At 32.2% G+C, this 144,179-nt stretch overlaps 5 protein-coding genes and 1 pseudogene across 5 annotated transcripts; 2 read left to right on the plus strand and 4 right to left on the minus strand.

Annotated features, from left to right (window-relative positions):
* Positions 1-16,072: 16,072 nt before the first annotated feature.
* LOC146997704 (ARL14 effector protein-like) lies at positions 16,073-79,986 on the minus strand. Its single transcript, XM_085815528.1, has 3 exons — positions 79,768-79,986; positions 50,737-50,825; positions 16,073-16,591 (listed from the first exon to the last, which is right to left on the minus strand). Exons 1-3 carry the CDS (start codon positions 79,843-79,845, stop codon positions 16,360-16,362), a joined length of 399 nt encoding a protein of 132 aa, XP_085671654.1. The 5' UTR covers positions 79,846-79,986; the 3' UTR covers positions 16,073-16,359.
* A 22,516-nt stretch (positions 79,987-102,502) lies between these two features.
* LOC146997705 (THAP domain-containing protein 2-like) lies at positions 102,503-107,744 on the plus strand. Its single transcript, XM_085815529.1, has 2 exons — positions 102,503-103,499; positions 105,667-107,744. Exons 1-2 carry the CDS (start codon positions 103,344-103,346, stop codon positions 105,904-105,906), a joined length of 396 nt encoding a protein of 131 aa, XP_085671655.1. The 5' UTR covers positions 102,503-103,343; the 3' UTR covers positions 105,907-107,744.
* A 5,693-nt stretch (positions 107,745-113,437) lies between these two features.
* Positions 113,438-124,847, minus strand: LOC146997706 (THAP domain-containing protein 1-like). Its single transcript, XM_085815530.1, has 3 exons — positions 124,635-124,847; positions 124,250-124,342; positions 113,438-114,330 (listed from the first exon to the last, which is right to left on the minus strand). Exons 1-3 carry the CDS (start codon positions 124,785-124,787, stop codon positions 114,295-114,297), a joined length of 282 nt encoding a protein of 93 aa, XP_085671656.1. The 5' UTR covers positions 124,788-124,847; the 3' UTR covers positions 113,438-114,294.
* LOC146997707 (uncharacterized) lies at positions 115,584-122,982 on the minus strand (annotated as a pseudogene).
* Positions 124,848-129,542: 4,695 nt separating the features above from the next.
* LOC146997708 (THAP domain-containing protein 2-like) lies at positions 129,543-134,039 on the minus strand. Its single transcript, XM_085815531.1, has 2 exons — positions 133,787-134,039; positions 129,543-131,620 (listed from the first exon to the last, which is right to left on the minus strand). Exons 1-2 carry the CDS (start codon positions 133,940-133,942, stop codon positions 131,381-131,383), a joined length of 396 nt encoding a protein of 131 aa, XP_085671657.1. The 5' UTR covers positions 133,943-134,039; the 3' UTR covers positions 129,543-131,380.
* Positions 134,040-135,257: 1,218 nt separating this feature from the next.
* On the plus strand, positions 135,258-136,847 carry Uba4 (Ubiquitin-like activating enzyme 4). Its single transcript, XM_085815533.1, has one exon. The coding sequence runs from the start codon at positions 135,410-135,412 to the stop codon at positions 136,820-136,822; it is 1,413 nt and encodes a 470-aa protein (XP_085671659.1). The 5' UTR covers positions 135,258-135,409; the 3' UTR covers positions 136,823-136,847.
* The last annotated feature ends 7,332 nt before the right edge of the window (positions 136,848-144,179 follow it).

Raw genomic sequence — 144,179 nt, forward strand, 5'->3', positions numbered from 1 at the left:
TTAGCAATCCTAATGATAACAATGAGAGTTTGAAAACCTTTAGATTTACAAGAGTTTTGTTTGGAGTAAAATCTAGTCCCTTTCTCTTAGCTGCTACTATTAAGCATCACCTTAAAAAATATTCAGAAATATATCCTGAAACAGTAGAACTCTTAAACAACTACCTGTTTGTTGATGACATTATTGGTGGTCACCAAAATTTAGAATAAGCCCTGAAAACAAGTTTAGAAATTGTGAACATTTTTAATGAAGCTAGCATGGCACTACATAAGTGGCATACTAATTCCAAAGAACTCAAAGATATTTGGCATCGCAAAGAATTTTCGATGCAAGAATCTCCTGAAGTTGTCCCGATCAAAGTGTTAGGAATTAACTAGGATACGGATAATGTTAATTTTTATTTTGACACTCAGCACTTGACAAATTTCATTTCCTCGTCAATCAACTCAAAACGTTTTCTGTTGCAAACCGCAGGCCGTATTTTTGATCCTGTCGGATTTTATGGCCCTTTCACTATAAGAATAAAGTTTCTGATTCAGGAAATCTGGTCTGCCAATATTGATTGGGACGATGAACTGCCACCTGATCTTAGTTATAAATGGAAAGCCTAGTACGAAGAAATTGAAGAACTGAACCACCTCAGAATTCCCCGCTACTATTTAGAAGGAATATTAGATGCAGATGTGAAACAAATAGAACTCCATAGCTTTTCTGATGCTAGTTTGAAAGCTTATGGATGCGTGGTATATCTGAGAATAGTTTTGAACAATGGAACTTTTCAAACAGTTTTTGTTGCTTCCAAGAGTAGAGTTGCACCTCTGAAATCCCTTACACTTCCTAGATTGGAGCTTTTGGGTGCGCTTTTATCCGCTAGATTGAGTGATAAAATAGCAAAATCTTTAAAATACGAAGTAATCCCCTTCCACTGGACTGATTCTCAAATAACGTATTTTTGGATTCAGGGATCTCCCGAAAGATTTAAATCTTTCATCAAAAACAGAGTTTATGAAATTCAGAAACTAACTGAAAGCAATAATTGGCATTATTGCCGTGGGAAAGATAATCCCTCCGACCTCATATCACGAGGAACTACTGTTGCTAATTTAAGAAATTGTTCACTTTGGTGGTTTGGACCAGAATGGTTGCAAAACAAACGTATGGACTGGCCAGTTCAACCGAAGTTTGACGTGGGAAACGATAAGCAACTAGAACTCCGTAGTAAGATATCTGTTTATGACGTTGTTGTGAAAAGAGATGATCAACTATTGGATATAACAAAATTCAGTAATGTGCTGAAATATCTCAGAATTATGGCATGGGTTAGACGTTTCGTTGCTAAGACAAGAAAACTGCCTGCTAATAGTGGAACATTAAGTGCTTTTGAAATTCAGGACACTGAAATTTTTTGTGTTCGTAAAGCCCAGATGGATTTCTTCACACCTGAAATTAAGGCTCTTCAATCTAACAAGTCAATTTCTCCAAGCTCTGATATATTCAGCTTGGCACCGTTTCTTGATGAAAATAAAATTCTCCGAATTAAGGGAAGATTAGAAGAAACCGAATATACAGTTGACGAGAAGCATCCAGTTCTTCTTCCTAAAGATTCCAAATTTACTGAATTAATTGTAAAAAAGGGGAACATAATAACGTTCTGCATGCGGGAGTTGCAGCAACTTTAGCCAAACTAAGACAGAAATTTTGGATTCCTAAAGGCCGTCAGTTGGTAAAGAAAGTCTTAGGGAACTGTTTAATTTGTCGGAAATACGCAGTAAAACCAGCGAAACAAATGACAGCTCAGTTACCTAAAGATCGAATTATTGAAACTCCACCTTTCTATGTTACAGGCGTGGATTTCACAGGTCCAGTTTACATCAGGTCTGGAAACGACATTCAGAAATCATACATCGTATTGTTTACGTGCGCTGTTACACGAGCGTTACATCTAGAACTCATTTCCAACATGTCTGCAAACAAATTCATTTTGGCTCTCAGACGTTTCATTTCGAGAAGAGGAAACTGTCGCACCTTTTATTCAGATAACGCGAAAACTTTCAAATATGCTGCCAAAGATTTACATTATTTTTACAGCATAATTAAAGGCACAAACTTTCAAAATTTTCTAGCAAATGAAGGCTTGACTTGGAAATTTATCGTCGAGCTTGCTCCATGGTGGGGAGCTTTTTATGAACGCCTTATGAAAACCATAAAGGAACCGTTGAAAAAGATATTAGGCAGAGCTCAACTGAATTTTGAAGAATTTATGACTATGTTGACAGAGGTCGAAAATATTGTGAATAGACGTCCTTTGACCTACGTTTACAACGATTTACATGAACCTGAACCGCTTGCAGCGGCTGATTTTCTATTGATCGGACATAAGGATGAATATCCATACAACTTTGCTGAGATCCTGAATAACTCTCCAACAAGAAAGAGTGTAATAAAACGAAAAGAATATCAGACAACACTTATAAAACAGTTCTGGAAAAAATGGAAAAATCAGTATCTTCTTGAGTTGAGAAATGCTCACTTCTTCGGTACACCAGAAGCCAAGAAAAATCTTAAAATTAGTGATATAGTTTTACTTGAAGGAACAACTAAATCTAAGTTCCTCTGGGATTTAGGTCGAGTAATTCAAGTCTTCAAAGGACGTGATGGTCTTGTACGATCATGTGTGGTAAAAACTAAAAAAGGGGACCTTAAGAGACCTGTACAATTGATTTACCCCCTTGAACTATCAGACTGAAAATGAACTAAATTTGTAACCTTTCAATTTTATTTCTTATATTTAATATTCACTAACATTAATTTTAGATAATTAGTTTAGTTATTACTAATAATTTACTGTTTGTAATTTGAATTCATATTTACGTATTGAGTAACATTTGAGTTGATGCAGTTAACTATATTTGTTTATTTTATAGAATTTCCTTTTGCAGTTTATATTTACATCAGTTGAATGTATTTGATATGTAAGTTGCTTTCTTATATTTTATTATTTGTATGCTGAAATAGTGATAATTTTTGCAGAAATTATCAGGTGGGGAGTGTGGAAAAATCCCCCAAATGATTTATGTATCGCCGTTAGAGGGCGCTTCGCTTCTGAAAAAAGAATGTTAGTTTTTAGTTTGCGACGTAGTTAGTTAGCAGTGAACTTTCGATGCAATTAAAGTTGTTTTGTAAATAAAATCATTATTTTTGTAGATTGTTGAAGTATTTCACTTCATTTAGAATTATAACCACCTTTCGCAATAAAAGGAAATGCATCATAGTAATCTCTCAACAAACACTCGTTGTGGTAGAGAAATAAAACTTCCTGTTAGGTTTCGAACTTAAAACTAAATCACAAGTCTTATTTCTTGTCACTGCAAATATTATTATTCATGATCTTACTTCCCCATTAGTGCTAAGGTCATATCGTATTTATCTCCTTCACAATAATGTATACTGATTTTATAATTTCTAATTTATGTATCTTCTGTAATATACCAGAGTCGTAGTGGTGTAGATATTGAGCAATATACTACTGTTCATGAATATTGTAGTGGCCCAGTTATTGCATGAGAAATAATTATTTTTTATTTCATATATTTGTTCATATATTTAATTATTTTATAAAATTAACTTTAATGTTTTGTTAATATTCATATTTATATTTAAATTTCTTTATGTTGAATGGCAACTAGTTCTAGTTCTGATTCATGATTGCTAGGTTTTGGTTTCAAAACGTTGCTCGTAGCGTCGCATTTCGATAGCTGGAAAATAAAATGCAATAACTTAGCTATTTGTTTATAATTCATGCTGTTACTAGTCATAAATTAATTTTAAACATTAGTAGCCAAGGCTACATCGTGGTGACCCTGATTAATTTTCGAAATGTCAACAAATGACTCTTCTGAAACTGCTATGAAAGATACGATGCAGTCACCGGAGCTTCATAAGGTGAGTGTAAAAATACCTCCTTTTTGGATTGATAAACCGGAAATATGGTTTTTTCAAGTTGAAGCTCAGTTCAAAGTTAGTAATATCGTTTCAGAAGAAACGAAATTTAATTATTAAGTTTCACAGCTTGAACCTAAGTTCGTCGAAAATATTTGGGACATTGTAACGAACGATAGTGCCACAAAATATTCGGATGCTAAAATTAGGTTATTACATTTATTCAAAGAAAGTGAAACTGTACGGATTAAACATTTGATTACTTGGAGACATGAAACCAAGCCAACTTTTGCAGAAGTTGAGATCAGTTGCTACTACAGATGTGTCTGAAAATCTAATCAAAACTTTATGGCTGGAGAAGCTACCTGAGTCCATAAAAAATATATTCTTAGTTAGTGATGAAGATGTAACCAAGTTAGCGTCTATGGCAGATAAAATTAGTGATATGAATCGGAAACCTGAAGTATTTAGTACTAATGCTCCTTCCGTTCCCGCAAATGATTTGTTGCAAAGAATTACCTTTCTTGAACAAAAAATTGATCAAATAACCATTCGCTCAAGACGCAGGGACTCGGATTTACGTAATTCACGTTCACGATCTCGAAGCCGATCTCGTAAACGATATGACCCTACTGGCAAATTTTGTTTTTATCACTTTCGTTTTGGAGCAAAATGCATTCCAGAGAAATGCAAGCCTCCGTGTGCTTGGGTAAAAAACGATTTCAAAAACCAGGAAAACTCGAATCTGCAGTAGGTTCAGCGGCAAACGCTGCTGCAGAAAATATGAAGGATTGTCGCAAATTTCGTTCGTGACCGAAGATCAAATTTGCACTTTCTTATTGATAGCGGAGCTGACGTAAGCATAATTCCTGCTACTTCACAGAATAAATGTAAAACTGAATATAAACTGTATGCAGCTAATGGCACGGATATTTCCTCTTATGAACCACATAAAAACGCTAACTCTTGATTTGGGATTACGTCGTGATTTTCAGTTTCCATTCATAATTGCTGATGTCACAAAAGGTATTTTAGGAGCTGACTTTCTTCACAAATATAAATTGCTTATCGATATAAATAAGAAAAAATTAATTGATGGCGTAACACAGCTTTGTGTCCAGTGTGATGTCGCTGCTATTTCCAGTGATTACTCAGTAACCACATTAAATAAATCCATAAAAATTTTCGATTTACTGTCGAAATATCCCGAAATTTCTAAACCTAACCTTTTTCCTACACAAATTAAACATGGTGTTACAGATTTTATTACAACTGATGGTTAACCCATTTATTCAAAGGCATGACAGCTCGATCCAAAACGCTTAGCTATAGCTAAAGAGGAATTTAAATTTATGCTTGGCAATGGAATAATTCGTCCATCAAACTCCCAGTGGTCAAGCCCCTTGCACCTTGTTACGAAAAAGGATGGTTCATATCGTCCTTGCGGAGACTACCGACGATTGAATGCGCAGACGATACCTGATCGATACCCAATTCCTCGCATTGAAGATTTTCATCATATTTTAAGAGGTACAAATATTTTTTTCTGAAATTGATTTATTCAAAGCTTATTTTCAAATTCCCATTGCAGAAGAAGACAAATGTAAAACGGCTATCATCACTCCTTTCGGTTTATACGAATTTAATGTAATGAGTTTCGGTTTAAAAAATGCTCCTGCAACGTTCCAAAGATTTATTCACGAAGTCTTTAGAGGATTCGAATTCGTTTTTCCCTATTTAGACGATATACTCATTGCATCCAGTACCCAGGAAGAACACGAAAATCACCTTAAATTAGTTTTCGAAAGATTACATACATTTGGGTTAAGAATTAATGTTTCAAAATCTGTCTTTGCTGTTCCCCAAATCGAGTTTCTAGGCTACCTAATTACACCTAAGGGTTCTCGTCCTTTGCCAGAAAGAGTTCAAGCTATTAGTAACTACAAACGACCAGAAACAATTCATGAACTTAGAACCTTTCTTGGAATAATTAACTTTTATCGTCGTTATATAAAGGATGCAGCGAAGAATCAAGCATTGTTACATGCGTATCTCAAGGGAGCTAAAAAGAGGGACAAACGTAAAATCGAATGGACTGAAGAAGCTGAAAAACAGTTTGAAACGTGCAAGAATGACCTGGTGAACACGGCACTGTTGTCTTTTCCCAATTCTGAATTACCTCTGGCGTTATTTACAGATGCTTCAGATACGGCGATTGGCTCAGTGTTGCAACAATATGAAAACTCCTCGTGGAAGCCAATAGCATTTTTTTCTAAAAAATTAAGTGATACTCAGCAAAAATATAGCACCTATGATAGAGAACTATTAAGCATATATCTTTCAGTTAGACACTTTATCAGGTTCAATGTTCCGTCTTACCTTCTTCGGGAACATGCAAGGACCTGACTCGGAACAGAGAGCTTACTAAAGCTATGTTCAATAATTGTGGAAAGTAGACAGGATACACAAGAAGGGTATACAAAACCCTTTATTTTTTCTCTATTTACAATAATTTCCGTACTTCGGAATACAAAGATCCACTACTTGTGGTCTAAACGTAAGAATATAAAAATAAAACTAAACTCTAATTTAACTTTAAAATAATAAACGTGGAAGATTGGCCTTATATTAACAGGAAGCCGTATGTAGTACAGAGAACTGTGAACACTACAATACGTTTAAAAATTATCAAGAGGATTAAAACCTCTGGCCTGGAAGGCAACCAGCAACTGAGTAAAACTTCTAAGGTAAGCGGCCTGCTTCGACTCACTGCTTCCTCTCTTTCGCTTGGCAAAAAGCCACAACTTAAATACTTGGCGTTCGCCAGACAAACTTTGCATAAATACATTAACGCTTATAATTCTGGCCGGAAGTAGAAAATAAGAAGTGATAGTAATGATTTAAAATAAAATAAACGTTAGTAAAACTTAAGATCCTTACAACTTTAAGCATTATCTAGAAGGAAGAGTATTTACAATTTATACAGATCACAAGCCCTTAATATTCGCCTTTCGTCAAAAACTTGACAAAGCAACACCTAGACAGGCTCGCCAACTTCAATACATCTCCCAGTTTTCGACTGATATCAAATATGTAAAAGGTGAGAATAATATTGTGGCGGATACATTATCTAGAGTTAATGAAATTTCATCGATAGATTATGATAAAATAGCTGATGAACAAACTCAAGATGAAGAACTGAAGAGTTTGCAAACCACTCCTTCCTTGAATTTCAAGCAATGTTCTCTACCTTCGGGGAAATATTTGTGGTGTGATACATCAACTAAACATGTTCGGCCGTATATTCCTCAGGCTTTCAGACAACACGTCTTTCAACGAATTCATGGTTTATCACATCCAGGAATAAAATCGACTATGAAATTAATGACATCAAAATTCATTTGGCCTAACATAAAAAAAGATGTACAGTTGTGGACAAGAACCTGCATTCCTTGCCAAAAAGCTAAAATCAGTCGGCACACCAAAACAAAATTAGGTGAGTTTGAAGTACCACCAGGAAGATTTTCTGTCATCCATATCGATCTCATAGGATCACTTCCACCATCTAAAGGGAATATTTATTGTCTTAATTGCATAGATAGATTTTCGAATTGGATGGAAGCAATTCCTTTAGAAAATATTTCCGCTGAGAACGTCGCAAGAGCCTTTTATAGCAACTGGATTGCGCGTTTCGGAACGCCAAGTAAACTCATTAGTGATCGTGGATCCCAATTTAAAAGTGATACATTACGAGCTTTGTCCAAAATCTGTGGTATCAATTTACAACACACTACTGCCTACCACCCCTCGTGTAATGGCAAAGTTGAGCGCCTTCATCGATCATTAAAAACAGCATTAAAAGCCCACAACAACATATCTTGGACGGACACGTTACCAACAGTACTTTTGGGTTTGCGTACTGCTATTCAAGAAGATACCAATCATTCTATTGCGCAAGTAGTTTATGGCCAGAGTCTCAGACTTCCTGGAGAGTTTTTCAGCGAACCAAGTATCCAGACAGCATCGGAGACTTTTGCTAATAAACTCCAGAAACAGATGGAAGTTGTTGGACCGAGACTAATTCGTAAAAATTCATCTGAACAGATATTTGTCCATAAAGACTTAAAAACTTGTTCTCATGTGTTTCAGCGAATAGATCGGGTAAAAAAACCTTTGGAACCTCCTTATGAAGGACCATTTCCTGTTATTGATCGCAAGGACAAATATTTTACTATTAGCATAAAAGGAAAACATGTTAATGTATCCCTGGATCGCTTGAAACCAGCATATAGTTTAGCTGAGGAAAATTCTCAGTTGATACAACCTGACTACACTAATTTGCAGAGACCAGACTCAAATTCGGATGTGAATCAAAAACATTCTCGCACAGGCAGAACTATACGTTTACCTGTTAGATTCAAGGACTGACTAAATTATTTTGATAGTGGTTAACACTGCAATACTAGTTACTACCTATTTCTCCATCTTCGTAACGTAACTTAGTTACTGGTGGGGGAGTAGTGTAGTGGCCCAGTTATTGCATGAGAAATAATTATTTTTTATATCATATATTTGTTCATATATTTAATTATTTTATAAAATTAACTTTAATATTTTGTTAATATTCATATTTATATTTAAATTTCTTTATGCTGAATGGCAACTAGTTCTAGTTCTGATTCATGATTGCTAGGTTTTGGTTTCAAAACGTTGCTCGTAGCGTCGCATTTCGATAGCTGGAAAATAAAATGCAATAACTTAGCTATTTGTTTATAATTCATGCTGTTACTAGTCATAAATTAATTTTAAACATTAGTAGCCAAGGCTACAATATATTCAGATATACTTTTCATATTGTTTTTACTGTTCTCGAAATTTGTGCTTCACACTCTATATGCATGTATTAGCTGTAAGGGTTGTATTATTGTGTTTTGGAATACACTGTGTTTTGCTTAGGCATAACATCTGCATTACCTCCTGAGAAGCTATCTTACAAATACAATTATTGTTTCAGTTAGAATATTTCAGTGCTATATAGTGTAGTGCACATATATCTATGTATTATGAGATATGTCTTTTTCACTAATTTGTTAATGTTAGATTGCAGTGTATTGAAATTAAGAATTTGAGCTGTATGTAAATAAGTAGTATTCTAATCAGGTTGGTTTTAGGCATATATGAGTTTTAGAGCAAATATAATTTCTACCCAGCTGCAGTTTAATTCAGTACTAATACCTGTTTTTCAGAAAACTAATAATTTTCAAAGAATAGTAGTTGCTAAGGTGTATATTCAGGACAGTGTTGCATTGAGTCAGTCAGGAGTGAGCAAAATAAGAAAATTGCATTTGGTGTTTTAAATACCTGCTATGAAATGTGAAAATTTTAGTAATAATGATCAGATTTTCACTGTTGTTAACTATTTTCATGTCACTGAAAGCATAACACATTGAATTGTTCAGTTAAGCACATATATGGAGTATGTATGTATATATTAACTTTGCGATATAATAATGAAATGTATAATGAATGTATAGAATATTGAATGTGGTATCTACAATTATGTGGATTTCCAGCATGGAACAAAAAGATTAGTGATATATCTTGAAGTTCCGGCTACCTTAATTATTATTTGTATTTTAATTTGCTATAACATTACAATTCAGAACCAGATGCAAGCTTAGAAATTGATTCTTTTATACGTGAAGTGCATTTTGATCATGAGATGTAGTGATCATGTTATTCGATTATTGACCTTACCAATGCAATTTAAGTATCGTAACTTAGTTACTGGTGAGGGAGTAATGTTAGAACACTTTGCATTTCACTATCTTGTCAGTAGATGGCTGCACCAGTCCAATACATTGGATTTGAACTTAGCATTTCAGTGGCCTGGTTGATAGCTCAGAAATTGGTAAAAATTCAATTTAAATTATGAAAGAAAAGTGTAATAATTATTTGTCATTGCTAATAACTGTAATAATGTGTATTCATTTTTTTTAATTGTGTGAATTTTCAGAACTTTTTTTTTTTTTTGCTGTGTTATTGTTTTTAAATTTTCATATGTAACTGTAACATTGACTAAAGAGTTTTGTTGACCATGTGGTTGTTCGTTCACCGGAGGGCTGTGTGATCACCGAGGCAAGCGGCAGCACGATCGCTGCGGTCCGTAAAAAAGTGAAAATTTTTCCTTTCCTCTTGGTGATTATCAATTAAATTTCTTTGAAAAATGTTTATTTTTCCCCTACAAAACCTATATCATTCCAATGAATTTCGGCTCCGATGTTGACGAGAATAAAACAGCGGACAATGTAAGGATATACTCCAAAAGCCTGGAATTTTAAGATAAGTACTTTTCTTTCATCTAAACTAAATCAAATTTCTATAAATAAGTGCCTTTAAATCAATAAATCTTAATTTTTCATCAGTTTAAAGCATTAAAAAATACTTGAAATTGCCATTGCTTGTGGCTTCCTTTGTGTATCAACTCGAAACAGACGCCAGCGTTATCAGTTCACGTCTGTCAACACTTACAAAGCCCTTAAGGAATCTCGAGAGAGGGAAAATTTGGGGATGAGAGGGATAATTTGGGCATCGCGCTATTTCCCTCTCGGATCTTCTGGATTCTCTTTTCTTTCTAGATCGCTTGAATATAGTTTCGCCTTTAAATAATATTATACCTCACCGATTTTTTTCTCATACTGTTCTTTGCTATCTGTTAAATGTCCATATGTAAGGGATGGTTTATTCTTCACCGCCTTAAATGGATTTTTAGAACTATGAGCTTATATAAATAACAGTGTGCCTCATTGTGTTATACTAACATTATTTAACTAGTAATAAACTATGATAGTAAAATAATTAATCTTGTAATAAATTATGATAGTTAAATTAATAAATACTGTTTAATTTGTGTTTTTAATACATATACTCAGTAATTTACACACACACACACATATATATATATATATTATTTATTTATTTATTTGGGTGTATGCGGTTGTGGTCTTGTATTGTATATGGTTCTATGTTGTTAGTCTGCTGCTGCTTTTTGAAAAATGTATGAAAATGTTGAGAATGAAAGTAGCAAAAGTTACTTTGGTTAAATTAATATATACTTTTGTTTGATGACCTTTGTTGATATCTCAGGATGCAAGCGTACATATTACTTTATATTCCATGCTAAATACCTTGATACGAAGCATTTTAACACCGTCAATATTTGTTTTTTCCCCAGTAACACATCTATTCACCATTACCAAACACACTCACTACACAAACACACCTGTGAGACACTATTTATTGTAAATGAAGACAGTTTCTTCTCCTTTTAACTACACTCATGGACACAAATCGTATTTAGGATATTTTCTACTTCTTTTCCTTTTCTTTCTATAGGCCCCTTTTTTTTTTCTTTCTCCCTCTATTGTTTTTGGGCCATTTATTTTAAATTTTATTTTGTCCCATCTTTTCTTCCTGGCCTTTTGAACTCGTACAAGATGTACGAAGTTCCCTTTTACTCTCCTCAAATACGAAATTGCCCCTCTTTCTATATACCTTTCCTTCGCACCTATGCTTGATTTTTCGCCCATCGGTGCAGAAAGACTTAGCGGGTGCAAAACAAGACATCTGTCTACTTTGTCTATCTGTTCGTTCACCATGTGTTTGAGTTGGATGTGCTGAAGGTGGAAGTCTGTAGTATTTTTCTGAATAAGTTTTAGTGCTGTTCATGATTATGAATAAAAGTTTCCAATCAGTTTAATTTGCAATGAGTCGAACTAATAAAAACATAAAATTTTGGTAAAAGCAAACTTTGAAAGAAGATGAACTAGGCACTTTAGATAATTACTCAAGTTTCTAAAAGACCGTGCTAGAGCCCTTTATAATAGCAGAAATCAAATTAAGGATTTTATAAAATTTTTTAATTCTAAAGTGACTGCCTTAATGTCGAGTAAAAACAGCAATAATATTATGCAAGGAAGATCATTCTCTTCATAAATGTGGTATATTTATAACTAAAGTGTCCAAAAAAGATGTAATTAGCTAAGAAACACAAATTTTGTGTTAACTGTTTATCTTCACTGCGTCATTTAACCTCTTCGTCGTCCGTCACGTCTAGCGCGTTCAAGTGAAACTTCCGCAGGGCGGCCTTAACGCGCCTCTAGCGTTCTTCTACATTTTAAAACTTTTAAATATTTAAAATGCTTTCTAAATGTTTACTTGTTTGAGTTTTTATTTTTGTTTGTTCTAGAGGGTAGCACTAATCAGGCATTCAATTTCTAATTGAATTTGCCCCGGGTTTTATGAATATTCGCGCCATTTTACATAAGATACAAGACAGTCGGAGATGGCTTCAACGTCTACTCAGCATTAAAAGAGAAAAAAATGAGGTTGTGAATTGGAAAGATAAGGATTATACGTTTGATGAGTACAGTCCATAATAACTCGATAATTGATGTAGGAACACGGAAAAGAACTGTAAAAAAAAAAAAAAAAAAATTGTAAAAGATTACAACAAAATGGGAGGAGTGGACCACCTAGATCAGATATTATCAAATTATCCTGCTGTTAGAAATAAGTAGAGACATTATTATTTTTCCATTATGCTTTATTTCCTTATAATTTTACTTAATATTCATTGACATTCATCCACTACGAAAGTCATGTATGGAAAGTTATGATGTACAGAGGAAAAAAAAACGTGGCCGCTGAGAGGGGATTTTCGCGGACAGGAGAGGACGGCGAAAGGGTTAATGGAAAATTGTCGTAGTTTATATATATGTATGAAGTTGCCTCATCATACTGTTCTTCATTTTGATTGAAATCTCAAAATTAGTGAAAATGAGAACTCAAAACAAACTTCCTCATATTTCCCCAGTGCTGAAGTGTCCTTACCAAGGAATGAAGTTATTACAAATATCACAACGTTCACAATTTAATTAACAATTTAGTCATTAAAATTAGTTATCCTAAACAATTTACAATCAATTTAATTATCCTAAAGGTGAACCAAAGCGTGTTTTGCTTTGCACTGTTGTCATTAAAATTAGAGATTCCACTGATAAAGCCATTCCTTGTAGAGTGTTATTAGATTACAGTAGTGAAGCCAGCTTCATAAGTGAAGAGTGTGCCAAAAAACTAAGGTAGACTTAACCATAGAGCTGTAATGTACTAGTGAGAGAAACGGCAACCCTGAAGGGGAACAGGAATGCAAACCATGTGACATTTGGAACATTTCCCAGATCGTATTTCCCGCGAATCTTCCTTACCATTACAGTTCTATGGAGAATTTGTGAGAAGCAAGTGTTTTGCGTGTAAGCGCATTGTTTCGGACTTCAAAAATGATACTTTCGTGCTCCGCATATAAATGTAATTCCAGATATGTGAAAGGTGAAGGAGTAACATTTCACAACTGAGCTTTTTCTAATGTTTTAAAACCTAATTTTATAAAATGTAGAGGTTTTTTTATCCACTCTACTTGCCATTTTCTAATAAAAAATAGATTTTCTAATTTTATATAATAGTATATGCATACTTGAAATAACATTTAAATAAAAGTATCTTAATATATATGTATGTTTCTAATAGCTGTGTTCTGAAAAAAATGTTAAAATTTTAGTAATACAATATAATTTTAATTAGTATTCTGCTTTGGCGACATTTTTTATACGCCAACAGACTGCTTTGAATGCGTTTGTTTATATATTCTTTGTATGCGTTTGCTCATGCGGACATGTGCGAAGTAGTAATGTATGTATTTAATACTTGGTAATGTTGATGTAACACTGTGTAAGAGCTGCATAAAATAATGTTTTTTGGGGGACATGAATGACTTTATTTTATCCCCTTTTCTTGCATCCAAATATAACAAATTTGTTTACCTTCAATCACGTATTTTCTTTCTTATATCATGTTTCTGGCATTTATTCAAATATTAAGAATTTGTTAAGTATTAAGAAAATAGCAATTATATAGCAGTTAAATTTCAAAACTTTAATAGTTTTAAGTTTCTTTTAAAAAATAATGAACATTATTTAAATTTTACCTTCTAAAATTATTTAAAATAAGTGCGACTACATTGTGCAACGTGCATAATATATATATATATATATATATATATATTTGCTAGTAAAAGGAAGTCTTAATTTACCACCTTTTTGTTTCATAATTTAATTATTTACCACTCTCTCTCTTCCTTTTAACTTATATCTGCTATATTGACATTTTATTTAATATCTTTCTCACTTTGATTTGCCTACTCTGTAGTTCTCTGTAATACACCGTATTAACATTAAATTTCCTTTTCGTATTAACATTAAATTTCCTTTCGTATTAATATTAAATTTCCTTTTTGTACTATTTTCTGTTTTCACTCATTCTTCTTACGTTATCTATTTTTTATTTTTTTATTCTGTCCTAAGTACTAAAAAGCCTTCTTTTTTATTTATTTATTTTTTAGTTTGTTATTAGTTTATTATTTAGTTAGTTTATTATTAATTTGTTCTCTCCAGTTTTTTTTTTATTTTATTTAAAATTTTGTAGATGCCGATGGACATATTGCAAAATATTATTCTACAGCATGAAAATTATTTAAATTTTAAAAATTAAAATTTAAAATAAAGTGTCCAATTTTAGGGAAATTATTAATTTTAGCTGGTGTTTATCGATCTAACCTCTTCTGCAAATTCAACGGCAGCTTCTGTAAAATGACATCTTTCCAAGTTCGCATTTCGAACTGAGAGAAAAGAGAGGAAAAAATCGCCAGCCATGGCGATAGTACTCCAAAGTCTGGATTCAGTTCCATTTCATGCCCAAACTCCTGCAGCTCATTCCTGTGCCGCTTTTTCAACCGGTTTTGAATGGCAATGCTCCGTCTAGTATATAACAGGTCTATGGACTTAACACGGAAATTGAAGTTGTGATAAGGTTATATAAAAGAAGAAGAGACTGAAGATTAATATGGACAAGGATGTCACGTGAGAATAAGCTGAAAATTATTATTTTTTAACTTACAAATACGTTTTCAATAGTTATTAAAATAGTCTTTATTAAAATAATTAAATCGTTGGCAATGTTAAAAACGCAAGCTCGAGAGCCACGAATTGCTCTCGCACGTAAAATGTATAGATTTGATTTTTAAAAATAGTAAGTTTCTCTCTTGTCGAATTGTATGTAGCCGCCTTTTTTTTTTTTTTTTTTTTTTTTTTTTTTGCGTTCAATAAAATTTTTATGCTGTGTTTTGTTTTCAACCTGATGTCACAACCCAGGGTTTGCATAGCAGTTTCGGCCACTACACCACAAAGTTTTGTACCTGGTTCATTCAACACTGAACGAGCGGACAAGTGGAACTGAACTTTACCCTACATTTTGAGTCAAACTCTAAATTTCCTACTTACACATTCATGATTACAGAATCGCAAAATGCATTGGCTGCGTTAAAAACACAATGTATGGAATATCATCTACTAATGCCTAAATTCTCTGCAGAGTAAAACACAAGAGTTCTTGTTTGATGACCAAACCAAAACCGCTTTCTTGGATTCTTGCTGCCATCCACTATATTAATATGCCTTCTTATCATTTAAAATCTGCCAATAAATCATACCTGTAGCACGTATTACTTACCTTGTAGTTTAAATTTTTGCTATTGTACTGATTTAGAAGAAAAAATGTCTAATATATATTTTAGAAAACAACATTTGTACCTTAAAGTTATCTGCCTCTTTTAAAACTAAACTGCAGCTAAATTTCAGCGAGGTATGCATCAAACGAAAGGCGATGCATGTAGTTAATAAAATGAAAAAATAAATAAGTAAAAAGTCACTACTATTTAAATAAAAGATGTATTAAATACTTCACTTGCTAAAAAATAATACAACAAACTTCTCTTACAACCTCCCCCCTCTAATTTCAAATTTTTACTCTACGCAATTTTCAAATTTCACTCTCTCATGTTGAAGGTTATACGAGACGCAATGTGTTTATGGAAATAACACATGCATTTATTTCAGGAATCTTTTAAACATGAAATAAAGAACAAATTTTAAATTTAGCCTCTAAATAAATGTTTGGGTGCAGAACTTTGTGTCCAAAATTTGGTAGCTCTCAAGCCTTTCCACAATGACATAAACACATATACTTCTACAGTCTTCAGGTTTTAATAAAAGAGAATACATTACAATCCACATACTAAATAATATCAAACCCAGGAAGAAACAACATTAAACGTGGCCACCAGGCTGCCTATTAATGTACTGGAAGTGTGCCAACTCTTATATTTAAAATTTTGTTACAAAGCATATTTGGCTCATATAAATAGCCTTAATGTTTATGAAATATAATTTTTAATAATGGTTTAAAATATTTGAATTTATAAACTCAATAATGAAAAATATGATTTACAATTATTCTTCCCTTTCAATTTTACCATTTCTTAAATTGGTTTACAAAAGTTTCACTACTTCCTTCTACATCATAGCTTTCATACATCCACCTGCGATTCCGACGACATTCATGACCACACTTTCTAGAACTGCATTTTGGACACTCAATGAAGCAACCTTCACAATCTGTTTCTAAGCAATCACATAAGTCCATTTGACTTTCCTTGTGTATCCCACGTGAGTCATACTTGCAGCCTTTTTGATTCCTTGGCCTATGAAAAGAAAACTTATGTTGAAATTCAACTGTACACATATATTTTAAATTAATAATACATTGCAAAATAATATACAAACTCCATTATAATGAACTTTAAGAGACTTTAAATTTATTTCATTATATTCAATCCGATTGAAAAAATAGATTATCTCATAAAAATTGTATGATGAATCACAAAAAAAAATCTGATCACCACATGATTTCCTTGTACGGAATATTAAATTATACGCATTTTTTCTTGCATTTCGTTTAAACTAATTGGATTGAATTAAATCTACTTCGCCGACAGTGCATAAACCACAATAGAATAAATGCATTCTTAAAAATTCACTCTATTTTTTTGCCATAGTGACACTCTGGCACTAGGTTCACTTAGCAGTATTATATTTCGTTCATATTATAACACAGAACGCACAAAATTTATATCATTTAAAGAATTATCTAATCGTTGCCACATGTTCTATTCAAATACTATAATAAAGCTAGAATGATGTATAAAAAAAAATAAATCAAAAAAAAAAAAAAAAAAAAGTTTTTCAGAGATGATTGAGTATTTTTCATTCAATTAATTCATTGACTTCGCGACAAGGAAAAAATACATGTATTAAAAATTACAAAGTAAATCTTAAACACTTATTTCGTCGAAAAAATTCCAGAAAGGATTAAGCATGATTTTATTCGCAATAATAAATGAAGGCGTTATCTTTGTTGTTGCGAACCTACGTTTCTCTAGATTGAGAAAAAATCCACTACTCTGCTGTTTCAAATGTAAACAAGCAATGGCTGCCATCAAAAAATTATTAGGCTTAGCGGCACTTAAAGAACTGTAAAATTATTGATAATCCTAAAAATATTGTATACAGATTTACTAAAGGCATAAAAACCTTAACCGGAAGATAAGAACAACATAATTTCAATCATTTTTAAATCAAAAAATGTACAATTTACAAACATATAAGAGTAAAGAAACTGAGATCACTGAGCTGGGCAACAGAGTGGATATATATATAAATATATTTATATGCGTTTGGCGTAGCCAATTGCAACCAAAATACGAGGTGCACATCTACATGTTATAGTAGTCCTATATACAAAATTTCAACGTTCTGAGGCTACTCGTTTTTGAGTTATGCGAGATAAGACGCCACGAAAACTTCTCTTCAGAATTCATTTTAAAGCAGTTTTATAATTTTTTTTGGAGGAAAAGAGTCTTTTATTCTGTCCTTACGTACAGATATCACACAAAAACATCGTTAAATTGCATTCAAAAGCGGTCAATATTTTCGTTGAAATATGCTGCTTGAAACTTTTCGCGATTACAATAATTCCTTTTTACTTCGTACAAGGAAGTAAAAACTAATTAACATAACATAGTCACATCTGCCAAAACTAGTGAATATTAACCCCTCGAGCGGTTCAGCTTTTTTCAGGAAACGGCATAAAATATAATCGTGTGTACTCACCAGGTCTGTCAAAACAATGGCAAGTATTTTGACTTAAACTACTTCAAGAGTTTTTCCCCTTACCATGTGGATATAATTAAGCTAATTCTCGCCTCCGTTGAATTTAGGAAGTGAAATTAGCTCTTCTCCCTATTGTATCTTCGTCACAGGACTGGTTTCTAAAATGGTATTTTATCTCCTATTTGGCTACTTTATAATTTGCATACTAACACATATGCTGTATATTATTCGTACCTTAATCAAGATATGTGGCGAATACAGAAAGTTGATCAATATACATCAGTAATACAAACTATGTAAAATGCTTTAAATTTCCAGTTTTTTTAAGGAATTGCTTCGATAATGATGAAAAATTAATTTTGCCTTTTTTATCGTTATTTTCTGAGAAAAAAATTTTTAATATAGAAAGGGAATTTGTGAGAATTTTTTTTTCTCTCTTCCAATTTTTTGAATACAAATTATTCACAATTTATTTTAATATGTTTATATTTAATTTTCAAATATTTTAAGTTTATTCCAGTTAAAAGTATTAGATTTAAATAATTCTTTAGATTGCATCATAAATTTATTAGTAGTTAGTTATGCCACTGTTTTGAATCGTGAGAAATAAAAGTATTGTAATCGCGAAAAATTTCGATTTTTATATTTCAAAGGAAATTTTCATTTTGATTAATTCCATCATGACGTTTACACGCATGTATGTAAAATGTTGAAATTTTATATTTGGGACTTATGACTAGTTTTGTCCGTACGTATGTATGCATGTATATCGCATAACTCAAAAACAGTTAACTGTAGAATGTTGAAAGTTTCTGTATGGGATTAATATAACATCTAATTGTGCACCTCTCTTTTTTATTGCAATCGGCAGTGCCAAAGGGGCATTTTGAAATGGAAGATCATAACTCATTTTCAAACGAAGTAGGTTTAAATGAAGTTTAGGAAAAATTACGTTTAATTTATTTGTCGTACACAGTGGCATAGCGAGCATAACTGGCGCCCGGGGCAAAATACCTTTTTGACGGCTCTTTGAATATAGCAAAGCCACGACGGTTACCTTCTTAAGATGGCAGGCCTTCGTGGAGGAATTTTCTGAAGGCTTAGATTAGGTTATTATGGCAAAGCACAGTAGGATGCCTTCATGTTGAACTTTCTTAGAGAAATTGGCTCCCCATACACGTTACACATGGAGAAAATTATGAAAACGTCCATGCAGCCGGCCCGTTAGCCTTGATTCGAATCCAAATCGGAACTACCAGTGTTCAGCGATTTAATTCTTCTACCGTGGGAGGGCCTAATTGCTGAAGGGAAGTGGCTTGTATTCATGTTACACACGGTGAAAACAAACAATGCAACCAGCTGATTCGTCTGGCATCGAACCCAAACCAGTTCGAACTTCCAGTATTCAGTAGTCTTAACCACTCGGCCACTGGTGGCATGTGGGTAGGAGCCACAGATAATTAGATAATAATGTAGTGAGTAGCAAAAATCCCTAATAGTGGCCCTGGTTACTAGTAGGATTGTAAGTATATTGGTAATCATCCAATCTACAACAAGGAAATTTCGGAGCTTAATTGTAAAGTCAAATGCGACACTCCAATAAACGTGGTATATGTAGAGATGGAAAAATTTATTATTTAAAATATTTGTATTTATTAAACATTTTATAAAATTTATTCTTAATTTAGCGTTTAAGAATTCTAAGAGAGTTATCTGAGTATTTTTTCCTCCTCTGGTAATCCAATAAAATTGAGTAAATTTATGTTCTGTAATATCTTTGCGTGTTATATACATAGTTTTTTTTTCTCGTTCAAAGTTAGACAAGTTTACGCAAACAATACAGGTCGAAAAGAGAGCTGGTCTGCGCCCGGTGAGCCTGTCGGCAGCGTCGCAAAGCGTAATTTGACTAACGAAAAGATCATGCTTTGGATCTGGTGAGATTGCCGTGGTGAGATCCATAAAAATGAATCTCTCCATTAGTCGCACTATGCATCACATAAACGTCAGCTGTGCGCCGCATGAGCTGACTCAAGCAGATAAGGTCAGACGTGTTCGAGCCTGTACTATTCTTCTCGAATATCAATGCAAAGTTAAAGTTCTGAACCAGATATTCACTTGTGTTGAAAAATAAATTTATTTCAACAACATAGGCCAAAAATTTAGTTGATCTGCGCCCGTGAGTCCGTCGGCAGCATCGTAAAGCGTAATTTGACTAACAAAAAGATCATTCTTTTGTATTTGGTGGGATTGCCGTGGTATTAATCACAAATAGTATATGGAAAAAGGTAAAACCCTTGACAGTAAAGGATACAACGAGATGCTAGTGCATGTTGACGCTGCTATCAAGGAAAAGAGTCGAATTGAGTTCCGGCGCAGAAAGGTAACGTTCCATCAAGATAATACCATACATGTCTGCATTCACCGGCTGGCCTCTGTACGGATTCGAAAGGGATCTTTCACCATATAACTCCGACATCGCACGTTCGGACTTGTACCTTTTTTTTACACTTGCAGCTACATCTTGCTGGTCCTATCTTCACTTCTGCACAAGACGTCCGAAATGAGGTTGACCTGTGTTTGGACTCGGGCCACCAAGTTTCCGAGCCGAAGGTTTTGAAAAACTACCAAAACATTGGCAGAAAAGCATAGATTTTTGGTAGTGATTACTACCTGCACTAAAGGTACTGACTGCTTTTTTTTTTTTTTTTTTTCATAACTTTATGAAGAACGTTCGTGCTTAAAATTTTCGTTACAACCATTAAATTCTGTAATTTATGAATTCCTTCCCACTTCTCATGTATTTATCAACTGTACTTTATGAACCTGATATTCCTACAATTATCAGCTGTACTTTATAAATCTGATATGTAGAAACGCAATTTGATTTTATGCATTTCAGTATCAAGTGAATTTTTTAAACTAATTGTTCATTATAACACTTTATGTTGTTTTCATTCAAAGCTGAACTCAGATAATGTGCCGAGGTTGAACTACCAGTAATAGGCGACTTTAGCGCTCGCCCGCTAGAATTTAGAGAGGAACTGAGTGCTAGAATTGGGTTAGGCTCTTTGAATATAGCAAAGCCACGAGGTGGCAGATAGCAGATGCCTTCGTGGAGGAAGTTTCTGAAGGCTTAGTTTAGTTTATAGCAAAGCTCCCCATACACATTACACACGGGAAAGATAATGAAAACGCCCATGTAGCCAGCCCGTTCGCCTTGATTCGAACCCAGGTCGGAACTACCAGTGTTCAGCGATTTAACCGCTCGGGCGCGGGTGAGCCTAATTGCTGAAGGAAACTGGCTCGTATTCATATTGCACAACAGGAAAACAAACCATGCAACCAGCTGGTTCGCCTGGGATCGAACCGAAACCAAGTCTAACTTCCAGTAATCAATATTCTTAACCACTCAGCCACTGGCGGCGCGTGGCAGAAGTAAGAGCCACAGATATTGTATTGAGCAGCAAAATCTCTAATACTGGCCCTGGTTACTAAAAGGATTATATATTGGTAATCATCCAATCTACAGCAATGAAATTTCAGAGCATAATTGTGAAGTTAAATACGACACTCCGATAAACGTGATAAAGATGGAAAAATTTTTAAAAAAGGAAATTTACTATGCAAATACATGTATTCATTAGCAAACATTTTATAAAATTTATTCTTAATTTAGCGTTTATGAATTTTCAGAGAATTATCTCATCGGATTATTTTTTTCTCCTCTGGTAATCCAATATAATTGAGTAAATTTATGTGCTGTTAATATCTCTTTGTTATGTACATAGTTTTCTTTTTTTTTTTTTTTCCTCGTTCAAAGTTAGATAAAACTGAACGTACGTTACACTGAAATTACTTTGTTTAGAAAGTAAGCGCTTGGATAGAAACAGATGTGGGATTTCATTTTTAGAAGACATGAGATCACTTTCTGTAAAGTAATGTTATAAAATTTTGAATTTGAAATAATCGTACTTCGTTTTTAGTAGCGCAGAATGATAAAGATTTAATGAGAATATAGCAAAGCATCTTTTTAGAAACGCTGTTATAATTTTGCTATTTTATTTTTTTTATGGTAGGTCAAGGAAAAAGGCAGGCTGCTAAATACGGTAACAGCACATTGCTCTGTTTCATATATAGCGAATCCGCTTTGAAATGAGGCACGAAGCAGTAAAGTAGCTGAACACCAGTAGCTCAGTTCGACTGGCTGCGCTTTCGTGGTTTTACCCTGTGTAACGTGTATAGGAGTCAATTCCCCTTAGAAAGTCTTCCACGAAGGCATCCTTTCCCTTAGGCAGATAGATCGTACCGGTGTTTATGTTATCAACAGTACTGGTTATTTTCAAAAACGATCACCCTAGAAAGGTGATTGCCAAAAAGTATTCACTTCACTTATTTATACGTTATGCATGAATATACTCTTTTTAGTCAATCTAACATATATAAATTACTAATGCTCAAAACAAATTCAATTTTCAATATTCTGTTTCCTATTTGTTCCTGTTCAATGAAACAAATTCATACACAGCAAATCCAAATGCATCGCTACAGGAAGATGATAAACCAGCTCAGTACGTAATTACAGTTGCATCCGGAAAAGAGTACATATACATATAAATATATAATATATATATATATATATACGATATACAACGATATACAATATATATATATAAATATTATCGTTTTTTAGGATGTATCTATAATATGTATCATTTTACTTTACTAAAATATAATATTCAATTTTGTAATTTAGGAATTTCTTCCCCCTTATCATGTATTATCAACTTGTACATTACCCCTTCAATTATCAGCTGTATTTTATAAACCTGAAACATAGAAACGCAATTTGATTTTATGCATTTCAGTATGAAGTGAAATCTTGAAACTGATTGTTCATTATAAAACTTTATGTAGTTTTTATTCAAAGCGGATCTCAGATAATGTGCCGCAAATTATTTCCACACTAAGTTTTTTGTGCAAATAATACGTCCTGCTAGTGTTTTTGTAATAAAATGCATGTTATTAATTGATTTCGAATTTTCGTTGCATCTTGATATTGCTGCCAAAGATATTCAATCAAGAATAGTATCTTTTACTACGTTTATGTGTATGGATACATAGACCATTTCTCCGTGTACTAGAAAAATTTCATAATGATTTATCCACTTTTGAAGTAAAAAAATAATAGTTAGGAGTGTTATACGATTTTATAATACAAGTAAAAAATATATATAAAGCTCTGGAAAGTGCTAACACATATTTATGGAATATTATGGATGGTAATTTATGAAATATTATGGATGGATGAGTAAATGGAATATTATGTGCATGCTATATATGTATACACATATCATCAAGTATAAAATCATTTATATATAAATTTTATGTCGCGATGAAATTACCGAAATGCTTAAAAATCTAGTATTTTTAAAAATTGTTTTCTTCCGCAGAATAACGGCAAATTATGAAACATTACGCAATATTGAAAAGCGTGATGAACAAATTTTGCGAAAAGAAATAGCGACTGCTGCACGTATCTCACAGATATCTTTCATTCAACACAAAAGTGGAAAAGTTCTATTCCTGTTCAAAACATACCCTGCAGTCTGAGTCACAGCTGGAAGAAATGACAGCAGGTCTTTTGTTCAACTGAGGGGAAGTGTTTTGTGGCTTACTCACTTTCCCGCCAAACGAGTACAGTGGAAGGGAAGCTTCGTTGCCATAGTAACCAGGCTTTAGGTAGTCTTACAGATTTGAGTCTTTATCGCTCAACATTCGTAGCGCCATCTGTTATTAAAAATCGACATGAGAAAGGGGTATTAAAAGCTCTTAAAGAATTATCTAATCGTTGCCACATGTTCTATTCAAATACTATAATAAAGCTAGAACAATGTATAAAAAAAATTAAACAAAAAAAAAAGTTTTTCAGAGATGATTGAGTATTTTTCATTCAATTAATTCATTGACTTTGCGACAAGGGAAAAATACATGTATTAAAAATTACAAAGTAAATCTTAAACACTTATTTCGTCGAAAAAATTCCAGAAAGGATTAAGCATGATTTTATTCGCAATAATAAATGAAGGCGTTATCTTTGTTGTTGCGAACCTATGTTTCTCTAGATTGAGAAAAAATCCACTACTCTGCTGTTTCAAATGTAAACAAGCAATGGCTGCCATCAAAAAATTATTAGGCTTAGCGGCACTTAAAGAACTGTAAAATTATTGATAATCCTAAAAATATTGTATACAGATTTACTAAAGGCATAAAAACCTTAACCGGAAGATAAGAACAACATAATTTCAATCATTTTTAAATCAAAAAATGTACAATTTACAAACATATAAGAGTAAAGAAACTGAGATCACTGAGCCGGGCAACAGAGTGGATATATATATAAATATATTTATATGCGTTTGGCATAGCCAACTGCAACCAAAATAGGAGGTGCACATCTACATGTTATAGTAGTCCTTTATACAAAATTTCAACGTTCTGAGGCTACTCGTTTTTGAGTTATGCGAGATAAGACGCCACAAAAACTTCTCTTCAGAATTCATTTTAAAGCAGTTTTATAATTTTTTTTGGAGGAAAAGAGTCTTTTATTCTGTCCTTACGTACAGATATCACGCAAAAACATCGTTAAATTGCATTCAAAAGCGGTCAATATTTTCGTTGAAATATGCTGCTTGAAACTTTTCGTGATTACAATAATTCCTTTTTACTTCGTACAAGGAAGTAAAAACTAATTAACATAACATAGTCACATCTGCCAAAACTAGTGAATATTAACCCCTCGAGCAAATCAGCTTTTTTCAGGAAACGGAATAAAAAATAATTGTGTGTACTCACCAGGTCTGTCAAAACAATGGCAAGTATTTTGACTTGAACTACTTCAAGAGTTGCCCCCTTTACCATGTGGATATAATTAAGCTAATTCTCGCCTCCGTTGAATTTAGGAAGTGAAATTAGCTCTTCTCCCTATTGTATCTTGGTCACAGGACTGGTTTCTAAAATGGTATTTTATCTCCTATTTGGCTACTTTATAATTTGCATACTAACACATATGCTGTATATTATTCATACCTTAATCAAGATATGTGGCGAATACAGAAAGTTAATCAATATACATCAGTAATACAAACTACGTAAAATGCTTTAAATTCCAGTTTTTTTAAGGAATTGCTTCGATAATGATGAAAAATTAATTTTGCATTTTTTATCGTTATTTTCTGAGAAAAAAATTTTTAATATAGAAAGGGAATTTGTGAGAATTTTTTTTTTCTCTCTTCCAATTTTTTGAATACAAATTATTCACAATTTATTTTAATATTATGTTTATATTTAATTTTCAAATGTTTTAAGTTTATTCCAGTTAAAAGTATTAGATTTAAGTAATTCTTTAGATTGCATCATAAATTTATTAGTAGTTAGTTATGCCACTGTTTTGAATCGTGAGAAATAAAAAAAGTATTGTAATCGCGAAAAATTTCGATTTTTATATTTCAAAGGAAATTTTCATTTTGATTAATTCCATCATGACGTTTACACGCATGTATGTCGCATAACTTCACCATAAAATGCTGAAATTTTATATTTGGGACTTATGACTAGTTTTGTCCGTACGTATGTATGCATGTATATCACATAACTCAAAAACAGTTAACTGTAGAATGTTGAAAGTTTCTGTATGGGATTAATATAACATCAATTTGTGCACCTCCCTTTTTTATTGCAATCGGCAGTGCCAAAGGGGCATTTTGAAATGGAAGATCATAACTCATTTTCAAACGAAGTAGGTTTAAATGAAGTTTAGGAAAAATTACGTTTAATTTATTTGTCGTACACAGTGGCATAGTGAGCATAACTGGCGCCCGGGGCACAATACCTTTTTGACGGCCCCCCACAAAAAAACTTTTAGTATATAATGTATAGAATATATTGGTAATATGAAAATAATGTAAATAATAATAAAATGCTGAATCTGCCATAAAATACTCAAAAATATATTAAGAATAGTCACTACCTAACTACACAAGCCTTGGATTCGGAAATGCATCTGTGCCGGCGAAAAAAATCAGACATACGATGATCTAGAATTTGTTAAAAGGGTGTTATTTATTTTACATATTTATATAAGTGTTTTTAAAAAGTACAATTTTTAAACAATTAAAAGTTTAATATACATTGTAGATAAATAGATATGTGGCAACTTGCCTACTACAACTCAACTCTGCCAGTCTGGTAACCCATAGCAACCAAAAATAAGATAATAAACATTATCTTATTTATTATCTTCTATTCAATTGTTATAACTATTTAACAATCTGTCTCAAAAATACTATCATATTGGTGACCCGTATTTATTACGAATAGCAACCTTCAATGTTGCACGAATAAGGCGCTGATATGTCAAAATTCTGAGCACCAGTAAGTTATCCAGTGTGATGAGATGCAAGCAACACATTTCACCTGTGATTTCAAGCATTCTGCCGCATTTCGGTGAATCAACATATTTCTGTCATAATTTCAGCGGATATATGTATCGTCTGCTGCATTTTTCAAGTACGAGGCGTATTCGGAAACTAAGTACCGTTTTGAGAAAAAAAAAAAAAAAAAATAGTAAAACCATTTTTTCGAATCCAATTTTATTTTTACATGAAAATATATGTCTTAAGCTATTTTTCAACATAGTTTCCGCCAATGATCAAACACTTGTCATAGTGGGTGACCAGTTTTTGTATACCATCGTCAAAGAAACTTTCCGCCAGTTTTGATAACCACGACTCCACAGCATTTTTCGTGTCATCGTCAGATCCAAAGCGCTTGCAACCAAGCTCGCGCTTCATGTGCAGGAACAATTAACGATTGAGTGACACCAGCAGTATCGGGGAGAGCATTGTCATGGAGCAACACAATTCCTTTTACTGAGCATTCCTCTTTGTTTGTTTTGAATGGCACACCTTAGTTTTGTTAAAGTGTCACAATATCGTGCCGCATTAATGGTTTCACCTCTGGGAAGAAATTCAGTAAGCAAAACGCCTTTCCTATCTCAGAAGACAGTGCACATGATTTTTTGTGATGACATTGTCACTTTGAAATTTTGTTTTTTCGGAGAATGAGTGTGTCTCCACTCCATCGATTGTTGTTTCGATTCTGGTGTGAAATAACACACCCAAGTTTCATCACCTGTCACAATTTGGTTTAAAAAGTTTTCTCCCTCATCCCTGTACCGCGTGAGAAATGTCAGGGCACTACCAAGTTGCTTTGTTTTGTGAACATCAGTGAGCATTTTTGGAACCCATCGGGAACACAGTTTGCGATAATTCAAGCGGTCAGACACAATTTCGAACAAAACAGTACGTGAAATTTGTGGAAATGCCTCTGAAAGAATTGTCATTGTGAAGTGTCTGTTCTCATCAATTGCTTCATCAACTTTCCTTACCAAATCATCGGTGACAACAGAAGGCCGACCACTCCGAGCGTCGGCGTGGACATTTGTTCGACCTGCATTAAACATTCTTACCCACTTTCTCACCATTCCATCACTTATCGCGTATTCACCGTAAACTTCTGTCACTTGACGATAAATTTCAGCTGGTTTAACATTCCTCACGTTCAAAAATTTAATCACGGGATGAATCTCACAGTCAGCGGGAAAACTAATTGTCTTAAACATTTTGAATGTGCACAGCAAATTGAAAACACAACATAGAGCAACCAAAATGGCGACAATTGAAAGTCAGTGAACAAGAAAGACTAGTGCGCACTACCACAGCGCTGCGATGGCGCTAGAATGAAACGGTACTTAGTTTCCGAATACGCTATGTACCAAGAAACTGTGTCACTATATACATATTGATTATTTTTCCATACATATTATTACTGTGCATATTTGATTGATCTAAAGTGGTTGACAACGATGCTACTTCACAATTGGCGCGAGTGGCAGTTAAGCCACCACCTTTTTGTCGCTGAGACCCATCGTTATGGTTCATTCAATTGGATGCGCAGTTTAAATTGAGTCACATTACTGCCCACAAAACTCAATTTTATACAGCGATCGCCGCGTTAGAGTCACAGGTATTACAATCAGCTCGTGAAATAATTTTGAATTCACCGGCAATGGACAAATACAAATCTTTAAAAAAAAATTAATTTCTGTTTATGAAGAATCCGAGACATTTAAAATCAAGCAGCTGTTGCACGATTTAGAGTCGGGTGATATAAGGTCTTCTCAATTGCTATCTAAAATGTCAGACTTAGCCACCGGTAACCTAACGGATAACATTCTTAAAACATTATGGATGAACGGATAACATTCTTAAAACATTATGGATGAACAGACTCCCATCTTACACACAAACCATTTTAGCGGCCAGTAGCGAACCACTTAAAAAAATCTTCCCGAAATCACTGATAAAATTCACGAGCTGGCCATTTCTGCGCAAATACACGCAGTGCAGGCTCCTGGTCCAGGTATTTTGGCATTACAGGCTCAAATTGATGATTTGACCAAACAGGTTGCTCAGTTAGTAGCCATTCAAGCTGAACCTTTTCAGCGCCTTTTCCAAGCTGAACCTTTTGCACGCCTTTTCGTCATCGAAAAGAATTCAGGCTTAAGGTTTCTTGTAGACACCGGGGCAGAATGTTTCTGTCCTTCCACCACATTTTCACGAACAAAAGCGCCTTACCAAGTTAAAACTTTATGTAGCAAATGGAACTCCTATTCAAACTTTTGGTGAACGCCTGATATCTGTTGATTTAGGATTGCGCCGCAACTTCCAATGACCATTCATTATTGCTACTGTCCTATTATTGGCGCTGACTTTTTACAAAAATTTTCTTTGCTTGTCGATCTTAAGAATCGCTGTTTGATAGATTCCACAACCAACTTAACTTGTCCGGGAGTAATTCACAATAGTCAAGATTTGAGAATTAAACTGATTTCGAGTAACTCCCCATGGCATCAACTTCTCAGAGAATTCCCTACAATCATGCGCCCAGTTATTGGTATTTCCGAACCCAAGCACGATGTACTACATTATATTGAAATTAACGGACCTCCAATTGCCGCTAAACCAAGACGCTTACCTCCGGACAAGCTTAAAGCCGCCAAAGAGGAATTTCAATACATGATGGAACAGGGAATTTGCCGTCCTTCAAAAAGTTCATGGGCCAGTCCTCTCCATCTAGTTCGGAAACTGAATGGTTAGTGGCGATTATCACTGGTTAAATGCAGCTACAATTCCTGATCGTTACCCAGTCCTGAACATTCAAGACTGTATGCAAGTTTTAAAGGGAAAAGCTATTTTTACAACCCTTGATCTTGAGCGGGCGTATCACCAAGTGCCCGTTAACCCAGCTGAAACTGGGGATATTATGCCTTTTGGACTATTTGAGTTTCCGGTTATGGCTTTCGGCTTATGCAGTGCTGCTCAAATGTTTCAACGCTTCATGAATCAGGTGTTAATCGGTCTCGACTTTCGTGTACCTTATTTTGATGACGTCTCCTCTTCAGAGCAAGAACACCTATCACATTTGAGAACAGATTTCAATGTTTTCAAAGGTACAGTGTCAATCTTAATCCTTCCAAATGCGTTTTTGGCCAACCAAGAGTATCCTTTCTTGGTCATGAAATTTTTGCTGATGGCGTTTGACATGACCGAAACATCTACAGTGAAGGACAAGAAGATTTCTTGCTATGCTCAATTTTTATCGACGTTTCTGACGTCGTGCAACAACCATAAAAGTACCTTAAAATTATTTTTTGGTTGGAAGCAAGAAAAACGATAAGCGTGTTATAACCTGGACCACAGAATCTCGCGAAGCATTCTAAAAATGCAAAAAATGATTAAATTTCGGCAACAAATTTGCAGTATTCTTCCGCATCTAAACCATTATCACTTTACGTTTATACGGTATTTCTCCCGCTTTCCTAGCGTGCCTTCGTGGCGTAATGGTTATGCACGCTGGGCCAATACTCCAGAGGTCCGCAGTTCGATTCCCGGCGAAGGCGGTTGCTAATTTTTCCATCTCTCTTGTTTCCAAATATCCTAATGTCGCTACAGTAGTGCCCGAACTAAAAGGGGCTGTTGGATGAGGAATCCCCACACCCAGTATTTGGCGATTGGGTCCCCTAAAAACCCCAGTTACCCTTTAAAAGGGGGAGTATACAAGGTATTTCTCCCGCTTTCCCAGCCTGTCTTCGTGGTGTAGTGGTTCTGCACGTTGGGCCGGCACTCCAGAGCTGCGTGGTTCGATTCCCGGAGAAGGCGTTGCATATTTTTCATCTCTTCTGCTTCCAAAAAATAACCTGTCTCTACACGTTGACATATCAACAACAGATATAGGAGCAGTTTTACAACAGAAAGATCCAAGAATTATAGAGACTCATATTTTTCTAAGAAACTCTCACCAGCACAAACCAGATACAGCACTTACGATCGCGAATTATTAGGAATTTATGAAGCTCTCAAACATTTTCGACATATTCTAAAGGGACGCATTTTCATGATCTTCACAGATCACAACCTATGCTTTTCAACTGGATGAAACTTCTCCTCATCAGATGAGACACCTAGATTTCATAGGGCAATTTTCAACAGCTATCCGTTATATTGACAGTTCGCAGGATATTGCAGACACCTTGTCTCGTATTGAAGAACTAGCTGTTCCTTCGCCAATAAAGTTTGCTTGCGGATGAACAACACTGGGATTCAGAACTACAAACCTTCTTGAAAAGCAAATCTTCCACCAATCTCAACTTGCAGCCTATGCAACTGTCACCTCGAAAATCACTTTATTGTGATGTTCAGGATTCAAGATGTCGACCTTATGTTCCCTCTGGATTTCGGCATGCCATTTTTAGTCAGTTACATCGTCTGTCATATCCTGGCATCAAGGCTTCGAGGAAACTGCTACAGCAACATTTCGTATGGCCTAACATGCAAAAGGACATAGCCAACTGGATACGTTCGTGCTTGGAGTGCCAAAGATCTAAAGTTGTCAGACACACCACCAGCCAACTTAAAAATTTTAATTTGCCCTCATCTTGCTTCAATAACGTGCACCTCGACTTGGTCGGGCACTTATATTTATTAATAATAATATAATACATGAATACAATTAATTACTATGTATACATTTTTCTTACCTTGGATAAAGCAAATTTATTGTTTACTTCATCAAAGTCGACACTTTCAAATTTTTCTCTTTCCACACTTAAAAATACTAGATGACTTGGATCTTGTCTCATTGTTGATTGTAAATACGTGAAAATTTATTTTAATTTGCTGAACAAACGTTCATAGTTAGCATTTGATAATGAAATAGTAAGTAGTATTTGAAGTGCGACTCTTAGGTTTAGAAAAACATTTTCTTTACAGATTTGTAGGGGAGTTTTAGGTTCCATTTCTTTTCTACTGCGGAGTAACGTCATGCAGTCACATTCGCTGCTCAAAACAATTAGGGGATATTACAGGTTCGGTATGAAATAACGATATAATCGACAACCTTTTTGAACAAAAGTAAATAGAAGAGGTTATAAAGGAAAATTATAACGTTTACAAACATGGGAATATGCAAATTTTGTCTGTAACGTCGAAACTTAAGATAGATAAGATGGTAAGGAGCGATCTGCGGTATTCCTTTTGTAATAGGAGATTAAAAACAATTGACATGCATTGAATGCTTCGTAGCAGTGAATATACGATGTCTCAGCAAGATGACTTAGTTGAATCGGTAGCCAGGAAGGCCATCAGTCATTTACAGGAGAGTCAAACGCAATCCATGGTAGCGGAAGCGTTAGGATTTTCCCAAAATGTCATTTCCAGATTATGGAATCGGATTTTGGAAACTGGATATGTTTGAGAAATTTGGGACAAGGTCGTGTTATCGTTTTAAAATAAAAAGCGGGAGATATACGTGCATTTCGTTTAAAAAAATAAAAATATATCTCTGCTTTGAAGAAATAAAGTGGTCATAAAGAACGTTTTGATTGATGTACTGCAAACATTTTATTACAATTTTATCAGACAAATCAAGAAAATAAATAAAAAATTATATTACAATAGTTATTAATTTTAAATATATTTTCCAAAAATCGATCAAAATAAAAACTGAAATTTTTCGAAAACTCTTATTTGGAGACCATTTGGCGCCCCTCTATGAGTGGCGCCCAGGGCATCATGCACCCCCTTGCCCCCCCTCGCATCGCCACCGGACGTACAAGGAAGTCATGTGGAAGTCCGCAGCAGATTTTTTAAGATGTTTCAAAATAAATAAATATATGGTTTGAATATCAAAAGATCTCAAATATATGAGCTTTATTTGTTTGTAAATATTTTACAAGAAAGATAAGAAGTAATCTTAATAGCATACCTTGAAGAGAAACACATTAAATACACTTTTTTAAAGCAAAATTTGAATAACAAGTATTTAAATTTTCTTTAAATCCCTTTTGTAAAATATTATATATGAAACCAGATATTGTTTTCAGAAAGACAATTTGTGGAGTGATTAGGTTTTTTTGATGCTAAGGATGTGAAAAAATGAGCAATGCCCTCGCCTGGACCTCTCGAATGCGAGCTGAGGGTGCTACCATTACACCACGAAGGATGCAGTGAGAAGTTAGAAAATACCTTATATACTCCGCCTTTTAAAGGCCGATTGGAGATTAGGAGACCCAATTGCTAAATGCTGCTGGTGAAGAATCATCATTCACCCCCCTCTTTTACTTCGGACGCCATTGTAGAACATTAGGTTATTTGTCTAGGAGACACATTAAAAAGAGCATGGCCCTAGCTGGGACTCAAACCTTGGACCTCTCGAATATACGCCGAATGCGCTACATTGCACCATGAAGGCATGCAGAAAGCAGGAAGAAAATACCTGATAATTTTAAGGAGGAAAGTATTGTTTTAAAATGAATATTACACAATAATTTCCGCCTTAAATTGTCTTTCTGAAAAATATTTTTTGTAATATTCATTCTAAAATTCATCTAAAGCAATATTTCTATACAAAATTTGATATTCTTAAAGTTATGTTACCTAAATGTATTTATAAGCAGTTAAAACACAACATAACAACTGCACAAGATGTATTTCTATAGTTTATTTCCATCTATTCTATGATCAGCCAAAATAGAGTTATAATTATTCTCTTGAATATTTGAACGGGTAAAATAGGTTAATATGGCATATGCGAACAAGTAAAATTATCTCATTACTGTTAGGGATGTTGAATGCGAAATTTCCTTTAAAAAGGCGGCAAAACATATGACAGTTTTAGGTTTAGTATATAACATATGACAGTTTTAGGCAAAGGAAGAAAGTGTTATCTTACTACCCAAGGGAAATTGGCTGATATTGACGTTACACAGAACGAAAACCACCGAAGCGTCCATGCAGTCAACCTGTTTGCCAGAACCTGAGACCGGGTCGAACTATCAGTGTTCAGTGATATTACCGCTCGACCACTGGATAGCCGAAATTCACTATTTAGGAAAATGTGACTTGGCGTGCTATATCAGAATTTTTAAATCTATATGACACGCAAATTATTTAGCTGATGCAATGTAATAGCAAATTCTTTAAAGACTCGATTCTTGTAGTTTTTCTACGAAACTGGGTCTTCTGATGGCCGACTGGATAAGACCACAAAATCTGATCCTTCGATATGAATCCGAATCATGGCATACAGCCTGGCTACATAGGAACTTTTTAGAATTTCTCTGTGTGAAATACAATTATGAGCCAAGTTTCCTTTCAGAATCTTCCACGAAAGCATTCAACTTCTTAGTCAGATGATTCAAGAATGTTTTATCGTTTTCAATTAAAACAAACAAGTTTCTTAGGAAGTACGACGTAGAAGTATACATTAATCATTTATTTTTTCCAAAATATTCTTATTAAAAATATATTTAATAATAATTATATTGTTTATATATCCTAGTAAACTATGAATATTTTTTTAGTTTCTTGTTATCTCTGTTTCTGTGTATTATAAAAATTCAAGCATTCAGAATTTTACACAAAAATAAATTCTTTCTGTAGTAAAAAATATAACATTTACAGTTAAAATTATTTAAGATAAATACACTTTTTTTTTTTTTTCCCCCAGCAACAGTATGCTTTGGCTTATTTGACTAATGTAAAGCATACTAGGGCTATCTGCCTAAAAGGAGGGATGCCTTCGTTGGAGAACTTTTTAAGAATTCAGGATTAGTATTCCATTATTTCAATGCCAAGATGCCTCCTGAAATCTTTGTCATAAATATTAAAATTTTAAAGCCCTAAATCATAGTAAATACAGTTTCTGAAACTTATCATATTCACACAACTGTTTTGTAGTCGAAGAACACTTTCTATTTTGAAATTTCTTGCTGTAGGACTAATGTAAAAGTTTAATTTCGTAACTTAGTGTATGTAGATAATATGATTTATATAGCATCTAGATATAATACGAATTTTTTTTTGATTGAAAGGCGACAATCAGTTTTGAATCAACGAGTTAAAAAATAATCGAACATAATATCCATTTAGAAATACATTCCATATAAGCACTTATATTATATACAGTCAAAAGTCTTTAATCCAGACTCGTCGGGACTTCGGCGACTCTGGATTATCGTTTTTTCCAGATTATTGATCATCAATTTAAATCTGGTAAGATGGCATGCAGAAATTATAAAACTGAAAATATGAAACCGTAATTTATGAAATAAAGAGCAATTACGATCTAAAGGATATCAAAATTTACAAAAAAAAAAAAAAAAAAAAGCTGAATATTTATTTACTTTATTAAACATTTCTTTTAATGCGCGCATGCGTAAAGCATACATTACGCATAGTTGAAATTAGAAAATTGCAACCAGAAAACTATTTGAGGTGTATTCGTGATATTCATAATGACGAGCAATTTGATTTAAATCATATCAAAGATGGAGTACATCGAGATTAAATACTACATTTAGTAAGGAATCATAAGCCAAATAAAATAAAAATATCTGCCCTGAAGATAAGGATACTGCTGACAGATCAACTTCCAGTTCATTGCGCGCCGCGCCAAGTTTTATTCAAAATCATCTAATGATTCGAAAAGGTTCTTCAGATTGCTGACGAGATTATTTAAAAGGAAACTGCATTTGATATGTTAATCAAGTTAAAATATCATTGCACCTGTCTAGACAACATTCAGTCTTAAACTGATACTATTTTAGATGAAATTTATATGCATTTTAAATAATATATAATACATATCATTCTTTTTTCTTATGTGTCATTCGCCAACAATATATATCCAAAAACAATAAAATAAACTAAACAAACATAAAAAAAAAAAAAAAAAAACTTTCATACTTCTTTTCTTATTAGCAGTTCGTTTTTATTATTTAATTACTGCTATTTTTATTTATTCAAATTTGTAACTCCTAGTAAAGTTGCGGGTTACATTTCGAAAACTCAGATGTTACATTGTAGGTTATTTTAATAATTTATGTAACAAAATATGGAAATTTTAACTCAACTCTACGTTGCTACTTGTAGTTACATTGCATTGAACAAAGTAATATATATTATGTAAAGCATGAGCACACAAGAAAATCAAACTTATTAAATTTTTTTCTAATGAAAATCACATTCATATCAATGTACATTAAAAGCATCAGATTATTTAAAATGCATTAGAACAAAACTTCAGCAAACCAGTATAAGCGACGAGTATTGTTCCAAAAAGAATAATTAATTCGCCATTATTATATTTACAATTAAATTAGTTTGTGTTTTATAAACCCGTATCAAGAACACATTTATTATAACTTATTAAAATATACCATTGATTTTCTAATTTTTATCTGACTTATTGCTTAAGTAATGTTATTCTTTATACACAATTGCATGTAATTCAGGTTAACTGAATGCGGTTCATGAGAATTAATTGAAAGTTTTTAACTTGCCGCTTTTATGCATATACATAATCATAAGTAAATTTATTTATGCTATTTTTTAATTGAATTCACAAGCATTTTGCATGTTTCTGAACATTTAGTTTGAAATCTAAAGGATATTTTATGAAAATGTTATCTATTTAAAGATAGTATTTGAAAATTTTTACATGCTGCTTATTTATTTAGCGAAGAATGTTCGCGTCAGTTTGTCATGTCTAAACACTTTCTTGCCGATAAAATGTAGCGGTTTAAAACGAAGAAGAGCAACCCTCTTAGACCCCTACTGAGAGTTGTCATTTATAGATCTCCAGGGTTCCAGAAATAAGGGGAACATCGAGGCATCTGCACGGCTGCTTTAAGGAGCTTATAACACTTTCAATATTGTCGCCACTGACCACCTAAAACCATTAATAATGCTTTCGAACACATTTCTCTTGACCGCCTAGCAGCGACCGTAATGATTTTGACGTAGGTCTCCTTGACCACCTAAACCCGGCCATAACGCTCAGAGGGTTAAATCAAGTCAAAAATTGAAAAAAAAGATTTAATTACAATTATTATTTTGTTAATTGATGACAATTTGTTATGTGAAGTTAGTAAATTTATTAGTCTTTCTTTTCCACTCTCACTAAACGTTAACCATTTTACATAACAAATTGCTTAGCATAAATACCATGGTTTGATCCTTCCCTTGAATTACACATTTATAAGTATAAATAATTAATTTATCCATGAAAATATAAAAACACTAAAAGTGAATAACAAAAAATAGACCAAGTTACCTTTAACTTTTACTTAACTTCTAAGTACAAAAATAATAGTAATTCCAAAAATAATTCCTGGCATGTCCAAGGAAATTTTATCCATATTTTAGCCACAAAACTATAAAAATTCTGTCACTTTTGGTTCTACAGTTTTTGTCCTCCTTTGTTTTGGTACTTCATGTATTAACACAAGCACCTTCACAAAACCTGGCATTGTTTTGCAGATGAAGAAGAATGATGACATTAGTCAAATCCATTGAAAACCTTTATTTATTGCATTCTTTTACATTAATTATACATTTATCTTGAAAATCTATAAATAAGTCTACTTACCAGCTGGTTTTATTTCTTTTGTTCTGGTAAAAATTTAGTGGCGATTGTTTTAACAAATTCAGAACAATTGTTCCTTTTTGCTATTTTACAGCAATACACAATATTCCTGCAGAAAGTTTACTACAGTTTCTTTCATTGCTAGCAATACCACAAAATAATTTTTTAAATTGAGTTTAAAGAAAAAAAAAAAAAAAACATAATTTGTTTATAAAAAATGCTGGAGTTTGGAATACAACAAAAAGAAAGCACATGAAAATGGCAATGTTGTTTGACTTACAAGGTATTTTCTCCCTCCTTTCTGCATGCCTTCATGTTGTGTAATTGGAAGCATATTCGACACGAATTTGAGAGGTTTATGTTTCGAATACTGGTAAGGGCACTGCACATCTGCTTTTTTTTTTTTTTAACTAATGACTCTACGTCAATATTATTATGAACATGATTTTCTGAAGAATGTGATGTACATGGTAGTGATATTATGGCATATCCTGAAAATTTGGCAGCTTCTACAGAGGCTGTTCGCACATTTTTTAGATGATTTTGGTAAGCGGTAATAAAAAATCGTTTGCTGCAAAAGAAGTAATTGCAATTGTACTATGTTTTTAATCGTCTGGGCTTGAAAGTTTTGTTTTTATTCAAAATGGCGAATTTAACAAAGCAGTGGTTCGAAGGCTACATTTACGCTCTTTCCGAAGAGAAATATGCATATTCCGTTATCCAAAAACGATGTGAGAGTCATGGTTTTGTGATATCTAAAGCGTCGATAGGTAATATCATCAACAAGAAAGGGAAAAAATGTCAAATTAGAGCCTCAAGTGGGACGAAAATTCCAAACAAGTATCCAAGGAAAAAACGGACATCTTCGACTACTGCAAAAGTACGTTGTTTAATGTTAAAAGAAAATCCTCCTAGTCAAAGGACAGTTGCAAAATCATTAAAATGCTTGGTGTCCACTGTAAGCAAAATGATAAACATTGATTTAAATCTTAAGAAAGCGAAAAAACGCAATGTGCATCCTCTTTTAGCAAAGCATATCGCTCAACGCAGGACATGCTGCAGAATTCTATATGAGAAACACGTATCCAAAGAAAAAAGGAAAACAGTTGTCATAATAGATGAAGCATGGGTGTATTTAAATGATTGTAACAAAAAAAGAGCCATTTATTATCATAAAAGGGGAGAAAAAATTTAAGTACATGGTTCAAAGAATGAAAAGAAAGTTTTTCTAAGGGATTCATGATTGTTGCTGGTTTTTCTTATAATGCAAGTTAAAAATAAAGAGAGTGCAAAAAAATGTCAAGATTAACTCCAAATCCTATCAGGAACATATTTTATTGCCAATTTTTCTGAATGAAATACCATTGCTTTACCCACAGTGCCATCAATCTGTGAGACTCCATCAGGACAAAGCTATCAGTCACACATCAAAATCCACTGTACATTTCCTAGAAGAAATGGAACAAAAAACTGGTATCAAGGCCATACCCTTCACTGATATCCCTACTAAATCTCCCGATGTGTCACCTATGGATTTTTGTTCTTTCAGACTTTTAAAAACTGCATTATCCAAACGTTGTCCCAAAATCCTAACAGGACTCTGGAAAGCTGTTCGGGAGGAATGAGATAGAATATCTCTTCTGCCACTTCAAAAAGCATTATTATCCTGGAAATTGCAGTGTCAAAAGATAGTTCAGAATAAGGGATGTCAAATAGAACATTTAAAACACAAGAATTTTATGTAATTTAGTTTTGTGAATACAATATACATCGTCTGAAAAATGTGTGAGCAGCCTCTGTACTAAGGCGGTTGTGCTAATACACAAGTACCAAATTTTTTATCACTTCACAGTGATAAAATTTTTTTAATCACTTCTTATTACTTTTTGATAGAAGTTTGATTTTCATAATAAGATCTTGCAGTCAACTGATGATACATAAGATGTTACACTACCCCCCGAAAAAAAGATATTAAGATATCTATAACATTGCAAGAAAATGTGTATTTAAGATTACAGTTAGAATTTAATTTAAATATCTGCACATTACACAAAGTTATAATTTAAATATTTCCACATTACATAGTAATATCATATGATTCTTTCATGCTACAAAAGCAGTTAATCAAAAAATATTTTAGATTTAAAACTGTTTAAAAATCAGATAAGACTGGCAAAAAGCCATTACTTTTAGCACTGCATGAAGGAAAGAATGAAGCTTGGAGATATTAGTAAAATTGTAAATAACTGCATGTGTATACAGATTAGTGCAAGTAAAACTTGACTAAAACTAAAAGTTGTACAGAAAATGTTACTTTTATATATTGTGACAGTCGATGAATTTCATGCTTGGTCAACAAAAACACATTTCAGACAAGACAGAAATTTTTAGTCTATTAATAACAGACCACAGACGTACATTAACAGATGAATATTATTTAAAGAACTCCATTAACTAGTTATCTGGACTAGACAAAACCAATCTTAATTTCAGATCATTTCAAAACATGAAATGATGATACACCAATGGTTCTTATGTGCGTGTGGGGGGGGGGATTTCATAATTCCAGATGGGAAATGTAGTCAGGCTTTTATGTACCTGTTAAGTATTTAGTTTTAGCATTTAGGAATATATATACAGTCAAAAGTCGTTAATTCGGACACCCATAATCCGGAATGATCTATAATCCGGACCTCAAAGCTAAAAACTTTCTGCGCATGCGCCGCGTTGACGCATGCGCATAGGCGTTTAAGCGTGTGCGTAAGACCTTTACGTCTGCACATTTGCATGTGCACAAGCGCAGAATACGTTTTCGCTGCGCGTTTAATGTATAACGGACGGTATAAGCTAAAATTATATAATTTCTATTTCAGTTAATGTTGATGATTGCGTTGTTCCTTAATCTTCGAATTGGATCCGGCTTATTATTTTTTGCAGACTGTAAGAGCAATTTTATAAAAGTAAGCTTGAACTTTCGATTATGTCAAATAGAATTTCCGATGCTGGAGCTCCCAAAGGATCTACGAAAACGAAAATATGTTTCGATGTCCATCAAACAAAAAGTGGAATTGCTCCAAAAAATGGATAAAGGCATATCCTTTGTTTATCTAACCGTTCCGAAATCTGTTTATCAATTTCACGCTGCTCTGCGCGGGGGGGGGGGACGTGGTGGCGTGCAATGAACTGGAAGTTGATCTGTTAACACTATCGTTATCTTCAGGGCAGATGTTTTTATTTTATTCGGCTTATAATTCCTTATTAAATGTAGTATTTCATCTCGATGTACTTCGTCTTTGATATGATTTAAATCAAATTCCTCGTCATTATAAATATCACGAATACAAATCAAATAGTTTTCTGGTTGCAATTTTCTAATTTCGGCTATGCATAATGTATGCTTTACGCATGCGCGCGTTGAAAGAAATGTTTAATAAAGTAAACAAATAAATATTAAGTTTTTTTTTTTTTTTTTTTTTTTTTTTTTTGTAAATTTTGATACCTTTTAGATCATAATTGCTCATTATTTTATAAATTACGGTTTCATATTTTTAATTTTATAATTTCTGCATGCCATCTTACCAGATTTAAACTGATAATCTATAATCCGGAATCACCGAAGTCCCGACGAGTCCGGATTAAAGACTTTTGACTGTATAATATTTATCAACATTATCTATACCTCTTCTCATTTAATTTATAAAACATATTAAAAAATAATGAAAATTTAAATGTATACGTATTTTTGGAGGTTTTGGAAAGGACAGAGGGGATGATCATCTAGCAATGATGAAAGGGGTGAAAGAATCCATAATTGGAAACTCTTTTCAACATAATCAAAAGCTCAAGCTTAGTTTTTATAAAACTGCTGTAATAATAACAGTCTGCAAAAAAAATAATAAGCTGGATCAAATTAGAAGATTAGGAAGCAGTACAGTCTGCTACATTAACCGAAATGTCGAAATGTCGTAGAATCAATAAAAATAATTTTAGCCTAGCGTCCGTTATACATTATTGGCTGTGTATCACAAGATTGCTGACGAAAGCCAAACTGTTTTGCTAAATTTTGTCTCTCTCCTATTGCGTACTGAATTAGGCCTGAATTGTATTAATTTAGTTATTTACTATACCTATGTTTATTTCTTGCACATGCTTAAAACTAATCTGAGTTCTGAATAAATAAACTCCCACATATATTTAAGGCTTTATCTAGGGACGGCGCTTGATACCGCCTACTTCAGTCTCTTTGGGGCCTAAATTCTGCTACAAAATGCTTTCCTAAGTTCTAAATTTGCACCGCGCCTAAACTTTGGATCCTAGTGCTTTCCTTAAATCATAAAAAACTTCTCATGCCTTAATTTTGCCGTTCGATGCTTCCCCCAAGTTCCACATATTTCGTCTTCCACCTTCCGGTGCCGACACATTCTGCCGCCACTTCTTGGTTTATCGTGAATAACATATCAGTTATTCTTAATTAAAATAGCATTAAATGTAATCTTTTAGTCTATGAGTTTCATTAACAAAATCTATTTTTAGCATATTAAAGGAAGTTTTTGTTGAATTTTTCCTCGTCAACATTTCTTAGAGCATTTAAAAATCTATAATCATTGACAAGCGTAATGTTAGCGTAAAAGGTTGCCCATACTCTTGTTATTCAATTACTAATATAAAAATAAAGTTTAGACATCCCTGCATGAGTTATTAATGAAGCTCTCATGTATTGATAAACATGCGGTGATGAAAGCAAAATATAATAAATAATGACTCGCCAGGTCAGCATCAGCGATATAAAACATGTGAATGTTTCGGTTTCAGATGTATGCCAAGTAGATACACAGCTACGGAACGGAACGGGAACCAAATAATTAATCTCATAAATTTATGCTCACATGATTGTTTTTCCATAACCAGGTACTTTATTGAGTGCCTAAGTGAAATTAAAAAACAAAATTTTTAAATGAAAATCTCCATGTTTTATTATGGAAGGAAAAATCAAATGCACATGCGTAAAGCATACAAAAAAAAAAAAAGTTTGTGGCTTTGAGGTCCGGATTTTGGATCATTCCGGATAACGGACGTCAGGATTTCGGACATTGTACTATATTAAATGAAAGTTATTTTTTTTAAAATGCCTCAAAAATAAATCCTCATTAATGAAGAAATTAATGTAAACACATCACCCAAAAGTAACAAAACCAATTTATTCCTAAAAACAAATTAAATGATGCATGATAATGCAAAATGAACACACACACACACACACACACACACAAAAAAAAAAAAAAAAAAAAAAAAAAAGGAATTTATAGTATATTTAATAGGGCATGTTTATATAATTGCACAGAATTTTTAGCATGATGTATGAAAACATCATGCTAAAAATTAGTTGTTAAATTGCTACATTTGAGTATGTAAAAATGAATTAAAACTGTGAAATTAATATTAGCTGATGTAGAGCTATTTTGTAATTTTCCAGAATTTCAAAATACTGTTTTCTTAATTTCTAAATGACACATTTTAAGAATGAAAATGTAAAATAAATGAATAGACGCATGAGAAATCATAATTTATGTTTATATACTATATTAACTCGCATATTTCTATTTATTTTACTGCTTGCAAACCAGAGAGGAAAAATACGCAGGTCCTATTTCTAAAAAGATGGCATAAATGATAAACATGGCATATTAAAAAGAATGCATAAAGACACATAAATATTATATATGGTTAGAGTAAAGAGAAGGGCACCCTTTGTATTATTGTGAAGTTGTCGTTTCATTTATGGTAGCCTAAGTAGTTGAATGTTATGGAAATCTTATTTTGACATAATCGGTTGCATGACTGCAGTCAATTCGTAAGGGTTTGTGGTGTGTGTATGTTGGTTAGGAAATATATTGCTTGTTTTCTGGTTTAGACGGTAAAATGGCTGAATGTGGTAAGATTAATTTGAAGTTTCTGTAAGATTTGGAAAGAAAGGGGAAAAGAGCATTACTTGACTGGTGTGTAAATGAAAGTTTACTTAGTAGCGATTATTAGACGTCCTGCTTGTAAGAAAAAATGCGTATGGTCGAAAATCATTACGAAGGAAATTTTTTACTCTTATTTTGTGAATTTATGTGGCGACGCCGTATGCAGATTCTAGTTCAGATAATTTTAGGAAGTTTTTGGATGCAGTTAAGGAATTTTGTTTGACTGAAGATGTGTTAATTTGTAAATAAAGTAAGTGGATATTTCCTTTGCGTAGTGCAAAGATGCTATTTCATCGTTTGATTTAAAATGTCGTTTATTGATATTTTTTTTGTTGGCTGCTCCTTTGACTTTTTAAGTGAATATAGTTCAATGTGTACATGGACAAAGTCAAAGTCAAAGGAGTGCACAAAGCCTAGTTTGTGCAATTCTCTGTTGATTTTTTTTAAAGTAAAAATCGGTCGATGTGGATATGGATAAAGTCAAGGGAGTGCACAATGCCATTTTTGTGCAATTCTGAGATATTTTTTTTTAAGTGAAAATAGGTCGATGTGTACATGGATACCAAGTTTGAAATTTTTTGGCTTTGTGTAGTAGTGCTACACAAGCCAAAATAACAAGTCAAGGAATTCCACAAACTCGGTATCCATGTACCACCAAAAATCGCCAAGTTTCACCAAGGCGTACCCATAAATATACTTTGACCTTATATATTTCAATGTATTTATCAATTTTAATAATTTTTATATTACTTACATAAAATAATTTTCTGCATCTACATTTTACATTGTTACCATACATAAAAAATGTAAAAATCATATGTTGAAAAAACTGGGGAGAAATATGCAAGTAAATATAGAATTGTAACCCCACAGCTCAACGAGCACCACCTAGCGGCCACTGGAATAACCCCCCCCCCAAAAAAAAGACTCTCATCTTCAATCGATGTACGGGAGTCATGAACTAAGCCTGTTTCCCCGAGATTTACTTTGTAACTTAAATGTGTAATTATAATGCACTTAATTGTAATGCTTTATCTTAATTGTGTTTTGTTAATTAAAACTATTTAAAAAGGCCAAGTGAGTCTTTTGTTTATGGTAGTTTTGGTTATAGTTGGCTACCCAACGGGCAGAAATATGCAAGTAAATATAGAATTGTAACCCCACAGCTCAACGAGCACCACCTAGCGGCCACTGGAATAACCCCCCCCCCAAAAAAAAGACTCTCATCTTCAATCGATGTACGGGAGTCATGAACTAAGCCTGTTTCCCCGAGATTTACTTTGTAACTTAAATGTGTAATTATAATGCACTTAATTGTAATGCTTTATCTTAATTGTGTTTTGTTAATTAAAACTATTTAAAAAGGCCAAGTGAGTCTTTTGTTTATGGTAGTTTTGGTTATAGTTGGCTACCCAACGGGCAGCTCGAATGGTTTATCCAGCTGAGAAAAAAACATGTTCAAGATTCCAGGACATCGACTCATATTCTTTTGCAGTTTTGGGGTATACTGCTTCCACCAATGAAGATTATTTGGAAACACTTCTTCCACTGAAGATTATTTGGAAACTGCATGACGAAGTATCGTTTTCATCTTCACTCGAAGGTTATTTTGTACATCGCATGGTTTCATCTTCACCCAATGACAATAGATAAGATATTTTCATTTAATAAGCATTTAACTTAATAATGTAACAGTTTTTCACTTACTAAGCAATATAAAATTCTAATTATAATGTCATTAATACTTTAATAATATGGAATAAAATGTGTTGTTAAAAACGAAACAGAATCATATATAAAGTATATATAAGCTCTAGGTGTTTCTTTTAGATATGTTGCACTTTAAGAATTTATGGTATCTTACTCTGTTTTAAATAATTGATTTTTATTTGAATTTCCTGTGTTTTAATTCTATGTTCTAACTGAAGATTAATTTTGATTTCACTGAAAGTCAACACAAGTTAAATTTCGCTTCTGTTCTGAATGAAAAGTGTTTACGTGGCAAAATATAATTTTTATTCTGATTGATAAATGTTTCCGGTGTGGATAATTCTTTTAGTATTTTTATGCCTATATTGCTATCTATGAATGAGTTGTATGTTTTGTTTTATTTTATTTTATGAATAATATTAATGGATATTTTCCTATCCTCTTTGAGAATAGAAATGATTTAAAAGTGAAAAGGTTTTATCTAGTATATTATTTAAACTGTGCCACTAATGTTTTGTTTTTATGGAATTAGAATACCTTTTTTGAATTAATGTTTTATTTACCGTTGTTCTGAAAAGGCATTCTAATATTTGCTACATTTTCAAATTGCGAGTTCATAAAATTTTAAATTATTATTTTGTAATATTTGAGAACAACTTATATAGTCAAAAGTCGTTAATCCAGACTCATCGGGACTCGGCGATTCCAGATTATTGATTTTTCCGGGTTATAGATCATTTTAAATCTGGTAAGATGGCATGCAGAAATTATAAAATTCAAAATATGAAACCATAATTTATGATATAAAGAACAATTATGATCTAAAGGGTATCAAAATTTACAAAAAAAAAAAAGCGCTTAATATTTATTTGTTTACTTTATTAAACATTTCTTTCAACGTAAGTTGTTTAAGTTGCTTCGTTTTTTTATGTGATAATACTTTCTCTTTAATTCTATAAACAGACATAACTTCTTGTTCAGTTACAAAGTTCCACTGTTCAAGTCCTATAATTGTGTGTTGAGAATACCGACTAATTTGTCAATAGAAATTTTTTCGTTTTCTATAACCTCTGTGTCACTTTCTTTGCTATCGGAAGCAAATTATAATGACGAGGAATTTGATTTAAATCATATCAAAGACGGAGTACATCAAGATTAAATACTACATTTAGTAAGGAATTATAAGCCAAATAAAATAAAAACATCTGCCCTGAAGATAAGGTTAGTGCTGACAGATCAACTTCCAATTCATTGCGCGCCGCGGCGTTCCCCCCTCCCCCCGCCACAGAGCAGCCTGAAATTGATAAACAGATTTCCGAATGGTTTGATAAACAGATTTCCGAATGGTTAGATAAACAAAGGATATGCCTTTGTCCATTTCTTGCAGGAATTCCACTTTTTGTTTAATGGACTTCAAAATATACTTTCGCTTTGTAGATCCTTTACATATTAGTAAATATATATTGGAACTCTACTTGACATAATTGAAAGTTCAAGCTTACTTTTATAAAATTGCTCTAACAGTCTGCAAAAAATAATAAGCCGGATCCAATTCGAAGATTAAGGAACAACGCTATCTGCAACATTAACTGAATTAGATAATTTTAGCTTGGCTTATACCGTCCGTTATACATTAAAAGCGCATGAGTAAACGCATTTCGGGCATGCGCACACGCATATTCGCAGCCTTAAAGGTCTTATACGCATGCGTCAACACGACACATGCGCAAAAAGTTTGTAGCTTTGAGGTCCGGATTATGGGTGTCTGAATTAACGACTTTTGACTGTATATCTAATTCTGTTTTTCAAAGAGAATTATAGTCAGATTAATTTCTTAAAGCATTTGGGATTTGGTACAACTCTGATATATGCCCTAATTTCACCAAATGTGGCGATATGTGTTCTGCACTATTGCATGTTTTATGGCAACCCTGTTGACGTTAAAAAATCTTTCGCTAGAGCTCGTTGGTTTGCGTCATGCTCTGTGTCTGAGAAGATAGGGAGAAAAGATAAAATGGTGGAAGTTGTTGAATTGAAGTTCGGCAAAAGGAAATATCATCGTGGCCATCCTGTTAGCTGTTCGAAAAGCATTAATTCATTGTAAGTGCATTTTATTTTATTCTTGTTCTTATTTTGTAGAATGTTATGTTCATTGTTTTTTTTTTTAGCATGAATTTCTGTCGTTATTGTTGTTTTTTTTAATTGTCTGAAATGTATTTTAGTTTATTTTGTTGATTAGTGCGTAATGTCTAGATTATGCAATTTGTAGATGTTTTTTAAAGTTGAAACAGAATGCTGTGTACATGGTATTCTTTGAAATTTATTGCTGTTATGTTAATTTATTAAAGCGAGGTGTGCGTAGTTTATAGATTGGTTCGTCGCCTAGATTGTGCCATTTTTTTTTTTTTTTTAAGTTAAAACCTATCACTGTGTACATGGATTTTTGACAAATATTTTTGGTTAGAAACTACATTTTTGGTATCTAATTTTTTCATTTTTGTTTTGGATTTTTATCTTAAATTGTGTGTTAAAAAACGTGGTTTTTGCATGTGCGAAACCGCATTTTTGGAGACATTTTAGGCTTAAAGTTCGAAATGTAGACAAAAAATTTAGCAAATTTATTAAAATCTAATATGGCAGCGTGGAGTTTCTTGCCAAAAATGTTTGGCGAGAAATTTGGTGACTTGAAGACGTGTATCAGAGTAGTTCCTAGGATTTTGTAGACATCACAGGCATTACTAATAGAAGATTTATAAAAGTTAAATTCTATTTTTGGGATTTTATGTTTACTAAATTTATGCATTTATTGTCCAATGGCAAGCGTACCAATCTTTGTAAAATGGGTACTTTTCCATTTTGCCAGTGCAAATCTCGCCAAGCAGACTTTACTGGCGACAACATACAGTATACACATAAAAATGTTAGCAAATGTTAATTCTAAGAATTTTTTAGTTTGAATTTTATTATTATTTTTTTCATTTTAATATTGTTTAAATTTTTGTAAAAAGCCAATAAATAAGCACAATAAATTTGTAAAAAGACATTAATTTAAAAATTTACTATGCTTTTGTGGTTCAACATCCTGATTCATCGGTTCATATCACGTGATCCCAAGTATCTCATCTCCCGTAAGCTACCCTACAAAAATCTAATTCTCTCAGTAATTATTTACATTAATTTCAAGTTAAATCTTAAAATTGGAATACAAGTTTAAATGCAAAAATTATTTCAATTCGTACGAATAGCTTACTCAGAAATTATGTAAAACTGCAGCACTTTACTTCGCTAGTGCATTGTCATCAGAATTGATGAATTTAATCCTTGACTTTGCCTTTTCTGTATTTTCACCTACGGGTGAGATGTATGATTGCATCCTAATTGACTTAATTACCGCGAGTGGCATTAGGGCATAAAATTGAACTATGTGGTAAAAATTCTATGTAACTGTATGCCAGTATTGAAAGAAATAATCAATATGATAAGAAATAGCTGTGAGTTGTTTTGAAAACAAGGCATAAAAGGTTACCAACAAGGATATTCCGTTTGGCATTAGTTTCACCATTACTGGCAATTTATCGCCTGCCCCGGCAAAACGGAAAAGTAACGTAAAATGTCAGTTTTGTTTTCGAAGTAATCTCAGATTAATGATTTTGTTCCATGTTGTTTTTCAAATATTATGTAATTGTTAGGGGTAATTAAGAAACTCGTAAAATTTCTTAACAAAATTTTTTTCTATAAACAAATATTGAACATTTCAACGGACATTGAAAGTACGATAACATGCATTTTTGGGATTAACCAGAAAAAAGATATGCAATCTGCCACAGAACTGGGTCTGCCCATCTCAGATAATTTGAAAGTGATTCAATTCAAAGAGCTAATTACGTACGCAGACAAAAATTCCATAAATTTCCAATTAAGCTAAAGTTTTGAAATATCCACTTTAGTGAAGCTTCAAATTGACGAAGGTAAACATCTGCCTACAAAACAGCATACTCAATTAAATCGCTTATTGCAAAAATTCAAGAGAACTGCTTCCGAACCAGGGGGAGATCCAACCCCATGTAGTGAACTTGTCTAGAATCATCCCGATTCTATACTATTGAGTGAATCATCCCAATTCAGTGAAGGTTTGAAGAGAATCATCCTGATTCTATGCTATACCATAAATCATCCTGATTCAATGAAGCTTGAAGGGAATCATCCAGATTATATTTTGCTGATGAATCATCTCGATTTAATGCTGAGTATAAAAAGCACAAAAATATATTATGGTCATCAATGTCTTACGAACCAGGTGATAGAGTATAGGAGACGAGGCAGACGAAACCAACATATTTCTGGCTCTTTGCCGAGACGTCGTCTGTAATTATAACACCCTTAATTGTGTTTTGTTAATTAAAACTATCTAAAAAGGCCAAGTGAGTCTTTTGTTTATGGTAGTTTTAGTTATAGTATTTATTTAACAGTTTCATTCAATACATTTACTATTTATAATTAATTACCACCATAATTATTTTTAACCCATACCTTCTCGTACATTTGCATAAAAAGCTAAACATTCATTAGATTTATTGTTAGAAAAAAAGTTTGCACAAATTTTCTTAGTTATCAACATTTTTTCAGCATATATTTTCTCACATCAGAATAGTTATATATAAGATATATTTCATTTTCATTTATACATGCTAACTAAATATGTAATGTGTAAAAAGCTAAAGAGAAATGAAATTTTATCTTTGAAAAATGCAATTGAAATACAGGCAATTTTGAAAATCCTCTCATTCTAGGATACTGCTATCATGTTTGTGCTGTGGAAACCATATGATGTATAGTCTGGCAATATTCTGATTACAGATTAAATATTTGCAAGGATATATTTGCAAAGATGAGGTAAAGTGGAAAAAATTATCAAAACAATTATATATTTTACAAGTACTACATTTACCAACACAAGTACAGTACAAGTTTGATGAAAAATAATCAAAACAATAATGTATTTTATAATTACTGCACTTACCAAATAGAATCAAGAAACAAGTTTCAGAATCTTAAATAACTGCAGTTTGTATGGCAAATGCAAATTCAGTGACAATTATACAATTTTCTTATGACATATTAATAATTATGGTTGTGTCGTAATCATTCTTAAATTGAGAAAATTTTCTTTTATATACATATAAGTAACTAATAAGCAACATATTTAATTTTAAATAATTTAATAAATTAATTGCAAACCATAAATTTGATGAACAATTGCCCCTTCAGTCAGCATGATTTCTTTTCTACATTTACTTAAGTACTGAAAAGTATTTCATAGTTTAAACCAAGCTGAATCAATGGTTAGGAAGTTATTTTCGACAAGTGAAACAAAGCAACATAGAAAATATTGATAATGATTCTAGATACAATGACTATGTAAAAAGTATAGTTAGGGATATCAGTTACTGAACTGCTGTAAACTGGCAGCTGAAAAATTTTAAGTACAACTATTCATAGAAATACACAGTTATTTTGAAACTGTCCATAATTTCAAAATGACATTAGATTTTGTCAGAAATTTTATATTTGGCAAATAATCTCCCCCTTTATTACTTGGGATAAAGCCATATTGTTTTTCAGTCACTTTAACTTCTTACTGTACTCAACAAGGTTAACTCTGGTACACAGAACTAAATTATTTCTGTGAACTCATGAAAATATGTTCAAGAATTTTTTTGTTCCAAGATATGAATCCATTACAATTTAGATATAAAATAAAGAAAAAGGCTGAGTTTTTTAACTTTAATTTTTTTTTTTTTTTTTTTTTTTTTTTTTTTTTTTTAATCGTTGCATAGTTAAAATTCAAGTTGGAAATCATTCCTTACAAGTATTTTAAATCTTTGCACGTTTCCTTTTTTTTTTTTTTTTTTTACTAAAATCAGTACCATATATAAGAAATGTTTTTTAATACATACACAGTATCTAGCCTTCTCAGTTTTCTTGTTTCTTGAAAATTTCCTTCAGAACTGTCTTTTTCATCATTTCTTAGACCTCTTCTTTGTTTCTGTCACATGCAAAAAAAAAAAAAAAAAAAAAAAGAAAACTTTAAAATTTAGGTTGGCCCATTTATAAACAAATATTGCATATCTCATCTAAAAAAAATTTACAGTGTTAGCAATCTTCTAATACAGACTTACATTCTTGCATATTTACAGAGATTTAAAAAAAAAAAAAAAAAAAAAATCAAGACACGCAAAACTTTTGCAAAGTTTGATTTAAATAGCAAGAAAGATCAAAATGCAGAATTAAATGTTCATTTAACCATCAATATTTTCCCCCACCAACTACTTAAAAGTGGATTTACATTGAAATTTCAGAACTATAGTTTTTTTTTTTTTTTCTTTTATTCTGAAGCTCTAAAATAGTATCAAAGAGCAAAAATAATAATATATATAATTATATATATAAAACAAACAGTCTATATTCGTAAAAAGCAAATTTAAAGTTAATTTAAATTAAATTAAATTAATTTATTTATTTAAAGTTTGCAGAACACACTACAGTCAAAAGTCGTTAATTCGGACACCCATAATTCGGAATAATCTATAATCCGGACATCAAAACTAAAAACTTTCTGCGCAAGCGCCGCGTTGACACATGCGCAGAGGCGTTCACGCGTGCGCGTAAGACCTTTTACGACTGCGCATATGAGTGTGCGCAAGTGCAGAATACGTTTTAGCGTGCGCATTTTATGTATAATGGACGTATAAGCTAAAATTATCTAATTATCTATTTCAGTTAATGTTGATGATTGCGTTGTTCCTTAATTTTCGAATTGCATCCGGCTTATTATTTTTTGCAGACTGTAAGAGCAATTTTATAAAGGTAAGTTTAAACTTTCGATTATATCAAATAGAATTTCCGATATATATTTGTTAATATGTAAAGGATCTAAAGCGAAAGTATGTTTTGAAATCCGAAATCTGTTTATCAATTTCACGCTGCTCGGCGGCGGGCGCGTAATGAATTGGAAGTTGATTTGTCAGCACTATCCTTATCTTCAGCGCAGATGTTTTTATTTTATTTGGCTTATAATTCCTTACCAAATGTAGTATTTCATCTCGATATGCTCCGTCTTTGATATGATTTAAAACAAGTTCCTCGTCATTATAATTCGCTTCCGATAGCGAAGAAACGTGACAGAGGTTATTGAAAACAAAAAAATTTCGATTGACAAATTAGTCGGTGTTCTTGACACAGCAATTATAGGACTTGAACGGCGGAACTTTGTAACTGAACAAGAAATTATGTCTGTTTAATAGAATTAAAGAGAAAGTATTATCACATGAAACGAAGCAAAACTTAAACAACTTACATTGAAAGAAATGTTTAATAAAGTAAACAAATAAATATTAAGCTTTTTCTTTTTGAAAATTTTGATACCCTTTAGATCATAATTGTTCTTTATTTCATAAATTACGGTTTCATATTTTTAATTTTAGAATTTCTGCATGCCATCTTACGAGATTTAAACTGATGATCTATAATCCGGAAAAATCGATAATCCGGAATCGCCGAAGTCCCGACGAGTCCGGATTAACGACTTTTGACTGTACTTCCATCACTTAATTTGGCAATGCTCCCCATTAACAAAATAGTTGGTAAGTTAAATTAAAACTGGTACTATTCCATTTTGATGACCGTAAAAAAAATTGCAAATCTAGCACACGTGCCCATTTAACAGCACACCAAATCTAGCTTACACGCTGATTTCAGATAAGTTTATATAGTTCTATATTTCTTAAGATACCATTGAAATACTAGTTTAATTTTTAAATCCTTTTTTGATATCCTATGGATTTAACAATTTAGGAATTGGCCATGACGAAAAGTCTGCAATAAAATTTTGGGTAAAGTGCAGAATCACCCACTGCTTGACGTGTTTTTAAGAATTGCACATACTTGGTATCCATATATACATCGATCTTTTTTCACTTAAAAAAAAAAAATCCCAGAATTGCACAAAAATGGTACTGCGCACACACTTTATCTATGTACACATCGACCTATTTTCACTTAAAAAGTAAAAGAAAATTGACCAAAATACAATTGTTTTTACCCCTGTAAAAAGCGGCAAACAAATAAGTGGTCGATTCTGCACTTTACCGAGAATTTTTTTAAAGAAAAGGCATCATTCATTGTAGAAAATTATGTTTGAACAACCAGCGAGATGAAATTATGCTTTAGCGATAACTCGGTAGCGAAATAGCAATGCAGGCATCCATTCAGTTATGTTTAGCAATTTTTATATAAATTATAATAATCTGAAATAGTTATTTACTCTTATGCTTCCCTTCAGTCATATTTAGCCTTTTTCATATAAATTATAATAAAAAAAGCATTATATGAAATTAACATTTCATCTAAATTAAAACATCAATCTTAGATAGTTATTTGCTATTATACTTACTTTTTTGCTTTAGGGTTGCTCCAATAATTTTTGACAGCACTGGCATCAACAATAGTTTGGCGGTTTTTTATGGCCCTCAAAACTGAATAGTATCTTAAAACTTACTATTTACTTGCCATTTTAATATTATTTAAATATAATTTATATATGTTTTTCTATAGATAATGTCTAGTTTCTTTTGATTTATATGCATAATTGATGCAGGGGAAGTTTCTGTGGGTAAGAGTTTCTAAACTACTTTGGTTTTCTACTCTTACTTTTTTAATTTTAATTATTGTCTTTTAATTGCTAATTTCTCAAAATTCCACTTGTTTAAATTACTTTTTAGTATTTCACTACATTTGGTATTATTTTTGGTTTGACTTTTACTCTTGCCTACATGAATGACAAAACATGAATTGAATGATTGAAGAATTAGGTTTTGAGGCAACTTCCCCTTGATAAGTCCGTCTCCTGCCTGCTCAACAATCATTCGCTTATGTGTTTCTCTAAATAGTTTTTTAGGATTAAATAATTTTTAGAAGTTAATATTTATTCATGAATTGCACTTGATTTACATATGCTCTTAGAATTTAAATGATATTGTAGACTAGTTCGCAACAATATTTATCTTTTTTTTTTTCTGGCATTAAATTTAATTTAAATTTAAATTTGCTTTTTACAAATAAAGAATGTTTGCTAAATTCAAATTTCATTCCTTCCAGCAATAGCGCAAGAGAATTATTTAAAATTAAATTTAACTTTACTCTTTCGAAGCAATATATATACAGTCAAAAGTCTTTAATCGGGACTTCGGCGATTCCAGATCATCAATTTAAATCTGGTAAGATGGCATGCAGAAATTATAAAATTAAAAATATGTAACTGTAATTTATGAAATAAAGAGCAATTATGATCTAAAGGGTATCAAAATTTACAATTAAAAAAAAAAGCTTAATATTTATTTGTGCACTTTATTAAACATTCAACGTGCGCAAGTAAAGCATACATTTCGCATAGTCGAAATTAGAAAATTGCAACCAGAAAACTATTTGATATGTATTCTTGATATTTATAATGACGAGGAATTTGATTTAAATCATATCAAAGACGGAGTACATCGAGATGAAATACTACATTTAGTAAGGAATTATAAGCTGAATAAAATAAAAACCATCTGCCCTGAAGATAAGGATAGTGCTGACAGATCAATTTCCAGTTCATTGCGCACCGCGACGTCCCTCCCCCTTCCCCGCAGAGCAGCGTGAAATTGATAAACAGATTTCGGAATGGTTAGAGAAACAAAGGATATGCCTTTATCCATTTTTTGCAGCAGTTTCACTGTTTGTTTGATGGACATCGAAACATGCTTTCGCTTTGTAGATCTTGTGGCAGCTCCAGAATCGGAAATTCTTTTTGACAAGTTTTGAAAGTTCAAGCTCACTTTCATAAAATTGCTCTAATAGTCTGCAAAAAATAATAAGCCGGATCCAATTAGAAGATTAAGGAACAATGCAATTTGCAACATTAACTGAAATAAATAATTAGATAATTTTAGCTTAACTTATACCGTCCATTATACATTAAACGCATATACGCATGCGCAGAAAGTTTGTAGCTTTGCGGTCCGGATTATAGATCATTCTGGATTATGCACATCTGGATTAAAGACTTTTGACTGTATTTTGAACTTCTGAGATTTAATAGTCATTTTTCTGATTAGTATATCTTTTTGTATTCAGTATGTTTGACTGCTTAGTAGTTATCCACCCAACTCTCCTGGAAAATGACCAACCTTTGGTAACTCATTTTTTAAGTCAACAGCCATTTTTAAAAATGGCACCACACTAAAAATTACATAAAACAGCAACAAATCAATAAAACTAAAAATGCACGAAATATCCATAATAAAACACTTGGCTCTAGGGTAGAACTGGGTGCTCCTTCGATAAGCAACAAATTTTATTCAATTTTAGCAATGAAACCCTATTTCTGGTTACCATGATAGTTTTAACTTTGTTTTAGCTTTTTAATCTCTTTTAAGTGAAACCAGATCGATGTGTACATGGACAAAGCTAAGGCAGTGCGCAATGCCTAGTTTGTGCAATTCTCTGATGATGCTGATGTTTTTTTTTTAAGTGAAAATAGATCGCTGGACATGAACACCCAATTTGTGCAATTCTCTGACTTCTTATTTTGGTTTTGTGTAGCACCACCAGTCTTGAAACTGTGCCTTCCTTGCACCGATCATGCCATCAAAAAAGAATCGCAAAAAAAAAGAGGGGGGGTACCCAATTGTAAACTTTTACCGCAAAATGAATTTCTTTTAAGAAAGATATGGATAACATTGAAAACTATTTTTATTATAATATTTACATTGCTGTTTATATATTGTATACCTGTGATCAATATATTCATAAACATTACTTATAAGACAAAGGGTACACAGATTTGTTTCAGCAATGCTAGTAATACTGGCAGAATGCCTCTTTTGCTATCAGTCAGACTGGATGTTGCTTTGTTGTACAGAGTTTGAATTATCCAAAAACTATGACATTACAGAACTACCTTGATACCAGAGAAAAGTAAGGTCACACAATGAAAAATCTAACGAACAAAGTAGATTTCACTCTACATGACCTATTTCTGATCAAAGAGTATTACACTTATTTGTTTAAAATATCACACTGCACCAAAAAGTCAAAAGGTACTTTTTAAAGCCATTTGTATCACACGAACCACACAGATGATATTATTTAAAGTGTAATTGCACTAAAAAGTTTAAAATAAACTTTAAAGGCATTTTCATTACAACATGAACTATGCTGCCTCTGATGATGATATTTAATATATTTCTCCCATAAAAGAATATACTACAGGGTTCGTACACTTTTCCTTACATGAAAATTAAGGCCTTTTAAGGACCATCAAAGAAAAAATTAAGGACCTATCAGCAAACAAAAAAAAAACAAATAGAGTAAAGCAATTATCCATACAACCGACTTCATGCTTGTAATTTCACTTTAAAAAACTAACAGAAGTGTGTATTATTAAATTCACTTTAATACTTACCATAAAACAATTTTGAAAATTAAGCTAACGCCCTACAAGTTATGAAGTAGATAACATTAAATTAGGAACATAATTTCTTTAAAAACATGTATAAGTGTATTTTACACTAATAACAGTCACTATTTTAGAGATTTACATGATTATTATTAACTTATTTGATATTTATTTAAACACAGTCAACTACTATTATAATCACAATGTAAGAATATTTCGCAGATTAAAATAACTGATTTGTAAACATACAATTTATTTCCTTGGTTTTTTTGAAAGATACTAGAATAATAAACTGTACAATAAAAGATACAAAACAGTTGTGCTTTTTTTAAATCTGAAATCTTTTCAGCTATTTTAACATCTAATTTATTTATGTCCATTTCCTTTTCTTTAACTATTCTTCTAAGTTCATTTGCTTTGATAAACAAATCAATGTTCATGCTGGTCTCAGCTTCATCTGCTAAAGCATTTACTTCTTCATTAATATCTTTAATGTCCCTTTGAAGAAATTTTTTCTTCTGCTTCATATAATCAATTTCTTCCTCAATGATATTTCTTTTCCTCTTTGAATTTTCAGTTTAGTTAAAGATTTTTGTTCTTCTAAATACTGCATATATTTAGACCTTGCAGAAGCTGCTGCTAATCTCATTTCTTTTTATTAATTTCGATATTAAGAACAACTCCAGAAAATTTTATGTAATCAAATACTGTGCGTTGAAAAATGTATGATGAATCACTTAAATTTTCAATTTCAATTGCTTTATTTACAGAGAAGCCCCTTTCCACAGAGGCCTGTCCATGTGACAGGATAAGAATCATTTTCACTATTTTCCATACTTTTGAATAGTGAAAATCATGAAAATAAGAGAAGTGAGAAATGTGCCGAGAGAAAGATTTTGAGGATCAAAAGTAGAAAATTCATGTAAATTTGTCTTAACTACTTTGTCTAGAAACTCTCCAAACTGCAGCAGAATTTCATCCCAATAATCTTGTAAAACACGTTTATTCTGCATTAATACCGTTAGAACTATTTTCATTTTGTTCTGGGCTTTTTCTGGACTTTTAAACATCAATCGCGGGTCTATACAAGATGCATTTCGAATAAGAGAATAATTTATTGCACATTTAGACATTAAGTGTTGTACTATTGTTAAGACACATTGTTGACCTTGCTTCAATGCAAAACTTTCAGCTTGTGAAATGTCCTTCTTGCGGCATTTATCATTCATTAACTGCTCAGCAATGAATCCCAAATAAACTTTACTTTTATCATTATAACAATTTGGATCATTAAAATTAAATTTATAAAGATTTTCTGCTTTAGTTATTTTTGAATATTCTAGTTTCAAAATTTTAAAATGCTGAACGCAATCATTTACAAGTTTTAAGATATCTTCAGCAAAAAAGGGAATAAGTGGTTTATCACTTTGATAATATTCAAGGAAAGGCAATAATATTTTCGACAGAGAGAGGAAAAAATTTAATTTTATAAGAAATGTTTTATCTTTAGTTGCCTCCAAAATATTTGAGAAGGATTTCGATGAATTTTTTTAAAACTTCCCCATTTCAACTTCTTTAATGTACAATAGCAAGTCATCCCATATTTCAATGGCTCTTTCAACTGCTGGGACGTTTTGCAACCATCGGTAAAAGCAGAACTTCACAGGTAGCTTTTTTAAGCCAGATATACTTAAAAAATCTTCACGTCTTGCAGGAGAATCTTTAAAAATCCAATATAAGGAGGATAAGAATGATGGAATGTCCCAGCCAGTGGATGACATCCTATCCTTGAAAGCATTGTTAAGAATGTGTAAACCGCATGTCCCTAATGTCAAGCATTGAATGTTATATTCCTTTGTCAAGTCCTGTAGCAATAAATCATAATTTCCAGTTTACTGCAGGACCATCCATCGATATTTGTAAGAGTTTTGACAAGTCTAGTTTTTCAACACATTCATAAAATTTGGATAAAATAATTTCACTTTTTGCATGCCCTCTAAATGCAGAAGTAAGGTACTGAGTTCTGACCTTATTTTCGTGATGCTAGTACCTCACATAAATATCTAGTTGCTTCTTTTGATTTGTCAGATTAAGAGTCTCATCAAATAGTAATGTAAAAAACTCAGCATTTTTACAATGCTTTAGTAACAAAGTTTTAAAATAAGGGCCAAGACCAAAATAACAGATTTATTTACATAAGCACATTTATTTTCACCACATGAAAACTATTTTGCAATGGAACTATCGGGAACATTTTAGTGAATAAAGGCACAATATCATCGCACGATTTAAAAGAAAAGTGGCTTTTGATGCACTTAAAAGCCCACAATATTTCTGCATCTGTAACTTCAGATTTGAAAAGAAAAGAATTTATTTTATTATTTTCTACACTTATTGATGTTGAATTAGCAGTTACATCTTTTCCTGAAGTAGATGGTTCTTCTAACTTGACAAAATTCATGATACTGTTAGAAGAAACTCTGCAGTTGAGAAGGGAAAGATGTTTTGCAGCTAAAAGGGGCATTACATGCAAGGCATTAGTAAAATTAAGTATCGCATATATATGTATATAATGTATCTATATCTATCTATATATATAAAATAAGAAATATATATATATAATAAGTGTTACGAAGAAACACAGAAAATATATAAATCAAATATATTTAAAACAGTTCGTTCAGTTGCGGGCCTGCCTCTACCCGAGGCTGGGTGCATTATGAATAAAGACAAAAAAATTCTTAATAAAACATTCTTTATTTCCATCAAAACAGTATCACTCTTCCGAGATCAGCTTTCGTTCGTCCACACGCAAAACATTCGAAAAAACTCAGCACGCAGGCTGACGTCACAAACAGCAGCGCCTCGCGCCGGTTATTACTTCAGTTCATTTCACAACATCCTCCCCCCCTTGAGACTCAGGTTGAGTCTAAAACTCATAACAAACATTATTTAAAAGATCAAGTCTTTTTGGAGCTTTTACAAGTCGTCAGAGGAGGAATATTGTTGCATCACCATTTTATCAGGTGCAATTCCCTTTTTTAACGTACACCCAGCACTAGAATTAGATTCCTCTGCACCCAGTTTCTTATCAGGAATTATGTTTCTATCATTGGACTGTATCTCCAGAGGAAAGATGCGTTGTATTGGTCGTATAACTATTCCATGCCGGGTCTTAAGTTTAAACGTACGAATATTTCCATCACGTTCAGGGATCAATTCTGTAATTCGGGCTAAAGGCCAAAATAAACGTTTTCTGTTATCATCCCCCATCAGTACTATTTCTCCTACTACAGGTTCCCGAGATCGTTCATTATGCTTTTGAACCAGTTGACTAAGGTATTCTTTTCTAAATTGTTGTCTCAGATCATTTAACAATTTAGTTCTATACTTTAATGTCTTATTAAGACTTGACGAATTTAATTCATCAAGATCTTCAACATTGGAATTTCTGTTCTCGATAAGAAACATGGCGGGTGTCAGAGGTACTAATTCTTGCGGATCTTCAGAAACATAAGTTAAGGGTCTAGAATTAATTATGGTTTCACAATCACAAACAATAGTATAAAGTTCTTCATATGATAACACTGATTTACCTAAAGTACGTTTTAGCAATTCTTTTACTGTACGAACCAACCTCTCCCACCAGCACCCCACCAAGCAGTAGTAGGTGGAATAAATTTCCAGATTATCCTTTCAGTTCCTGTTTCCTTTAATACTTTAGCCCAATTTAGTTTTGATAAATCATTAGATGCACCCCGAAAATTTGTCCCGTTATCACTATAGATTATTCTAGGGCGTCCGCACCTAGCAACAAATCGTCGAAGCGCCAGGAGAAACGCATCAGTAGAAAGAGAATTTACGAGTTCAAGGTGAATGGCATGGTACACAGCGCAGGTGAACAGCGCGATCCACACCTTTCCTCCATTTTTTAAAAACAGCGGTCCGGCCAAATCAATCCCTATGATTTCAAATGGCACACAATCCGTAACTCGGTCTGGTGGAAGAGGTGTCGGTTCGCTTGACATAGCCTTAGTTTTAAATCTTTTACAAACGATACAGTTAAAGAGGACATTTTTAATGGCCTTTCTAGCTCTGACTATCCAAAATATTTCTCATTTGATTCTCATCTCATAAAATTCTTTTATGCATTGCATCATCTGAAGACCAGCATGACAGTTCTTATTATGCACATTTCTGATTAATAACTTAGTGAAATCACATTTTTCTGGTAACAGTATTGGATACAGAAAAGATTCATAGTCATCTCTATTTAGTATTCTCGTTTTAACTCTTATAGAATACCATCATCATCAATGAGCGTTTCAATAAAATTATACGATTTCTTATCAGTCAGATAATAATTTTGACCAAAACGAATTCAAATTTTCTCAGAATTTTCAATTTCATACTGTGAAAGTTCAATGTTTCTATTCTTTTCAGAACCACCTTTACAATTATTTACAAATCTAAATATCCATGCAAATACTCTAATCATTTTATCATAATTGGATACACTGATTCGATGCCAAGGGGGTGCGTCTTTTGATAGATCAATATTCACTCTTTTTATCTTTTTTCTCTCCAATTCTACTTCTTCATGCAAATAAATAATCTCACCAGTGGGCCAGTTTTCAGGGCCTTCTCGCAACCACAAGGGGCCTTCCCACCATCTAGACCGAAGCATTTGCTTTGCAAAACATCTGCGCGACAACAAGTCGGCAATATTTAGTTTCCCTGGGATATGTCTCCATGAATGACCTCGCATCAACTCTCGAATCTCTTTAACCCTATTTTCGACGAAAACGGACCAATTTCCTTGCTCTGTTATCCACCAAAGGGCAGTGGTTGAATCAGATCAAAAGGTAACTTTTAAATCGGGCAAACTGAGAGCCTTGATAATAGAATTTGCAAGTCTAGAACCTATACAACAGGCCATTAATTCTAAGCGAGGAATGCTTAAAGATTTCAAAGGCGATACTCTAGACTTCGCCCGTACGAGATTTATTTTTACTTCAGAATTAAATATTGATCGAACAAAGACGCACGCTGCATACGCCCCCTTGCAAGCATCCACAAATATATGTAATTCAGACGTGTCATTCATAAGCAAGTATCGAGGCAAAGTAACATCTTTCAAAACAATGAGTTCTTTAAACCAGTTCAAAAATATATTTACATCATTCGGAGACAATTCATCATTCTATGCAATTTTCACTTTCCACAATTTTTGCAACAACAGTTTTGGAAGCAATGTAGTTGGCGTTAATAAACCAATAGGATCAAAAATTGTCTGCACAATTGTCAAAATTGTCCTCTTTGTGATTTTCGTATCACAGGTCAATGTATCTGTGTCTGTGCAGCACCTCAGCGTATCATTATCCAAATTCCAAATTACCCCCAAAACGGAAGTATCCTCTGAATGTTTGTAAACATTTGTACCAGCCACATTGCTTTCAAAACCGCCCAAGTTAAAACATCCATTTGACATGATTAATTTGGAATGTTCAATAAACGTAAACTGTTCATCAATACTAAAAACACTAGATAAACAATTATCCACATAAAATGACGATTTCAATTTTTGAGCAACTTCACTATATTGACGTGGACAGTTTTCTAATAGATGCATTATAGATTCGTTCAACAAGTTGGGGCTCGAAGAAACTCCAAACACAACTCTGCAATGCCTATAAATTAATTGCTCTTCATTGCATGGGAAAAAAAATCTGAGAAAATCTCTATCTTTAGATGCGACGGATAACATTAAAAAAGCTTTTTCAATATCGGCACTAATACCAATCGGATACATTCTAAAACGATCTATAATATCAGGTATTAATTCAGTAAGATTTATTCCTTTACACAAACATTCGTTCAAAGAGAGTTTCCCTTTCTCAGATGCAGAAGCGTCAAAAACAGGACGAATTTTCGTGGTTTCACTTCCTAATTTGATTTCAGGCCTATGCGGCAAATAATGACATTCATTATTCAGTTCGGTTTCTGGTACGCGTTCAATAATATTCAACCTTTCCCATTCCTTGAACACATTTTGATAATCATCGAAAAATTTACTACATCTGAGTTTATAGATCATCTTTGGATACCTTTTCCAGGATAATTCTTTATTATCGGTTAAATGTGTCGTATCACATTTCCACGGAAGTTCTACTTCATATCTTCCATCTGGAAGAATTTTCATTTTGTTCTCAAATTCAGATAAATTAAAACTTTCATTCATTTTAACAGTTTCGTTTGCAGCGCATATTCCTATTTTTTCAAGTTCCCATAACTCATTCAGAGGAATTCTCCTGACATGCATTGAAAATGTTTTCAAAATATTATCCTTTTCACCCGAATTTCGTTTTCCAAATACCGTCCACCCAAGTTTCGTTTCGACAGCCGTTACCCCGGACTGTAATTCAATAGAATTTCCCGTCAATAATTTTCCTATAACATCTGCTCCAATTAAAAGGTTAATTTCAATTTCCTTTCGCAATGGATCAGAAAATTCGATTTCTTTTTCTTTTAATTCCTTCAAAATCTCTTTATCTTTAACCTTAGGAATAAAACCGCAAATCTTTTTTTCCGATAATGCCTCAAAACTACATGCGAATGTTCCTTTTAAATTGCTGACCTCGACCGAAAACACTTCACGTTGTTTAGGTTTTGTTTCATCCCCCCCCCAAACAGTGCATGTATAACTGTCTCCTCCCGAAGTGGAGATGCTTTAAGCTGACACATCATATTTTCACTAACGTAGCTAGTTTGGCTTCCGCTAGCAATTATGCAGCGAATAATTTTCTCGCGACCTTGACACCTAATTCGAATGCAAAGCGTTTGCAAAAATACAGTTTCGCTTCTGCCACAGTTAGAAAGAGAACTCTCTTTTGAAACATTTATCTGATCATTATTTTTTAGCTTTTGATTACACATTACATCAAAATGATTACAACTTTTGCAAATAGAACAGCTTAACTTACCTTTCAAAGGACAAAATTTACTAATGTGACTCGCTCTTTTCAGACAAGAAAAACAAGCACCTTTTTTCAACAATAATTGTTGTTTTTCAGCTAAAGTCATTTTTTTTGCAGAGTAACATTTTTCACTAAAATGTTTCTTTTCACAAAAATTACAGTTCGAAACACTCTTACCTGAATTCTCAAGACTTACTAGAGCTGATGCTGCTACGGGATCATTTTGCTTTACCTGTTCGTGGTTAAAATCTTTCTTCCGATGGTTCTGTTGGGAAGCGAAACCAGTTCTTGTGAGGAGAACCATCTCTTCCCCCTTAACTTCCTGTTTTAAGAAATTCATTAAATATTTCAAAGATCGATTCCCTTTAGTTTCAATGGAGTCGTGATTTCTGCTTCTTTCCCATGCCATCAATACTTCTTCTGGTAAGCAACTTTCCACTAGGGGAGTCAAAAAATCCCCATATTTTTCTTGGGTTCTCCCCAAACTTTCCAACGCTCGCAATTTTCCTTCTAGTTCATCATACAGGGAGGGTAGATCCGTTTTTGCTCTTCCGGTTACAGCGTTCTTCATCACTAGGCTTAACAAGTCTCTCACATAGATTTGCACAAGTAAATCTTCGCGTCCAAAGCGCTCTCTGGTAAAATCCTAGTATACGGTGCAGCCTTGGCGTGATTTTGAAAATTATCGCCAACACCAAAAATGACCCAAACAACGTCTATGTACTATACACTATATACATACCCAAACAACGTCTATGTATATACTATACACTATATATTAAGTATATACTATGTATAACTATATATATTCTTTGAATGACCCGTTTACTACTCATCGTATATGTCCCGTTTTTATTGTTCATCATAAAGTCGCCAAAAGTAGCCAAATCCCGTGTGCACCGGATACTAGGATTAAACCCGTTCGATGGCTTTAGGATAATTAGCTGCCGTTGCAGGGAAGCTAAGGACTAGGCGTTCTGCTTTCGATTTGGGTTCCATAGCCTGCAACAGATACTGCATTTTATCTTCATCCGCGATACTTCTGTCGTCGTGGATTTTCTGGAACTGACTCCAAAAAGTCATGTAATCTTTAGCTTCACCACTGAATTTTTTAAGCTCAATTTTAGGAATTTAAATTTCCTAGATTCGGAATTATTTGAAGGAGAGGAGGCTTGTATTTCCGCATCTATTTGAGCACACTGTTCTAGAAACTTATCTCGATAATTCTCCGCTTCTTGAAAATCATCACTAAATAATTTTTCTCCATCTTCAGTCTGCAAAATTTGCTGCGATATAGCACTCTGGCATACGTCAAGTCTCTGGAATTTATCACAAAGTTGACACTTCAAAATCGAAAGTATTTTTAAATCTCTTACTTCTTTAGTTAATTAACTTTCGGTTTGCCTTGAGGTTTGCGAAAACGCAATTCTAAGTCCTTTTCTTTGGGCCTTTAAAGCGATCAAATCCATCTTCAAAGTATATTCAAAATCGAAATTCAATATCAAAAGTTAAATCGGAAAATTCTAATTCAAAGCACCCGGTCCCACCGAGGGTACCACTATGTTACGAAGAAACACAGGAAATATATAAATCAAATATATTTAAAACAGTTCGTTCAGTTGCGGGCCTGCCTCTACCCGAGGCTGGGTGCATTATGAATAAAGACAAAAAAATTCTTAATAAATCATTTTTTATTTCCATCAAAACAGTATCACTCTTCCGAGATCAGCTTTCGTTCGTCCACACGCAAAACATTCGAAAAAACTCAGCACGCAGGCTGACGTCACAAACAGCAGCGCCTCGCGCCGGTTATTACTTCAGTTCATTTCACAACAATAAGAAATGTATACTGAAAATATAAATTTTTTACTATATATATATATATATATATATATATATACAATACATATATATATATATACAGTACAAATTCCGAGATCCGGACATCCAATATCTGGAATGATCTAAAATCCGGACCTCAAAGCCACCACCAACCAATTTTTTAGGGCTTTTTTGGAGGGAAGGGGTATGCTTTACGCATGCGCATTACATTTTTTTCCTCATCATAAAAAAACATGTCGGAAATCCCGATTCTTAATCTCAGTTTGGCGCTAAATAAAATATCTCATTATTGAAGAAATAATTATTTTAGCATAAATTTGTGTGTTTAGTAACTTGACTCCATAGCTGCGTATCTGCTTGGCATAATCTCAAACCGAAACATTTGTTAATTTTACACCAACTAATATTTTATATCCTTGATGCCGAAATCGCGAATCATTATTTATTGTATTTTGCTTTCATCACCGCATGTTTATCAACGGATGACAACTTGAGTGATGACTCATGCAGCGACGCCAAATAAGAGAGTATTATCCGATTACAGATTTAAGTTTAATGCGCTAAAATGTTGACAAGAGGAGATTTAACAGAAATTTCTTTCCTTATGCTGAAAATAGATTTTGTTAATGATACTCATAGGACAAACGATTATATTTAGTGCTATTTGAATTAAGAATAACTGATTTGTTATTCACATAAAGCCAGAACCAGCGCCAGAGCTCGCATGGCCGCACCAGGCAGCAGAATTTAGGGAAGTTAAACGGAAGTTTTTCATTGCGATGACAATGCCCCAATCATCAATCAATTAACGGAGGGTGAAATCTGTAGTATGGTTCTAAATCCAGAAAATACAGCTACCGATAGTGAAGAAAGTAACAGAGAGGTTACTGAACGAGAAAAAATTTTGATTGACAAGTTATTCGGAATTCTCGACACAGCAATTACAGGACTTGAACAATGGAACTTAATAACTCAACAAGAAATTATATGTCTATAGTATTAGTTTAAAGTATCAGCAGAGAAAGCAAATCAAACAACTCACATTAAAAGAAATGTTTAATAAAGTAAACATATAAATATTAAGCTCTTTTCTTTTGTAAATTTTGATACCCTTTAAATCATAAATGCTTCATTATTTCATAAATCACGATTTCATATTTTCAATTTTATAATTTCTACGTGCCATCTTAGTAGATTTAAAATGATTTAATATCCGGAAAAATCTGAAATCTGGGATCGCCGAAGTCCCGACCTCGGACTTTGTACTGTATTAAATATATATATATATATATACGGAATGTATATTTTCAGTTAAACTTCTACCCAATAACTTTTTAGTAATTCATGAAAGTTAATTTTGCGTCTAGTTAATTCAGGAAAATTAGTTTCAATTAGTTGTTTTCAGCTTTAAAAATATTAAAAATTTTTAATTAGTTAGTTGTTTTCAACTAATAATTGTATCTCCATTAGCAAAAATAATGCATTACTATCAACAGCACAGGATTAAACCAAATACTTAATTGTCTATTGAAGCTTCAAAACGTATTTCCGAACTTCACTTTTTCTCGGCTAACATTAACCGAATTTGCCCTTGGCGACCTAAAATCGAAATGGAGCCAACAGATTTCCCGCGAAATCGATAACAGACCCTCTGCAGAAATAAACTCATAATCCCGATATCCTATACATATAGTATGTGAAAAAGAGAATAAACTCCGTAGAAGGTGATAAAAAATTAATTTATGGCTTAATTGAAACAAACACAGAAATTAAGCTAAGCAAAACCGTGTAAAAACAAATTGAAATGATAAAACGAAACTTAATTTTCATGTGAATTTTCAGCGCTGACTCTCCCAATATAGAAATTTCAATTTGTTTCAAACAAAGACCACATTTAGCTTTATAAGGATTGTCATCCATCAATATCCAGTCTTTGTAGTCAGCTTGATGAAGCCACAGTTTATTGAAAATGCACTTTCCAGGCATCTCGTTCCTATTGGCGTCGGAAGGGTTGTGGCCTTCCAGGTTGGGATTGCTCTAATTTTGGCAAATACTATTTTCAGAATCCCCCCCCCCCTTTTTTCATGGAGGTAGGAAAGGGAGGAGGGGCCATTCCGCGCTAGAAGTGAAGCACTGCTTTGAAGCTTGGGTCACCAGACGGGGTGTTTTTTTGTTTACATTCAGAAGCTTGCTTGACAAAATTCTGATAGTATTTCGACACACGACAGTTCCATAGAAATCGAAAAAGGGGCACTCTCGCATGAAAGAAACATTCATAGTGTGATGGATAATAGCAATTTGTATAGTTTAGTGACATTTACGCAAAAATCACATCTTGGTTATTTTTCGATAACTAACAACAGCGATTTTGATTATGAATTTGTTTTATAAAATTCTAAGCTGTTGCACTACAAAAATATAGATTTTAAGAAAATTGCTAAAAGAGATCTGCCAAAATTTATTTTCTAGAAGATTTGAAAAGTTTGAAACTTGATGGCTAAATGTAAATATAAAATTATGTATGTTAAAATATTTGTAATTAGGCACATAGGTCAGATTAAGTTTTTATTAAATAGAGTAAAGCATTCAAGGGCTATCTGCCTAAAGAGAGCGATGCCATCGTGGGGTAATTTTGAAGAAAAACTTACCTTTGAGTGGGTATTAAAAATAATACTTATAATTTTCATTCAAATTATATTCATATATATTTTTTATGTAAAACTTTCGGGTGTATGCTAAATTAGTGTAAATTACTTTACACGAAAAATATAGTGAATGCACAGAAATTAAAGATTTGCACATGCCGGAAATGATAAATAGGAAATATGTATGGGTAAATATGCATGTGCTTGCAAAAAGCATGTATCTGCCTTTGACAAAATACTTAAATATTCATTAAATTATTTATAAATTTATTTGAAATGAAGAATTTATTCACTTATAAACAACTGTGATGAAATCTAATGATTAAATGTATCTAATTTATAATGATTATAAATGTTATCTAAATATATAATAACCTTAATATTGAATTGTAAACATAAATTGAAATCCTGTTGACAAATACGTTATAAAACTATTTAAGCAAGAATTGTTCGTATTGGAAAGCAATCTGTTAAAAGGTATTGTAAAGCAAATGCTATGAGATGCGCACTTAAGAACGTAATAAAGAGTTTTGGAATATGTATTTTTGAAATGAAAAGTAAAAAAAAAATCTGATAAGTATAATTAAAAGGATTATTCCCTCTACATTTTATAATAACTAAGTTACAAGTATTATAACTTATTTTATTCCCTTTCAGAAATGTTCAGAGAAAGTCAAATACTATTTTCCTAATAATTCTCTAATTTAAAATGAACCGAATAGAGCATTAATTATAAATTGACTTACATTTTTCGATTTAAAAGAAGCCAAAAAATCATGTCATATTTAAGAAAGTATTTTAGGAAGAAGCTCTATAAATAGAAAAGAAATAATGCATAACTTTAATATTAATAATACAATAAACTTTGATCTTAATTTTTGTACCTTAACCGAATAAAATCAAATTACCTTAATTTTTTTTCTAATGTAATTAACGAAAACTTGTGAAAATATTTCATTCAAATTAAACCATTCTGAGAAAACTGTCCTGTGAAAAGAATAGCATTTAATTCCGTTCAGAATGAAATGTTGTTTAAAAATATGTTGTTTTCACATACTTAGGACTCTGAAGTGTTGTAGAAAAAGAAAATATATACATTTATATGTATATTTGCGACGTAATTACAAAATATTTACACCCGAACGCGTCAAATCCCATAGAACTCAATGGTAAATGACCCAATGTTTTGGTCACCACGTAGGGATCGCCGGTGCTTCAGAGCAGGGTACGGAGAAACTTGTTTAGGGCGACTCCTTCTTACTTCCTACCTCCATGCCTTTTTTTTTTTCTCGAGCACCTTCATCATCACTTTCGCCTCTTAAAGAACTTCCGGCTTCACGCTTTCGTCACAATCTGCCTAAATTTATGGATAACACCTGTTTCGAAAGATTGGGCGAATAGCCAATCAGACACCGATACTTTCGTTCGGGTAGCTTTTTTTTTTTTTTTTTTGGTTAAGACCCGTGCAATTTTAATTCATGAGAAATCGCAATTCACACATAGAATGGCAATCATTAGAAATGATAAGAAATGTCGAATGAGCAAAATTAAGGACCGTTTATTCATTTTGGCCAAAATTAAGGACTTTTAAGGACCAAAAATCATTTTTGAAAAAATTAAGGACCGTACGAACCCTGTACTAACATGCTCTTCTAGCCACATTCTGTGAAAGTTTCACACATACACCATCACATTTCAATGAACTTTCTCAACAGAGCAATAACTGGAAAAAAAAAAAAAAAATTACTTTTAAGTGAGCCTATGTTGATCTAATTTGTCTTCAAAAACATGATTTTCAGTCACTATATGCAGCATTTTTCTATCATAAACATACGACTAAGAATGTAAATTTCTTCAGTTTAGTTATATTTTACACCTTCTTACATACCAAAATAGCATTCATCATTTATTTACACATTAATTTCTCTCTTGCTTGGTTAAATAAGTTTACATTAACAGGAACACAGAAACTCCTACACAATTTGCCTAATCTTGTCAGTTTGAATATTTAATTAATGTATTACTCGAAAATAAACCCTCCTTCTTTTATTTATTTATTTTTTGTTTGCTACATTTTTGTTTTAAAATTTAGCAGGGTCTAACAAGCAGCTATGAAGAATGAAACAGCAGAATGACAAAAAGATTAGATATCATACATAGACTCCAACCTTCAGCAAACCTTGTCAGTAGTCAACGCGCGAACGACATTTTTACAACTTTGAAAACGTGCGCGTAGCGTATGTTGTAATTAACCATTCATTAATTTTAAATTAATAATTAATTGTAATCAATTTTATTACATTTAAAATCCATATACATATAAAACTGAATAATTAAAAATATACCTTGTAAATTATATGCACATTTAATTAGAAATTTTCTTTTAACTCCTCAAGCATTCACTAATAAAAAGTACTTCAAATCACTACTAATCATAGAAAAAATCAGAAGCTATAAATCATATCTTTATTCTGGATATGATTTCTACAGGGAAATAAAATTTAAATAACCAAGAATGATACATATAAGTATTAAACAAAATACGCATAATTTATGAATGCAAAGATTTATATGTAGCATGCTTAGCAAGCTTAAGTTCTGATTTTGAGAATGTTTTTTTATAACACAGTTCTTCATTTGCCTGCATATTTATTTTTTCAATCAAAACTGCTTCAAGAGTTTTAAGACCTAAATTTGGTCGAAATTCCGTCTGATTTTTTTTAACAATAGAAAAAATTCTTTCGCAAGCTGCATTTGAATGAGGTATTATTAAGACAGCAAGCATTACAGAAGGCAATACTTTGTATTTAATACACCCATTCATATTTTTTAATTTGGCAATTTCTCCCCATGCTATATCAATACGCAAATCTACAATTTCTTTCAAATCATCTACTTGATACATGGAAAATTCAATTTCTACTTGATTAAGACATTTTTCATCAATAATGGATGGAAAAGTATTCATCAAGTAAAGAACAGATGAAAATGAGACTTCAGTTCTCAAGTTGATGTCAGCAACTTCAGCATGTTTTAGAAATGGATCACTCAGTGGAAATTTATCAATTATATATGAACATGCAGTTACAAAAAAAGCTCGCACAGAATTGAAAAATGATTTCACTTCACTTTCATTCAACTTGGCATTTTTTAAATATAGTCTTGTTTCCGCACCAATCACTAAATTTTCATTTTCTTTTTGTTTACTATACTTCTGAAATGGAATAGACGTTAGAGTAACATCTTCATTTTCTTTAGAAATTACTGATGGTTTTACGAATCTAACAAATAAATTCATTAAAAGTTCAAAAAGTTCTCTTCTCAATTTATGTATATAAGGAGCTTGTTGTTGCAAATTAATATTTACTGTTATAAACAAAGGCAAAGTATTTTTCAAAAATAACAAGTACAATTTGGTGGTCGGTGACTGTAAATTTTTTTTAATGTTTTGCAATCTCTTTCCTTCATTCTCACTATTATCTGGTTTATCTCCAAAAACATTTATCACAGCATCCCACTGTTCCAAAATCCTTGTTATAGATTCTAAAAGAGACAACCATCTCGTACTGCAATATTTCAAAATTTTATGAGATTTTGCATTCTGTCCCAAAATTTGTTGAGCAACTTTGAAGCTATGCTTCCGTTTCGAACTTTTCTCCAAGTAAAAATATATATCTATTATCAACATTTCAATTTCTGAGCCAATTAATTTTTCAGTAGCTTTTTTTGCAGCTATATGCAAGAGGTGGCACGGACAACCTCGGGTGATTATACTTGGTTGATGCATTTTGATAAATGATGCTACACCTTTAAACTTTCCAATCATATTACTAGCATTATCTGAAGAAAATGATAAGCAATTTTTCCATTCTAAACCTTTGTTTTTAAAGTTTTCATTTATACAATTAAAAATACCTTCTCCTGTATTATTCGTGCATTCTAAAATAGAAATCAATGAAGTAATTATCACTCCCTTTTCTTTACTGTAGTATGTTATAACCAATGGGTACAGTTTGTTATCATTGTTATCATTACTTCCATCAGTACTTAGAGAAAATGATGTACTGCACACTGATTTTATAATATCAGCAACAGTATTTTCTGCAAGCGTTTTCACAATAGCAGCAGTTTTGGTATGACCGCAGCTAAATTTTTTTGCTATGGCAGAATCCGGAAACATTGCTTTGAAAAGCTCTTTGGAATGATCCGAAACAGAAAGCGGTAGATTATGTTCAATTAAAAAATGAACAAAATAGCATTCGGCTTTTATAGGATCTGTTTCATCATCTTTTATTAAGAAATTTGTTATTTCTTTAGATTTTACGGTGCCAAGTTCTATATGCTTTTGAGAAAACACATGCCGTTTACAGTCATCTTTTCCGCCATGAACAACTGAGAAGTCTTTGTTGCATACACTGCAGTGTGCGTGATTCACAGAAATTTCGGACGCTTTAATGCATGGAAATTCTGAAGAATATGAATCTTTAAACTTCTGCTTTGATAATTTTGGCTTCTTCGTTCGAGGCAGCATTATGATTAAAAATCTTTCACCTGATTCACAGTTCACAAGACACACGCTAAGCTCTCGCCGTAAACTACACAATGCAGCCGAATGCAGCCTAAACACGCATCAGCGAGGAACCTGGGAGACAAACAATTGGGTGGAACTATTGATAAGTCGTTAACGGTTGGAGTTACTGATCTACGATTGGCTAATTCTTCAAAACTAGGAACGCACTCAACACGTGATATATGATAACACGAGTATTCAGCCAATCATCGGATGAATTAGTTGGTTCCGTTTTGCGTACTGGTTCTCCTGCTGTTGTTTCTGTAAAATCCGTAGTTTTTTCCATACTTTTCGTAGCTCGTAGTTTTTCATGAATTTCCATAGAAACTACGGAGAATCCGTAGTAGTTGGAGTCTATGTATCATACTATACAGAATAATTACACTGCATAAATACTATATAAAATGCAAAGGTAATTATCATAAGCTTTTCATTCTCAGAATGATAAAGACAAAATAAATATCACCTGTTTTTTCATTCCTTAAAATTTAGGAACAGCTTTAGTATTGGTCCTTTTAGTGATTTTTTTATTTGGCGACAAACTTCGGTCGCCAAGGTAGACCCGGCTTTGAAAATCGGAAAAAAATGGCGGATAGTCAACAAAACCCGATCTAGACTAAATATCAATCTTAAAAAATAAGCTCTTAATTAGAATAAACAGTCTTTCTCTAATTTTCAACATTTCTAGTACTGCTATGATAAATTCTTGAAACACTGCCGTAAATGTATTTATGACAGTGATTGTTATGAGTAACGAAATTTACAAAAGGTTAATATTTTAAATTACAAAATATAATATTAATGTATTAAATATTAATTTTTAAGTAATTAGTTAATATTTATATTATATTATATTAGTATTTAACTAATATTTTTAATTTACAAAAGGTTAATTTTTATGTTATGAATAATGAAATTTACAAAAGGTTAATAAATGCATTTCAAACTAGTCTGTTACTTTAGTTTCTTAGATTATCTTATTAAAAGAAAAAAAAAATATTTCAAAATCAAATTAAATTATAACGAGTAAAAGTATTTCTAACACTGGTGCAAAATTAAGATTAAATTTTGCAAATGGTAAAAATATTAAGTGTGTATTTTTTAATCACTCAATTTATTACAAGTAATTTATGATTATAATTTAAATGCTAAAATTAAATTATTATAATGAGTAAATTTTGTACCAATCGTAATCATACACAACAACAATCATCATAACTGATGATTTCTGTGAAAGATTGGAACAGTCATTGGAATCCACTAGAGGTGGAGTGATAAGCCACTAAACAGTGGTAGTTCAGGCTAGCTATATTGGAGTTTTTGTGGTTTTCCTTACATACAATGTGAATCTGAGCCAGTTTCTCTTAAAATGTCCTTTATGAAGGCACCTTTCTGATAGCCAGCATATATATTTATTTTTTTATTCATAAATATTGTTCTCTCTTCTTATTTCTTAATTATAATTCTTACTTCTGAAGTGTTGCATCTATAGGTTGAAAAACATGTTTGCAAAATCCTGTTCAGTTTTCGACAGCATTTAAATAAAATAAATAATCTGTATATAATGCAAACAAAAATGCATTACACTATTTCATATAGTGAATAATTAATCAGGGAACAAAGTAAAATGTAACGTTCTTTTATTTTGTAACCAGAGTTTTTTTATGTTTGGGATCTTTACTGTCAATTTTCCCATCCTTTTTCCCACCAAAATCCAAATGAAGTTTTTAGTTTGTAAAACAAACCGTGTTTTGCTTTTAGAGGCCATGTTACTAAGTTGCTAGATAAGATAAGATTTGAAGTCTTCAGTCCTGCTTTATAATTGCTAATAGTTGAATTCCATGCCGATCAAGTTTTGAACCAACTTTGCATTAAATTGATTTGGCTACAAATTTATTTGAATTTAAATTTTACATTTGAACTTAATTGTTATCATAAGTTATCGTGCCACAAGTGGTTGACTGAGTCGTAAGCACAAAGTGTGCCTTCTGTTCAGTACATTTAATTTTTTTAATAGAATAAGAGCATATCTTAACTTAATAAAAATATATCTAAACTTTATAATAATTATATTTAAAGACATTGAAATCAGTATCTAATCGCTTGCCATGTATTCAAATTTTTATATGCAAATTGTACTCTTATTATAGAATTTTTATTACAAAAAATTGAGATTTCTGTTAGATTAAATGTTTAGTAATGTAGAAAATTTGCATAAAATTTAAAATAAAAATTCGAATGTTATGTCAACATACTATTAATAAAAGTAATAATATTCAGTGAAGGTTATTCATATATAGCTATTAGACTGTGAGATTTATAAAATTTTGTAACTGTAAATTATAAGCAATATATTCCATAATCTAAGCAACATTATATTTTTTATAGTCAGACAAATTATAAAAATGTTATAAAAGCAATAATGAAACCTAATTTTGGTCTATGAATTCATGCAATTACACATCCCTATAGTTCTAATTTAAGAAATGAGGCAAAAAAGTATTTTTAGACTATGGTAATTTTGATCATTGCCCATTTAAGAAACATCTAAAAAGTCTACATTTGCATGTGGTTCCTTAGCAAAGGAAACACCAAGAGTTTACCTCATGTTACTAAAAATGTGTTTTTTTTTTTTTTTTTTTTTTTTCCCTTTGGGGGTGGGTGAAATTTATAATATGCAGAAATGACGTATGAAAAATTGTCAAAACTCATGTGATGTAATATTAAAATTGATGCTTGTAATATTCACATTTAGTTTTAACTATCAAATTTTGGCTCTTTATTTTTTTTATCTATATTTATTTTTTTTAAAAATTTAAAATATTTTTTTAAAAATATTTTAAATGTTGTGCTTTACTAACATTAAAGTAACTAAGAAAAACATGCAATTTATCCCTCCTGCCATCAAAGCTCTGACCAAATTCGTTAAATTAAGACACAATAACACGCCAAATAAATACTAATTCAGAAGTCAAACAACAAAAATCAGCGTTATATTTACAAAATTTTCACAGGACTAGTTTCGATGGTTTTACCGAACCACCATCCTCAGCTGCGAAACCACAAATAAACAAGATAGAAAATAATGATTAGATAAGATAAGAAAGCCTGGACAAGAATAAGCAAGTTGTGCCATCTGTTGGTGAAACCAGAACTAAAACATAATTTCTTTAAAGGCCGAAGGCAAATTTGGATTGGAATTAGGATCGTTAACTAGAACAGAAAGATTTTTATGAATGTGAAATGCCTCTAGAAAATCCAGTTCTCCAATGGAAGATGTTTTTTGAATAATTTTGGCAGCAGAAAAATTGAAAGTGTGATTTTCGGACCAACAATGTTGAGCAACAGAAAACTTCTGTGTTTCCTTTTTTCTAACATATGCCTCGTGTTCCTTGACGCGAAATTTTAAGGCTCTCTTAGTTTGGCTAATGTAAATTAAACCACACTGGCAAGGAATCCTATAAATACCCCAGGAATTCATATCCGGAATGGGGTCCTTGAGTATGGAACTCGGAATTTTATTGATGGGAGAATAAACAAACCAAAAGTTAAATTTCTGCAAAATATGTGCAACTTTATAGCTAATTGATGGAAAGAAGGGAATGACAACAGATTTTTTATAATCTCCTAAAACAAGAGTATGCCTTTTAGTGTGTTGAGATGAGAATTTTTTAACTGCTTGATTAATAATGTTGGGTGAAAAGCCCCTGTCAATAGCTATTGCTTTTAAATAATTTAGTTCTTCATCAAGGGCTAGTTTGGAGGAGCAAACTTGAAGAGTACAGAAAACATAGGAATAAAATGAAGCTAACTTTTCTTTAGTCAGATGACATGATTTAAAGTGTGGTGGAAGACAAACCAATGAACGTTTATGGTAAACCATAGCACTGAAGTTGGATGTGTTACATGTGACCAGAATGTCGAGAAACGGAAGAGAATTGCAAGTCTCAAGTTCAAAAGTGAACTGAATAGCAGGATCAGTAGAATTCATTGTTGAAAGAACTTTATTTAAATCATCTTCATTACCTTCAAACAGGGTAAAAGTATCGTCTACGTAGCGGAACCATGCCGGGAAGTTTAAAGTTTCAAACAATATCGATTCGTAATAATGCATGCAGATATCAGCCAGGATGAAACATTGAGGGTTTCCCATGGCTAATCCCTCAGTTTGCTTGTAATATTTATTTTAGAAAACAAAATGTGTTAGTTTCAAACAGAGTTGAGTGAGAGAAATTAGCTCATCAATTTCTATGCAAGAGAAGTGAAATTCGCGAAGTCTGGTTTCTAGACATCTTAATGCACCCTCCACTGGGACATTGGTGAAGAATGATTTTACATCAAAAGAAACCATGAGTAAATTACTAGGAGAAATGTTTTTAACCTTTTTTACAAAATCTATTGAATTTTTTATGGTCTAAATGTTATTGTCTAATAGAGTTGAAAATCTAGAAACTAAATATTTAGCTAATGGATACCTAAATTTGATACAATAGGGCGGAAAGGAATACCACTTTTATGAATTTTGAGGAGCATATAATCTGGCATAATTCGCAACATATGGAATAAGCGAATGTTTTAAGTTGCTTGAAATGATTTGCAAAGATTTGATCGCAGTTTTTATTTTTGACAAGTACGGAGGTGAAAAATCTTTAGGGATTGGATCATATGGTCCTTCGTTTAAGAGTTTAGTGACATCATCGATGTATGTGTTCTTATCCATGACGACTATCTGGCCACCTTTGTCGGCCTTTGAAATGATAATATCCGGATTAGAATGAATTTCGCGCATTGTAGCTCTTTCTCTTGCAGTTAGATTTGGTTTCAAAGGTTTATTATTGAATTTCACATTATGAGCAATAAGATGCCTAATCATTTCTTTCTGTGAATCTGAAACTTTACTGAACTTGAAAGCTTTTTCGATAGGAGCCAAAATCTTTGGAATCGAGGGTTTACAGGTTTGTGAGAAGTTAAAATTATATTTTAGAATTCTCTCTTGTTTTTCTGAAAGACTAACATTAGAAATATTAACTATTGGCTTGATGTTTACAATGGGAAGATTTTTTGAACTACTTGAACTGGAAGACTGTAAAAGAAGTTTTTTGAATTTAACTGCAAGGGTGTTTTCATGACGGTTAACTGCATTCTCCGTTCTAGACCAAGACTTTTGTTCAAGGGCAGTGAATTTTGGATATGATTTAGCGAGTTCCAGATGAAGCTTATAGAGTTCATGTTCAATTTTGGACAATTGTTGACGAGTATCCCTTATGACGGACCGAAGTAAGGCAAGCTTGTAATTTAACAGAATTCTTGAAACGCGACTCGAAGGTTTTTGGTTAGATTTGATTTGAATAAAATTGGGGATCAATTTTTTACATTTACATTTAAGTAAAAAGTCAAGATGATTCAGAAATTTTTGCCATTTCAGGCATAATTTAGTAAAACGATTAACGGATGAAGGCATGATAAACAATGCAGAAAATCAAACTAAATTAACTAAGAAATAATAAAGCACACACAAAACAGCAGAAAAATCCCTCACTGAAATGAATAGAAAACAAAATGTTTGTAAGCAAAACAGAGTCGTAGCTAGGGTTGTCAGCGCCCAGGGACAACTGAAGATTTCACACCCCCTACTGTTTGCCAAGGATGGAAAACATTTAATTCTAAAATGTCGTAACATCAGTTTGGTGCCCCTTGGATTCAGCCCCCGGGGACAGGTGCCCCCCTTACCCCCCCCTCTAGCTACGCCCCTGAAGCAAAATGCATGAAATCAGACAAGCAAAGCACAATATCCAAATATACAAAACATAAACATAACTTGAAAATTGTAAAAAAGTACTTACCGAAACTGATGCAATCACAAAATGGCGGCCACACCACGTGCAAAAAAGAAAGCAACAAATAAGCCTGTTTGGGGCTTCTATAATTAAGACACAATAACACGCCGAATAAATACTAATTCAGAAGTCAAACAACAAAAATCAGCGTTATATTTACAAAATTTTCACAGGACTAGTTTCGATGGTTTTACCGAGCCACTATCCTCAGCTGCAAAACCAAAAATGAACAAGATAGGAAATAATGATTAGATAAGATAAGAAAGCCTGGACAAGAATAAGCAAGGGCTTTAGTGTAGAATTGGGTGCCCCTTCGATTGGCGACATTTTTTTTAAAATTTTGGCGATGAAACCTCACTTCTGGTTACCACGATAGCTTTTAATTTATTTTACCTTCTCGATTTTATTTACATGAAAATAGATTGATGTGTACATGGACATATTTAAGGCAGTGTGCAATGCCTAGTTTGTGCAATTCTAGGATGTTTTTTTAAGTAAAAACAGATCGATGTGTACATGGACACAGATCTCATGCAATTCTTCGACTAATTTTGGTTTTGTGTAGCGGCCATCTTGAAATTGTGACTTCCTGGCGCCGATCTTGGCGTCAAGAATCGTCAATAAACAAGGGGCACCTAATTGTAAACTTTTACCGGTACTTACTTATTAACGCAACCAGGCCAAAATTCGCATAAATCGCCAAATTTGGTGACCCTACTTACGACAACCTTATGTTAATTTAATAAAGCGAGGTGTGCGTAGTTCGTAGATTCGTTCGTTGCCTACATTGTGCCATTCGTAGATGTTTTTTTAAGTTAAAACATGTCGCTGTGTACATGGATTCTTGTCTATATTTCGAACTTTAAGCCTAAAATGTCTCCAAAAACGCGGTTTTCGCACATGCAAAAACTACGTTTTGAACACACGATTTAAGCTAAAAATCCGAAACAAAAACGTAAAGTTTCTAACCAAAAATATTTGACAAGAATCCATGTACATAGTGACATGTTTTAACTTAAAAAAACATCTACGAATGGCACAATGTAGGCAACGAACGAATCTACGAACTACGCACACCTCGCTTTAATAAATTAACATAAGGTTGCCGTAAGTAGGGTAAACAAAATAATATAAAAAACTGTATTAAAAATTATCTGTAATTAATAAATGTACATTTTCTTTCTATTCATGCTTTTTTACTCAAACTTACAAATCGCGCCAACCTGGTTGCGATAATACGTAAGTACCCTTTTACCTAAGCAAGAATAAATTCGTTAAAGTTACGTGGACAGCAATGGCGGCATGTTTTTCAAGCTCAGTATTTAGGGTTATACCATAAGTAACAAGGTTATCATAATCTTTCATTTATCGCGCCAAAATGGACTAATACTAAAGCTGTGCCAAAATGGACTAAAATGTATGGAATTTCTTAATTTCGAGTAAATATGGTACTCGAAACTGTTTTTTGCTCCCCTTAAATGTACTGAAAATACTGAAAAACTTAGGGTAATTTAACAGCTAAGATTAAATATTGTTTTAGCATCATAATAGCATATCTCAAAGTTACATAGATATATAAGAAACATTTGAAATATGATACCTTCTAGAAATTTTACTTACATTTCTCTCTTCTGGTACTCGTTCTCTTAAAGTCATATTACCACATTTAATAGATATCCCCCCGTCATCCTGAGACATTTTCACTTTTATAAATACAGTGAAGAGATAAACGTTTCAAGTAATTAATACATTACGCACAATTTGGTATAAAAATTTCATTAAATTCACAAATAATTCTTGTAGCTTCACCACACTTTATACCTTCTTGCTCACTGATCACTACAGCTGGAGCAAACCGCATGTATTCGTTACTGAGTAACGGGTACATCGGTTGACTCGAACTACCGATTCGGTACTCACAAATTCATTTCGTTACTCGCATCTGTCGTACGATGCGGTTTATTCGAGTAGATGCAGTTGCTATTCGAATACTTATGATGCGTTTGCTATACGAATACACAGATCGTATTTTTATTCTCGAGTGTCAAGATGTAGGGCCCTATTCACGACAAGGAGCGTAAATAACGATCTTCTCTTAACGGACGACCACTAAATTTCACGGCTCCAGTAACCGTAAGGACTGTTGGTTACATTGGCATTCGTGACAACGACCGTCGGAGGAATCCTTACGGTAAGCAACCTTCGTTCGAGAGTTGAGAAACTTCGTTAAAATAAGCCAATCATATTACAGCTACTAGAGACACAGATGTTCAAGCGTGGGCTTCGTATTGTAGCCACACTTTAGGGTTGTATTTCAGGTTTGGAGTGCCATTTTTGGCTCTTTAGCGGCGTTCGCTAAAAAGTTATTATTTAACATTCTAGGGTACCCAAACTTCCGATTTTTTGCATTCATATAAAGATGTGTGGCTTTTTTCCCCCTTCTTTTCTCTGCAGTTCAGCTTCTTTCTTGTATTTTTTTTTAAAACTGCCAAATTTCTCATATGATTTAAGTTATTTTGAAAGTTTCTAAAACATTTTCATATAGTATATTTCACATTTGTATATTAGTTAAAATACTTTCTTTATTGAATTTTCAATTTTTACTTGTAAATACATGCATAATGCACCTGAAAATCTATTTTTTGACAATAAATTCCTCGCAGCTGTATGATTAAATTTTTATGAGGTTGTACTGGATTTATAATCATACTTTCATAGTTATTTAACTTTTTTCCTTTTAGAATTCAAGGTAATTTCATGTGTCATATAAAAATTAGACGTCTCTATTTGTATGATAATTCTTAATTTCTGAGCTATGGCATTTCAGTACTGATGGAGTTAAGCATATTACTTTTATTTACGTTACATGTTAAACTATTTAGAGGCCATTAAAGCTGTGGGTACAAATTGGTATAAATACAACTTCAGTAATTTTTAAGTTTCTAAAGCTTTCCCGAATCAACAGATAATTTTCTAAAATTGTCAATACATTTTTACATGATTACATAAGTGCATGCTGGCGCTTTAATATATCTAGCAAGTTCACGGTTTAAACTTCTGAAAAAAATTAATAGCATGTCTGCATATAAAGCATGTTTTTTTATTTTAAATCTGCTATTTGAAGTTTGCTTACATGGAATCTAACATCTATTATTGTAGCAAACTGGTTAAAAATGTTATTTTGCATGTGTTTCCAGAAAAGGCTTTATGATTTTAAATACTGGTTCAAGACATGCACCTTTAAATTATAATGCTCAGATTGAAGTGCAAAATGCTGTAAAAAATACTTCAGTTCTCTGATGGCAAAAAAAAAAAAAAAAAAAAAAAAATTGTGTGGATTTAGTAGAGTAAAAATTCCACATCAAAAACATTTTTTCACCCTTATTTAGGTAAAACGAAATTAAAAAATAATACGTACATAAATAAATAAAAATAATACTTTTATATACGGAATTTGCAGATATTATTTACTAATCAATTATTTGTTATTGAAAGCTACTTTTTATAACACATAGAAAAAATACTGATAAATTTGTAAGAATTTACATGCATTAAATGATGAAAAAAACATACATATGCTGTTAATAGTACACTTATCTGAATATTTAATGATAATTCCATAACCTTATGGAATTAATGATTCTTATGGAATTAATGATAATTCCATAAGATTCAATCTATACCACTGCAAGGGCAATGCTTAAATCACAGTTCTTATTAGTTAATTTCCATATGTAAAAGCATAAAAATATCATTTAGCTACACATCTTTAGATTATGGCCTCTTGTAACAAGCATATGCCAAACACAGATAGTGAAAATAATGCAAAAACAGAATTTTTTTCACTTTTTTTTTTTTCCTTAATCTAGTGCAATTTATTCCATTATATTGAAATCTTATTAAAATACAGCAGTAATTTGACATGTTTTTCTATTATAAATCAACAGCTTTATATAGAATGATTTTACTTTACTGGATTCTTATTTAAATGAATGTATATGGAAATATCAAAATGAACGAAAAAAAAAAAAAAAGGTCTGAATAGATCTTAGCCAACACTGCTAAGATATTCCTATTTTCAATAAAATGTTTCAAGGTATATCATTTTAGTTTAGTTCTTTTTCTATTAAAGCAGCTAACCTAAACTGTCCTCCCACTGTTTGGCGCCTATCGCTCAAGTAGGTGAACGCGATTTCTGGAAGTTCACCAAGTGCCGGTTATCTGAGTATCCCCGCAAAGGGTTCTATTAGCATGTCAAAAAAAAAAAAAGTACTGTTATGTACTCTAAAAAAATCCCAAGTATCACATTATGATATATTACACTCTTACAAAAGAAGAAATATCAGATTAGGAATATACTCTTTTATGTATTTGATAACAAAGAAGAGTAAAACGTATGCAACATCACATTGTGAAAAATCCTGCAAGTCATTACAATAATAAGGTAAAAATCAGTTGATCATTCTTTTACAGTAGCACTAAGTTTTCCAATGAAAATTATGAATATGCCAAAACAAATTCACTATCGGTGGCCAAATTTAAGGTCACACAAAAGTAAATTTGATTTAGCTGAACATGAGATCTTCCACAATAAATTTATGAACAAATTGATTTTCTTTAAGATGTACTTGCAAATTTAACAAAAGCATGCATGAAATTTAACATTAAAATCTAAAGCACTAGTATTTAATAACAGTTCCATGTATTAAATGAATTTAATCACACTTTTAAGAATGCAATTTTCTGATATATTTTAATTTTTATAAGAAAATAGAATTAATTTTGTAAAGCTACTTAAAACATATTTCCTAATTAAGACACAATAACACGCCGAATAAATACTAATTCAGAAGTCAAACAACAAAAACCAGCGTTACATTTACAAAATTTTCACAGGATTAGTTTCGATGGTTTTACCGAACCATCATCTTCAGTTGCAAAACCGCAAATGATTTGCGGTTTTGCAACTGAAGATGATGGTTCGGTAAAACCATCGAAACTAATCCTGTGAAAATTTTGTAAATGTAACGCTGGTTTTTGTTGTTTGACTTCTGAATTAGAACATATTTCCTGTTCACACATTTAAATAAATTTAAAGTATACTTAAAAATGCAACATGAAGATCTACTTGTTACGAAGAACACAGAAAATATATAAATCAAATACATTCAAAAAAGTTCGTTCAGTTGCGGGCTTGCCTCTACCCGAGGCTGGGTGCATTATGAATAAAGACAAAAAATTCTTAATAAGTCATTTTTTATTTCCATCAAAACAGTATCACTCTTTCGAGATCAGCTTTCTTTCGTCCACAAGTTAAACATTCGAAAACATTTAGCACGCAGGCTGACGTCACAAACAGCAGCGCCTCGCGCCGGTTATTACTTCAGTTCATTTCACAACATCCTCCCCCCCTTGAGACTCAGGTTGAGTCTCAAACTCATAACAAACATTATTTAAAAGATCACGTCTTTTTGGAACTTTTACAAGTCGTCCAGAAGAGGAATATTGTTGCATCACCATTTTATCAGGTGCAATTCCCTTTTTTAACGTACACCCAGCACTAGAATTAGATTCCTCTGCACCCAGTTTCTTATCAGGAATTATGTTTCTATCATTGGACTGTATCTCCAGAAGAAAGATGCGTTGTATTGGTCGTATAACTATTCCATGCCGGGTCTTAAGTTTAACCGTACGAATCTTTCCATCACGTCAAGAGATCAATTCTGTAATTCGGGCTAAAGGCCAAAATAAACGTTTTCTGTTATCATCCCCCATCAGTACTATTTCTCCTACTACAGGTTCCCGAGATAGTTTTTCATTATACTTTTGAACCAGTTGACTAAGGTATTCTTTTGTAAATCATTGTCTCAGATCATTTAACAATTTAGTTTTATACTTTAATCTCTTATTGAGACTTGACGAATTTAATTCATTAAGATCTTCAACATTGGAATTTCTGTTCTCGATAAGAAACATGGCGGGTGTCAGAGGCACTAATTCTTGCGGATCTTCAGAAACATAAGTTAAGGGTCTAGAATTAATTATAGTTTCACAATCACAAATAATAGTATAAAGTTCTTCATATAATAACACTCATTTACCTAAAGTACGTTTCAGCAATTCTTTTACTGTACGAACCACCTCTCCCACCAGCCGCCCCACCAGGCTGCAGTAGGTGGAATAAATTTCCAGATTATCCTTTCAGTACCCGTTTCCTTTACTACTTTAGTCCAATTTAGTTTTGATAAATCATTAGATGCACCCCGAAAATTTGTCCCGTTATCACTATAGATTATTTTAGGGCGTCCTCGCCTAGCAACAAATCGTCGAAGCGCCAGGAGAAACGCATCAGTAGAAAGAGAATTTACGAGTTCGAGGTGAATGGCACGGTACACCGCGCAGGTGAACAGCGCGATGCACACCTTTCCTCCATTTTTTAAAAACAGCGGTCCGGCCAAATTAATCCCTATGATTTCAAATGGCGCACAATCCGTAACTCGGTCTGGTGGCAGAGGTGTCGGTTCGCTTGACGTAGCCTTAGTTTTAAATCTTTTACAAACGATACAGTTAAAGAGGACATTTTTAATGGCTTTTCTAGCTCTGACTATCCAAAATCTTTCTCGTAATATACATTGCATCATCTGAAGACCAGCATGACAGTTCTTATTATGCACATTTCTGATTAATAACTTAGTGAAATCACATTTTTCTGGTAACAGTATTGGATACAGAAAGGATTCATGGTCATCTCTATTTAGTATTCTCGTTTTAACTCTTAGAATACCATCATCATCAATGTTCGTTTCAATAAAATTATAATATTTCTTATCAGTCAGATAATAATTTTGAACCAAACGAATTCAAATTTTCTCAGAATTTTCAATTTCATACTGTGAAAGTTCAATGTTTCTATTCTTTTCAGAACCACCTTTACAATTATTTACAAATCTAAATATCCATGCAAATAAACTAATCATTTTGTCACAATTGGATACATCGATTCGATGCCAAGGGGTGCGTCTTTTGATAGATCAATATTCACTATTTTTATCTTTTTCCTCTCCAATTCTATTTCTTCATGCAAACAAATAATCTCACCAGTGGGCCAGTTTTCAGGGCCTTCTCGCAACCACAAGGGGCCTTCCCACCATCTAGACCGAAGCATTTGCTTTGCAAAACATTCGCGCGACAACAAGTCGGCAATATTTAGTTTCCCTGGGATATGTCTCCATGAATGACCTCGCGTCAACTCTCGAATCTCTTTAACCCTATTTTCGACGAAAACGGACCAATTTCCTTGCTCTGTTATCCACCAAAGGGCAGTGGTTGAATCAGACCAGAAGGTAACTTTTAAATCGGGCAAACTAAGAGCCTTGATAATAGAATTTGCAAGTCTAGAACCTATACAACAGGCCATTAATTCTAAGCGAGGAATGCTTAAAGATTTCAAAGGCGATACTCTAGACTTCGCCCGTACGAGATTTATTTTTACTTCAGAATTAAATATTGATCGAACAAAGACGCACGCTGCATACGCCCCCTTGCAAGCATCCACAAATATATGTAATCCAGACGTGTCATTCATAAGCAAGTATCGAGGCAAAGTAACATCTTTCAAAACAATGAGTTCTTTAAACCAGTTCAAAAATATATTTACATCATTCGGAGATAATTCATCATTCTATGCAATTTTCACTTTCCACAATTTTTGCAACAACAGTTTTGGAAGCAATGTAGTTGGCGTTAATAAACCAATAGGATCAAAAATTGTCTGCACAATTGTCAAAATTGTCCTCTTTGTGATTTTCGTATCACAGGTCAATGTATCTGTGTCTGTGCAGCACCTCAGCGTATCATTATCCAAATTCCAAATTACCCCCAAAACGGAAGTATCCCCTGAATGTTTGTAAACATTTGTACCAGCCACATTGCTTTCAAAACCGCGCAAGTTAAAACATCCATTTGACATGATTAATTTGGAATGTTCAATAAAAGTAAACTGTTCATGAATGCTACAAACACTAGATAAACAATTATCCACATAAAATGACGATTTTAATTTTTGAGCAACTTCACTATATTGACGTGCACAGTTTTCTAATAGATGCATTATAGATGCGTTCAACAAGTAGGGGCTGGAAGAAACTCCAAACACAACTCTGCAATGCCTATAAATTAATTGCTCTTCATTGCATGGGAAAAAAAATCTGAGAAAATCTCTATCTTTATATGCGACGGATAACATTAAAAAAGCTTTTTCAATATCGGCACTAATACCAACCGGATACATTCTAAAACGATCTATAATATCAGGTATTAATTCAGTAAGATTTATTCCTTTACACAAACATTCATTCAAAGAGAGTTTCCCTTTCTCAGATGCAGAAGCGTCAAAAACAGGACGAATTTTCGTGGTTTCACTTCCTAATTTGATTACAGGCCTATGCGGCAAATAATGACATTCATTATTCAGTTCGGTTTCTGGTACGCGTTCAATAATATTCAACCTTTCCCATTCCTTGAACACATTTTGATAATCATCGAAAAATTTACTACATCTGATTTTATAGATCATCTTTCGATACCTTTTCCAGGATAATTCTTTATTATCGGTTAAATGTGTCGTATCACATTTCCACGGAAGTTCTACTTCATATCTTCCATCTGGAAGAATTTTCATTTTGTTCTCAAATTCAGATAAATTAAAACTTTCATTCATTTTAACAGTTTCGTTTGGAGCGCATATTCCTATTTTTTCAAGTTTCCATAACTCATTCAGAGGAATTCTCCTGACATGCATTGAAGATGTTTTCAAAATATTATCCTTTTCACCCGAATTTCGTTTTCCAAATAACGTCCACCCAAGTTTCGTTTCGACAGCCGTTACCCCGGACGCGTATTTCCAAACCCTACCCCACTTTTCGAATTTTTGACGGCATGGACAAATCGACTAGTTTCGCCTGGATGGTAATTCTTGAGCATGCGCTGAAGGGCGAGAAGTAACATAAACAGAACTTGTTGCTTGCACTTGTGAACTGTATGAAGTATATTGTCTGAAAGTGCATTCGTTTATGTAATGGCATAATTTTACTGTTTCTGTAATAAGAAAACTTCATTCAGATAAAATTTATTTTAATATTATTATTATCTTGTTATAGGATTATACGATATGCTGAATACTCTTGGTACTATCGTAATCTTCGCATAATCTTTCACATTGGAGTTTGCCTTATCATTGTAAAATATATTGTATTATAAAATTAAATCAATCCAAATTACTGTTAGAGATGTGAATGTTCTAACTGAATTTTCTTTTTACAACTCATTATTTATTTCCGCTTGAAAACACATTCATATTTGATAAGTAATTATCTCCGCAGAAAATTTTTTGATTGTTTAAAAACTATATTTGTCAATAATGCAATAAAGACTCACTAATCTAGTGCTTCATAGATCAATATGACAACGAATTCAAAATGTTTTAAAAACAGTTCTTTAATCTTTAGTTTGTAGTAGATGCAACTTATGTCACAGAGAAAAAAATATTTCAATAAAAAAGTTCTCCATGTTGATTCAGTAAAAAAATTATTTCTATTTCAGTGAGAAAACCACTTTCAATGCTTATATAACAGAAAGATGTAACATAAGCATTTTAGAAGTTTTATGTAAAAAACGTAATAATTTACTTTCATTCCTTTTAAATCGGCATATTCATTTCCAGTAGATAGCTAAAATTTTTGGCAAGTTAGAGACTTAACTTGAACACACAGTATTCTGTCACTTAAAATATCAATTAATTGTTCTTTTTCATTTAGAGATACATTGGAATTGAAAATACCAAAGGCAAAATGGGTCACAGATCCAACCTAATTCCTTATTTGGAAAATTTTTCAAAAAATTTTCTGTCAGTTTTATCATATGTTGTTTTAAACAAGAAATCTGTATTATTTTCTTTAGGAAATTCTGAAGAACATGTTTCTGTCGTTTTTGTTCAATTCTCCTTGCCAAAGTATTAGCTTAACCCTTGATTTTGCCTTTTTATATGTTCGCCTTTGATTGCATTCTAATTGACTTAATTACCATGAATGGTCTTAGGGCATAAAATTTAACTATCTTGTAAAATTTCTATGTAATTGTATGCCAGTATTGAAAGAAACAATCAATCTGATAAGAAATGGCTGTGACATGTTTTGAAAATGAGGCAGAAAAGGTTGCCAGCGAAGATATTTCATTTGGCATCAGTTGTACCATTGTTGGCAGCTTTATCGTTTGCGCTTGCAAAACGGAAAAGTACCGTTTCTAAATGTGTTTTTAATTTTGCAGGTTTCATGCTTTCCATATGCCAAGTTTTTACTGCATTTAACACACAATGGCTATTAATTTTCCATTAATAATGCAACATGTAAAACAGTATAAAATAAACTCTTCTTGATATTTACTCAATTTTTTTTAGAAGCAGAAAGAGAACCAGTGGATTCATTTTTGTTTGCATTTTCATTAATAGTTTTTCTCTAAGTTTTTTTGATGTTGGTTCATCCATCCTGTTTCTCTTGTGAACATTGGGTATCTATTTTGGGCCATTTAACCATCAGGAACAAAATTGCAACTAAAACGAAATTGTTTTCATTATCCTTAGACACTACTGAATTTTCCAATACTTAGGAAATGTTAAGTGCTTACTTGACAACAAATTTTATTAGAAATAAGAAACATAGTTTATAAATGATGCGTATTACAATTATAAATTGCATGCAAGACACTACTAAGATAGTAAAAAAAAAAACTACATCTTAGCTGCGCGTATGCAATTGCTTTGAAATTTGATTCGAGCTGTTTGGAAATCATCAAGCATAACACACAAATCAAGTGGAAAGCAATAAAATCGAAATTAAAATATGGAAATGTTAAAAAACATCAAAAATTCTCTTCAAATTTTGTATCTTTTAGTGTCAAATAAATTTCTTTGAATTTGGTGACCCCCACAAATTTGTTCATGACTCCCAGGTTTAAATTTTGTAAAAAAAAAAACAATACAAGTTATCAATTGCATTTTGAAAAGAAAAAAAAAAAAAAAACATTGGCTGTCCAATGTGAAAAGTGAATTATGGTTTAATATGTTATGTCTATAGCTTGTGTATTTTGATTATCTAATTAAATACAGAATGATCAGTTCCTTCAAACTTCTGCTGGAATAACTGCTAGAAAATCTGTCCGATTTCAGATGAACAGAAAGCAAGTATTGTATTCTTATTCAACAATTAAAGTACTCTTGCATAATACTTACAAGGAACAAGTTAGGTTATTTAACTAAAGTGCAATCAATTTTATTCCTTATTTGCATGAATGACATATCACACAATGCTGTGTAGGCTGGTGACCTAGCGATGATGACTCAAAATGCATCTCTGCATTCAGGCATACACTCCTTACAAGAATATTACCATGCACTGGAGTCCTAGCTTCAGCAGGTACATTTTGTTGTGCTATGCAATCTCTGTGGGTCCTAAATTCTAAAAACTTTTTCACTTTTTTTTTTTAATTTCAAAAATTTTGCTACTTGATATTTCTGTGAATTCCAAAATTTTGCACACCTGCCATAACCACACTGGCTGTGGCCTCAGTTATCCAATGTTCTAGCAAGATCAAATATTGTAACGTTATTTTAGACCAGACTTTCTTGAACTGTAGATCGCAACCCCCATCTACAGCAGGGGGTCGCAAAAATTTTTAGTAGTTTTGTTATTTCTTAAACTCAATATAATTTTCAATTACCCAATATGTTTACCCAATGTATCTGAAAATAGATAAAGATAAGACAATACAGACAAAGAGAAAGACAAAAATGTTTCAATGCATTCTTTTTATAATATAAATGTTCATTTTACTTGCTTTGCACATGACGCTGTCATTTCATCTGTTACTTAATTAAAATTTTAACATTGTCTTAAAATGAGATATTAAAGATAATAACCTAATACTGCAATACTATCTTACAGTACAAATGAAAAAACTGACAGTTTCACTCGCGCGTTTCGGATTTTTGCAATGCTTATGGGGTCCCACAAAATTTTCGTAAGTATTTTGGGGTCATGAAAAAAATCTGTGATAAAAAAGGGTCACGACTAAAAAAAAGTTTTAAGAAGCCCTGTTTTAGACCAGTTTCCATTTTTGGCCTGTTTTGTTTCTCAGCTGAATTATGTTTCTGTGGGAATTTTTCTATATTTTTACTGTTTCAGCTGAATGGAAAAACACGCTGAAATGTTTGAAATGACTATAAGGGGAAGAGGATCAAATATCTCACATTATTATCATCTCTATTTATCTCCTGTTTCGGTTGAGTTGAATTATGTTTTTTGATAGAATTTTTCCATATTACATATTTCAGTTAACAAAAAATCAACTTTTAAAATATTGAGGAAAAGCATGTACTAAAATGTTTCAAAATGAAAATGTGGGATAAATAAATATATGAATTAGTTTTTTCTAGGAGTTCTTAGAGATATATATGTATAAAGAAATTTAGAACCAACTTTTCACAAAGACTAAAAAACTGAAGTTCAAATGATCTTCATAAAATCCTATCTAAATGTAGAATAAGAATACTTTAAAATGTAAAAATTAATACATTGACTGCCGCGCACATTTTACGTGATTTGCCCATGATGCCAACTTGAAATTTTTATTATGCGATATATATTATGTTGAAATATTAGCTACAGAACATAATGTTATATATAATCGTGCTTAATGCATTTTTCATGCTGGCCGTCACCGGCGACCCCCAAACATATGTAGACCATTTTTGTGATTTATAATTTAAATTTTTACGATTTATTATTCTTCAAACCATTAGAGTAACAATGGTACTATTTAAAAATTTATCAGTATCAATATTTATTCTAAGTTTGTATTTTACTATTGGTCGGATTGCCGGTGGCACCTGGGACACTGTAGCCAAATCGAGTGCTGGTCATCGGTGATCCCCACAGCAGTCAACATGTTAAAATAAACCCTCACAAGAAAAACAAAAAAGAAGTATAAAAGAACAAGAAAGGTCAGGAATTCAACTAACTTTAACATAATATCGTCAAGAGGAGGTATGTCGAATTTAATTACATTTCCCCTTTTAAAACAAAATCCTTGCTTCTATGTATCCAGAATCAGCTAATGAACCATTTCAATATATTTTTTATCTTAATAGTTCACCAAAAAATTCTAGTCCTCCTCAAAGCGAAGGAAAATCATTGAAAATATCTTCCGATTTAAAAATATTTTTCTAATCTAAAAAAAAAAAAAAAAAAGAAAGAAAGAAAACATGCCCTTAAAAGTGTAGAAAAAATTAAAATCCTGCAGTGGAAAATCTTTTAAAGTTCAAAATAATCTTAACACAAAACTTTACTAGAACCTCTTATCAAACAGCAGTAGCAAAGGAAAATAAGGGGGTGGGAGAAAGTAAAATCATTAAAATATCTTTTAAAAAGATTTTACTAGTCTAAAAAGAATATTTGATATTCTACATTTACAGGATTTTATCAAGTTAATTTGAATTTCAATTTTTATTCTTTCTGAAAAATTGGTTCTAAATTTTTTTATTTGTATATTTACTGATCAATTTTTAGCAGCATAATGCAAGTAAAATTTTTGGAAGGATTATAAATTTTCCTTTAAAAAAAAATATTTGTATATACATAGTCCAAACACATCTGTATACAGTGGAATACGTTTAACGTGAAAACGCTTAAGGCGAAATATTGGTTAACACAAAATAATGCAACAGTCCCGACAAACAAACTACTATGTATTTTCATGCATTTTGTTTCTCTTACAACAAAAATTGTTTTAACATGAAAAGGTATCCTTTCTGGAAATGAACAAAATACAGAAAACACTGGCATCGCAGGGGAGATTTAAGCAGAGTGTGAAATGAAAGAGAGGTGGTTTCACGTTTCCTTAGAAAAGAGGCTAATTTGGCTTTGAAATACCCTCGAAATAGCCTGTGATACAAGCCAGTTTTGTTTATCTATGCTACTTTTGCCTTCCACCTCTACAAACATCTCATCTCTCATCAGTTAGCTTTGGAATTTGGTGACGAGTACATGGTAGTATGAGTAAAAATTAGTGAGTTTTGTGCATATGATGCATTGCATGGAATTCAGCGATTCTAAGCATGAATGAAAATTCTTTTCATTATACACGATTCTCAAAAGTATCGTTCTTTGGCGCCAAAAGAAATGGAGAAGTAGGATATTGAAACTGAGCTGACACTTAATGAAATGTTTGAGAAAGTTTCTGTATTAATGAACTGTCTTACTGTCTATCGGAAGAATTCGTTGCAGTAGTTTACGATAATGTGTGTACAGCCCCAATTATGGCAGACAAAGTTATTTTGGAGTTTGTTCAAAGGTAAAAAAATATCATTGATGCAGATTCTGATGACGAAAATAAATGAATAATGTAGTTCCTGTTCCACATCATCTTAAATGAGGAACATCATAAAAAGTATGGACAATTATATAGACGCACATTCTGATGGTGAAATGAATAGCAAAATGTTCGACATTGACAATTTGATGCTAAAAAAGACAATGCAAAGAAAAATATCAGATTATTTTCCCAAAACTCAAATAATGTTTTTTTTTTTTTTTTTTTTTTCAAAAAACTTGAAAATTTTGTATTAAATTCCATTAAGTTCTTGTGGATGTTTTTGTTTCATTGATTTTTATTAAAAATATGCATATATACATATCTATGTAAATAATATGTACTCTAATAAGCTTAATTTTGTTGAATATATGTTTTTTTTTTTTTTTTCAATATTCTTTAACATGAAAAAATATTTCAGTCCCCTCTGTTTTGTGTTAAATGATTTTTACTGTATATCTATTGCACATAAATCCCTTTCTTACATAAAATATAAATGTACGTATAAAATAACTAAATAAATTGTAAAGGAAGTTTAATTAGCAACAATGAAATCTTAAAAATGTAGTATGAAATTTATAATGGCAAACATTAAAATAGATGAAAGTAAATAAAATTTAAATTATAGAATTTACTTTATAAAATTAATAACAAGTGGTTAAAAATATGTATTTTAATTGCTTAAAACATGGAAGTTATTTGGCAGAGATTGTTGGATATAAAATTACAACTTCAAATTTTCAGATTACTATTGTTCATATTTAAAGTCTCAATTTACAGTCTTAACAACCATTGTAAAAATAACCCGTTATCATATTCCAAAGATCAGCAGCATACATTTTTTTTTAAATCGTGCATAATATTAAATATTGGCTTTTGATAGTCAAGTTGATACAAATAAGATGAACTGTTTTTATGATTTCAGACTAGTAGTTTATTCTTCCATTCACTTATTACAGTATTTCATTTTTTATATGCTCGACTATCCAAAATTTCAAGAGCTTTCCGGATATTTTTTAGTTGAATTTTTACTGTACACACATTTCAGTATTTATATCGTCAAAATTGCACAGACACACACTTGAACTTTCTTTTTCGTTCATGAAAATCAAAGTTCATTACACAAACATGCAATCACACTGCACAAGCATGTATGGAAATTCTTAACACATTTAGTAATCCTGATAATTGATTACACATTTAGTAAATAAAACAAAATATTTTAATGTATAACAAATGAAAAAAGTTATAAAACAGAGCATAATACTACAGTTACGAAGATACTTAATGTTATAAAAGTTAGGTAATTTTAGTTTTTCACCAAAGCAATGAAATATTTTGATAATTATGAAGTTCCTTGTATATCTTTATAAATGAACTTTATTGCTGTTTTAAGCAATTAAACAACTGTCCAAGTTATTTTAATACTTTTGAAATATATACACTAAAAGAAACATTAAAATTTATTAATCTATTTGTCAATCTTGATTTTGGTATAAAAGTCTGCAGAATGCTTCGTAGTTTTTAAGCGCACAGAGGCACTGTAATTCTTTCTTATTCCTTGATCTAAAGTTTTCTGCAAGTTTTTTTTTTTTTTTTAAATTTATTTATTTATTAAAATATCTGGGTTGGCACACATACAATTTTTGTATAGTGACTTCAGATGTGGATAAGTTTTGCGAACACTCGTTTGTTTTACTGGCTTCGCTGAATTTTGCGATGAATGCATCACATTTATTGCGGAGTCTTCCAAATTTTTCATATTGTTAATGCATCAGCAGTGAATTATTCACCTCTTTCCTCAAGTACACTACGGCGATAAACAACTATTCACTAAAGATTTTGCTTAAATTTCCACTCATAATAATTTAAATTGCGAAAATCTCACAATTAGCACCCAAACACACTAATCAACACCACAATTCTTTCGAAAACGCGCCGTAGTAGTCAAAAGTGGGGTACGCCGTCTTGCCAGGTGAAACTAAGGCTACTATAAATCTAATCTAATCGGTATCTTTTACAAAATTGGCCTTGGCTACAACGAGCCTTAATCCAATCGGTTAGTCGATATTTCGGTGACGTCAAAAATTCGAAAAGTGGGGTAGGGCAGTACCTCCTATATAGGAAGCCAAGCCTCTAGGGTTGCTTGAACGGTCTGACGTCATCTAAGTCGTCATTCCTACCATCTTCCACTAGCGTCTACGGAGAGAAGGCAACTTTTGGGATCGTGATCTGATCCTCCTGTGCGCATCTCAATTTGCGCATATGCTGCCGTGCACTTCGTGAAATTTTGTTTATTTACGTGAAGTACTCTGTGGTTTTGAAATTTGCGTCATGTGTTGAGAATGGATGAAATTGTATTACGTCTGTATTTGATCTACAGTGAAATACAGTTCAATTAATAAATCGGTGTTTGTTAAAAAAATTAATTTATGCTTGGAGATAAAAAAATAAAATTTTTGCTAATGAAAGTTATTAAGTAGTACACTTTTCATTAAAAAAGTTTATTTCTTTTTATACATTAAACATTAAATTAATTATATACATTAAATAATAATGAAATATTATCTATGATTGTTGTTAATAAGCATGCATATCTTCTGTAAATTATTGCTAAAACGTGCAAATAATGAGGAAATATACGTTATGCTAGTTTATTTCTTAGCAGGTAATCACAGGACTATGATAGAGAGTGTCTATTATTTGTTCCTGAAATTTCTTTATTGCTTATACTAAGCTTATGCATTAAAGTGTATTAAAAAGCTTATTTACGACACATATGAGCACATTCTGTTGCATCAGCTATGTGAGAAGTTGGTGTTACAACTGGCATTTCAACTATGAATTAAACTATTGACATTTCATCATCTGTACAAGAGATTTTAATTATATCATTAAGTCGTGCATGTGAGACAAATGCATTAAATTGTTATTACAATAGTGTGAAAACAAGAAAATTAAAGTCAATTTCTTTGAAAAAACTGTTACATTTTGGAAAAAATAAATACTTTAGACATTCATATTCATCATGTTATTCTCAATATATTTACAATGTCAAGCTAATAATACCTAAGTATTATTTGTGATAATTTATCATTTTAAAAGAGGTATATTATATGTCAAGGACAAGGTTGACAAAGAAAGTATAAGAATTCTTTCTGTAACTAAACATGATTCACTACTCAGTACTAAAATAAAGAGGTTTATCAATCCATGAATAACGTGTTTTTATGTACATCATCTTACTGGATGGTTGCTGCCAATGAATCGACTGTCTGTGTAACAGCTGGAGAACAAGGTGCTCAGAATTATCATTGATGCTCTGTGTTTTGTCTTAAAAAGCATACATCAACCTGGATTTTAAAATGAAATTAATAGACATGAAGCTTAAATAGAAGTATCTAATTTTAAAATAACTGTAAGAGCCATAGCTGCAGTTTACTTAATAATTCAGATATTTGTGATTTTATCATTGAGGAGCCTTTCAATGGCTAAGGATTATGTAACATAACAGTATAGTAGTAGACTACAGTTAGTAAATTTGCAACATTTTTATTGCTAGTTCATAGTTGAGATATTAGTAAAGACCATTTCAGGTTGAATGTTAGCTATAACATTCTACCTGAACTGCCTGCAGTACTTCGATCTTGCATGTATTTTCACTTACTGTCTCCAGAGGCAGAATTTTTTGTTTTTACATCCAGAGCTCTTTGATAGTGTTTTTTCCACACATGACAGTTCAACACAAATCGAAAACGGGGGACACTTCTACATAAAAGAAACATTCAATTGTTGGATGGATGATAGTACTTTGTACAGTTTGGTGGCATTTATGTAAAAATTATGTGTTGGTTATTTTTCAATAACTTGCAACAGTGATTTTGATTATAAATTTGTTTTAGGAAATTCTAAGCTACTGGATAACAAAAATATAGATTTTAGCAAAATGTTCATGTTATGCGTAAAAAATGAAAAATACCTTAAGATACATTTAAAATGTCAAAATTTCGGAAAAATATAACACTCTTTAAACCTCAGTTTCCTTACATCTAAATAGTATTAAGTGTGAAAATTTGTATAATTTATATATTTTTAATTACTTGTATAATGTATGCACTTGTGAATTGAGATCAATTAGTTGTTTTAACTGTTTTAAAAAATGAAGCAATATTATGCAGAGTAAGGAAATCAAGATTGTGATCCGATGACAATGAGATTAATGTTTAAATGTGAAATGGAAAGTTGTTATTTATTATATTATCAGAGAATTATTAAACTGGGCATAATCGCCAAGGAAGGTATTGAATGCTACGTGAAAATATGTTTACTAAAAAATTTGAATTTCATAATGAATGTATCCAAACACATGTTTTGAGTCAAAAGTTTGAAACTTGATGGCTGAGTGTAAATATAAAATTATGGATGTTTAAATACTTTGTAATTAGGCACATAGGTCAGGTTAATCTTTTTAAATAAGGTAAGGAATGCAAGAGCTATATGCCTAAAGGAAAATATGCCTTCATGGAGGAATTTCAAGGCAAAACTGACATTTGAGTGCATATTAAAAAATAATACATCTAATTTTCATTCAATTTATACATATTTCATATGTAAAAAATTCTGATATATGCTACATTACTGTTAATTACTTGACTTGAAAAATATAGTAAATACACAGAAATTTAAGATTTGCACATTTCGAAAAATATTAAATATATGAGTATACATTATCCTTGTAAAAAGCATAAAATACATAAATATTTATTAAATTATTATAAATGTATTTGGAAATGAAGGATTTATTCTTTCATAAACCCCTGTTAACGTTATTGTGAAGAAATCTAGTTATTAAATATATCTAAATTTATAATGATTATAAATATTATTTAAATATATAATAACCTTAACATTTAATTGTAAACATAAATTGAAAATTTTTAGCAGGAATTTTTTATTTGCTATTTCAGCAAGAATTATTCATACTGGAAAGCAATCTGTTAAAAAGTGCTGTAAAGCACAGTCTACAAGATGTGTACTTAATTTTATCTATCAAATGCCTGGCTATTGACCATTAAAGTGCAGAGCACATATCCAGATGAGCAGGACTTGTCCAGAAACACACAAAGTACATAAAAGTGAGGTAGACAGATGTGTACTTAAGGAATTAGTAAAAAATAATTTTTAGAATATGCATTGTTGAAATTAAGGATATAAAAAAATATAATACAGTTAAAAGTCTTTAATCCGGACTCGTCGGGACTTCAGTGATTCCGGATTAGGGGTTTTTCCAGATTATAGATCATAAATTTAAATCTGGTAAGATGGCATGCAGAAATTATACAATTAAAAATATGAAACCATAATTTCTGTGTTGACGCATGCGCAGAAAGTTTGTAGCTTTGAGGTCCGGATTATGGACGTCCAGATTAAAGACTTTTGACTGTAAGTATCAAAAGAATTCTTTCCTTACATTTTGTAATAAATCAGTTACAAGTTTTAAACAATATTAAAAATAAACTTTTTTAATCCATTTCAAAAATACTCATAGAAAGTTAAGTACATGGAAATCAGTAGCAATATTTAACGTATTTTACTATGGAAATAACAGCTGCTCTAATTTGAAGTTAACTGAACTGAGCATTAATTATAAAGTAGCTCTGATTTTTAAAGGATGCCTCAGAAGCTAAAAAATCATTCTGCATTTGAGAAGGTATTTCAGGAAGAAGCTCTGTAAATAGGAAAGAAATAATGCATAATTTTGATTTTAGTATTATAATAAACTTTGATCTTAATTTTTGTAATCATTAACCAAATAAAATCAAATTAACTTAAAATTTCTTTGTAATGTAATTAACAAGAACATGTGAAAATATTTCATTCAAATTAAACTTTTCTGGGAAAGTATAGCATTTAATTCCGCTCAGAATAATACATTGTTTTAAAATATTTTCTTTTTACATACTTATGACTTTGAAGTATTACGGAAAAAGAAAATATATATATTTATATGTGTATTTACGATGTAATTACAAAATGTTTACCGCCGATTATGTTAAAACCTATTGATCTTAATGGATAGTCACTGAATAGTTTGGTTTCCACGAGAGGTGCACTATTGCTTCAGGGCAGTACACGAGGAAAACCAGTTAAGACCTCTCCTCTTATTTCCACCTCCATTATTTAAATTGAGGATTTTGGATCTTTAGAGAGTGTTTCTGGCATCTGTGTTGGATGGTCAGATTCTTCCAGCTCTAGTATAATTAAAAGTATCAGCTTTGTGTTCTCATGCCACCGATACTTTAATCTGATGTGCCAGTAAATTAGTGGCTAGCTTAATAATTAACTATGTAGTCTTAGACTACTGATCAACATTTTTCATTTATTTGATTGTTCGCATTTATTTGCATCGCCACTAGCTGTGGTTATGCTCTAAGTTCAGGCCATGCTCTGTTTTGTTAAAAGTTCAGTTTAAATAAAAAGGTTGTTTTAAAATCTTTCATAAAGCTTTGTCATAATATCTCAAGTGATAATTATATTAGGGTTATAAGACTAAAATTCCATTATTAGACCAAGAATAACCTTATAACTTAATGGAAGTTTAAGATATTCATAATGACTAAATGTGTAAGTTTATTAAAAAGTTAATAGAGACAGAGCTTAAATTGCACCGGAGCCTGGCTCCGGTACTTCTTAGTTTTTGGAATAAATCATAAATAAGGCTCCGGCACTTCTTTTATGCAACTGAACAAAAATTTGATCTCAAACATTTAATTTTTTGCAGTAAAACTGTATTACAAATCGCTTATTAAATTTTAATTTATCTCTTTACATTTTACTTAATTTTAATTACTTTAATAATTTATTAATTAAATAACAATCATTAATTAAAAATAATTGATACTTATTAATATTAATTAAATAATAATGAATTAATTTGGTATTAATTAACTATTTAATTTTTAAATTATTAATGATTGTAACAGTCATTTTATTTATTTATTTACTTTTCTTTTCCTTTGCTGACAGTTTAGCATAGGGTTCTGGCACTTCTAAGTTTAGAAATTAAGTCCTGAATAAGGATATTTATTAATTATAGGAACTTGATAAGTAACCTTCACCAGCAATTTAATAGCCAGTTGATTGTGTTGTTGCCAAAGTAATTTTGTCATGATTTGAATATGGTTATCTTCCACTGTTGGGGCCGTTCCTAGCGCGGTGCAGCTGTAAAATTATGCAACAGCTGAACACTCGCGATACCACAACTAAATATTTTTAATTCATTGTACTTGTCACATGTAAATACTTTTTATACAATTTGTCACATATAAGTACTTAGTGAGTATGAAATAAAAATTCAACTAATCATTAAGAATTTTTTTTTTAAATTTGGGCACTGTATTTTTAGGAAAATAGGCAGCCAATGGCCTAGGGACGGCCCTGTCCACTGATGTAAATCTGTCGTGTTAGTCCAGCTGACAAGTATTTCATATTTCTGGTGTATAACTCTCAAGCTACGTTCTGCAGTAGAATTGCTTAAAAGTAAGAATGAAACAAGGATAACACATATGTCATTCATTTGCTGCACAAAGTATAACTCAAGATATTTGAAGTTAAAACTCAGTTATATTCACTGCATTGCAACATGTTGAGAGAAAGGCAATTTTTATCCTTACCGTCCTACACCAGGGATGGCCAACACACGGCTTTTACTTTTTATGCAGCAACTACAGAAAAGTATATCATTTTTAATAAAATTCCCAGCAAGTCTGTAAATTACTTCCAGAGAACAGGCTCTAAACAATAATGATATTGCTAATATGAGCTCTAAACAATCATGCATACTGCTTTATTTCAAGCCTTTCACATTAACTATTACAAACTTTGATTTAATATTGAAGCAAATAGACATAGAAGATATGCAAATTCTAGTGATCTGTTTGCTCTAATGCGTACCAATGATGGTGATATGTTACTTAGGGTTATCATGTTTTAGGTTTGAAAATGCTAGACTGTAGGAATCTGCAGGAAACGGGAAAATGAACACTTGCCCCCTCCTCCAGAATTGAGTAAAAAATATATTTTTGCATCAATATAATATTGCATATTTCATAATCTGTTATAAAATCTTCAAAATGTGTGCGTGTGATTATGGCAAAGCCTCGAGGGCTATCTGCCTAAGAGGAGGGATGCCTTCGTGGAGGACTTTCTATGGAAAACTGGCTCCTATACACGTTACACATGGGGAAAACCACGAAAACGCCCATGCAGCCAGCCCGTTCACGGGATTCGAACTTCAGACCGAACTACTAGTGTTCAGCGACTTTATCGCTCGCTCGGCCGCTGGTGGGCCCAAAAATCTTCAAATTAAGTAGTTAAATAACAATGTGTTGATTTGATTGTTGGAACTGGAATATGGCAAAGATCATGTGGGGGAAGAAATACCTTCATGGAAGACTTTTTAATCAAAACTAGTTTGTTGGTTTGGTTTATTTTATTATGGCAAAGCACTTGATGGCCATCTGCCTAAGGGGAGAGATGCCTTTGTGGAGGACATTCTAAGGGAAACTGGCTCGTATACACATTACACATGGGGAAAAACATGGAAATGCCCATGCAGACAGCCCGTTTGAGGGACTTGAACCTCGGACCAAACTACCAGCGTTCAGTGACTTTACCGTTCGGCCGCTGGTGAGCCAAAACTAGCTTGTATTCATATTCATAAATACTTCGGGTGTTAACTGACATACTTTATCTTTCGGATGTGCAAAGAAAACAGACAAAACTTCCTGCTCAGTTCTGTTTGTAATAATAAATGCACAGGGAAAGCCGTGAAGCAAAGCATCAAGTAAAAGAAGTGTGATTAATTCAATTCTGTAACCGTTCAACCTATGTGTACCATTTATACATATATAGTCTGATCCCAACTTCTGAAGAAAGTGCCTCTGGGAGTCATTCATTTTCATTAATGTGAAATCATCATTTTAAAATTCAGGATAACTTTCTAAAATTCTATTTTAAGGCTTATAAAATAAAAGAGTTGTTATCCTCACTAGTAATTTCATTAACATTTATACAATCATTTTTATGCCTTACAGCATTTGATTGTGGATTATAAGAATTTTCGGTACACTTTTGTTACTGGGACCAGATTCAGAAATGTATACATTCATATGTACACATATATATGCATACATGAACACATCCATTCAGCCATACATGCATACATTTCTGATTCTGGTTCTGATAACGGAAGAGTACCGAATTTTCAATATTCCATAAATCATTCTTTGTCAAAAGATGCAGTATCATATACAGAATCTTGAATTTTATCTAAAATTTCATCAAAAGATACTTTTCCAGCAATTTAAGTTACATAAATTAACATTAGAATGGTATAACTGCCGTTCTAATTTTGTAAGAGACAGATGCCCTATACCCTTTCTATGACTTACAATGGGTTTTTCTATATAAGCAGTACATTTTCCATTATTAAACTGGCTTACTGGGCAATAAGCATTAATTTTGTTACTCCCTTGTATTTTTAAATGTCCCATGCCTTGCACTTTAGATATAAAATAATGTCCTGAATGATGGCATACAAAATAAATATCTTTTACATGTAATGGGTCATGTTTCTTTGTAAGTTAAAAAAATTTAGATTATGTTTCCATTTCAAAATTCTCCTTTCACAACATGAAATCATTAAACACAGAGAAATCTCTTTCTTTTTCAATGACTATTTCATGTTCCATTTGCAAATGTAATGAAAAGTTTTCCTTTGGAAAACCTTCATTACATAATGTGCATTTATATAATTTTTTAATGATGAACACTCAAGGGCAGTAAATGCACTATCTGATTGTGAAAATAATAAATTTTTATTATTGTTGAACTGACGACTATATAAACTGCATTTAAATTGGAAAACTTTATTTTTACTTGCTTTGAGTAATGTTGTTTGTTGTGATATATGCAATTTCATGCAGTGACATTTTAGATTGCTGTTACTTGAGAAACATTTTTTTGGAATCAGGGCAGCTAAAACTTTTTTGAAGTTATACTGGATTTTGAAGCAAAAGTATATGAAATCGAATTATCATTGACGACTTTATAAAATGCATGATCTGAATTGGAATTAAATATTTCAGCAGTAGAAATATGCTTTTTATTGGAATGTATGTTCTTCAAATGATGCTATAAATTGCTGGCATTTGAAAAACACTTTTTGCAAATAGAACAGTTGTAAGATTTTGAAATTACAGTTTTCTGAAAGATGTTACCAATCGTAATCAAAGCGGAAATGTGAATTTCAGATCTATTGTCTTGAATGATCATTGATATCACCACCCAGCTCATTTAAATTGGTGCTATATATTATAATATTCTGAAGCAGAATCCTCACAATATTCCTAAGTATTTGGCCGTAAGAAGGGTCTTTTATTGAGAGATTCTTCAGTTCATTATAAATATGTGAAAGCAAAATTCACATACTAACGCAGCATAAAACGCACGAAGTCAAATGCAAAATGTAAACAGACACATTTTTGACGTATCTGGTAACGTCACATGATGCGCAAACTGAGATGCGCGTAAGACGGGAGGATCAGATTCATGATCCCAAAAGTACTCTCCGTAGACGCTTGTCCATCTTCCTCGTGGCAAAGAATGAAAGAATATACTTCGGTGTCGTAGCGTAGTGAACTGACTGTTGTTTGAAAGTGTAGTGTGCTCTAATAGAACATTTTTCATTTAAATTACTTTATTTATTTTTTATTATGCCACATAAATGCTGTGTTGCAACATGCGAAGGAAATTATAAGAATGGCCCGAAGGTGGCTGTATTTAGTTTTCCTACGGAAGAACAACTGAGAAAACAATGGATTTGGAACTGCAAACGAAAAGATGGATTCAAGCCTACGAAACATTCAAAGGTAAGCATGCATTTCATTTTTAAATTAGAAAATTCCTGAAAGATTAATGTCATTGAAAGAAACATGACTTGAAAATGCGAAAACAAAAAATTCTCAATGCAAGGGAAATAATTTACTAAAGTTCCATTGCATTCAACCATAGAAAATAAAACGAAGTTTTAATTACTTTCTATACAAGCATAGTTATATATTTATTTACTAGGCAGAAATTTCTCTTATCCCATTATGAATGAGTATTATTAATGAATTCTTTCAGTAATTTATATTTTCGGCGTCGGGATCTTTATAACACGCACATTGATTTGGGATTGATTAATCTTTCAGGAATTTATGTTATACAGAGCTTATACTGAATTTTAAAGTGATTATAAAATGGACCCTTTTCTCAATAACTAGTCAATAGAAAATCCACCAACCTTATAAAGTTCATATTATAACTTTAAGTAGATAAATATAAAATGCTTCAAGTCGTAATTTTAAAGCCGTTAATATAAAGATGTTTTAGATATAAGTATTTAACTGTTTGGGTATACTATTTCTTTTGATTTAGATAAGTCTCGTTCCACCTATTTTATTTTTATTTTTTTCTTTTTAAAACTGAATGTATGCAATGCCCCTTTATTATATGCTAGGAGCATTTGAGAATGCATTTTGCTCGTAACTCATGTGAACAGGAAATTAATGCTAATTATGCAATGTTCTAAACTTTATTAATTCTAAAATCCTTAAAAAAAATATGAAATATATGTAAAAGAAAACAATCATATAAATGGACTAGTTTTGACAGTAATTATTTTAATTTCTGGAATAAGTTACAAGGTGTTTAAATTAAACTGTCTTGTTCAAATAATATTGCCTAAGATTGTAAGCTTACTAGTTTTCATTACATGTTAGCATAAATCCTAATTAGCCTATTAAATTGTTTCATGCACACACACAATCTATAAAAGTACGAGTTTCTTATGCCAATAACACCTACCTTGTTACAGTGGTTCACTTGCTACTGGCAGTAAGTTCTTGTGGGCTTGAAATTTACATTAATTTCTTATCTAAAAACACTTATGTAAGGGGTTTTGTTTATTTATACTTGTTGCAGTGGAATATGAAAATGTTTCATTGTATTAATAAGTTATATAACTTTTAAAATTTTTGAAAAAAGTTAAGAAAATTATATGGAAAATAAGCAATCTAGTGAGCCTTCCACAGTAATATAATGTCAAATGCGATTGATGAATGTGAATATTTCACTCCAAAATTACATAAGAATAGCCTAAAATATTTAATTACTGCAAATAAACTGTTAAATATACAAATTCTTGTTTTTTTCTTTGTGTATCATATTTTAGCACTTATACATGTTTTCAATAATTCAAGAAAAATGAATTTTTTTAATGACTAATGATGTTTTATGCTCTTAAATATAAACATTCATAGGCACACAAGTAAATTTGTACTTCAGGTTGTGAACATATCATTTGTAAAAATGTTTAGAAAAAGAGCCAGTAACTTTATATTTGAATGGTACGAATGAATGTGGTTAATCTTATTCTTATCCATCAACTGATGGTTAATCTTATTCTTTTTATAACTGTATTATCACCATTTTGAATGTAATTCCATAACAAAGTGTTGTTTTCAAATAACTGAAGAAAGAAATATTTAGGATGTAGCAATTATATATACATGAGCAATTGTATGTTACCTGAGGATGTATCAATTAAATATTACTTATGTTATATGCATTTGACATATGACAACAAACATGTGCTAATTATTTGCACTTTTCAAAACTTTGACAGCATCCATAGCTCTTTTTAGCCCAAAAGAGTTAATAGTTTTGTTTTAAGATTTTGCATTATTCACTCTAAATGGCTGCATCACTTTTTTGCGTTGTGCACTTTAAATGACTATATCTCTTCAAATTGTTACCATCCAAACATTATCGCCCTGTATTATTTTTAAAGAAATTAAATGATGAACGTTTTCCACAACGGTAACCCTTCCCTTAAGCAGATAGCTCTTGAGTGCTTTGCCATGATTAAATAAAAATACAATAAAACCCTTATTAGACTGTGCATGTATTTAAAGGATGGCGAATGCTTATGATTTTATAATTGTTTAACCTTTTGATACATGTTTATTTATTTGTTCTTTTTCATATTAAAAGGTGTGTGAACTTCACTTCAAGCAAGAGGATGTTCTGAGGCAAACTGAATTCTTTGATGAGAAAACTGGAAAGAAGATCATTATACCATTGTCATATCCTCGTTTAAAGAATGGTGCAATTCCAAGTCTGTTTCCTGATGGTCCGAGTCATCTTAGTTCCAGTGTTTCATCAAGGGAATCACCAGAGCATAAAAAGACTCAAAAGAGAACAAGATGCACTCGAAAAAGCCTTAGTCTGTAGCTTAGCTGAAAAGGAAGAGTATGAACGAAAACAAATGTTTTATAATTTAGATGAACTAAAAATTTGTTTTAATACTGTGAATTTACCAGATAACTGGATAGTTATACACAGGCCTATACATACTATGATTCTTAATATTTCTAATGACAATCATCCAAGAATTCTAAAATCATTATTGATTGATTGTAATTTGAATATATCTGTAGCAATTAGAAATATACCTATTAAATCACTGAAGCAATATGTAACCCCATCAAAAATTAACAACCTTAAAGATCTTTTAAGTATTTTAGAGAAATTAGACCTATTTGCCTCAAATGATTCATCTGAAGACAGTATTCAAAATTATTTACAAATTGTAAATGAATTAATGACAATTTTAAAAGAGAAAATTCCACATAAAAACAATGAAATAAATTTTCTCGTTGAGCAACTATCAAACTTGAATTCAGAAAAACAACAATATAGGTATTCTGCAGACTTTCTAATATTTTCCACTTTACTTCACACAATTTCACCACATGCATATAATTTTATTTGAAATTCAGAAAATATTATTATGCCTCATCCACGGACCATTCAGAAAATTTTTTCAGATTTTAATATATATCCAATAAATGAACAATACAACCAAAAGTTCCTAAGCTACAGAAAATTTAAATTTCAAGAACTATCAGAAAAAGATCTGCTTGTTATTTTAATGATTGATGAAATTCATCTAAATCAAGCATTTGATTATAAAGGTGGTAATTTGTGTGGAATGGCATATAATTGCAAAAATGCTGCATCTAGTGCATATGTTTTCATGATTCGCAGCCTATTATCTGTTTATAAGGATGTTGTACATATTTTGCCGGTGAAAACACTTAGTGCGGATAATTTGTATATTTATATTAAAAAAATTGTTGTGGGATTAGAAAATATTGGGTTTAAAATTATTGCTATTGTCACTGACAATAATTCGATTAATAAAAAGGCTATGTCTCTGTTTTCCGAACCACCTAAAGTTAGTATTGTTTATCAAAACCCTGTTGACAAATCTAGGCCAATGTTTTTTATTATTGATACAGTGCATATTTTAAAATGCATTAGAAATAACTGGATAAATCAAAAAAATAATAATCAGTATGTTTTTCCCAAGTTTTGATGATGCTTCACATATTGAAACTGCATCTTTTTCTTGTATTAAAAAATTACATGAATCTGAAACTGGTAAGTTATTAAAGTATGCTTATGGTCTGACAATAAAAGCTCTATATCCAACTAACTTAGAAAAACATAGTGTAAAGCTTGCATTGCAGATTTTTGATGATAATGTTGTTGAAGCATTATTTTCTTTTGGCCAGCAGAAAGAAATAATAAATTTCCAAGAAACTGGAAACTTTATTAAAATAATAAACACATGGTGGTCAATTGTAAATGTGAAATCTATTTTTAAAGGGGTTCATAAAAATAATGTATTTGAAACACCTTTCACTGTGGCAGAAAATGATGAAAAATATGTTTTTATGAATAACTTTTTGAATTGGCTAGATAGTTGGAAAAATTTGAATTTAACCTCTGGTTGCCTAACCAAAGAAACTCACTTTGCAGTATACCATACAACGTATGCTTTAATTGAGATATCAAGGTATTGTATAAATGAGTTGGGTTTTAAATACCTTTTACTTGGAAAAATACAAACAGATATGTTAGAGGCTAGATTTGGTAAGTTAAGATAGTGACACTAATCTATTGTTTCTTATTATCTTCAGACTTAATTTGTAATTCATTTTATCTAAATGAATATTTTTTGCAGAATGTAGATAGTATGTTAAATAAAAAAATAGTGCTTTTTCTATTTGTGTTGTGAAATCTTTACCAACTCTTTCAAAATGCATGCACACACACACACAAAAAAAAAAAAAAAGCATTTGTAATAGATAACTAATTATGACAGTAAAGTGCTAAAGTTGTTAAGTCTCTTATATAATATCATTTTGTGCAAAATAGGTGTATTTATTGTAAACTAGAGAAATATTGATTTTTGAAGATAAAATACTTTGCCAATTAATATTACTATTGTTTAGATTTTGAAATCAGTATCTTGCAATTTTTTAATATTATTTTAATTGAAGCAGACATGTTTATTACATTAATTTTACACTGTAAGAAGAAAATAAATACAATTTGTTTTTACCTACAATTCCATATGAGTCATTTTTATGGAGGAAATTCACTGTATTCTTATACAATATTTTCATTGTAATACATGCTAAATTCTGTCAAAACTAAAATTAAATACTTTGGAATTAAAATTTCTAATGATGTGGTTGTACATATACAGGGGAAAACTTATCAAAAATAAATTGAGTAAAAAAATATTTTTAATCCTTCCCAGCTGTAAGGCTTCATGCAGTTATACTAAACTATTTTGATATTAAAAAGACTTAACTGTAATAGAAAATAAGTAGCATCAAGTTAAATAAATAGTCATCCCACCCTTTTTCCCACTGTAGTATGCAATGCCATTTCCTGTTACTTCCAGTTAAAAATTTACTAGTACAAAAAATTCAGGCCAAAAAAATAAATAAAATCCTTTTTATATGTTTTGAATCCTAATTGTGTTGCTTTCCTTTAATAAAAGTCTGAATTATTTTGAAAATTTTAAATCTTACTTTACATCTTAACAATCAGTCTATATTTATTTTCATTTATAATAGGAAAATACATAAAACTTGTTATTCTTTCAATTCTAAGAATTGAGGACATTTGATCTATTTAGATGTTTTAAAAGTTCCTACTGATTACCCTGATAAAAATTCCAGTAAGTACATATATAAACTTCATATTTATCATTTGCTAAAGAATTCTCAAATAAGTTACAATGAAATGCTTTCAGGAACAAAAATTTACAAGTTACAAAAAAAAAAAAAAAAAAATTTATATGCACATAATTAGACAAAAGGGGTGTTACAAACATTTAACAATAAGAATGAAACATAAGAATTTTGAATTCCTAGCAAGTGTCAAGTTTGTTGAATTTTTACAATTTACCCAATATTTTGTAATTTTTCTTTTTTTTATTATTGGGGATGATGCAGTTATGTATTCTCAAATAATGATCTAATTTAAAATGCCTAAATATATGAAATGTTTTGCTACCGTATTTTAAAACTACCAATGAATAAATATTGATAGATGCTAAAAAATAGTATTTTTCAAATCATTCTCCAGGTTTCTCATCTGTTAAGAAATTCAGTCCCACACTGAAGTGAAAAAAAAAAGCGGAAAATGACTAAACAATTATGTGTAAATTTGTATTTATGAGAAACAGAAAATGCCGTTAAAAATTGATTAAAATTAATTTAAGGATTTTTAGTGTTAATCAATTGTAAACTTGCTTAATTATGCGTTATCCTCTTTGTTAAGGAAGAAAATATATATTCTTCAGAAAGCAAACCAGCATCAGCCAGATATTCAGTATATATTTATTACTACTAATCTGAAGTATGTTGAATTAATTTCTTTACTATACTGTTATTATTTTAAGCATAAAAATATATAAGGAAAGTAAGGTTAGGTATTTGAAATTAGAAAATGCAGTCGATGAAATCAAATCGGAATATATATATTTGCACACACACACATATATATATATATATTTAAAACCAAACGATATAGTAAGCCTTATGCAAGGAAATAAAAACTACTTTTCATTTTCTCTCCTCTTAAAGGAATAACAGCGATAAGTGGTTTCATGTGGCAACCATGCTTTCTGTACATAAGGACGACTTTAGTGACGTAGTGTGCGGCGTGCCGTGGCTTCGTTTATAGGAGGTACTGGGTAGGGTCAACACCGACTCTACTACACTCCAGATGGCGGTTTTGTGACGTCACAAGTTGTGGTCATCGGGGATTTGATGCGTCGTCCGTTGTAACGAACGAAACGTGCTTGTTGCTATCGCTATTTTACAGTGTCCTTTTGTTGACATATTTGTAGGTCGATTCCGACTTAATTTTGACAAATATGGGTGGATGCGTTGCATCAAATTGTTCCAATCATTCAAAAAATAAGTTTAGGACGTTTCGCCAAAAATGAAGAAAATGGATAATTAATTCTCGTCAAAATCAATGGATTCCGGTCTCAAAAGCATGTTTTTGAGGTAAGTTCAGCATCGAATTTTCTCATAGAATGTTAGAATAAATTACTCTTCGTATTTCTTTAAAACGTGCATTTTCGTTTAACTATCATTTATTAATGATCAAATGATTTTATAAATACAAAATAAACTGCGGAATGTGTGTGTGTTTGTGCAGTAAATTATAGCCGATACTGTTTGTGATATTTCTTTTATTATCTTTTGTAAAATTGTACACTACATTTCATGTAAATTTTGTGCTTGGTTAGAAATGTGATATGACTTTTCGTGTTTCAATTTTACTCTACGATTGGTAATTTAAAGTCGCATGCTATATTTTGATGTATTGTCACCAAACCTGTTGGTTTGCACCTTTGTTAAAAATTGGATACATAGTTATGATCTAAATTATAAATTATTTAGGTTTTTCGTTATATTAAGATAAATAAATTGTGTATTTGTCTAGGCATTTTGAAGAAGTATTAATTTAAATATTCTATGCATCATTTTGATCCTATTATCATGCTTTTATGTTATAGTAAACCTTCATGTTGTATTTCTAACTATAGTTACTTTAAATTTATTTTCAATGTGTGAACAGGAAATATGTTTTAATTAGCAGTATTAATTAATTAATTTTGCAAATTTAGGGGGGATTTAAAAGTCCTCCTGAAATTTTTAAATTATGCTTTCTATGTGAAAAAATAATTCAAAATTTTCAAGACAAAATAATATGTGGAAATATAACTATGGACGAAGAATTTATAAATATGCAAAATCAGATGAGGTAAATATTCCCTCCTGTTACAATATCAAAACAAAGATCATAAAATGTTTGACTGTACATGGAATTTTTTTTTTTTTTTTTTTTTTTTTCAAGAGGCTTATTCAAAATAAAAAGCAGCATGAGGAAAGTTTTGAAGCTCCTGCTTTTAAAAGGAAGAAACTAAATTAGAATCTGAATCCACAGTTTAAGAAGTTTTTACTGTTCAGTTCTGTCTGTGAAAAAGTACATTAGTTATTGCTGAAAAATTGTTGCTTATCTCTTAGAACAATAGTTATACCCACGAGTAGCTGAATGGTTAAGGTTACTAAATGCTAAGAGTACATTTTCTGTTCTTTTTCTGAACATGCTGTCTGCATAGTTGGTTTTTTTTTTTTTTTTTTTTTTTTTTTTTTAGTTGCGTATAAAGTGAATACAAGCCAGTTCTCATTAGAAAGTCCTTCACCATGAGCAGATAGCACTTTTGAGCTTTGTGATAGTCAACTAACCAAACTGTTATGAATATTAGATAATAAGCTTAACATTGGTGAAGATCTTTCTCGTAAATTTGACATGGAATATCTCTTGGTCTGCTAAATCAAATTTACTTTTGTGTGACCTTAAATCAGAGGCACCAATCGTGAATCTGTTTTGGCGTGTTTTAAGAATTATAAATGAAAAATTTATTGCTACTGTGGAAGAATGCTCAACTAATGTTTACCTTACTAATCAATTCTTATAGTATTGTAATGGCTTGCTCTGTTGCAAATTATTCGCTAACCAGAAACTTTCAGTACTGCATTTCCTTTAATTGTGTTTTTGTTTATGCCCTTTCAGTTATAATTCTTATAATCATAGGGATAATAAAAGTATTTAATTACTTTATATTTAAGAAATAATTAAGTTTTTTTATTTATGGTAATATATTGCACAGATTATAAAGTAAACATTTCACAAAAGAGAGCATATATTTTCGGTAATATTGTTTAAAGTAAAAATGATATCAGTTTTTAAACATTATATATATATATATTAAGAAAATAAAATCAGGCTCTAGTGTAGAATTGGGTGCCCCTTTGATTAGCGACATTTTTTTTTTTTTTTTTTTTATTTTGGCAATGAAACCTTGCTTCAGGTTACCATGATAGTTTTAACTTTGTTTTAGCTTCCTTATTTAAATGAAAATAGATTGATGTGTACATGGACAAATTTAAGGCAGTGCGCAATGCCTAGTTTGTACAATTCTAGGATGCTTTTTAAAGTGAAAACATATCGATGTGTACATGGACACAGAGTTCGTGCAATTCTTTTTTTTCCTTTTACTTATTACATGCTCTGCCTTTAGGCACTACAGGAAAAGGAGGAATGCCCCGTGGAGGTCTTGCTAAAATCCTAGTATACGGTGCAGCCTTCTTGCAATTTTGAAAATTATCGCCAACATCAAAATGACCTGTTTAACTACTCATCGTATATGTCCCGTTTACTGCTCATCATAAAGTGGGCAAAAGTAGCCAAATCCCTTGTGCACCAGATACTAGGATTAAACTTTTAAAATCCTAGTATACGGTGCAGCCTTGGTGCGATTTTGAAACTTATCGCCAACACCAAAAATGACCCAAAGAACGTCTATGTATATACTATACACTATATACATAGTATATGCTATGTATAACTATATATATTCTTTGAATGACGCGTTTACTACTCATCATATATGTCCCGTTTTTACTGCTCATCATAAAGTCGCCAAAAGTAGCCAAATCCTGTGTGCACCGGATACTAGGATTAAACCGAGGTCTTTTTAAGGTAAACTGGCTCATATCCAAGTTACACATAGGGAAAGCCACGAAAACGCCCGTGCAGCCAGCCCATTTGCCGGGATTCGAACCCTGGACCGAACTACCAGTGTTCAGCGGCTTTTACCGCTTGCCCACTGGTGGGCTTGTGCGATTCTTTGACTTCTTATTTTGGTTTTGTATAGCGGCCATTTTGAAATTGTGCCTTCCTGACGCCAATCTTGGTGTCAAAAAAGAATCGCCAAAATACAAGGGACACCCAATTGTAAACTTTTACCTAAAATCACTACTCATCATGATACCAAATTTTTTAAAATGAATTTAGATCAGTAAAATATTCAAGACTATGCAAATTGTAAACAAAAACCAATGCACGTATAAAGAATTCTTTATTTGATTGCAGTCTTAATGTGACATGTCAGAACACTTTTCATATTTCACATTTTATTTATTCATTAAAAATTATTATACATTCAAGTTTGTTTTCATTTTAAACTTAGTTTTGAAAAGGCATAATAAATTATTTTCCAGAATATAATATCTGTTGTAATGTCCATAGATGGATTTATATTAAAATATAAAATTTTATTTGTTAGAAAATAATACAAATTTTCATAAATTCAACTGCTAAAGAAAAATACACAACAGTACATTTATAACAAATTTTATTACAGCATCTTTACACATATCATTATAATTGAAATCCGACACAATTTATTCTGCGTTGACACAAAAGAAATACAATGCAAGAATGTAAAACTCGATCATTATAAGAAATGAACATTCGTAATATGAATCATTTATTATCTTCATAATAAATGGTTTTCTCTCCTTTTAATGCAATATTCAGGTATAGAATCCAGTACACTTCTGTTATGGGGAAGCCATCGGCAAATTTTTTGCTAAACTCGCCAAGAGACTGGTTCATATGAAGTCGCCAATGTTTACTTCTAAAGTCATTAGAATGTTAACTTTTTTAAGAAAATGTAAAAGAATGTCTTTTCAAAATTGGCAATGAGAATGCAAATTCCAAAGATGTAATGGTCACTTGTATTTCAATCAACAGGCCTTCAACACAAGTTTCCCATATTCTATTATAAAATCTCTGGTTTCAATGATAAATGTAAGAGAATACATGTCAATATAGAATAATGACAATACACCAATGGCATTTTAGGGGAAAAAAAAGTTTGCTTATTATCAATAATTAAATTTACAGTTATATGAAATAAAATAAACATACCCATTACATGCATCACAAGGTAATTTGTTTAAGAAATATTTTTCCATTCTTATGATACTCAGTTTCATAATATCCACAATTATCTGGGACATTTTTTTACTTCTTCAGCACATAAAGCTCTTGCAATAATCAAAGATCTTTCCATCTATTTTATAATACTGACGATTTGTTACACAAGACACCACACTGATAAGCACAAATGTATATTACCAAATGAAGAGTTTTTGTTGAAAATAAGGAGGATGAATTATTCCAATACTTATATTTGGAATTAAATCATGCACACAATCAAGTTCTAGATATTCCTTTGTTAATCATTTTCTTTATCATTCAGGACTGATCGATATTCTTGAACAGAGTGGTGTGACAATGGATATTGCACATATTTTTTAGTCCACAAAGCACCAATTCTTAACTTCAATAAACTAAGATATATCCTATGCATTTTTACACCTGAGAGCCATTTCATGATAAAAACACTCCTTTCTTCGTTATGAATACCTGAAACAAAGAAAGAAAAAACAGAACAAATTTATTTTTTAGTCTTTAAAATCATATATCATATAACTATTATACAGGTGAAATGTTATAAAGATCTATGTATATAACTTTGTAAAGACTTATAAATTAATATCATAATATATTTATAGAGCTTGGGTCAAAATTATTATTATGAAATATAATTATTGCTGTATGTCTCTTTTTCTTTTTAATAAACAACAAGGTGTTAGCCGAGGTTTCCAAGCCTCGTTACCAAAGTGTACGTGGTAGAGCCTTATCATGTCAGGAAAAGTGCAATGACAGAAAAGGATACCGGACGTCCCTTGCAGTCACACTTCATCATTCTTTATTTAATTATTTCAATAACTTTTCAAACTTTTAGTCTGTTTGCTTATTTTTCATGTTTCAAAACAAAAAGTCCCTAGGCCATTTCCAAGTCGTTTTCCAGTAGAAGTAGTCCGGCTAATTCTATCTTTGGATTTCTTAACAGTGAGATTTTTTATGGGGTGGGGTAGTTAGCCCCACACCCAACCCCCAACCTGGAGGACCAGTTCCCTGATATAATCCCCAGGGGCAGGGTGCCCGGCTATACCCCCAGACGCTGGGTACCCATTTTAGTCGCCTTTTATGACATGTATAAGCTACATTGGGACTATTCTTTCACACCCGGTCACCACATGGGTATATTAGTAGATTGATTTGTGCTTATTCACTGTGAATAATGTGAAGAGCAAATATTACTTGAGCTGAACATGTAGTACTATCCAGAAAGAGTCCATACAATTATTGCATAAATAGAAATATTAGAGTTAGATTGTGCAGAAAGAAGACATTATGGAATTTGTCTTTTTTCTACACTACTACACTATGCCATGTAATATGTTCTTTCTACACTACTACACTATGCCATGTAATTGCAGGATACAAAATCTTAAATAATGATGAACATTTTAAGAAACACAATTGAAATACAAAATAGAAACTTTGGGAACTTGAGAAGTAACTGAGTATAAAGAAAATTTTAAATAATATAAAATCTTCAGTAATGCCAAAAACTTGGTTAAATAACTAAATAAGCAAAGAATAATATCTACAAGTCCAGAATAAATTATGATATTTAGCATTTAAATGTATAATAAATATGCTTCTTAAATCTCAGCTGCTCAGCAACGATGACACATAGATATTTAGCAAAGGCGCTTGTAAATACAATATAGAAATTTCAGGACCTTGAGAAGTAACTTTGTATAAAGCAAATTAAAAATTATATAAAATCTTGAGTAATATTAAAAACTTGGTTAAATAAGCAAAGAATAATATATACAAGTCCAAAATAAATTTTGGCATAAAGCAATTTAAATGTATAACAAACATGCTTCTTAAATCTCAGCTGCTCACCAAAGATGACACGTAGATATTTAGCAAAGATGCAGTTTGAGAGAACTTTAAAAATTACTTTTAAAGACAGCATCAATGTTACTTTGCAAGTGTCTGAAGTTTTCTTTTTTTTTCTTTATTGGACTTAATATCGTCATTTTTCCTATTGCAAAGATTCTTGAGCATGATATTTGTTGATATCCAAATTATCAGTTTGCTTATACTTTCACTTGTATGACCATTATCACAAATAATATCATCAAAGAGCATTTCTTTTAATTCTAAAATTTTAAAAGTCAAAGTTGCAACAATTTTCCTCTGATTTTTGTTCCAACAAAAAATCTTCATATTCTTCACTACACAGCTTATTTACAATTAAATAATTATACATAATTATATTTACAATGAATGGTTTTGGCCACCTGAGTCCACCACGATCAAGATTCTTTATAAGATCATATGTTTGATCATGATTAACTGTGGAATTTATTGTAATGTTTTGTTTGCAGGTACAGCATTTTACTTTCTTTAAAACTGCATGACAACAGTAACCACCCAAATAAGTCAGAACTGGCAGATGGCTACTAATGCCCTTCACATCACTCTCCGTAATATTTAATGATGGGTAATATACTGTATTATCTAATTCTATAATATCATGAAGATTATCATCATATTCAAATGATGTTAAAGGGACAGTAGTATTTTTAATAATCAATTCTAACTTAATACTTGATTGTATTCTTAATTTTTTTTCACATTCCAATAACTGTCTCATTGAAATATGATACTGAGAACCAGAAAGTTGTCTGTATTTACCAAACCGGGCTTCAAGAGCATCAGTCTGAATTTTTCCTGGAAGTATATATTTCATTCCAAGCTCTTCAACACAATATCTAGTCAACTCCAGTATACCATAAGTAGTTTGTTTGAGAGCTGCATGAGTTTCTTTTGTAAGCATGCCTGTTGAACATTTCATTGATTCCCATGCATCTAACCAGTTAAGAAACTGATTGAGGAAAATAACTTTTGGATCAGAATCATCTGCTGTTAGTGAGTGAGTGAGTGAGTGAGTGAGTGATTATGGCGCAAAACCAGAGATGATTATGACGCGCCAAACACAAGGTGGGATGATTACAATTGATGTCATTAAAATTCAATAAATAAAAACAAGTAGATAAATTTACCAAATCCAGAGGATGAAGTCATATAAACACAAAGTTAAAAGCACATATTAAAATTCAAAACAGAGTTTTCAAAACAAATTACATTTGGTAATAAAAGCCAGTTTCTTTTAAATAATAAAATAAATTACAATTGACCTCTCTTCCGATTAAACGGTCGAGAGGTAAGTCACAGCTATTAAAATATTTCTGGCGAAGATTATTAAAACATGGACATTCAATTAAAATATGACGAACAGATAAACAAACATTACAATTAAAACAAACAGGCTCATTTTCAGCTTTGAGAAGATAGTTATGTGTGACTCTAGTGTGACCTATTCTGAGGCGAGTCAAAAGAACGTCCTCCTTACGATTTCCAGCAAAATCCCAATGTTCAATTCTAGGCTTGACGTTTCTCAACTTGTTGTGATGCTGACCATCCCAAATTTGCTGCCATTTTTTCCGCATCTTCCCCTTGATTACACAGCAGATGTCTCTAAAAGGAATAAGGCGAGTGGACGGTTCAACAGCATATTTGGCTGCGATGTCTGCAAGCTCATTTCCCTTTATTCCTGCATGTCCAGGGACCCAGCAGTACAGAACTTCATATCCTCGAATTGTTAAATTTCTATGAATTTTGAGAACATCCACTACCACAGGATTCTGCGTGTTGGGAAAAGCTTCCAAGGATTTAAGAGCACTATACGAGTCTGTATAAACTATGAACTTTTTGTGGCAGAGCTTTGAGATGTACAAAAGACCGTAATATATTGCAGTTAGTTCAGATGTTAGGACTGAGAAAGCATGGTGCAGGCATCGGCCCTCAATGTAATCTTGAAATACAAAAGCCATCCCGACATGATCATTTGACTTTGATCCATCTGTGTATATCGGATGATAACTGCTATATTTGTGCCTGTGCTCAGCGAAGAGTTGTCTGTAAACGATCTCGTTAGTGCTCGCCTTTACGTGATGTTTGAAAATATCGAGAAGCTGGATACGTGCATTTTCCCAAGGTGGAATTTCAAAATTCTGTACTGCTTGAGGGCACATATCAGAGAGGGAAAGTTCCTCAATGACAGGGCGAACTCTTAAAGGAAAAGTAGGAACACAGGATGGACGTGTTTCATATAATGTGTTACACTCATTATCGTGTAAGCACAGCTTATTGGGATGTTCAGGTTGGGATAGAATATTAAAATATTGCAAAAGGGACAATTGCTCACGCCTCAGATAAAGGGATGGTTCGTTAGAGTCAACATATAGGCTCTGTACAGGAGAAGTCCTGAAAGCTCCTGAACAAATCCGCAAACCTTGATGGTGAACAGGATCCAGTTTTAACAAAACAGATGAGCGAGCAGATCCATAAACCACTGAGCCATAGTCCAGTCTAGAGCGGATAAGCGCTCTGTAAATGCGAAGCATGGAGCAACGCTCTGCACCCCAGGAGGTGTTCGCCAACACTTTTAAAATATTTAGTGTTTTGAGACATTTCTTTCTCAAGTTTAAAACATGAGAAAGGAAAGTCAATTTCTGGTCGAACGTTACTCCTAAAAATTTCACTTCGGGCGCAACTGGAATAATTGTACCATTCAAATATAACTCAGGTTCAAGATGGAGACCACGCTTCCTACAAAAGTGCACGCACACAGTTTTCTGTTTCGAAAATGTAAATCCCTGTTTGTCTGACCATTCTTGGATCTTATTCAGAGCCATCTGCAATTGCCTCTCTATGTATCTCATGTCTGCTCCTCGACAGCTAATCTGTAAATCATCTACATATAGTGATCCCAAGATGGTAGGAGGAAGTTCTTTTAATACAGAATTTATTTTTAAACTGAACAGCGTTACACTAAGCACACAGCCTTGAGGCACACCCTCTTCCTGTAGGAAAACATCCGAAAAAACAGAGCCAATCCTTACTTGAAAAGTTCTACTGTTTAAGAAATTCTGAATGAAAATTGGTAGGTTGCCGCGCAAGCCACTCTCGTGAAGATCCCAGAGTATACCGTATCTCCATGCCTTATCATAAGCTTTTTCAATGTCGAAGAAAATCGAGACAAGGTGGCTTCTTCTTACAAATGCTTTCCGAATGGAAGTCTCTAGGAGGAGCATGTTATCCACGGTTGTTCTCCCCTTTCGAAAACCACTTTGATAAGGCGATATAATATTATTCCTTTCCAAGAAGTAGACTAGGCGGCTGTTTACCATCTTTTCAAAGAGTTTGCAGAGGCAACTCGTAAGGGCAATTGGTCGATAGTTGGAGGGATTCCTTGGATCTTTCCCTGGCTTGGCAATGGGAATGACAACAGCTCTCCTCCATGCACTGGGAAAAATACGCTCCTTCCACACTTTATTGTAAAGAGTGAGAAGGGCAGTCAGTGACTTATAGGACAGATGCTTTAGCATTTCGTAATTTATGCCATCAAAACCCGGAGAAGACGTATGTGTCTGCAATAAAGCTCTATTTAATTCCAGCATAGTAAATGCTCTATTGTAAGGCTCAGATTTGGTAGAGTTGAATGCGATGGGACTTATTTCAGAGTGTTGCTTGATAGATAGAAATGCAGGTGAATAGTTTCTGCTGGAAGAAACGGCAGCAAATGTCTCACCAATAGTATTCGCAATTTCTTCTATGGAGCTTATCATTCGGCCATCTTTTTCCAAAAAGGAAACTGAGTGGTCTTTATATATGCCGCATGCTTTTCGAACTCTTTCCCAAACCCGCTTACTAGGCGTGGAGGATGTTATTGACGACACATATGAAATCCAAGAATTCCTTTGGCTCTGCCTTCTTACTTTGCGTGCATTTGCTTTGGCTCTTTTAAAGGCTATGAGGTTTCGCAGAGTAGGATATCTACGAAAAATACCCCATGCTTTTTTCTGTTTTTTCAGTGCTTCATGACAGTCGCGATTCCACCACGGTTTCGAATATTTTAGTATTTTTCCTGATGTTCTAGGAATCGAAAGCATAGCTGCCTGAATAATAGTATTAGTAAAAGCTTCCACAGCGTCATCGATATGCACATCTTCTACCATTTCCTCTGTCAGCTCTGCAGAGGAAGAGAAGAGTTCCCAGTCTGCCCTATTGAGCATGAATCGAGGGGATCTCGACATGGGGTTTGCTCCTCTTCGTGCAAGAGATATAAAAATGGGATAGTGATCGCTGTTGTAAAGATAATTTCCCACACTAAACGTGCAAAATGGCAGCAGAGATGGTGAACAGATGGCAAGGTCGAGAGCATGGAATGTCCTTGAAGGCTCGTGGAAGTAAGTATTCTGCCCATTATTCAGGAGACAAAGGCTATGATCTTCGATCATCTGCTCAATTTGTCTTCCACGGCAATTTGTATCTTTACTACCCCAGAGTGGACTATGGCCGTTAAAATCTCCTATTATGATGAAAGGCTCAGGCAGCTGCTCTAAAAGACCATTTAAATCTTGCTGATCAATATGCTCATTTGGAGGCAAATACAGAGAAACAACTGTAACAACAATATCAAAATTTGTTTGAATAGCGACAACTTGGAGGGATGTTGTCAAAGAAAGCACATTTGAGGGATAATCCAGTGAGGTGAGGAGACCTACACCTCCACTGGCACGCTCACCTGCAATGTTATCTTTCCTGACGAAAGAAAACCTCCGAAGTTTTGCCTGTTGTTCTGGTTTTAGATTTGTTTCCTGTATTGCGAAGCATACAGGATGATAAGCATTAATTATGGCTTTGATGTCGAGCAAATTTCGGTGGAAACCGCGACAGTTCCATGACATGAGGGTGGCCATTATGTATTGTTTTTGTTTTTCCTGTGCTGTTCTTTTGTTTTTGCCTGGGAACTTCCAGACCCTCTTCCACTTCCATAAAGTCTGAATCCGCAGATTCAGAAATCATCTCATCGAGAGAGCTATTGCTGCGACTTCTATTTTTATTTGATGTTCTTTGTGTGGCAATTTTGGGCTTACTTTGAATAACTGTTTCTTTTTTTTGTACTATATGTGTTGCATTTTCCTTTTTCTTATTGGATGTAGGCGGTTGGGTTTTATTTGATAGGGTCTGTATGCCTATTGATGTTTGGGTGGCAACTGTACGAGATGATTTAACAGCACTGGCGTATGATATATTTGGTCGAAGCTGTGTGCTCTGAACTAGTCTTCTGGCTTCGGCGTAAGAGATGTTCCTTGTAACTTTTGTAGTCTGGATTTCTTTTTCCGATTTCCACTTTGGGCACAAGCGAGAAAATGCTGGGTGGTCACCCTTGCAATTTATACACAAAGGCGCAGCGGTACAATTATCGGAATCGTGGCCAATCTGTGAGCATCGGGCGCATGTGAGGCTGTTACGACAAGACGTCTTAGAATGGCCGAAACGCTGGCATTGGAAACATCGCATAGGGTTTGGAATATAAGGTCTTACAGGAATATTTAGATATCCGGCCTTAATATTCTTAGGCAGATCAGGCGTGTTGAAGGTAAGGATCACGTGTTTCGTGTCTATCAACTTACCTTCTTTACGCATCTTGATCCGCCTTGCACCGCAGACATTTTGGTCGGATAGCTCAGAAGCGATCTCTTCTTCAGAAACATAAAGAAGGTCGAATTCTGAGATTACACCCCGACAATAGTTGAGTGACTTATGTGGTGTTACAGTGACATTCGCTTGCCCAAGTTTAGTTATCTGAAGTAAAGAAGCAGACTGGGTGGCTGAGTTTGTATCAATAAGCAAGTCTCCGGAGCGGAGACGCTTTATATTTCTCGGCTCACCAATACAAGACTGGATGTATTTGTTTATTACGAAAGGAGACATCTTATGCATTTCACCAGAAGGACTAGAGATTACTAGGAAACGGGGACTATTGTTATGATTTTTTTTATTTGCATCTGTCCGTAATTTTTTTGCAGAATTTTCAGAACTAGGTTGAGCGACAGGTTGAGTGACTGGTTTAGTAGGAGACGTTTCAGAACTAGGTTGAATGATTGGTTTATTAGTAGATGTTTCAGAACTAGGTTGAGTGACTGGTTTAGTAGGAGATGTTTCAGAACTAGGTTGAATGATTGGTTTAGTAGTAGATGTTTCAGAACTAGGTTGAGAGACTGGAGTGACTTCAAAGTTTTTTAATAAAAAAAATATGTGTATTTGCCATATTGAAAATAGAAAAGATTCGGGTCCGACGGCCCCGCCCACCACGGAGCCCAACAAGGGAACACAGATTCCTGTGTTAGGGCTAGCCGGACCTATACGCAAACTGAAGCCCCACAGTCGGCTTTCCCGAAAGCAGGTACTCCCGAGAGCTTGACTCCAAGCCACTGACACAAGGACTAGTGACCAGCCGATTGACACCCGTGAGGACGACTAAGGTGCCTCCCGTTTAGCTGAAGCAGAGGCCAAAGTAGTGTGTTGGGGACAGTACCTCGCCCCTCAACTACCAGGACCCTCCTTTCCAGCGACACGGGTCTCCACGCACGGCAAACACGTGGGCAGTTTTCTCGCCACTCGAGAACTAGAGACAAGGTCTGTTCCAGTCTCTCGTGACGAGCCCCAAACTCCGTAGAGAGAGACCACGAGGGAGAAGAGAAGGGAAAAAGTTCCAGCAAAGAGGAGAGGAGACGGAAAAGAGGATAGATCACTGGGGCTCCAGGATCGTGACACCCGTCTCACCAAGAAGATGATCCCCTGAAGGGCTAGGGTACCTCGGGATTGCCACACCCGTACTCACAGAAGTGAGCCCCCTGAGGGGCATCTGCTGTTAATGGCTTCATAAATTCACTCTTTTGATGTATACCTTTAAACATAGTTTTAACATTCATAATATCCCACCATTTGCATATTATGGATATAAACTCAGATGTATCTGAATAGTGTGGTATTTCATGCAAAGGACCCAAATGAATTAGACCTTCAATAGTAAATTTATTGAAAATCTTAAGAACCTGTTTAATGTTTTGTTTCTCTAAATTAGAAGGTGAAAGACTTTTTAGAGTTAAACCATTAGAAAATGTAATCAGTTGGTCATTTTCAATTTCATGTAGCTTTCTCAAAGACATAAACGAAGCAGTTTTGAAGTGCTTCTTTGAAAGATCTTCAATATTTGGAAAAAACATACATGTACCAGGATTTTTCTGGTTTAGCCAATTGTTCCTTATATTTTTAAATAAATGAACTGCATCTATTATGTAGAAAAGAGGCCTATTCCCATTCATTGGATGTTTGTAAACAAATGAATTACGTGGTGGATTTGAAAACAAACTCATGGCTTTTCTATTTATTGCATTGTTGTCTGTAATAACACAAATAACAATAATTCCCATATTTTCAAGACCTCTAATCACTTTTTTAATTACATAATGTAATGTTTCAAAATTTATTGTGTTAACAGGCACAATATGTACTACCTCTTTGAATGAAGATTCCAAACTGGATATCATAAAAGCAAATGCACTGGTTGCCGGACTGGAAGAATCAAATGCAGCCCCAACGACAGAGCCTCCTTTGTAATCAAAATATGGCTGAACATAAATTTCATCTACCAAAAGAATCACTTTTCTTTCTCGATCCTCTAGGAAAGTTACACGATTTTTTATATATTTTAAAAAATTTTCATGAATTGTTTCATTACATGGTGACAATACTAAATTGCTACAAATTTTTTTTAAAGTCGAAGGATGAGGCATAATAATACTGCCACTATCCCTTAAAAATTTATATGCATGTGGTGATATAGTATTTAACAAGCATGCTAACACTAGTACATCAGGATTGTATCTAAAATTATTTTTAGGGCAAAGTAAAAGATTCATCTGGTCTTGCAAAAATTTAATAATGCTCTCATTTTTGTCGTTAGAGATAGTTTGCAGTAATTCATTAATTATATCAATTGTTATGGTTAATTTTGAATTTAACTCTTTGGTTTGAAGATTAGCCAATTTATCTAAAACAGTCCTAATTTCATTAAAATTTGTAACTTTATGTGGGAATGTTTAAGGAGATAATTGCATAATAGATTTTTCTTTAATAAATACAGACATTTCTTGATTGTCATTCACAACTACAGAATAATCAATTGATGGCCCAGGACTAAAAACAATATGAATAAAGCAAACAGTTGAGGTATCTGGAACTGTGTATACATGCCAAAATGCTGATATTCCATAGCGATCAATACATGACAAAATATCATTAGAACAATTAATTTTCAAATCATTATTATACATTTCATATTCTTTAAGGCTTTCACGCAATGCTTTCTGTAAATTATGGCACTCGCGGGCAGTTTTTTTTTTGCATCAGGATCTTCTTGTACAATGGTGCTACTTTTTGAACTGTATACAGATGGACAGTCCTTAAATATTGATGGCACTGTATTTTCTTTTAATCTACGCACCTGAAGTGGAGCAGAAATTAAAATTCCATTCTTAGAATCAAATGCTGAAGCTTCAACTTTAAAATCACTTTCCTTGAAATGCAATTCACAAACCTTTAGAGAAAATTAAAAATTAAAAAAAAAAAAAAAAAAAAAAAAAAAAAAAACATTATGTTAATAGTAATAGTTTAAAAATCAGAGGGTTCATTCTGAGCATTTGTAGTAAAGAATATTCATTTCACAGATAGAACCAGAGAATATTTGCAGTGATTAAAGCTCTATTTCAATCCTTTATTTCTGTATATCCTGGTTTATGTAACAAAATATTATCATTTAAAAATTTCTGAATGAACCCTTATATGTAATTAGAATCTACACTATTAATTAATAACTCTACTTTACTTACCTTTGAACTCTTTTTGGGTGAAAAGTCTTTCCGTTGGATTGCAGAAAGCCACTCTCTCTTCAAATCTTCATTTTTAGGAAAGGAGAATACAGACACTTTTGGTCCTGTTGGGTAGTTTCCCTTACATAATGGTACACAGCATCTACCCGGCATTTTAATAACTGAAATGTTTTTATTTAAATTAATATATAAAAGGGAGTAAATAGTTATGTATAAAATATAAATTAATTATTTTTAAATATAAAAGGGAGTAAATAGTTATAGTGTATAGCTAATGGCATGTAAAATTCTAAGAATAAGCTGTGTTAGCTTATATTATAACATCAAATTTATACAGGTCCATAAAAAAATGTTTTATTCTGAAACAGATCAGGTAATATAATTATGCGAAGCCCGTTTATTCTACGATGGGCTGACACAACATTATTCAAAAAGAAATTATACATAGCACAGCAGCCTTGTCTCTACCAGAATTAACACATGTATACTAGAACATACGCCTAAAAACGTTGATATAATTAGAAAAATATAACTTTACAGAAGTAAAGTAATGTATTCTTACCTCTCTAAAATATATCCAACCTTAAAACCATAAAAAAATCAAAGTATTCTGCTTCAGCGTTCGCACAACGTAAGAAGCTTCAGCAATCAGCAAAGAGCCACTGCATTCGTTCCGAAGTTTATTATGACCAGAAGTCGTGACGTCACACGAATTTTCGAACCGCGCGCTTAGGCTTGAAGTAGAGTCGGTGTTGGTAGGGTAGAGCTACTAGAGATAGGGTAGAGTTTGGAAATACGCACCCCGGACTCTAATTCAATAGAATTTCCCGTCAATAATTTTCCTATAACATCTGCTCCGATTAAAAGGTTAATTTCAATTTCCTTTCGCAATGGATCAGAAAATTCGATTTCTTTTTCTTTTAATTCATTCAAAATCTCTTTATCTTTAACCTTAGGAATAAAACCCCAAATCTTTTTTTCCGATAATGCCTCAAAACTACATGCGAATGTTCCTTTTAAATTGCTGACCTCGACCGAAAACACTTCACGTTGTATAGGTTTTGTTTCATCCCCCCCCAAACAGTGAATGTATAACTGTCTCCTCCCGAAGTGGAGATGCTTTAAGCTGACTCATCATATTTTCACTAACGTAGCTAGTTTGGCTTCCGCTAGCAATTATGCAGCGAATAATTTTCTCGCGACCTTGACACCGAATTCGAACGCAAAGCGTTTGTAAAAATACAGTTTCGCTTCTGCCACAGTTAGAAAGAGAACTCTCTTTTGAAACATTTATCTGATCATTATTTTTTAGCCTTTGATTACACATTACATCAAAATGATTACAACTTTTGCAAATAGAACAACTTAACTTACCTTTGAAAGGACAAAATTTACTAATGTGACTCGCTCTTTTCAGACAAGAAAAACAAGCACCTTTTTTCAACAACAATTGTTGTTTTTCAGCTAAAGTCTTTTTTTTTTTTTTTTTTTTTTTTTTGCAGAGTAACATTTTTCACTAAAATGTTTCTTTTCACAAAAATTACAGTTCAGAATACTCTTACCTGAATTCTCAAGACTTACTAGAGCTGATGCTGTTACGGGATCATTTTGCTTTACCTGTTCGTGGTTAAAATCTTTCTTCCGATGGTTCTGTTGGGAAGCGAAACCAGTTCTTGCGAGGAGAACCATCTCTTCTCCCTTAACTTCCTGTTTTAAGAAATTCATTAAATGTTTCAAAGATCGATTCCCTTTAGTTTCAATGGAGTCGTGATTTCTGCTTCTTTCCCATGCAATCAATACTTCTTCTGGTAAGCAACTTTCCACTAAGGGGGTCAAAAAGTCCCCATATTTTTCTTGGGTTCTCCCCAAACTTTCCAACGCTCGCAATTTTCCTTCTAGTTCATCATACAGAGAGGGTAGATCCGTTTTTGCTCTTCCGGTTACAGCGTTCTTCATCACTAGGGTTAACAAGTCTCTCACATAGATTTGCACAAGTAAATCTTCGCGTCCAAAGCGCTCTCTTAGTGTTCGATGGCTTTAGGATAATTAGCTGCTGTTGCCGGAAAGCTAAGGACTAGGCGTTCTGCTTTCGATTTGGGTTCCATAGCCTGCAACAGATACTGCATTTTATCTTCATCGGCGATACTTTTGTCATCGTGGATTTTCTGGAACTGACTCCAAAAAGTCAGGTAATCTTTAGCTTCACCACTGAATTTTTTAAGCTCAATTTTAGGCAATTTAAATTTCCTAGATTCGGAATTATTTGAAAGAGAGGAGGCTTGCATTTTCGCATCTATTTGAGCACACTGTTCTAGAAACGTATCTCGATAATTCTCCGCTTCTTGAAAATCATCACTAAATAATTTTTCTCCATCTTCAGTCTGCAAAATTTGCTGCGATATAGCACTCTGGCATACGTCAAGTCTCTGGAATTTATCACAAAGTTGACACTTCAAAATCGAAAGTATTTTTAAATCTCTTACTTCTTTAGTTAATTCACTTTCGGTTTTCCTTGAGGTTTGCGAAAACGCAATTCTAAGTCCTTTTCTTTGGGCCTTTAGAGCGATCAAATCCATCTTCAAAGTATATTCAAAATCGAAATTCAATATCAAAAGTTCAATCGGAAAATTCTAATTCAAATCACCCGGTTCTACCGATGGTACCACTATGTTACGAAGAACACAGAAAATATATAAATCAAATACATTCAAAAAAGTTCGTTCAGTTGCGTGCCTGCCTCTACCCGAGGCTGGGGTGCATTATGAATAAAGACAAAAAATTCTTAATAAGTCATTTTTTATTTCCATCAAAACAGTATCACTCTTCCGAGATCAGCTTTCTTTCGTCTACAAGTAAAACATTCGAAAACACTCAGCACGCAGGCTGACGTCACAAACAGCAGCGCCTCGCCAGTACCTCCTATAAACGAAGCCACGGCACGCCGCACACTACGTCACTAAAGTCGTCCTTATGTACAGAAAGCATGGTTGCCACATGAAACCACTTATCGCTGTTATTCCTTTAAGAGGAGAGAAAATGAAAAGTAGTTTTTATTTCCTTGCATAAGGCTTACTATATCGTTTGGTTTTAAATATATATATATATATATATGTGTGTGCAAATATATATATTCCGATTTGATTTCATCGACTGCATTTTCTAATTTCAAATACCTAACCTTACTTTCCTTATATATTTTTATGCTTAAAATAATAACAGTATAGTAAAGAAATTAATTCAACATACTTCAGATTAGTAGTAATAAATATATACTGAATATCTGGCTGATGCTGGTTTGCTTTCTGAAGAATATATATTTTATTAAATATTTTCTTCCTTAACAAAGAGGATAACGCATAATTAAGCAAGTTTACAATTGATTAACACTAAAAATCCTTAAATTAATTTTAATCAATTTTTAACGGCATTTTCTGTTTCTCATAAATACAAATTTACACATAATTGTTTAGTCATTTTCCGCTTTTTTTTTTCACTTCAGTGTGGGACTGAATTTCTTAACAGATGAGAAACCTGGAGAATGATTTGAAAAATACTATTTTTTAGCATCTATCAATATTTATTCATTGGTAGTTTTAAAATACGGTAGCAAAACATTTCATATATTTAGGCATTTTAAATTAGATCATTATTTGAGAATACATAACTGCATCTTCCCCAATAATAAAAAAAAGAAAAATTACAAAATATTGGGTAAATTGTAAAAATTCAACAAACTTGACACTTGCTAGGAATTCAAAATTCTTATGTTTCATTCTTATTGTTAAATGTTTGTAACACCCCTTTTGTCTAATTATGTGCATATAAATTTTTTTTTTTTTTTTTGTAACTTGTAAATTTTTGTTCCTGAAAGCATTTCATTGTAACTTATTTGAGAATTCTTTAGCAAATGATAAATATGAAGTTTATATATGTACTTACTGGAATTTTTATCAGGGTAATCAGTAGGAACTTTTAAAACATCTAAATAGATCAAATGTCCTCAATTCTTAGAATTGAAAGAATAACAAGTTTTATGTATTTTCCTATTATAAATGAAAATAAATATAGACTGATTGTTAAGATGTAAAGTAAGATTTAAAATTTTCAAAATAATTCAGACTTTTTATTAAAGGAAAGCAACACAATTAGGATTCAAAACATATAAAAAGGATTTTATTTATTTTTTTGGCCTGAATTTTTTGTACTAGTAAATTTTTAACTGGAAGTAACAGGAAATGGCATTGCATACTACAGTGGGAAAAAGGGTGGGATGACTATTTATTTAACTTGATGCTACTTATTTTCTATTACAGTTAAGTCTTTTTAATATCAAAATAGTTTAGTATAACTGCATGAAGCCTTACAGCTGGGAAGGATTAAAAATATTTTTTTACTCAATTTATTTTTGATAAGTTTTCCCCTGTATATGTACAACCACATCATTAGAAATTTTAATTCCAAGGTATTTAATTTTAGTTTTGACAGAATTTAGCATGTATTACAATGAAAATATTGTATAAGAATACAGTGAATTTCCTCCATAAAAATGACTCATATGGAATTGTAGGTAAAAACAAATTGTATTTATTTTCTTCTTACAGTGTAAAATTAATGTAATAAACATGTCTGCTTCAATTAAAATAATATTAAAAAATTGCAAGATACTGATTTCAAAATCTAAACAATAGTAATATTAATTGGCAAAGTATTTTATCTTCAAAAATCAATATTTCTCTAGTTTACAATAAATACACCTATTTTGCACAAAATGATATTATATAAGAGACTTAACAACTTTAGCACTTTACTGTCATAATTAGTTATCTATTACAAATGCTTTTTTTTTTTTTTTGTGTGTGTGTGTGCATGCATTTTGAAAGAGTTGGTAAAGATTTCACAACACAAATAGAAAAAGCACTATTTTTTTATTTAACATACTATCTACATTCTGCAAAAAATATTCATTTAGATAAAATGAATTACAAATTAAGTCTGAAGATAATAAGAAACAATAGATTAGTGTCACTATCTTAACTTACCAAATCTAGCCTCTAACATATCTGTTTGTATTTTTCCAAGTAAAAGGTATTTAAAACCCAACTCATTTATACAATACCTTGATATCTCAATTAAAGCATACGTTGTATGGTATACTGCAAAGTGAGTTTCTTTGGTTAGGCAACCAGAGGTTAAATTCAAATTTTTCCAACTATCTAGCCAATTCAAAAAGTTATTCATAAAAACATATTTTTCATCATTTTCTGCCACAGTGAAAGGTGTTTCAAATACATTATTTTTATGAACCCCTTTAAAAATAGATTTCACATTTACAATTGACCACCATGTGTTTATTATTTTAATAAAGTTTCCAGTTTCTTGGAAATTTATTATTTCTTTCTGCTGGCCAAAAGAAAATAATGCTTCAACAACATTATCATCAAAAATCTGCAATGCAAGCTTTACACTATGTTTTTCTAAGTTAGTTGGATATAGAGCTTTTATTGTCAGACCATAAGCATACTTTAATAACTTACCAGTTTCAGATTCATGTAATTTTTTAATACAAGAAAAAGATGCAGTTTCAATATGTGAAGCATCATCAAAACTTGGGAAAAACATACTGATTATTATTTTTTTGATTTATCCAGTTATTTCTAATGCATTTTAAAATATGCACTGTATCAATAATAAAAAACATTGGCCTAGATTTGTCAACAGGGTTTTGATAAACAATACTAACTTTAGGTGGTTCGGAAAACAGAGACATAGCCTTTTTATTAATCGAATTATTGTCAGTGACAATAGCAATAATTTTAAACCCAATATTTTCTAATCCCACAACAATTTTTTTAATATAAATATACAAATTATCCGCACTAAGTGTTTTCACCGGCAAAATATGTACAACATCCTTATAAACAGATAATAGGCTGCGAATCATGAAAACATATGCACTAGATGCAGCATTTTTGCAATTATATGCCATTCCACACAAATTACCACCTTTATAATCAAATGCTTGATTTAGATGAATTTCATCAATCATTAAAATAACAAGCAGATCTTTTTCTGATAGTTCTTGAAATTTAAATTTTCTGTAGCTTAGGAACTTTTGGTTGTATTGTTCATTTATTGGATATATATTAAAATCTGAAAAAATTTTCTGAATGGTCCGTGGATGAGGCATAATAATATTTTCTGAATTTCAAATAAAATTATATGCATGTGGTGAAATTGTGTGAAGTAAAGTGGAAAATATTAGAAAGTCTGCAGAATACCTATATTGTTGTTTTTCTGAATTCAAGTTTGATAGTTGCTCAACGAGAAAATTTATTTCATTGTTTTTATGTGGAATTTTCTCTTTTAAAATTGTCATTAATTCATTTACAATTTGTAAATAATTTTGAATACTGTCTTCAGATGAATCATTTGAGGCAAATAGGTCTAATTTCTCTAAAATACTTAAAAGATCTTTAAGGTTGTTAATTTTTGATGGGGTTACATATTGCTTCAGTGATTTAATAGGTATATTTCTAATTGCTACAGATATATTCAAATTACAATCAATCAATAATGATTTTAGAATTCTTGGATGATTGTCATTAGAAATATTAAGAATCATAGTATGTATAGGCCTGTGTATAACTATCCAGTTATCTGGTAAATTCACAGTATTAAAACAAATTTTTAGTTCATCTAAATTATAAAACATTTGTTTTCGTTCATACTCTTCCTTTTCAGCTAAGCTACAGACTAAGGCTTTTTCGAGTGCATCTTGTTCTCTTTTGAGTCTTTTTATGCTCTGGTGATTCCCTTGATGAAACACTGGAACTAAGATGACTCGGACCATCAGGAAACAGACTTGGAATTGCACCATTCTTTAAACGAGGATATGACAATGGTATAATGATCTTCTTTCCAGTTTTCTCATCAAAGAATTCAGTTTGCCTCAGAACATCCTCTTGCTTGAAGTGAAGTTCACACACCTTTTAATATGAAAAAGAACAAATAAATAAACATGTATCAAAAGGTTAAACAATTATAAAATCATAAGCATTCGCCATCCTTTAAATACATGCACAGTCTAATAAGGGTTTTATTGTATTTTTATTTAATCATGGCAAAGCACTCAAGAGCTATCTGCTTAAGGGAAGGGTTACCGTTGTGGAAAACGTTCATCATTTAATTTCTTTAAAAATAATACAGGGCGATAATGTTTGGATGGTAACAATTTGAAGAGATATAGTCATTTAAAGTGCACAACGCAAAAAAGTGATGCAGCCATTTAGAGTGAATAATGCAAAATCTTAAAACAAAACTATTAACTCTTTTGGGCTAAAAAGAGCTATGGATGCTGTCAAAGTTTTGAAAAGTGCAAATAATTAGCACATGTTTGTTGTCATATGTCAAATGCATATAACATAAGTAATATTTAATTGATACATCCTCAGGTAACATACAATTGCTCATGTATATATAATTGCTACATCCTAAATATTTCTTTCTTCAGTTATTTGAAAACAACACTTTGTTATGGAATTACATTCAAAATGGTGATAATACAGTTATAAAAAGAATAAGATTAACCATCAGTTGATGGATAAGAATAAGATTAACCACATTCATTCGTACCATTCAAATATAAAGTTACTGGCTCTTTTTCTAAACATTTTTACAAATGATATGTTCACAACCTGAAGTACAAATTTACTTGTGTGCCTATGAATGTTTATATTTAAGAGCATAAAACATCATTAGTCATTAAAAAAATTCATTTTTCTTGAATTATTGAAAACATGTATAAGTGCTAAAATATGATACACAAAGAAAAAAACAAGAATTTGTATATTTAACAGTTTATTTGCAGTAATTAAATATTTTAGGCTATTCTTATGTAATTTTGGAGTGAAATATTCACATTCATCAATCGCATTTGACATTATATTACTGTGGAAGGCTCACTAGATTGCTTATTTTCCATATAATTTTCTTAACTTTTTTCAAAAATTTTAAAAGTTATATAACTTATTAATACAATGAAACATTTTCATATTCCACTGCAACAAGTATAAATAAACAAAACCCCTTACATAAGTGTTTTTAGATAAGAAATTAATGTAAATTTCAAGCCCACAAGAACTTACTGCCAGTAGCAAGTGAACCACTGTAACAAGGTAGGTGTTATTGGCATAAGAAACTCGTACTTTTATAGATTGTGTGTGTGCATGAAACAATTTAATAGGCTAATTAGGATTTATGCTAACATGTAATGAAAACTAGTAAGCTTACAATCTTAGGCAATATTATTTGAACAAGACAGTTTAATTTAAACACCTTGTAACTTATTCCAGAAATTAAAATAATTACTGTCAAAACTAGTCCATTTATATGATTGTTTTCTTTTACATATATTTCATATTTTTTTTAAGGATTTTAGAATTAATAAAGTTTAGAACATTGCATAATTAGCATTAATTTCCTGTTCACATGAGTTACGAGCAAAATGCATTCTCAAATGCTCCTAGCATATAATAAAGGGGCATTGCATACATTCAGTTTTAAAAAGAAAAAAATAAAAATAAAATAGGTGGAACGAGACTTATCTAAATCAAAAGAAATAGTATACCCAAACAGTTAAATACTTATATCTAAAACATCTTTAAATTAACGGCTTTAAAATTACGACTTGAAGCATTTTATATTTATCTACTTAAAGTTATAATATGAACTTTATAAGGTTGGTGGATTTTCTATTGACTAGTTATTGAGAAAAGGGTCCATTTTATAATCACTTTAAAATTCAGTATAAGCTCTGTATAACATAAATTCCTGAAAGATTAATCAATCCCAATCAATGTGCGTGTTATAAAGATCCCGACACCGAAAATATAAATTACTGAAAGAATTCATTAATAATACTCATTCATAATGGGATAAGAGAAATTTCTGCCTAGTAAATAAATATATAACTATGCTTGTATAGAAAGTAATTAAAACTTCGTTTTATTTTCTATGGTTGAATGCAATGGAACTTTAGTAAATTATTTCCCTTGCATTGAGAATTTTTTGTTTTCGCATTTTCAAGTCATGTTTCTTTCAATGACATTAATCTTTCAGGAATTTTCTAATTTAAAAATGAAATGCATGCTTACCTTTGAATGTTTCGTAGGCTTGAATCCATCTTTTCGTTTGCAGTTCCAAATCCATTGTTTTCTCAGTTGTTCTTCCGTAGGAAAACTAAATACAGCCACCTTCGGGCCATTCTTATAATTTCCTTCGCATGTTGCAACACAGCATTTATGTGGCATAATAAAAAATAAATAAAGTAATTTAAATGAAAAATGTTCTATTAGAGCACACTACACTTTCAAACAACAGTCAGTTCACTACGCTACGACACCGAAATATATTCTTTCATTCTTTGCCACGAGGAAGATGGTAGGAATGACGACTTAGATGACGTCAGACCGTTCAAGCAACCCTAGAGGCTTGGCTTCGTATATAGGAGGTACTGGCCTCGCGCCGGTTATTACTTCAGTTCATTTCACAACACTACTACTAGATGCATTATAATGGGCTCAAAAAAATTTGTGGAATATTTAAATTAATACTTAACGTCTTCAAAATTCCTAAAAAATACATAATATATCTTACTATTAAGAAAAAACAAAATTATTTATAATTTAGATAACACTATCAAGTTTTTAACACTGGCGCCAACTAACAGATTTGGCGACAATATATTAGAATCAAAATAGAATGCTACTTTAAACTATCAGTCGTACAGTAAAATTAAATAAAAATAAAGCACATCACATTTTTCACCTTTGTGATAACTCAGCACAAAGTTTACATGAAATGTAGGATACAATTTTACAAACAGCATAAACTATTTGCGATAATAAAAGAAACATCACAAACAGTATTGGCGATAATTTTACTGCACAAACACATGCTCATTCCGCAATTCATTTTGTATTTATACAATCAGTTGATCGTCAATAAGTGATAGTGAAATAAGTACACATTCTGAAGAAATACGAAGAGTAATTTTTCTAACATTCTATGGAAAAATACGAAGCTGATCTTACCTCACCAACGACACTCTCCTGGGCCCGGAATTAATTAATCTTGACAATAATTAATTATCCATTGTCTATATTGTATGTAAATCGAACGCATTGCTTCGATCACGGAAAATTCGCTGCTGATGCAGAGAAATTCGACTAATTTCATCCAAATACGCTTCAGCTAAAACTGACCCAAAACCTTCCGCCATGTTTATTGCCGGAAATATAATCATCTGTTTATTTAACACGAAGGGTCAGACCTGTCCTTACTTTAACAGCCGTCTCGTCAATTTAATGGTCAATTTTAGCGCTAGCTTTGATGAGAATACCAATACTTGCGATTTAATTACTTGTGACGTCAGAGTACCACGTGATTCCGTAAAAATAATTTAACGCTGTGGTTAAAAATGTCATGAATCGGGCCCTTAGTCAGGTGTAGCCGCAAAATTCCTCTATGGTAGTGACGTATTTTCAGTAGGCGTGTCCGAAAAGCGTTGCACTTGAATCCGACTTTGCAATGCAAGTGCGATTACCATGACAAGCTTTGCAGTTGAATTCGCCCCTTAATCGCTCTTAAATTTTGGCCTTCGGGCAAAATGACTTAGCTCTGCAAAGTTAATAGTGCTGTTGTTTTGATCACATGGTTTCAGCACGCGTTGATACTGAGAGTAATGCTACGACTGATGTTTAGAAAATAAATTGTGTATGTTTACCACATGTTTTTCTCTATATGGAGTTAAGAAGTTAAATTTGACAGACAAACTGCAAGAAATTAAATTTCAAGTAATTTTGTGTACTGAAATGGATGAAAACATAGAAAATTTAAAAGCTATGATTTCCGAACGTGATGACGAAATACGCTTATTGAAATTACAGTTAAAAGAGAAAAATGCAGTTCCTAGCAATGCTTCTCTTCGAACTGAAGTTTGTGAAAAAGATCTTTCTGCAGATGAAATAATGAGATATAGCAGGCAGCTGATCATGCCGGAAATCGGCATGAGAGGTCAAATTGCATTAAAAAAGACTACTGTTCTTATAGTTGGTGCGGGTGGTTTAGGTTGTCCTGCTGCGATATATTTAGCAGCTGCAGGTGTTGGAGAAATTGGCATTGTTGACTATGACAAGGTAGATTTAACAAATTTGCATCGTCAAGTTGCTCATGTTGTTAGTTCTGTTGGTCAAGAGAAATGCTTGTCTTTATTGCGTTCTATTAAAAATATAAATCCACATGTAAAATGTAATATTTATCCTGTGCTTCTTAATAAGAATAATATTGAAAAAATAATTAAAAAATATGAAATAATAATTGATGCTTCTGATAATGTGCCAACACGATATTTGTTAAATGACGCTTCTGTGTTAAACAAAAAGATTCTTGTGTCCGGATCAGCTTTAAGATTTGAAGGACAGCTTACTGTTTATAATTATCTGGATGGTCCATGCTATCGGTGCTTGTTTCCAGATCCACCTCCTCCAAATGCCACTACCAACTGTTCAGAAGGTGGAGTACTTGGTGCAGTCACTAGTGTTATTGGCTCTTTACAGGCTTTAGAAGTTATTAAAATAGCTATTGGGCTTTATCCATCGTATTACAAAAAAATGCTTGTTTTTGATGGGCTTTCTGGAGATATCAGAGTTATTAAACTGCGGAATAAAAAAAGAAATTGCAAAATATGTGGAAATGAGCCCACAGTTAAACAGTTGGTTGATTATGAACTTTTCTGTAATACTTCTGCTACGGATAAAGAGGAAAATATATCATTACTTCCGAGTTCTTCTCGAATAACTTGTAAGGAATACAAGAAATTATTAGACAATAGTACAGAGCATATTTTGTTAGATGTACGTTCTCCAATGGAAATACAAATATGTTCACTTCCAAATTGCATAAACATTCCATTTAGTGAAGTATCTAGTGAATGTTCTGTTTCTAAACTTAAGGCTATAATTGAAGAGAAGAAATTTTCTACTAACTATGTTATATGTAGACGTGGCAATGATTCTCAGCGTGCGGTAATCTTACTGCAAAAACTAATGAAAAACTGCATCTGGAAAGACATTATTGGAGGACTATATGCTTGGCATGATGAAATCGATAGCTCGTTACCATTATATTGAATGAAATACTAATTGTCTAATACTTCATGTGTTGTTATGAAATTATTTATACTTCAATCAGTATCAGCATTTCATATACATTGAAGTGATAGCATCTATATAAACATTGTATCAATTTTGGATATTAATCCTATGCTCTTTCCAGAATGGGCATGCTTTATAATTTTTTAAAGCAGAGACATGTTAGATTACAGCATGAAAGTTTCTTGCTACATAATAGCTAATTTTCATGTAAGCAGTGAATCAGTTCTTAAGTTATTTAAATCTATCTCTTGGTCCAATATACTGATTCTGAAGAGCAGAAATTGAATTTTTGAAGTTAAATTTTTATATAAGAATTCGATTACACTTTTTAAAAATATAAAAATTTGGTGCTTTCTTATAAAGTGGTTACATTAAAAATTTGTATGTTGCATATTTGGCAGTTGAGTTTGCTAATTTTGCTGGCTAACAATAGTGGCCACTTTAATAAGGAAGTGCCAATAGCTTTTAAGCTTATTAAAGTTTTATAATTGTATTAAATACAAATCTATATATAAATACAAGATTTGATCGTAATTCAATATAATTATATCATAATCTAAACAGGGATTTGGCAGAATTTGAAACTGCTTTGCTTCATCTTTCGATGTGCCTTTCTGCAGCGTTAAGTAATTTCCCTGTTGCACTTCATTTTTGTCATAGACATTAAGACCATTGCAAATTGCTATTTAATTTATTTCTGGGTTTTCTTCCGCAAAGGATCCGTTGGCACCGATGCATATTTATTGGCCAAGCTCACCAACGGCTAATCGGCCATGATTTTAGCGGTGTATAGTCAAAGAATATGCATTGTTAGACGTTGTTTGGTATAGTTAAGTTGCAAGATATTTATCATATGGAAGCCATGATTTTAGCTGTGTACAAGTCAAGTTATAAGATATTTAGCATATAGAAGTAAAATGAATAGGTTGATAATGACATTTAGCGGTGTATAGTTAACTCGGGAGGACGCACGATGTATTATTTAACACGAGAACGCGCGTCGCAATTAAATGACATACAAATGAAACATATTATTACAATTCAGTAAAATAATGCATTCTGTATTAATTGCAACAGTTATTATATAAAATAACTTAAAAATAATGTCAATTTTAAAATTAACATTATATAAAATAACTTAAAAATAATGTTAATTTAAAATTAATAACAAACAAAAGTACTTACATTTTCTTCAGATGACTAGGAATCATTGATTTCTATGAGAAATTTGTGTTTTTTTATTTTTGAATGCAATTATAATCCATATTATGCAGAATTATTACATGGATAATGAGTTATATAATTAATTTTCAAATCAATTAGGCTGAAGAAAAATTAGATATTTTGTAGTTTATACATGAAGCTTCTATTTCACAGTGTTCTTGACATATTTTTTTTTACACTTAATACATACAGTTTTTGATTTTCTGTCTTTTTTTCTTGAGCACATGTAACATCTCCGGTAACATAATTTTCTTTTCTTTGTTTGCGAATCTTCAAGAGAATCTTCCATTGTATTCCTGTTTCTGTTGTGATTTCAAATGAGGATCTAAAAGTGCAAAGGCCAAATCAGAAATGCCTCCTATTCCTAAACCTAAGTTTTAGTAGATGAATTCCTAAGTTTTAGTAGACTCCTATTCCTAAGTTTTAGTAGATGAAAGCAAGATCCTTGATTTTATGCCGGCAATGTTTAATAGCAAAAATAATATGCCCATCAGTTTGATATTCTGGGCACTGAATAAGTGCCACCCATTTCGTCGACTATATCAACTGCTCCTTTTGTCATGTTATAAAACATAATTACTTCTTCAAATCTTCCGTGCTTTCATCAATATGGTCATCATTATGCATAGTTGACAAAATGGTAAGACATTTGTTCTTTTCAGCCATATAAGAAAGTAGGATTATATCCTTTTGAAATCCCAAGAGAATTGAATGCTGTTCTCTATTCTTATTCGACACAAATTCAGGTGAGATAATCTTATCCTTGCATATTGTTCCCATGTTCAAAGTATAGAAAGATCTAAAATCAACCACAGTAAATATCTTTATACCATATCTTGCAGGTTTCTTAGGCATATACTGCCAAAAGGAGCATCGTCCTCGAGAAGGTCCTAGTTTTTCACCCAAAGTCATGTATTCCCCTACATGATATAATTTCTGACAATTCTCGACAAAATTTTCAAACAAATCTCTTTTGGAGCTAATTTATCACTCTTTTCTTCTGTCATCCTATGTTCTGACATTATCGAATCGTAAGGCATGAAGAATGAAAAGAAAATATTAGTTAATTTGTTTTATGAAAAATATCCAATCTTGTTCCATCTCACGTCCATAATTCTCTAGCATTTACACAGGAGGATTTGTGCAATCCACCTATGTATGAGTCCTAAAAAAGCAAGAAACTCTTCTTTCTCCATAGGTTTTTGCGTCTCTTTTAAAATTTCCTGAAATATTTTTTATATAAATATTAGAGCATCTTACAATCATTGTATCATAAAATATTAGCTTCCATGCATCGATGGGTGAAGCCACATCTTTAGATATATGTGTATTGCCAGGCAATTTTTTTTTTATGATTTTATGAGAAGTCATATGTCTTTGAATTCGAAAGGGTTCTTTTTTCCATTTTGTTGTTTTATCTTTTCCTACAAAATAGTTGTAGAGTCACACTCTTTTTCTGATTCAGACTGATGATCACTAAATATATTGTATTTTGCAGCAATTGACAAAATAACAGATGATCTTAATAAAACATAAATTTTATTTTTAGTTTAGGGAGATAGATAATTTGAATAGAATTCTTTAGTGGCAAAATTTTCATACAACTACTAGCTGGTAAAACTTTAGAATTCTCATTTTAAACAATTTCTTACGTTGCTGAGGAATGGTTACATCATACAAAAATGGCGTTGCCACTTCAATAATAAATATATATTTATTTGTTAAATAACAAAATATTACAATATCTTCATTATCTGAATCTTGTAAGAAAGTCCACCTCTGAGAAGATGTTTGGAAACTTATAAGAAATGATATTCCGCAAATTTATCTTAAAATGGACCTAATTGAATGCTATATATATTAGCGCAATTTAGAATATCCAAAGTGAGAATGGAAAAAGCAATATTCTCATTTCCATTTATGAAGTAACCAATGCTGTTGACAAATTAATATGTACCCTAGGATAATTCCAGTTCCAGGATATCATTGAAATTATTTCTCCTTATAACAGATGTGGGAAAAACCCAGATGAAATTAAACATGACAACATCATTTTCTTCCGAATGGCGCACCATACAGATGGAAAAGGCAGATGAAACACTTCTCAAAATGTTGTATCTGAAAAGAGTCATAAATGCTTTGCGTGAAAAGTTTATGAATCGTTGCCAGACGTTGACAAACCTATTTTTATTCTAAGAAAGATATTTTTAAATCTCTGTTATAGTGAGAGTCTTTGGAAAGACTGCAGCTGATATATTAGTTTTGACAAAGTGGGTAACATGGTCAAGTGAGATTGTTATTATGCCAAGCAGTAATAACTTTAGGGGGCATGACAGTGTGATGGCCCAAGATACTGAATATTGAAGATTCAAACTTGGGTCAAATTACCAGAATTCAGCAATTGTATTGCTCAACTTGAACTTGAACAAAACTTGTAAACTTGAACAAAAGTATGAATATCTTGTTAGTGAAACCCATGACGTAAGAAAATCGGGAAAATTTATAAAGTTTTCAAGATTAAAACATGGTCGATTTTGTTATGAATCCCATGATTCTGACATGTTTTAAATACACTCCTGCTACACGGATAGAGGCCGAATGATCATTGTCCTGCTTACAACAAATACATCATGTCAATGTAGAATCTGAAGGAAAGTTTAGGTTATTTGAATATTGGGCAAAGAATACCGGCTATGGACCTGAAGAAGGGTGCCGATTTGAACAACTTTCTAAGGGAAACTGGCTTTTATTTGCATTACATATGAGGAAAACTAGGAAAATCAACCATGCAGCCAGCCCTTTAACCATGATATGAAACCAGATCAAACTACCAGTATTCAATATCAGTTGTAGAAAAAATCTGAAGAAAATGCTTGCAATATCATGTAATCAGAAATTAACTATGTGTTGCATAACAGGATTACTTTTGCAAGAGAATACTACTTTTTTTTGTTTGTTTCTTTTTCTTTATGTAGGTATTTGACCATGGTATTCATTACATATACTTTCTGTCATTCATACAGAATACAGTCAAAAGTCGTTAATTCGGACACCCATAATCCGGACCTCAAAGCTACAAACTTTCTGCGCATGCGTCGCGTTGCGAATATGCGCGCAAAATACGTTTACAAATGCGCGTGTATATAACGGACAGTATAAGCTAAGCTAAAATTATCTAATTCAGTTAATGTTGCAGATTGCGTTGTTCCTTAATCTTCGAATTGGATTCGGCTTATTATTTTTTGCAGACTGTTAGAGCAATTTTATAAAAGTAAGTTTGAACTTTCGATTATGTCAAATAGAGTTTCCGATATATATTTATTAATATGTAAGAGATCTACAAAGTGAAAGTATGTTTCGAAGTCTATTAAACAAAAAGTGGAATTGCTGCAAAAAAATGGATAAAGGCATATCCTTTGATTATCTAATCATTCCAAAATATGTTTATCAATTTCACGCTGCTCTGCGGGGGGAGGGAAACGATGCGGCGCGCAATAAATTGGAAGTTGATCTGTCAGCACTATCCTTATCTTCAGCGCAGATGTTTTTATTTTATTTGGCTTATAATTCCTTACTAAATGTAGTATTTCATCTCGATGTACTCCGTCTTTGATATGATTCAAATCAAGTTCCTCATCATTATAATTCGCTTCCGATAGTGAAGAAAGTGACGCAGAGGTTATTGAAAACGAAAAAATTTCGATTGACATATTAGTCTGTATTCTCGACACAGCAATTATAGGACTTGAACAGCGGAACTTTGTAACTAAACAAGAAATTATATCTGTTTAATAGCATTAAAGAGAAAGTATTATCACATGAAACGAAGCAACTTAAACAACTTACATTGAAAGAAATGTTTAATAAAGTAAACAAATGAGTACAGTCAAAAGTCGTTAATTCGGACACCCATAATTCGGAATAATCTATAATCCGGACATCAAAACTAAAAACTTTCTGCGCAAGCGCCGCGTTGACACATGCGCAGAGGCGTTCACGCGTGCGCGTAAGACCTTTTACGACTGCGCATATGAGTGTGCGCAAGTGCAGAATACGTTTTAGCGTGCGCATTTTATGTATAATGGACGTATAAGCTAAAATTATCTAATTATCTATTTCAGTTAATGTTGATGATTGCGTTGTTCCTTAATTTTCGAATTGCATCCGGCTTATTATTTTTTGCAGACTGTAAGAGCAATTTTATAAAGGTAAGTTTAAACTTTCGATTATATCAAATAGAATTTCCGATATATATTTGTTAATATGTAAAGGATCTAAAGCGAAAGTATGTTTTGAAATCCGAAATCTGTTTATCAATTTCACGCTGCTCGGCGGCGGGCGCGTAATGAATTGGAAGTTGATTTGTCAGCACTATCCTTATCTTCAGCGCAGATGTTTTTATTTTATTTGGCTTATAATTCCTTACCAAATGTAGTATTTCATCTCGATATGCTCCGTCTTTGATATGATTTAAAACAAGTTCCTCGTCATTATAATTCGCTTCCGATAGCGAAGAAACGTGACAGAGGTTATTGAAAACAAAAAAATTTCGATTGACAAATTAGTCGGTGTTCTTGACACAGCAATTATAGGACTTGAACGGCGGAACTTTGTAACTGAACAAGAAATTATGTCTGTTTAATAGAATTAAAGAGAAAGTATTATCACGTGAAACGAAGCAAAACTTAAACAACTTACATTGAAAGAAATGTTTAATAAAGTAAACAAATAAATATTAAGCTTTTTCTTTTTGCAAATTTTGATACCCTTTAGATCATAATTGTTCTTTATTTCATAAATTACGGTTTCATATTTTTAATTTTAGAATTTCTGCATGCCATCTTACCAGATTTAAACTGATGATCTGTAATCCGGAAAAATCGATATCCGGAATCGCCGAAGTCCCGACGAGTCCGGATTAACGACTTTTGACTGTATTAAGCTTTTTCTTTTTGTAAATTTTGATACCCTTTAGATCATAATTGTTCTTTATTTCATAAATTATGGTTTCATATTTTTAATTTTATAATTTCTGCATGCCATCTTACCAGATTTAAACTGATGATCTGTAATCCGGAAAAATCGATATCCGGAATCGCCGAAGTCCCGACGAGTCCGGATTAACGACTTTTGACTGTATTAAGCTTTTTCTTTTTGTAAATTTTGATACCCTTTAGATCATAATTGTTCTTTATTTCATAAATTATGGTTTCATATTTTTAATTTTATAATTTCTGCATGCCATCTTACCAGATTTAAACTGATGATCTGTAATCCGGAAAAATCGATATCCGGAATCTCCGAAGTCCCGACGAGTCCGGATTAATGACTTTTGACTGTACTAATATTTTTAGTAAAAAATGTCTTTTTCATTAAGTGCCTTGCTTGTCGATATTCTCAAAATTATGTTTGATAATTAGTGCTACTGTACATTTAATAGATTAATGGATTCATTACTAAATAATACATTTAAAACATTTATTTTATACAAGCAAAGTTGTTTTTTGAATTTACTTGCTGATAGCTTAAAATATTTTATTTTGAAACAACTGTCGTTTTCATAACAAATTTGACAATGCCAAGTATCTTCAATAATATTCAAATTCTTTAAAGTAGCATTGTAAATAAAACTAGAATAAACATTATACAACTTGTTATCTTTCAAGATTCATTCAAACTTTGATTAATTACTCAAAGCAGTGGTTTACTAACTTTGAAGACCCTGGGAATACATAAAAGTATTTTGTCATCTCAGAGAACCAATAATAATTTTTTTTTCATTCTAATCATCTATTGTATATAAACATCTAGCATCCACTGAAAAGTAAATTTTAAAAATGCATTAAAAATATATCAAATTTTTAAGCATAAAAACTGAATTAATTCTTATTATTTTAGGTAAAAATAACAATAATAAAAATAAAAACTTAATTATTTAAAACGTATATTATTGCGGCCCAATCATAATATTTTAGGAGCTGTGTGTTTAAAGTCTTTTAAAATTACGTAAACACACAGCCATACTATTCTAAAAAGCCATGTTAAATTCACCCCCCCCCTCCCGCCGATTTTCACCACCTCACCCGGTAGCTAAATGGCAAACCGCACA

The sequence above is a fragment of the Stegodyphus dumicola genome, chromosome 4 (genome assembly GCF_044657685.1).
Source record: "Stegodyphus dumicola isolate Sdum_Otavi_A_Nest chromosome 4, ASM4465768v1".
NCBI lineage: Eukaryota > Metazoa > Arthropoda > Arachnida > Araneae > Eresidae > Stegodyphus > Stegodyphus dumicola.

Excerpts from the sequence above, each read along its gene's own strand:
- LOC146997706 (XM_085815530.1), bottom strand. The coding sequence starts at position 124,787 with ATGCCGGGTAGATGCTGTGTACCATTATGTAAGGGAAACTACCCAACA. Across the intron at positions 124,343-124,634 it reads CACCCAAAAAGAGTTCAAAG|GTTTGTGAATTGCATTTCAA; the intron begins GTAAGTAAAGTA and ends TTTTCTCTAAAG. Across the intron at positions 114,331-124,249 it reads TAATTTCTGCTCCACTTCAG|GTATTCATAACGAAGAAAGG; the intron begins GTGCGTAGATTA and ends TCTTTGTTTCAG.
- Uba4 (XM_085815533.1), top strand. The coding sequence starts at position 135,410 with ATGTTTACCACATGTTTTTCTCTATATGGAGTTAAGAAGTTAAATTTG.
- LOC146997705 (XM_085815529.1), top strand. The coding sequence starts at position 103,344 with ATGCCACATAAATGCTGTGTTGCAACATGCGAAGGAAATTATAAGAAT. Across the intron at positions 103,500-105,666 it reads AGCCTACGAAACATTCAAAG|GTGTGTGAACTTCACTTCAA; the intron begins GTAAGCATGCAT and ends TCATATTAAAAG.
- LOC146997704 (XM_085815528.1), bottom strand. The coding sequence starts at position 79,845 with ATGTCTCAGGATGACGGGGGGATATCTATTAAATGTGGTAATATGACT. Across the intron at positions 50,826-79,767 it reads GAGTACCAGAAGAGAGAAAT|AAACAAAGAAGAGGTCTAAG; the intron begins GTAAGTAAAATT and ends TGCATGTGACAG. Across the intron at positions 16,592-50,736 it reads CTGAGAAGGCTAGATACTGT|GCCAAGGAATCAAAAAGGCT; the intron begins GTATGTATTAAA and ends TTCTTTTCATAG.
- LOC146997708 (XM_085815531.1), bottom strand. The coding sequence starts at position 133,942 with ATGCCACATAAATGCTGTGTTGCAACATGCGAAGGAAATTATAAGAAT. Across the intron at positions 131,621-133,786 it reads AGCCTACGAAACATTCAAAG|GTGTGTGAACTTCACTTCAA; the intron begins GTAAGCATGCAT and ends TCATATTAAAAG.